This window comes from Triturus cristatus, chromosome 7 (assembly GCF_964204655.1).
Source record: "Triturus cristatus chromosome 7, aTriCri1.1, whole genome shotgun sequence".
NCBI classification, from domain to species: domain Eukaryota; kingdom Metazoa; phylum Chordata; class Amphibia; order Caudata; family Salamandridae; genus Triturus; species Triturus cristatus.
In genome coordinates, this window is record NC_140590.1 from 1,858,500,498 (window position 1) to 1,858,644,676 (window position 144,179).

Consider the following 144,179-nt stretch of genomic DNA (forward strand, 5'->3'; position numbering starts at 1 on the left):
TTTCATTAAAAGTGTAGTTTGTGAGGCCTGGGAATAGAATGTTAAGAGGTGTTTATGACAGGAAGGTCTTGGAGAGAAGGTTTTGAGAAGATGAGGCTAGCAGATATGTGAAAGAAAGTTGCAAGAAAGAGAAATATGAGAAGTTATTTAGATGATGGTCGAGAAGAGTAGTGTGTGAGGTGAGTTACAGGAAAGGGAGAGGGATGGAGAGTGGGCAGGGTGTCAGAATTAGAAAATGGGCTGTGCAATAGAAGAACATGAAAGGAGGATATGTGAAGGAAAGGGAAGATAATGAAAGAGAAAAGGAAAGGTGTGACAAGCATGCTTTTAAGGAGGGGAATAAGGGTAAGGGATTGAAAAGGCAAAAAGATATGAAGTTTGGGAGAGAGAATAGTGTGCAAGGAGGGTACAGGGGCATTTTGTTGGTGAGAAGACTACTAGCTGCATGCCTAGACTACCACCAGCAGGGTCTGGTATATAACGAGTACACATAGCAAATGTGGCATGTCTGCTAGAGGAAGCTGAACAAAAAGAAGTGTCTTTACCTGGGGGACAAATCCTCGCACTGGCCCTAGTGGGGGGGGGGGGGAGATAGTAAGTAGGAAATAAGGGAGGAGGACAGTGAGAGATGAAAAATGCGAGGAGCAAGACAAAGTATGTGTAAAACTAGGGGGTTAAAGAAGAAGGCAAGAGGATGGTCTGAATGAGGAGGGTGATAAGTGAGAGTAAGGGAAAAGGGTGGAAAGACAAAGGTGAAAATGATAAGAGATTGACATGTGAGTAATGAAAGATGAAGAAGTGAAGACAGAAGAGGAAGGAAGAGAATAGCTAGAGGTAAATAATGGATTATCTTATAGAGAGTGAATGTATAGACCAAAAGGTGCAATGGAGGTGAGGAGAACATAAGAGCAGCTTAGAGTACGTTTTTAAAAAAAAAAATCAACTTTTTATTGGGGTTTTCATATGCAAACAAAGACAGCATCACATGTACCGTGTAATACTCTGAAACAGTATATTATCGCAGTTCAAGCGCTTGCTAATCAGTAAAATACACGTCAGGCAGTACATTTGGGGGATACAGCCACTGATACATCTCTGTAAGAGGTGATAAGTATAGGAGCGCTCAGCAGCTATGTGCCAATGTGTCTACCTTGCTGACTGGGGCGGTACCCCTAAACTGTGGAAGGGAAGCGGCAGTTCAGACTCAGGGATAGTTGGGACCATACCTGTAGAGGATGCTGGTGTGAGACCAGAGCAAAGTTCCAACTGTGGTGTTGTTGACGTCGCGGGTTGGGTTGAAGGCTGGGCTAGCTTTCAGTGACTTAGGGCTGGAAGGCTGAGTGGCGATAAGTCAAGTGGAACTCTGAGACCTTAGAGCAGTATGTTGTTTGCTATGTTGTCTTTGGCGTGTCCAGCCTCTCGCTTTCACACCAAGAGTAGGGAATGTCTCTATGTAAATGTAGCAAGACCCCGGCCCGTGAAGTTTTTGACCAATGTACATGCGAATGGCAGCAGAACGATATACAGAAAGTGATAACAGCAAGACTGTGGTGTATGACAACCGAGGTTCAGAAGAGCAGGACTTTCAGGGCGGAACATCACTGACCACAGTGAGTGAAAGGGAAAGGTTTAAAAGAATGGGCATGAGCGTGTTGTTCAGTGTTATAACAAGTTTATTTACGCCCTAGTCTATCTAACAACAAATAAATACATATATAACACAATCTAAAATATATCTTATTAAATAGTCTCAAAAGAAAATAGAATCAAATCATTCAAACACACTCCTTCCTAAAAGTGATTAAAAAACTATGTATTCTTATGGCCACGTCCATATATGTCATATCCACCACCAACAATTTTTCTGATTCATGGGTCATTGTGCCATCTTTAATAAATTAAGATTTGTAAATATGACACTGAATTGATGAACATAACATGCAATCTATTAAAATATGCAAATGTGCATTGTACCTTAAAGGAACACAAACAAAATTATCTTATTTTAATTTAATTTACAGTCCATCAGCGAGATAAAGAATAGAGGACTTGCGTCTATTCTTAGTTTAAATCTTTCAGAATATATTTTCTGATTTGAAAGATGTGAAAGTCAAGGGAAGGTTGTATCAGCACCCAGGAGGGTAGAAATAGGGAAACTTTATCCTTTGTATCTCTACAGTTGGGAGTTTTGAAAATCAAGAATTTTCCTTTCTGATTTTGGTTTGCTTAGGCACTTGTAATCCCACCAAGCGGTCTTTAACCTTTTTTAATAAGAGGTATTTATGTTCAATGAATATCATCCCGAGCTGCTAATATTAGTGTTGCTATAGTGACCACATCATATAAGATTACGTTATTGGCCACTATTTGCACAATTACCAGCAGGGATCGCCTCAGTGCATCAGGCGGGGTCGCCAGCAGTAATATGAAAAAGACTTTGTCAGTGAGGAAAGCATCTTCAATTGATAATACATAACCATCATAACTGCAACGCCCCGGCACCAATTTAATAATATTAATAATAAGTTTCCCAGATCCTCGAAAGAATTATCACTGAAACTTCAGCTTTAAATATATTTGGGAAATGCAACCATTTTTCTCCCAACATCTTCTTAGGAGTTATGAAAACACACAGTTTAGTTTCAAATACACTCTTTAATTGTGGTAGAGATATATTAAGTCAACTATGCAAAAGCTTCTAATTAAGTGGGCTGGCTGCACACAGGCAAGCTACTTATACAGACACTCCAGTATGCTGCGATTGGCAAAACAATTGTGAAATTAAGACTTATGTAAAACTCTTGTGATTTTTACAAAAGCCATCACAAAATCATGAAAGAAAATACTTGGAAGCTCTTTTGACCCTTCATTTATTGACACTGTGCTGCTGAGCTGGATCAAAACAAAGGAGGATGGGCAAGAGAGGCGTTTTTTCAATCTCTCCCTGAGTTTCCTGCCTCAAAGAACCTCAAAAGTTATTAAGCCACACCCGAGTCTGTACTAAAAGGAGAAAACAAGACTGCTGGAGACCAGGTCACAACAGGTATGTGAGTGTCCTGGCTTCCTTCAGCAGTCTTTCTCCAGGTCCCCCCACTAGTCCTCCTTCCAGCCCACCGCCTGCTTCCCAGGCGTCTTCCTACCCTCCCCAGCCACCTGCCTCCAGCAGACCTCCTCCTTTCTGTTCGCCCCCACCCTTGTCACCTTTATTTCCCAGCCCCCCTCCACTGCCGTTTTACCGCCCCTCTGTCACTTTTCTACTCCTCCCCCACCCATCCCTACCCATTTCTAAACAGCCTTAAATAAATGCTGCTGCAGGGGGTTGTTACAGAAGCCCCCTCCACCCTCCTCCCACCTGGCATTAAGATGGAAGGAAGGTCTGGGGGAGGGGCACATTAACAGCTCCCTCCGGCAACATGTAAGAAGTGACACGCTCAGTGGTGTAACAAAACCTGAGGGGGTCCCCCCAGCAAAGTACATGGAGGGGTGCCCCCCACGCTCCTGCCCCAGTCAGGAGCTCTCTGGCCACTGACCCGCTGCCTGTGCCGGAGGGGGTCCCCTGAAGCATCCGCACCACGGCTGCGGGTGCCATTGTTATGCCACTAAACGCGCTTGGATGGTGCCAGGGAGAGAGCAGACTTGAAACTGTATTCTGCACTCTGTCTGGCCTCAGATACCTTGTTCGCCAGCTCATGCTTGCTGCATGGGCCACAGGATGTTTATGAAAGGCTCATTTTGTATGTGTCACAAAAATACCGCAAATGTTGCTATTTTTGGACGCAATTTTTTTGTTTTGTGGCTGCAAGATTTGGCAAATCAGGCCGAGTTGTCCAGGGGGCTCTGGTAATATGTAGCTGGAGGGCGACCACTAGCTCCCGAGTTACTTGCTGGGAAAGTCTGCAGTTTACAAAGTTCTCTCATTTTCTTTATCTGCGATAAAGTGCAAGTGGCCCAACTGCACTCGCTATGACTTAAGGCCTGATTTAGAGCTCGGCCGGTGGGTTACTCCGCCACAAATGTGATGCATATCCCATCCACCGAAAAACAAATCCCATAGGATACAACAGAATTTATATTTCGGCAGACGGGATATCTGTTACCGTTGTCACAAAGTAACCCGTCCGCCGAGATCTAAATCAAGCCCTAAGTTCCTTCTAGCATAAATACATGTATTTTGTGTTTATCGAACAGCGATAGGGCATGTTTGTGTCTGGTCTATATAGAACTGGGGAAGGAACTTTTCTTTTGAAAACTAAAATTAATGGCGTGAGCACTCAACCTTCAAAGCCTTGGTTGAGTGTCTGCAGACCTCCGATGGATCACTGCTGCTGCCTGCTCTGACATGTAGAAGGTCAAATGGAGATATTTGTAAGATTCACCCTCTTGTACTTTTTTTTTCGATAAACAAATGCATTGATTTTAGTGAAAAAGCGAGCACAAAGAAAAACAAAAACATAAACAGAAGACCAGCAGCAAGTAGAAGCATCAGTGCGCATCAGAGACATGATGACACTATGACAGCAAATACGTCCGGGATATTCATAAGCATAAAAGGGAAGAGGGTCACGCCCACCGTGGCCCAGACCGCCCCGGGAAATTTCAATCCTCTATCACCCCCACCCATTTGCACCACATTTTGCAGTATTTCTTTGGGCATCCCCTGGCTTCGTACGAGGGCTTTTCCTGAGCCGCACACCAGTCCACCCCCCTGCGCCATCGTGCCATGGTGGGCGCAGTCGGGTTCAGCCAGCTCGCCGCAATGTCCCACTTGGCCACCATCATGGCTGTGTTTAGAAAGAGTTTGTCACCCCGAGATCCATCCAGCCCCTCGGTGACCCCCAAGAGCACATTCAGTGGGTTAAGAGGAACTTCCCAGCCCAGGACCTCATGGACTTCTCCGACCACTGATTCCCAAAAGCGTGTGACCACTGAGCAACAGCCTCTTGAACTTTTGTCGCTCCCAAACACCAACAAAACATACTTCTTTTAATCCCAAAAACGAAAACTTTAGTTTTATCTAAATGTATTTAAAACATTTTTGGAACAATAGTTGTTTTAAAAAAATCAACATTTAGCACTCAAGGCCAATTAGTGTGCAGTCCAATATAAGAAAACATCAGATTTCAATAATCATTAGACATGCTCACAACGTACCTTAGATGAATAGGAACTTATTTGTGGGAAACCCCGTGGTAGGTAAGCCCGGTGGAGTGTGAGTAGTGATGGAGCTAAGACACGACCCAGCCTCAATCTGTTAGCTACTGGGATTCAATGGGTCAGACAGCCACTCCAATCATTTTCTACCTGTGCCAAGTTTGAAGTGTGCGGTGCTCTTGAAACTGAAAGAAGACCTCCTGAGATACTCATTTATGCCAAATACTGCCACGTGTCTCCCTTTCGACCAGGGCAAACACAGCTTGAAAGCTACAAAGTGGCCATACAGACCATCTACTTGTTCCAGGGTTTTAAGTACCATGATGAATAGGCAAAGGGCCTGTTTACAATCTAGGCGGATGGGATACTCCATGCTAAACGTAACGGATATCCCGTCCACCGTATTACAAGTTCCATAGGATATCATGAAATTTGGCGGGCGGGAGGGCTATCGGTCACGTTTGTGATGGAGTAACCCTGCGCGCCAAGATGGTAATCAGGCCCTAAGGCAACAATCTAATGTGGAGTGTCCTTGTCAAGAGTGCCCCTGTCCCAAGTGTGTGGACAGAGAAAGACACCCGAGAGAGTGGTGGCCCCACAGTGCCATGATGTACCTGTTCTGCCAGTCAGCAAAGGTTGCACTGCCACTGCCCCATTTGTACATGTCACGTGTCGCGGAAAAGCTTGCACAGCTGCTGTCCAAGCTACATCTATTCTGTAAGAAAGGGAAGCTTGCACTAGTGCTGCTCTGCTGTAGCTGTTTTTTGAAGAATGGACATTTCCACTTCTTTTCTCACATATGTACTTGTTCTGCAAGAGAGGGGTTTGCAATGTTGATGTTCCAGTTGTACATATTCTGTGAGGAGAAAGAGATGGTGCTGTTGCTCGCTGTGTTGTACAGGTTTTGTGTATGCGGTGCTCTTCCTGCTTTCTGGTTTTTATCTGTTATTTTTTTTAGGGAAGGATGCACATCTGATGCCTATATTGTACCTGTGTTGCATGCTAGTGAAGCTTGGCACACACCGTTCCATGAAACAAAAGCTAAAATGACTGGTATTGTCAAAGCTTGCTTTAATGCATAGTGTATGTTGTGAATGAGAGTCAACTCTTACACAATATGTGACCAGTGCTTGCTGTTGGCTTTGTATGCGAAACACCAAGTTCTTAAAGCAGCCTAGATTATGTTCCAACATTTTAAAACATACCTGCCCAGTGGCTCCATGTAATGTGCAACGCCGTCGGCGAGTCCTTTGTTTCCTTCGCCGACATCGCTTTGCATGGTGGAGTTGTGCAGTTGGCTACAATGTCAGGAATGGTCATCACATGGTAACGAGCCGTTTTGCAGCTTGTGAAAAGCAAAACATTTATTTTGTGATTTTCCCAAAATAACATTTATTTTGTGATTTTCCCAAAACAACATTTATTTTCTGACTTTCTATCTTTTTTTCTTGTAGGCAATTAAGGGTTAAACAGTCCAGTGGCAGAGAAGGGGCTGTGGCCGTCCGAGTGCAGATTCCATTGGTAATGGACACCCCTCTATAAATTAAAGAGTATGCTAAAATGACCGACTGCCCAGAACATTGGGATGGGTGTCTGGGCACTTACGCATAGCAGCAGCTTATGCTGCCCCCCCCCCCCCTCCTATGATTGAGCTGTGTAGCACAGCTTAATGTGTCAGAAGAGGCATGGCCTCCACCTGAAGCTTAGAGTGGGGGACATTTGTGGAGCACCCTGCCTTGGACAGGGGCAGCACGTGCTGCCCCTGGGGGCCGCCGATGGATAGAGGGTAACTGAAGGTGGGTCCTGCCATCATGATGCACGCGGAAGAATATAAGGCATCGCCGTCCCCTAACAATGTGGCATTATCAGGTAAGAAACATTTCGCTATGAACGTAGATGGAGGATGTCAGAAATTATGCCAACCCGGTGAGCTCATGCGCCTGGACCAGTGGTCTTCAAAGTTTTTAATGCCACACACCCGCTCCCAGTTAAAAAAAAAACATTGGGGGCCCCCGCAACATTTTTTACAATTATTATGTTAAACTGGCAATTTTAAATATGTCTAAACTTATTTAAAAAGTGCAGTTAAGGTCTGTTGCTTTTTAAAAATGCAATCAATTGCCACACATACTACTCTGATCAGGCAGGGCTCACTAACCTGCAAAGGTATCCACAGTGTGACCATTAGACATGAGGTTGGGGGCTTGAAGAATATTTGGAGCCCATTCCCTTTTGACACCTTCCCCCAGCCAGGATAGACTGACAAAAGATGCTAGTGATGCCCAGTACAGAGCGGCTCACTGGTGCTGCACTGTTATCAATATAATGCTTCTTTTGGCCATAGCCTGGCATCCCCGCCTCCCCTCTCACGTGAAGCCCCCCTAGTGGTGTCCGCCCACCAGTTTGAAGACCCCTGTCCCAACCTCCAACTCCCGTGTTATTTATGGTCTGTTGGTGACTCATCCTGTATTAGTTTTTGCCATTAGAGACTCAGGGCCCAATTCACAAACCTAAACTTAGACATTGACTCTGAACTTAGACTTCAGGTTTAAAATTAGACTTCAAGTCAAAACTTAGACTTCAGGCCTCAGTTTACCTTTGTGAGTCGGGCCCTCAGTGAGTATTTGTTTGTTTTTAACTTTTGGTGACTCTGCTTGCATTTGTATTCTCCATTTAGTTTCTCAGCCTGTTTATTTTCTTCTTTTGGTGACTTAGGGCCGACTACAAGTTTGGTGGAAAGGCACCGCTGTCACTTTTTCGGCAGTCTTCGTGCCAACTGCCCGATTACGATCCCGGTTGGTACTCGACTAAAAGACCACCGCTGAACTGCCGCCACCGCTGAGACTTCTGCTACCATGTTGACAGCTGGAAAGCCAGAAGTGGGACTTGAAAGAAGTCCTGCCAGTGTTCCCACCGTCCGGATTATGATCTGCCCTTTCTTCGAGCTTTTCCTGGCAGGGACACCACCATGCACAAGTCAGCGGAAAGGCACAAAAAGAGGTAAAAACTCACATTTATTCGGTGTCCCACTTCGGAATCTGTGTCAGATGCCATTGTCCAGGTCCTCTTTTTTTTTTTTTTTTGAAAAACGTTTTTATTGGCATTTATATGGAAAGACATACACAGGCACAGGTGGTAACGCCATCAGCACAGAGATTTACATAGCAAGCGCGCTCAGTCGTAGCCTTCTGGACCTCACAGTCTTGTGGGCACCCAGGCCACCCAGCCCTATCCTGAGTAGGGCCACCGGTGTGTGTTCCCGGGAGCAGCCATTGTGCGTGTCCTACCGGAGCGCGGCCTGATCTCTGCGCCGCAGGGGCGCCGCGCAGTGTGTTTGGACCCTTGTGCGTAGTGCCGCGAAGGCGAGAGAAATGCAGCCAGTGGATAACTATGAACGAACTGGGGGCAAGGAACCAGGGGGTTGGGAAGGGTGCACTATGTCGGCTATCAGGAATGCTTGTAACTATGCGCTCGAGAGCTGGACCAGCGTGAGAGAGCAAGGACAGAAAAAGGGGGGGGGGGGGAGCCAGGGGGGCGCGGACGCCGGGAGGGGGGAGCGCGCCGGGGGGGCCGGGGCACCAGCCGCAGCCTATGAGGGGTCCGGTGGCAGAGCATGCGGCACCTGCCACTGCGAGGCCCCGGGCGTTTGGACTGCCCGCGCCGCTCCCCGGAAGGGCTCTGCGGTCGCTGGCGCCCCCAGGGGATCTATCGGTTGAGTACTCGCTGCAGCCGCTGTTTCCTGCGTGAAGGAGTGCAATAACATGGCCCAGGGCATGGAGATCGGGTGTTTGCGCATCCCTCGGGCCTCCTCCGTTCTAAGTGCGGTTTCCTCCGCCTTACCCCATTTCTTGACCGCCCCCACCCATGCCGCCGCCGGGGGCCCCCCCGGCGACTTCCAGTGCATACCGATGCATCGCTTAGCAAGGAGCAACATTAAGAAAGCGAACCTCCGTTCCACTTTCTGCGACTTGTGACGGTCATGAATCCCCAGCGCACACGCCTCCCATGTGTCAAGGTCTCGGAACCCCGTGACCGCTTGTTGGGCAGTGTGAATTGTGTGCCAGTAACTGTGTAGTGTCGGACAGTCCCAGAACATGTGCGACCGCTGCCCCAAATAAGGGTCCCGAGCAGAGTATCCAGCTCCCGGAACAGGGATCGCGGAGGAACCACCGGAAGATTGGAGAAGAGGTACAGCAGGCGCGGGACCAGGATCATTTTTGCCACGGCTATCCTTCCCGGCACTGCCAGGTGGAGACCCTTCCAGAAATGGACCTGGGAGCGGATGGTGCCCATCAGCGCACGGTAATTCCCCTCATATATATCCTGCGGTGTGTGGTACAGCTTAACTCCGAGGTAGCGGACCGCCTGGGGACTCCACGAGACTTCAACGTCTCCCATTCGTATCGGTCCCTGGGGCACAGCCTGTGTCAAGGGGTAGACAGTGGACTTGGCCCAGTTCACCCTGAGGCCCGTCACCTCTGCAAAGTCATGCAGGATACGCGATATCGGGGTCAAATCAATCGTGATGTCCCGGACGTATATGAGTACGTCATCGGCGTACATCGATACTGCATGGGTAGAATTGCCGATCGGGATGCCCCATTCCCCGCTCTCCTCGCGCAGCATGATCGCCAGCGGCTCCATCGCCAAGGCGAAGAGGAGGGGAGAGAGGGGACACCCCTGTCTGGTCCCGCGCTGGATCGGGAAGGAGGCCGAAATGAGAGGGCCTATGCACGCTCTGGAGCTGGGCAAGGAGTAACTGAGCCGGGTGTAAGCTAACAGTTTGGGTCCAACGCCCATGCGCAGGAGGACCTGAAACAGGTAGGCCCAGGAAAGCGTGTCAAACGCTTTTTCAAGGTCAAGCACCAGACACGCCGCCCGGGGGAATCGCTCCCGCACCTGGTCCTGCACATGGAACAACCGCCGTATGTTAGAAGAGGTGTGTCTGCCGGGCACGAATCCACACTGATCCGGGTGTACCAGCCGTGGGAGGACCGTGGCGTACCTGTCAGCCAGGGCCTTCCCAAAGATTTTGTAATCCGCCGACAACAGAGTGATAGGTCGGTAGGAGCCGAGCTGGTGCGGGTCCCTATCTGGCTTAAGGAGGGACACTATGACGGACTCGCGCATGGAACGAGGCAGGGCTCCCGCGTCTACAGCCGCTCGGAGCTGCAACTCAAGTTGCGGGACCAACTGTGTCGCGAACGTCTGGTAAAAGTCTAGGGGGAAGCCATCGAGGCCGGGGGCCTTATGGGTGGCTAATGCCTTCATGGCGTGGCGAAGTTCGGCCGCCCTGATAGGGCGATCGAGGTCCTGGCGCGTATCGCGATCAATGCGGGGGAGCCGAATACGGTCCAGGAAGGCCGCCGGGGTCGCAGCCGACGCCACGAGACAGGGGCTTGTGTATAAGCGCATGTAGTGCTCTTGGAAGGCCTGAAGTATCTGCCCCTGCGAATGCACCAGGGTGCCCCGGACGTCATGGATGGCCGTGATGGTCGGGAGGCGCGCGTCCTGTCTTATGAGCCACGCCAGCAGGGCACCCGCCCTGTCGCCCTCTGTGTGGGCCCTAGCAGCGTAGGCCGCGAAATTAAACCGGCGCATGCTTGCCAACGCCTCGGCGTATGCAGTCTCGGCGCTAGCCTGCGCGGCCGGCGTGAACCTGGCCGGATCCGTCTCTTTAGTGAGTGCGGCCAGTGCCTCCTCTGTCCGCAGAATGTCGCCCTCGAGGACCCGCCGGACCCCCGTAATATGTCGGATGCAATTGCCACGCATCACAACCTTAAAGGCATCCCACTCCGACGCTCGGGTACTAGCTGTGCCGGCGTTCTCCCGGAAATAATGACCGATGTGGTCCGCCAAGGTCTGGCGGAAGACCGGGTCTTCAAGGCTGTCCCGAGGTAAGCGCCACGTGGGGACAGGGGGATGCGGCGGGCGCCACTGCAGCGTGATTGTGTGGGCGTCATGGTCCGATATAGTTCTACCCAGGTAGTCAGCGTCCAGAACGGTGGAAAGGACGGCGGGGGAACAGAGGAAACAGTCCAAGCGCACTCTGAGGTTGTGCGGACGGGAGTAAAAGGAGTATAGCTTAGTGGTGGGGTTCCGAGCCCGCCAAGCATCCGCCAAGGACCAATGGTGCAGCCAGGCCGTGAACCGTTTGGCTTGTGTGACGATGGGGGAAGCGGGGGGGGGCGGATGGGAGCGATCCAAGGTGGTGTCTTGCACGCAATTATAATCGCCCCCCAGGATCCACGGCACCTGCGCGTATGCGCTTAAGGGGGTGGATAGCGCGTCCCAAAATTTGGACTGGTCCACGTTCGGCCCATAAATGCTTCCCAGTAAGAGCGTCTGGCCGTCTAATCGACCAAGTAAGAGGACATAACGACCCTCCGGATCTATTACGTGCGATATCTCCTGAAAAGGAACCCCCGGTCGCACCCATATGAGGGCACCGCGGGCGAATGCAGAGTAAGTCGTAGCATACAAAGTCCCACGCCAACGCCTGCGCAGTTTCGCCACCTCCCCCGCCGCAAGGTGTGTCTCCTGCAGGAGCGCAATGTGTGCCTGGTGCCGCTTGATGTATGCGTATGCAGAGTATCGCTTGCGCGCCGTGTGCATGCCTCGCACGTTCAGTGTGAGGAGTGTGATTTTACCGGCTTGTGCCATCAGTGCATGTGGCTAACGCGCTTCGCAGGGCCGGTCAGTTGGGACCCCCAGAGGCCCCCCGGCGCCCATCCCCGCGCCCCCCCCCCGTGGGTCCCGCCCTGCATCGTGGGAGCGCAGCAGTGCATGGGAATGGACATAGTGCAAAAGGTGTACGTGAGGAGGGAGAGGTAAACTATGGTGAGGCGAACGGAACTTGCCCCAACTTGGAGGACCTATCGCCAAGCGCGGTACGTCCAAACTGACTCCCGGGTTGTATGGGAGCATGAACCTAGTAGGAAGGGGGGAGTTCGGCGGCGCCTGCAGCGGGCTCTACGGGTGGGCTGTGTACGATATCTAGGATGAGCCACTTGGGGAATATGGGCGCTGCTGAGGAGGGATAGTGCCCAGGGCGGCGGGGAGAGCGCTACTAGCGCCGGGCCAATAGTAACAGGAAGCAGGGGAAACGGTGGCCCAGGTTGCGAATGTGTGTCCCCTTGTCCATAGTCACTCATATCAGATCGTCGGCCGTTTGCGGGGTGACTGAAGGCAGGGCCCCCGAGTCAATCCCGGACTGTGTCGCCTCACTGTCCTCTTCCTCCTCTGATGTGAAGACATGGGGGGCCCGCTCCAGGTCCGTCGCCGGGGAGGCCGGACGTAGGCCCTCTACCGCTTTGATGGCCTGTCGCCTTTCCAGGACGATCTGCTCCAAGTCCGGTGACCCCAAGGTGCGCGACGGCCCCCCGGGGGTACCCTGGCGGCCCCGTCTACGCGAGCGCTGCCTCCTCCGGCCCCCCGCAGGCGCTCGCTGTTCATTAGGGCGCCCGTTCCTCCGGGCCCCCGTACAGTTCTGGTCCGCCCAGTCGTGTGCCTCCTCCGGCGTTGTGAAAAAGTGAGTGACCCCGCCATGGATGATCTTCAGCCGGGCTGGGAATAGGAGAGAGTACTGTATGTTTTCTGCTCTAAGGCGCCGTTTCACCTCCAGGAAGGACGCCCGCTGGCGCTGGACTGCCCGTGAGTAGTCGGGGAAGATCATAACCGTGTTGTTTTCAATGCGTAAGGGGCCCGCCTGTCGGGCTGCTCGCAGTACGGCATCCCGGTCCCTGAAGTGGAGGAATTTGGCCAGCAGCGGGCGAGGTGGGGCTCCCGGCTGCGGCCTGCGAGCTGGCACGCGGTGCGCCCGCTCGACAGAGAAGTAGGCCGTTCGGTCCTCGCCCGAGGTGAACGACTTAGTCCAAGCTTCCACGTACTCCACCGCATCTGCCCGTTCAATTCCCTCTGGCAGCCCAATGACGCGGATGTTGCAGCGTCGAGACCGCCCCTCCAGGTCGTCAACACGCTCCTCCATGGCGGACATGCGACTCAACAAGGTACGCATCGAGTCCTGGTGGGTGTCCACCATAGGCTGGAGGTCGGCGACCGCTTTGGCGTTGTCCGTGACTTTATCCGCCAGCTTACGGTGATCGTCGCGGAGAAGATTGACGTCCGTAGTGAGGGTGCCCAGCTGCTGCTCCAGCGAGAGTCGCGACTGTTCGATCGCCGCCAGGACCTGATCCAACTTGATCGACAAGGACGGGTCCGCGACCAATCCTGCGGCCGCCGGGGCCCCTCCCCGAGTACCGGACGGGCCCCCCGACGCCGCTCCGGATGCTGGCACCACCGCCCTGGACTTGCCCATGATGGCGACTGGCGAGGCTATCGTAGGCGCGGATCAGGCGCGAAATCCAGGCTAGTTGAGACCGGGGCCAGTCCCGGTGCTCCGTCGTCACCCCCCCGCCGGGCCTCTTCGCTGGCGGAGCAGGTGTCACCCCTGGCGCAGACTCCCGTCGTCCTGCCCCCGCGGCCCGCGCCTTCCACTGCGCGTCCTTCAGACCAGGCCCGGGGCCTCCTCCAGACCAGTAGTGCGCCGTCCAGGTGACCAGGCCACCGTCGGTGCCTCACAAGTCCCACGCCTGTTGCCCCGCACCTCAGGTCGATCCCAGGGGAGCGTCGCCGGTGGATCGAAGTCCGGGCAGCACCTCCGGGTCCCAGGGGGTCGACGCGCACCCCACAGTCGCTCCGCTTCGCCGCTCCACTCACTCCGCTGGGCCGCCACTCACCGCCATCTTGAAGTCAGGCAGACGCTCTCGTTGGTAATATCCGAGGCTCCTTTCCCGCAGAAGTCGTCCCCCTGGGGGGTCGCCGCCTCCAGCTCCGCACACCGCCGGCACCTTCGTCTTGGGGCCTGGTCCGCGGGGGCCGCCCACACCCGCGGTGGACCGTAATGGCGGCACTCCTCTCCAGCCGGTGTCAGCGGCCGTGCCGCTCCCCCGCCAAACTGCTCCTCCACACCGTGCCCAGCTCCGTCACTCCGGGCGAACCTCGCCTGAGGTAGCCAGCTGGTGTCCCCGTTCTGGGATCGCTGGCCGTCAGTAGCCGCGGCGGAGCCGGTTGGGCGCCATTTTGCGGTCGGCTCCTCCACGCTCGGGCAGCTCCCGCTGCGATCGCCGGCCCCCGGGAGCCGATCCGCTACCGGAACCTCAGCGCCGAACTCTCCACGCCGCCGGGCAACTACAGGAACACATGGGTCGCCCCCAGGCTCCACGGGAACAGGCGAGGTGAAAGCCCGATCCCGGAGCCTCAGCAAGACGCGTCCGTCTCGGTGGCCATCTTAGCCACGCCCCCTTGTCCAGGTGCTCTTGTGCTACTGCCACCAGATCATGAGGCTCTGCAACCCCGTTGTGGCCGGATGAAAAGGAAGGCTTCACTGTCACTTCTCCTATATAGTGTATTGCAACAGTTAACAAAACATACAGTACACATGACCTACATATACATTACGACACATACACAACATATATATGTGTTTCAAATATACACACGTTGTACTTACCTACCTCTCCAGCAGCAGAACACCTTCGGGACAGCGGCATCACGAGACTGCTGGCTTATCGGGAACATCGTAATACGGCGGGAGGGACACCACAGAGCCAGCGGTCTTCTTGTGGCAGCCACCGTGGTACGGCAGTGAGACAGCCAAACTCGTAATCAGGACCTTTGCCTCTATTTGTTTTTTCTTTTGGTGACTAAGCCTCTATCTGTTTTTTCCAGTGGAGACTCAGTGTGTATTTGTTTTTAACTCGTGGTGGCTCAGCTTGCATTTGTATTCTCCTTTTAGTTGCTCAGCCTGTATATATTTTTTTCTTTTGGTGTCTAAGCCTGTGTTTGTTTTTTCCTTTGGAGACCCGAGCCTGATTTAGATCTTGGCGGCTTTGGTCCCGCGGTCGATTTACCGTCGGATTCTCCATCCGCCAACTAGGTGGTCCGCCCGCTCTATTTAGATGCTGGCGGATTGGATAGGATATAAGGCAGAAACTTACCTTCTCTCTGTTTCACACTTCCTGTTCCATCATGGACCCGATCGTACAAGTCCTGCTGCGGATGCTTGACCATGACGCAAATCAACCCAGTCGTTGCCGGAATCGAAGGCAAGCTACCACTTTGAACTCGTTACCTTTTGACTTGTCTGTTTACATTTGCTCAGGATTCACGCATTTTTAAATTACACCTTCACGCAATAACATATCAATGTGTAATGCATGTGTGTGTAATGTTGATATTTAAGAAATTTAAGGAAACACACCTGTAAAATGTTAATGCATTATCACATTTGGTGCAAGCTGCCTTCATGAAAATGGACACTTGCACAAAAATGGACAACAATCAAAAAATCACAATTTAGCTGTGTTTAATTCATTTTCGTTAACTACGAAATAAAAAATGTATGCATTGCACATTATTAGGATAAGTGAAATGTAATAAAATGTAGAAATTGCACTAGATAAGGTGTAACATTTATTTCGAAATACGTGTAAAATCAATGTCAGTCCTAAACTTGAATCAGATAACATAATTATTAATGTAACGTGTCCTCTTGTCTAGTGCATTTCCTGTATTGTATTAAATTTGAATTCTGACATTTTTTAAGATGTAATGCATATGTGTTTATTATCGTCACTTATAAAGTTCAAATTAACACACCTGTATTAACACATAACATTTTGTTTTTAAACATCTACGTGTTGATGTAAGGGTCCATTTTAATGATGAATGCTTGCACCAACATTTAAATGTCCACCACATACTATTTAAACTAGTGTATGGACTTTACAAAGTAGACATTTTAACAAAATGTTGCATTTCCTGTCCTAATGGTAAGTAACAATATGTACTTCACATTTTAATCGGCAACGTTTCTAGTAATAAAAGAATTGCAAATGAAAAATAATGGACAAACTTGGTGAAATTAAAATAGTTGTTTTATCACAAAATGAGATACTTCTCCCATAAATTAAATGTATTAGCATAAAATAATAAATAGAACAACAAACAAATGGCCATAGCTGCACTGTTGTGCTGTTGCAGCAAATTGCCTCCTGTGAAACTGCCAAGGAGAACCACCTCAGAAAGAGACATCTAGTGGGCACAGAGCAGGAACTTCAATGATCTTGTTTGGGAGGGGTGGGTGTGGGAGTTGTGGGTTTGGAATGGGTCAAGGACAGGCCAGATAAAAAATCTGAACAAGAAGAAAGGGTAAGAGAGGTGGGAGAGGATTGGGCTTGGAAGGTAGAGAAAGCTGCAGTGAGTGATGTGCGTGTCTGTTGTTTTTGCAGTAGCATGTGGGTCTGGTGTATGTTGTGTACATTTGGGGTGTTTCTTTGCAGGTGTATGCTGTTTGCGTGTGTGTGCGTGTATGCATTTGTATTTGGTGGATGTTGTTGTGCATGTAGGTGTGCTTGTGTCTGAGGTTGTTGGTTTGGATGACTGTGCTGTTGAGGTGGTTGGTGTGGTATGGTGCATGTGGGTGTATGTTTTGCAGTTGCATGTGGGTCTGATGTATGTCTGGATCTGCGTGGATTTTCTGGTGTTTTGTAATCAGGTAAGTGTTTGAGTTTGGTTGGTGTTGTGCATGTAGGTGTGCATTTGAATGACTGTTCTGTTGGTCGGTGTTTTTGTGGTGCTTGTGAATGCAGTGCTGTGCAGTGTTTGTGGGTGTGGTGTAGTTGTGGAGCTTGTGGGTGTGCTGGAGGTTTTTGGTGTGGTGGTGGTTGTGGTGCTTGTAGGAGTGTGGATGATTGGGGGTATGGTGGTGGTTGTGGGCATGGTGCATGTGATGTGCTGCCTGTGGGTGTGGTGGTGGGTCTAACGCTTGTAGGTGTTCTGGTGGTGGTGGTGGTGGTTATGGTGGGTGTGGAGCTTGTAGGTGTGCTGGTAGTTGTGGTGCTTGCGGGTGTAGTGGAGGTTGTGGTGCTTGCGGGTGTAGTGGAGGTTGTGGTGCTTGTGGGTGCGGTGGGGGTTGTGGTGCTTGTGAGTGTGGTGGTGGTGGTTGTGGTGGGTGTGAGTGTAGTGTCAATAATATCTGTATGTTGGGGGGGAGGAGCCAAGATGGCGACCGGGAAGGCAGCGTAGACTCCCGGCTCCGTGAACCTCCGCATCCCGCACGGATATCCTGCACGAGATCCTCAACCTGTGCTACGTGGTCGTGTTTCTGAAGGAGAGTGGCACCCGACTGTGTGACTCCGAGGTTTCTGGCTGCGGTATCGCCGGAGAAACTTTCATTTGAACTTTGCGGCCTGTGCGGCCCTGGAGCCGGGACCTCGAGTGGACGCTGTGGCCGGGTGGCAGTTCAACAACAGCGGCCTGTTGTGACTGGGCGGAGGCGGTCCACCGGAGCGGTGCCAAACTCGGCCTACATTTCGTCGTGGTCGTTTCTACTGTCAAGTGTAGTGGACCGAGTGCATGCCCGTGGGTGCAATTCTCAGATCCTCCGGTGGCTGCCCCTGCCTTTGATGGTGAGCTGCCCGTCCTGCCCTGATTATTGCGGGCCGCCCCTGGATTTTTACGGGAGCGGGTCCGTAGTGGGGACGACTGTTGCCCGTGACCACGCAACGGGTACCTTTTCGCCTGCCCCCGGAACCCGGTCACCAGCGACGTGGCCATCGAGACGCTTGTCCCAGGGTCCCGGCCCCGGTGAGGGTCGGGCATACTTGGCGGCCATCTTGTTGCGATGAAGCCTACCATCCTGTCCGCTGGGTCGCAGCGGGCTAGTGAGAGTGCGACGTTTGGGAGTGTGGCGGCGCGATCGCAGAGAGCTGTGCCGGGGTACGGCGACCTCCTCGAGGCCCTTGGTGCTCTTCATTCCTCCTTGATTCATGGTGTCGGGGTCTTGGGGGGCAGGCTCGACGGTGTGGCGTCGGCGTTGGGGCAATGGCGGCCCGCCTGTCCGCACGTACACAGGGACTACCCACACTGCGCACAGGAGGACACTTTGGCGGCCACCCCTGAGGTTAGTGCACGACTGGACACTCAGGCCAGTATGCTACAATGTGTTCATCCAGCTGAGGGCCTGATCTGTCCTGGAGGCATTGGACCTGAGTGGGATGTGGTAGCCTCGTCCCGTACGTGCCCTCCTACGACCCAGAGACAACTCCAGCAACTATTGTCTGCTTTGGCTGCTTCTGCCTTCCTGGACCTTGAGTGCAGTGCATATCCTGGGGCAGCACTGGGAAGCCTGTTTCTCCACGCTGCGGACTGTGTTGATGCTCAGAGACTTCCACCCCACCTGTGTGCGTCGTTTCTCGGACGTTTTTGGACAATCCTCTACCTTGGAACGTCGGATATGGTGCTGGGTCGAGGGGTAGGCATGGGCAGAATTCCAAAGAGTGGTCAGGGATAAAGCTGATCCTTCAGGGGTGGTCATCTAGTGGACGGGCGGGCTCAGGGGTCGCGTGCTCTCCTGGCATAGCTAACAGCATAATAGGTGCATAATGCTCCCCATCTTTCTTTGAGAAGATCGCTTTTGTGCTGTTTATTGTTCACTTTGGGGGAAACTTACCGTGCGGGAAGGAGAAGCCGGGGGTATGTTTTGAAGGCCCTCCTCCAGTTTATTACTACTTTCTCTACCCCCCCGTCTGGTGGGGTTTTTTTCCTACTTCTTTTTCCCTATTCTCCTATATTTCGGGTCTGGTTCCAGGGCGACAGGCACACTGCTGGGGGGGGGGGGCCGTACTCATCTGCAGAGGTGCAGGGTGGGGGGTTGGGGGAGGGGATTCTTTCGTCTTTTATCTCTTTTTCTATGGCCTCCTTTTTCTTCTCTGATTCTTTTTGTTTTTCTTTTTCTGGGATCAGTGTGATACACCTCCTTTGCTATGACTCGTTGCCGCTCCATGTGTACCACAATTTCAGGGGTGCTCTCCGGGAGTTCTGGCGGGGGACTGCAGGCGCAACTGCTTATGATATTCTTCCTCATCCTGATGTTCTTGTGTTTGCGCCATTGACTTAATAGATTGCTGTAAATCGTTTACGTCTATTACTCTGCATACCTGTAATTGCTGTTTGAAAATTGTCTGGCACCTGATCCTTCTGCCTCGTTTCATTATAAAACGAAAACCTTTTTCTCCTGGTGCCCTACTTAAGCTGTTCACAGTATTAGCATCACGATTCTGCTCCCGATGTGCTGCCTGTGTTTACACTTGCCTGTTTTTGCTCTGATTACTTAGCGGCCGGCCCCGGGGGGTTGTAGGCCCATACTTGTTCTCAATTGAACTGTCAATAAAGGTTTTCAAAAAAAAAAAATAATAATAATATCTGTATGTTGTTTGTGTGTTTGCTTGTGTTTCTTTGCATGTTTGTGTGTGGTGTGCTGCTGAGTGTTGGGAGTGGGTGCTTGCAAGGAAGTGTGTGTGCATGGGATAGGAGTGGGACTTTGGAATCGGGGCGAAGAAGGGACCTGAGTTGGGGCACAATGTTGGGCTAGTTGGAAGGCTGCGGTCTGTGAGAAGGCTAGTCCTGTAAATGATCTCTGCAGGCGAGACATAGATCTATGAAGGCCTTCCAGCTATACTACTATTTGTTGCATTTAGCAACTAAGGCCCTGGATGGCATTCAGGAGTCCAGTCTGGCCTACAGAGATGCTGTGTGATAGGTCAATAGACTCCTTATTCAGCGCAGGCGGGGTGACAGGGGTTGAGGAGCCTGTGGCGAAGGAGACCTGAGCCCTTTTAGGGCAGCAGCTTTGGCCAACGGGGGAGCAAGAAGAAGGGTCTCTTGGTGGCATACAAGGATGCAGGTGGTACAGTTCCTGTAGGGTCTGCCACCACTAGTGACTGATCGTTTGTGGAGGCCTCCGATAATGTTGAGGAGCTGGTAGCCTCCGTTCCAGTCCCTTCACCCTCCGTTCCACTGTGTCGATTGGTGTATGTGGTCTCACCACCAGAACCACAGTGGCCAGTTACTTCCCCGCCTTCATGGCCAAAGTCGCCTAAAAAGATGCTGAAAAAAGGGAGGAGCCAAGATGGCGACCGGGACGGCAGCGTAGGCTCCCGGCTCCGTGAACCTCCGCACCCCGCACAGATATCCTGCACGAGATCCTTAGCCTGCGCCATCTACCCGTGTTGGTGAACGCGAGCGGCAACCGGCCGTGTGACCCCGAAGTTTCTGGCAGCGGTACCGCCGGAGAAATGTCCGTCTGAAGTTTGCGGCCTGTGCAGCCCCGGAGCCGGGACCTCGAGTGAACGCCGTGGCCGGGCGGCAGTGCAACAACAATGGCCTTTGGGGACTGGGTGTGGTCGGACTGCCGGAGTGGTGCGAATGTCGGACTGCGCTTCGCCGTGGTCGCTCCTACCACTAAGCGTAGCTGAACGAGTGCGTGCCCGTGGTGGCAACTCCAAGACTCTCCGGTGATTGCTTCAGCCTTCGCCGGTGAGCTGCCCGGACGCCGCCCGTAACTTGTCCCGATTCTTGTGGGCTGCTCCCGGATTTTCGCGGGCGCTGGTCCGTGGTGGGGACGACCGTGGCCCGTGACCACACACCGGACACATTGTTTGCCTGCCCTCGGAACCCAGTTACCAGTGCCATGGAACCCGAGGCGCTTGTGTCTGAGCCCCGGCCCCGATCTGGGATGGACCTACCCAGCGGCCATTTTGGTATGCCTGAGTCCACCATCCTGTACACCGGGTTGCAGCAGGATTGGGAGGGTGCGACTCTGAGGAGCGTAGCGGAGCGAGCGCCGGGAGCTGTACTGGGGTACGGTGACCTTCTCGAGGCTCTCGGTGCCCTTCACTCCACCCTGATTCACGGAGCCTGGGTGTTGGGGAGCAAGCTCGATGGAGTGACATCAGCGTCGGAACAGTTGCCGCCTGCCTATCCCCAGGTACACTGGGACTTCTCACGCCGCGCACGGGGGGACAGTGTCGTGGCCGCCCCTGTGAATAGTGCACGCCTGGACTCTCCGGACAGTATATTAACGTGCGATCAGCTGGCTGTGGATTTGGTCTGTACCGGAGGTTTCGGACCTGAGTGGGGGGTGGTGGCCTTGTCCCGTGCGCGGTCTCCGACGACCCAGGCAACGTCCAAGCAACGGTCGCCCGCCCTGGCTGATTCCGCCTTCCTGGGCCTGGTGTGCAGTGTAAATCCTGGCTCGGCATCGGGAAAGACGATCCTTCCTAGAGCTGACTGTGTCGATCTTCAGAGCCCTCTACCCTACCTGTGTGTGTCGCTTCCTGAGTTTTATTGGACACTTCTCTTCCTGGTAACATTGGACATGGCACTGGGACGAGGGGTATGCATGGGTGGGTTTGCAAAGAGTGGCCAAGGATGATGCTGACCCTTCCGAGGTGGTCACCTACTAGGCGGGCGGGCTCGGGAGTTGTGTGCTCTCACGGCATAACTGTTAGTGTACCAAGTGCGTTATGCTCCTTACTCTTTGACAGGGTCGATTTTGTGTTCTTTATTGTGTGCTTTATGGGAAACCGTGTGGTGCAGGAGGGAGAAGCCGGGGGTGTGTTTTGCAGGCCCTCCTCCAGTTTATTAATATTCTCTCTACCCCCCCGTCTGGTGGGGGCTCTTTTCCCACTTCTTTTCTCTGTTTCTTCTATATTTCGGGTCTGGTTCCGGGGCGACAGGCACACTGCTGGGGGGGGGGGCCGTACTCATCTGCAGAGGTGCAGGGTGGGGGGTTGGGGGGGGATCCTCTAGTCTTTCATCTCCTTTTTCTATGGCCTCCTTTTCTTCTCTTATTCTTCTTTGTCTTTTTCTGGGATCAGAATGGTAGTACTCCTTTGTTGTTAATCACTGCTGTTTCCGGAGTGCCATAATTTCCGTGGAGTTTCCTGGGTCTTGGGGCAGGGGGTTGCAGGCGCAAATGGCCGTGTCATTCCTCTACATCCTGAACTTCCTGTTTCAGCGCCATTGCTTAGATAGACTGCTGTGTATTGTTTACGTTCATCGTTCTGCCTGCCATTTTTCGCTGCTGGGAAACTGTTTGGCACCTGATCCTTCCATCCTTTTCTATTATAAAATGTAAACCTTTATTATCCTGGTCTCCTACTTGGGCTGTTGAGAGACTGAGAGAATGCTAGCGTCGAGATTCTGCTCCCCGAGGTACTGACTGTGATAGACCTGCTTTCTGTTATTCTGATTGTTTAGCGGCCGGCCCCGGGGGTTGTAGGCCCATATGTGTAATTGATTGAAATGTCAATAAAGGTTTTCAAAAAAAAAAAAAAAAAAAAAAAAATGCTGAAAAGATATATTAAATAGTTTTATTGTATCTGTGTAAATAGAACTGATCATTAACTTTTGTCTCAAAACATTTTCTGATTTTTCCGATTTCACCTGCTTCAACGCTTTCAAACTTTGATTCTTTTTTATCATTATCTCATGCATGTAGGGTACATCTTCAGAAACCATTTTGTCAAATGTTTGTAAATTCCAATTATTGCTTCTATATCATTTATGATCTTGTCTCCTAATCATTTAAATTCACTCCAGGAACTGGTTAACACCTCCGAGTGGTTCATATTTGTGTTTTTTAGAATAGTGAACTTTTGTCACCGAAAATGATATAATGAAAAATACCTTTGTACAGTGTGTATACAAGGCAACAAAAATCTGAAATACATGTGTTTTTAAATATTCAAATATCAATCAAGGTGTGTTAACAATTACTGCAATATTGTACCAATATTTGTAGAATCTGAAAGCCAGTTCCCTTTGTTTGGGCGTTTTTACAATGGTAACACTTACTTCGAGTAACTTAAGTATTTGTATTTTTCAAATGTTAAAAATATAAAATGGAATCAGTACTGTAGTTGCTTATTAATATATCACGCCCTATGTATTCACTTAAGCTATAGAAGAAATAAAGAAATATTTTTGGGGGGACGAGCGAATTACTTCTACAGCATAAGTAAATACATTGGTCTGGATTCATTGCTGAACCACTTCAATAATGAGCAAAATATATTTTTACATTTGACTCCAAAATATCTTAATTTATTTCCAGTTTGTTTTCCCATTGTGAAAGTATTTTTAAAACATGCTGGCTTTCACTTTAGGCAAAAATTGGTACACATCACAGTAAACGTTTCATATACTGATTCATATACAATTTTTGCTTCAAAAATTAAAACTGCAAACTCCAATATGCAACAGAACAAACCTTGTGGCACTTCTACAATTTCCTCATGAGCCCTATATTGAGTCTGATTTTGAGTTTTCTAAATGGGATACTCAAACATATATGTGACTGAACATTCCATCTGCAAAAATACCTTTAAGTATCCTATTTTTGATCTATCACTCGGACATAACAAAGGAAATATAAAAATACCTTGCTGGGTATGTGGTACTCTGTCACCAATGTGTACACATTCATGTCTCTTTTCCCAAAATGTATGCCTATCCATTTCTGTTTTAAAAAAAACACACTGGCTTATATGCACATTTGTGAAGGAGTAAGACACCATACAAATCAAAACTTATGTGTGATATGTTTTACATCAAACATGCAGCCATTTAAATGAAACTGCTTGGAAGGTGGTTCTATAGGGTATTGGTGCTCCTGGGCAATACACAGGTAAGTATACTCTAGAACTGAGTGAGGGTTGCAGTGCATAAGGGTTGGGAGAGCAACCCTCCTCCCCAACGTGTGGATAACTACTGGCAAAACAGAACAACAGTCCCCTGCACACGCTAACAGTATTTCAATTATATCAATAACAGTATAACAAAAGCTTGAGTCTATGCTGGGCTGCCAGTTATTTTCTTTAACACAACCTGCACCGAGTAGGTCCAACGCACCACTGACTTTATTTATTGATGCCTGAATAAACTTAAACTACTACTAAATCCTCATTTAAGGTACGTGGGACCGCATTACCATATTCTTAAAAGTATATGGAAAATGCCCCAGCCATTTTTCCCTTGGGTGTATTCTTATATGTAATTAGGTTGTTTTCCTTTAGTTACCCATCCTCAGGGACTCCTCATTGGGAAACACATCCAGGATACGTATACTGTGAATAGGAGGGATTATTTCTGGACACAAGATATGTGCAGTCTTAACTGTGTGTCTAACAATGGACCCTATTGAATCCCTGTCAGGATGGAAATACAACCGGATTTAAAGTTGGTTTCCTGGTCAGAATTGGTCCCTTTAGCACGATAAACTTGCTCTTACAGGGCTTGTATACTTAGCATTATTTTTCTTTCTTTTTGACCCATCTCTTTTCCCCTAGGATCTTCACGTATTGAGTATAGGTATTTTGTTTTTTATTACATACCATCGGGTACCAGGCAACATTAAGGGGGGGTTGTTTTGTTAAATTCAATTTAGCAAAGTCACTGTTGAATGTTTAGGTTCATATGTCACAACTAGACTCACAAGGAACAAGCATGCCTTCACTCTGGACCAGTTTATTTTATCTATTATAATTTTTCTTAAAATATACTAGTTTGTCACTAAACAACCGAGGCGACACATTTAAGACAGCATGGGTTTCCACAGGCTCGAGTATGCAACATGAGCTGATCCTTCAAAGTTAGTCCGTCACAATGGGAAGCTGACATTGGATGCTATTGCTGCATACCTTTCGTTCCCAATTCTGTACTATTGTTTGTTTCTTAGCCCTGGAGAAGCCGCTGCGCACAACCCAAAGCGCAACGAAACACGTGTTGGCTAAGGCTGTTGTGAATAAACTGAAGCGCATGTTCCAGCAAAGACTCAAGCTTTTAACTCACTGTCATTGATCTAATTGATTCACTGTTAGCGTGTGCAGGGGACTGTTGTTATGTAGCCATTTAATCTGATGTTTCTAGTCATTTTGGATCACATGCTCACTATTGTTTGTTTATAAAAACCAACTCACAAATGTGAGGTTTGGAACATTCACTGCATCATACGTGCACCTAAAGCTATGTCACCTGTAATGGGGCTAACATAACATTATAACAATAGTGAAGGTGCATGACACCGGACACAATTATAACCTGTGGGTGGTTTAAAACAACCGTCCCTTACATCCAACAAACTCATGTAAATTTTTTTCAAAAAAATGAGAAGGATATACAATTCAGCATACCGCCTACAACCAGCATCTGGCCGGCTTTGCTTCGCTCCGTAAATGCAAAGAAATGATCTATGCAGCAGGGGATAGGGGAGTACACAGTGAGCCACCTACAACCCTTCCGGGCCGGCCGCGTTGATGGAGGCTTCAAAGCAGCTATGCAATAATTTCCAAGCATGCATTTAAGAAGTGCATTAACAGGCAACAAAAACATAACCATTAACTGGTTCCATTAAGGCACTGTGCTCGAAGATAACATGGCGAAGGCGATGAGGCTAGTTAACCATTAATTGCAGACGTGTTACCTCGATCCGTTCCCAATCCCACTGTGCGCGGTGTGTGCATGATCAATTACTGCATTCTACGGCTAGGTTTTAGGCAATTCTCATGAGGGACCCGTGTCTGTATCAATGGGGTGTTCCAATAAGTAGGTTTGCAATGGGCCCATATATCGACTGGACGTGATGAAGGGAGTTGAAGATCTGCATACGTGTGAAGTTGCTCTTGACAATATATGAGATCCTGAATCCAATTTTTGAATTTTGGCGCTCTACCTCATCCCCATTTACAAGAGATTCTCCTTTTGGCGAGAAGCAGCGCAAGGGAGGCGTATTTACGTATTTTAGCAGCGAGAGGGGCAGTATAGCCCAGCAGGGCAGTCAAGGAATATGCAGTCCTGTCATGAGGTCTAATGCAGCAAGGACCTCTCCCCAGAAGTTCTGTATGGGCTGACAATCCCAAGCCAGATGCTTAAAGTCCGCCCCCTCTCGAACCACATCTAGCACAACAAGTGTTATCTCGGAGCTTCAGCCTGTATAATCGCGCTGGTGTGTAATATAGTCTGTGAATGTATTTGTAATGTATGATTCTGAACCTACTGCTGGCGGAGATCACCCCGGTCTGCTTACAACAAAAAGTCCATTGCTCCTCCGTGAGGGGGTGACCGAGTTCCTACCCCCACTTTATGCAGGCTAGCGGGGCCGCATAATCTCCATTAGTTTGTACAGTGCGATACAGAAGCGAGAGCACGTGAGCGGGGGTCTCCTGTTTCAGTAACACATGCAATGGGAGCATAATCGGAGGCTCAAGAGGGAACGTAGGTGTGGCAGATTTCACTGCCTGACAGAGTCTGATATAATAAAAGCGTTCCAGCGGGGTGGGAGTGATATCTTTAAAGAACTCTGCACTACTCTTAAACTTTCCCTTTATATAGAGATGTCCCTGTGACAGTGCGGGACATGAGGAGGACTATAACTATAAGGAGTGGTGGACTCCCAGACCGGTCTCACCTCCTCTTGTAACCCCACAGCAGGAGGACTGGTTCCCCTTCGTGGACCAACAGCAAGGGTCGAGACCAGAAGGAGCAGGTCCCTTTAAGTGGAGCGAAGGCTACGAGACGCTGTACCCGCCCTCCTATGACGTCACCGAGTGGGAGCAGCCAAAACAGGAAGAACCGCACAGAGAGTCGGACGGCGTTTCCCGGAGGAGTGTTGGAGCGGAGCGGAGTGAACAAGGACGAGGAGAGGAGCGGAGCGAACAAGGACGAGGAGAGGAGCGGAGCGGAGCGAAGAAGGAGGAAGCGAGACGGACTTCGGACGGCCAGGAGGCCCAGGACACCGCGCTTCGCCCAGCCACGTTCCCAGGGGAGGAGCGTGGCTCGGTCAGGTACGTGACCGAGTAGCGGGCTGGTTAGGTAAAGAAGGCAGACCGCCGGTGTAGGAGAGGTGTTTCCCGTGTTCCCTTCCCTAAGTCAGCACTTGAATAGGCACAGCGTGAGGGGAAAAGGGGTCAAAGCACTGGTGGTAGTCTTTCCTCACACCCGGTCCTGGAGTTAGAGAACGAACCTAGCAACACGGTCCCCTGACATAGCCTTTGTCTCTTTGTTTCCTTCCGGCTGGGAGACCGCCTTGCTCCAGGGAGAACCTGCCCCCGTACCGCCTGGAGTCTGGACGGAGTAGGAAAGAAGAGGAGAGAAGATAGTAACAACAACGAGAGCCTAAAGAACTGTAAAATCATCTTGAACACTGGCTGACCGTGTATCTAGAAAGCACTACTTGTCAATAAAACCCCGTTTAAAACAACGTTGCGTCCCGCCTGTCCCTGACACTCCGTCACAGTCCCCAAGTAGGAATAGAAAGTTTACAGAGGAGCCGGCGACATCCGCCCTCCTGTGTAACAGGGAGGTCTTGTCGTCCAGAGAGGGGCAAAAGCGGGGAGTACAGTGGGTTGCCTTTGCGAGGTCATGCCACACGCTAACCGTTGACTGAACGGTAGTATGCACCAGGTGTCGCAGGAGCTCAGGAACACTCAGGTAAGCAGTGCTTGGTATGGGGGTCATATACCCGTCCTCTATCGCCAAGTGGGGCATGAAAGGGGGGGTTCCAGCCAGTATGCAGCATAATGCGCCTGTGCGCAGCTGAAATATAATTCAACATCTGGGCTCGAGAACCCTCCCGCCTCAAAAGGACGCGTGAGGACATCCCATTTTAATCTAGCTTGCTTGCCTCCCCAAACAAGCCTCATCATCTGAGTTCTGATCTCCGAAAAGAAATGGCGGCTAGGGGCATACGGAATATTGATAAATAAATACAGAAGTTTGGGCAAGATAATCATTTTGATTAACGCTGCTCTGCTAGAAAGGCAATGCGAGCCAGCCAGTAACTTTGTCAGTAATAGAGACTAACGTCCGCCCATAGTTATCTCTCATGAGCTCTTCGCGGTTGCGAGAAAGTATGATCCCCAAATAGGTAAGAGAGGATTCACACCACTGGAGAGGAAAATCGGGTTGAAACTTGACAGTGGAGGCAGTTAGGGGGAAAATTTGGGACTTTCCCCAGTTAATGGTGACTCCAGAGAGCTCCCCAAATAGAATGAAGAGCCGTAGGATGGGATTTAAGCTGATTTGGGGCTGACGCAGGTATAACGTGATGTCATCCGCATATAGTGAAATAAGGATCTGCCGCTCTGGGTATATAATCACATATTCACGTTGGTGTTGATGTATCTTGGCGGCAAGGGGTTCAATGGCAATAGCGAATAAGAGAGGGTAAAGCGGGCATCCTTGCCTAGTACCCCTAGCCAGCAAAAAAGAAGAAGAACGCATTCCATTCACCATTACTGTGGCCCGGAGTCCCGTATACAGCAGATGAATCCAGGCAAGGAATGGGGGGGGGAAACCCATGCGCACCAGGATGAACGAGAAGTAGTCCCACTACAGGGAGTCAAATGCCTTAGTGGCATCAAGAAAAATGGCCGCCGCATCCGCTTCTGGATCTATGTCCTGGAGAAGAGCAAATAGGGTTCGCAAGTTGTAGGCAGTGCTCCTTGTGGGAACGAACCCGGATTGATCCGGAAGGACCAATACTGGCATAGGGGGGCTAATCCGATTAGCAATAAGTTTGGCGAGAAGTTTAGCGTCGACGTTAATGAGAGAGAGGGGTCTATACGAGTCCAGCTGTGCAGGCGATTTCCCCGGCTTAAGCAAGGATATTATAAGTGCCTCGCGCATCGATCGAGGCAGGATACCGGTTTCCCTGGCTTCTTCAAATACATGCCGTAAAATCGGGATAATGAGGTGACAATATAACTTATAAAACTCGGACGGTAGGCCGTCAGGGCCCGGGGCTTTACCAGATTGGAGCTGCATAATAGCGGAGGTTATCTCCTCGTCTTTATGATGGGCCAAGAGGAACTCTCTCTGGCCATCACCCAGCCAAGCTATAGCCGTATCCTCGAAAAATGCATCAAAGTCTACCGAAGCCCGCAGATGCGTGGAGTATAGTGTTTTATAAAACCGTTTGAACGCCTCCAGTATAGCTGTAGGACTCCTATGCGTCTGCCCGTCTTCATCAACAATTTCTGCTTCAGTATTGGCAAACCATGGAGGTTGGATAGAGGAGGCCAGAGCCCGTCCGGGTCGCTCACCCTCTCCGTAGCATCGAGCTGTATGATATTTACCCCTAAATTTGCACTCCCGCTCTGTGGTATCTTGGTATTCTGTGAGCAGTGTACGCAGATGTGCCCGCAAGGATGGCGAAGGTGTGGTTTGAATGGCTAACTCGGTGTTCTGTATTTCTGATTCTAGCCTATGAAGCGTATTCCGAATGTCTCGTAAAACTCCACCGCTTGTCGCTATGCAGATTCCACGGATGGTCACTTTAAACGCCTCCCAGAGGGTAGCATATTGGGGGACAGAGCCAGAGTTATGGACGAAAAATTCCGAGATCTCCTGCTCAAGTTCAGCCTTAAAAACAGGGTCCGGGAGCGACTGTGGATTAAAGCCCCAAGAAAGATATGGAGATTCCTCTCGCATTGGAGTAAGGGTAAGCAGTACAGGAGAGTGATCAGAGTATGTGCGGGGGAGATAAGAGATATGGGATACCCCGAGCGCCAGGCCCCAATCAACAAGCCAATAATCAATGCGCGACCAGGAAGCATGGGCCGAAGAGTAGCAGGATCCCTGCCGAGTCAGTGGGTAGTGTGCCCTCCAGGGATCCGTGAGGGCATGTTCCTCAACTATGTGTTTAAGTGCCGACTGCGCAGCGGTACAATGATGTGATTGTGGATGTGATCTGTCCAGATGGGGATTGATGGTTACATTAAAGTCCCCCCCCATATTAAATGCGACGTGCCTATATCCTGCACCTTCCCCCAAAATACCCGAAAAAACTCTGGTTCATCCGTATTGGGACCATAACAGGAAATCAGTGTAATCGTTTGTCCAGCCAATTGTCCCCATAGAATGGTGTATTGCCCTTGCTAGTCTACCTGGGACCCAATGGGAGTATACGGAAGCGTGTGTTTAACCAGAACGCAGGTGCCCCGGCCATAGGAGGAGTAGCACGAGAAACCTCTATGGGCCGCCCAGCACTTAGCAAAAGTGGGGAGTGAGTTGGGGAAGATGTGTTTCTTGCAACATAGCACACTGAACATGATGGCGATCAAGGTAGGCTAGAATATGACGCCATTTGCAGGGATTACTTAAGCCTCGCACGTTCCATGTTAAAAAGACATACTGAGGCGTCTCAGGGCGCGACTCCATTGCACATCAGTAGCATTAACAGCAAGTGAAGCAAAGAGTATAATTCCCCAGGAGACCTCTTTTTTTATATTGGCTGAGCACAGTGCCGAACCAGAAAGTAAACTGAACAACAAACCAAGGGCCTTCCCCCACCCACAACAGCATCCCCAACCTGCCGTGTCCAATACCTCCCCTTGCCCCCCCGCCCTCCCAAGTCCTAGTCCCAACGGGGGACTGGTAGAGTCTTTCCCAAACATTATGCTGAGAGTCTAATAGTAGGGTTCACGTGGTAGGTTGCAGCTAGAGGGCGACCAGGTGCTCCTCGCAAGAGCGAGGGTGTTCGGGTGCAAATGCAGTGCTCCATCGCAGCTGATCCGTGGGCATATCCCGCCAAGTTGGTCATAGCCAAGACTGGAAAGACAGTGCCTTGTGGGAAGCAGCGCAAATGTACGTACATGGTGCCAGCCTAGAAGGATTACAGTTTAGTACAGAGTGCATCTGCTTCTTGTATAACATATTGCGTCCGTAAGCAAGCGTGCACCCAAGCCACAGGCAGCAGGTAAGTTCAAACAATTTTGAAGTGTAACTCACCCGCACCTGTTCATCAGGACATTGCAGTATTCCCCAAGCTTATCCGGCCACACAGTGCGACTTATTCTCAGGCAATGGCGACACCACTGGTACAGTGCAGAGTCACGATGTTAACAATTCCAATCTGCTGGGGCCCAGTGGCTCCAACTGTCCGTTCAGCCCGGTAGATAAGCCGGATAGGGACATCGCCGACCACGTGAGATGACGTTATTCAATGTCTGATGCGCCTCTGTTTTCCTCCCTCCGCCGCTCCGGGGACAGACGGCTCCCGGCAGGACACGGCAGTGTCTTGATAAAATCCTGGGTGTGCTGCGGGTTGGTAAAGAAGTGGTGTCGGCCGTGGGAGGTGATTTTCAGGTGGGCTGGGAATAACATAGCATATGGTATATTAAGCTGCCGAAGCTTTTTTTTAACTGGAAGAAACTTACGTCGCTGCTCCTGCACAGCCATAGTGAAGTCTGGGTAGATAGAAATCTCCATCCCCTCATGCTGTAGATGGCCCTTCTCCCTGGATAATCGCAGCACAACATCCCTATCGCGGTAATTCAGCAATTTGGCAATGATAGGGCGCGGTGGAGCCCCAGGAGGAGGGCAGTTCGCTAGTGACCGGTGTGCGTGTTCCACTACGAAAATCGTGGAGAACTCTCCTCTGCCAAAGAGTGCAGTCAACAGCCGCTCAACATACTCCTCCATCTTCCCAGTGGCTGTCGTCCCTGGCACACCCAAGATTCGGAGGTTGTTCGTCCGCGACGGCGATTCCATCTCCTCATTTTTAGCGGCTATCCCTCTCAGCACTTTGTCCATCTCTGAGATGCGACTAGCGGCAGCAGTGCATCCGATATGCGTCTCTCTGCTTCAGTAAAGCGGTCGTCGTGCTTATCCGCTCTCTGTGTGAGGCCATCTAATCGAGCCGTCATGAAGTCCATTTTAGACTCTATGGATGTCAGACTTGACTGCATAACCAGCAGCAGATCTTTCAGGTCCGCCGTCGATGGCGCCGGGGTCAGAACCGCAGCAGGCTCTCCATCTGGGTCCGATGGCGTTCTAGTGTTTTTCCGGGTATCAAAGGTAAGTTTCGACTGCTTACCGTCGGATTTCCCCATTGCGGCCCTATGGTATGGTGTGCAGCTTCGCAGGGCAGCAGGGATGTGACGTGTCTCTTGAGGGACTGCAGGACTGAACTGCCAGCGAGACAGGGCTCCAAGCACCTCGCCAGCCCTCACTGGGCTAGATAGCTAGGTGACGCTATAGGCCCCTCTAGCGCTGAGCCCCACAGTCACCACAATTGTAGTAGCTTCAAAATCTCCCCAAGAGGCAACGATGCCTCCAAGGTGCCGCCTGGAATTATCACCAAACTACCCAGGCCAGGACAAGTATCCCTCACTTCCCAAAGCGTCGGAGGCAGCAGGGGCCCGAAGGGAGTGCAGATCTTCTCATCAGAGCCCTACCTCGTAGCAGGACTCCAGGCTCGGCCAGACATGCAGCAGCTACCTCTGCCCCAGCCCCAATCTGTCCTCAGCTCTGGCAGCAGCCACAGTCTCAGCCTCGCAAGGCCCAGGGGCGAGTCAGGCACCTTCTCCTCATTCACCGGCGGCTCAGCAGGGGGGCAGGGACAGTGACGACGCCCTCCCAACTATCCGGCAGCCCCCGCATCCCCCGCACAGCAAGGCCCCAGACAGCGTCGGTATGTGCTACTCAGTTAGGCCGCGCCGGCCTACCACATCAGGCCGCGTCATGGGGAAGCTCCGTGCAGCCCGAGCCGAGCGCTCCCCCAGCAGCGCCAGCGGGGAATCAACGCTCCGCAGAGCTGTAGGCTGCTACAAAAGGCAGTTCGGGCCGGCGTTCCAGGCTCCACCGCCGCCGAATGCCCTCAGTTCTGCCGCCAGGCCTGCGCACCTCCGGCTCTCCGCCCAGCCTCCCCTCCGTGATTCACAGCAGGCCGGGTCAGAGGCGGCAGTAGGTCAGATCATCAGCAGCCGCCGCAGCAAGGAGTCGCTTCGCTGGGCCCCCACACCACCGTCACCTCAGCAGCGGCAAGGCAGCAGGCTACAGGCGGCGAGCACAATTGAGAGTAGTGCGCGCCTTCAGGAAGCACCTGCCTCCACCATTTCGGGATCTGCGGCCCCACAGGGACAGCGAGCCAAGGTAAGCAGAATGGAGCATAAACGTCTTTTCTGTGGGGGGCGGTGTCATCGGAGGCTAATCTGCATGCGGGGATAGTTGTAGGCCAGGATGGCAAGTATAAACAGAGGATATTTCCCCAAACAGCAAGAGCCTCACCGAAAGCCGGCCATCTTGCTAGGCGCCCTCTAGCGGCCGCCAACTGGTGTACATTTGTTGTTTAGGCAGGCATGTGTCTGCTCAAAACAGTCTCCTTTACTAGCGGGTGGGATCTTTTTCCATACTTTAATATACAAAACGCATCATCATACACCTCGTGCAAAATTTCCAACTTCAGGAATTCTTCATATGCGTGTGACTCGTGTCAACATTAATGTTGATGCCATAATTCATTTCTGTATTAAAACATTTTTATTTAACATGTTAAACTCAAACAAGAATTTACCCCTTGATGCTGCTGTTGGGTCCTCAACTGCCCATCAAGCTCAAGATAGACTCCGCAAGAACGCGGGCCATGGGGGTGGGGGGGGGGGGGGGGGTTGCAGGCAACGGCACACGTGCTTCCGATGATGGGAGGACTGGCCGAGCTGGACTTCAGCGGACCTTTGGTCCAGCGTCGTAAGTCCTCTCATCTCTTTCTGCAGTGGATGCTGCGCCGCTTGTACCCCAAGGGTCCGCGCCTTCTTGGCGATAGCCTTCCATATGATCTTCTTTTCACGGGCGTGGACCTGTATGGATACAAAAAAAAAAATGAGAAAAAAATGTTGGTGACTATTTGTTTGTCTGTTCTGATGTAACCCAATTATAGAAATCAGTCACAAGCTTTTTTTTTTTTTAATTACACCATATTTTCAAAAAAAAAAAAAAATATATATATATATATATATATATTCTAGTACAGCTTTGAGTACCCTTCTCCCTTGTCATTTCCTAACTTTAATCATCCAGGCCAATGACATCACCTAGGTCAGGGGTCTCCAATGCTCTCTGTAGTGAGAGCTACTTCTGATCAGTGAAAACCCCTGTGAACTAATGAAGGCATAACCACTGCGCAGTGTTACCAGACACCCCCACGCCCAGCTCCTTTGACTTGAAGCCTAATGTCCATAGAGCCTGATTCTATGGTGTGAACAAAATATGATAACACTGGGATATACTATACTAGAATACCATAGCACTCTTGAAGGGCTGCCAGGCGTGTCGGTGAGAGGGCGGTCTTTGGGGATGTATTAACATGTGTGGCTATGATTGGGATAGATTCTGCCAGTGACCGTGAGCCTGTGTTGTATTTACTTACAGCACAGGACAATTGTTAAGAGCAGAGGCAAATAAACCAATAAAAACAATAATATCATAGTCCAGAAAAAATACAGGATAAGGCAGTATTAAAAAAAGGGAGGGTACGACTTAATGTGAGGCCAGATAAGTTGAAAACAATCAAGTTGCAGGCGAGCAGTCGTCTGGCCAAACTGGAAGGTCATAATCAGCCTTTTGCCCCCATAAACATGAAAATGTGTCAGGAGATTCTACTTTTTAGTTACCAAAGTTGTGTTAAGCCTTCAGAGATGAGCAACAATGTGAGAAGTGATGCATGCAAAGCAGCAGGAAACAGGCGGTCTGTCTGGCCAGTTTCCAGATAGTTTCTCTCTACCCATCCTTTTCCAAGGCTTCACCCTGACTCTTCCACCAAGAAAACAATACCTGTATTTTTCGCGACTACAATATTATTGTTTCTGTTGGTTTATTTGCATCTGCTCTCTGAATAATTGTAAAGCGTACCCTCCCTTTTCTGGGTATTGTAAAGCACTTTGATACCAGCAAGGATCATGTTCACGCTGTATAAAACTCTCAAATAATAATAACAATAATACCTTTTGCCATATGTAGCACCATTACATGATTTACACAAACATCCAAAATATTTTTGCATGGGAGAAAATTAAAGTGCAGAAACAAAATCTGCCAAAAAGATCATATAGATATTTAGGACACTGCCATGTTGGAAGCTCCATTAAAAACAATGGGGTGTCCTGGGCTTCTAATTGTTGGTAGAAGCCTGGAGCATCAACATTCCAATGTTTGTTCACAGCTGTTGCTGTGAACCAAGGCCTCTTGGATCCCTAGGGGATTTAAAACCCCTCGGGCTCTGAGAGGCTTTGTTTTTACTAATTAGAACATTCTGTCCTCTAGGGGTGGAATGTTTTAATAGCCTTAGAGTTGTCCGTAGTGGGATCTACTGGCCATTAAATGCCCGCTCTCTTGATAAACGCTGGAGCAGGCATTTAATGGCTAGTAGAGCCTGCTTATAATAGACCATTTATCTAAACTTTACATTTTATCTCATGTTAAAAAAAAGGCCTGTATATTTCCTTTATACTTATGGCACAGTGTCTACTGGCCACTGTGAGTTAGGGCCCTGCTGTTTGTAAACGCAATACTTTGAAATGGGAGGAATTAGAAATGAAGAGTTAACTTAATCGTTAAGGAAACTTTCCACTTTATTTTTCTTCCATTTAAAAGTATTCGGGTACATATTTTTGGTCACAGCTCCGATATTAAGCTGACCAAGACTTTTATTTAAGAGTTAAATACCTCAGTGCTTCAGTTCTTCATTTATGTGCCCCAGCCTGGGTCATAAATCTGCCTGAGCACGGCTGATTATCAGCCCTGCTCTGCAGCCTGATGAATGTAATGTAAAATGAACAAAGCCTTCACTTCAGTTTGAAAGCAAATTGTGACCTTGTGCTCATTGAAAAGAGAACTTAATGCTGCAAGCTACTCTGAAGGTGTCTGGGAGCTACTCATAGCTGGCAATCGACTGGCTGGGCACACCTGATCTAGGCTGAATGATTTGTGGAATACTACAAACAGCAAATATCATTTGGTATGTAATAAAAAGAATATATACATTAATTTGATTTTAAATATAATTTTTTCTAAATTAACAATGTTAATTTTGTCTAAATCTCATGAAATTATCAAATCTAAATATAGAGATGTATAGAAATACACATCAAATAAAATATTGGGCATCAAAAACACAACACATACTAATGTTGCGGTGTTGTCTGATTCGAATGTGTTTAAAAATACACACCAGCATTATTCTATTTAATAAAAATAAACTTAACCTTCACTTCAATCACTACACTTCACTCTAACACTAAAAGGATGTTCTAGCCTGTGCTTTTTAAACAAAAACAAGCTAGTCAGAATAACATCCTAATATTAAACATGTAGCTGTTCCTCTGGTGAGTCATACAGCTGGCTGTACAGGGGCAGAACATTCATAGCCAGCAACTCCAGCACATCTTGCAAGAAGGCTGGGGCCCTGTCACCTGCTTTTCCTGGCATCGTGGCTCCCAGAGTTTGGAAACAGCGCACACGGTGAGGAGATGTTGCTGGCTGCAATGATAGGAGGCCATTGAGCTTATTTTGCAATGCCACATGCATGTGCATGACGTACGCAATCGTCAACGGACACATCCATTGGTTGTCATACGTTACTTTCACACACGTTAGCCTAAGGCTGGGTTCAACATGGAGTTTCACACCCACTAGGCAGTGAAGTTCCACCGCAGACGTCTAATTCCAAATTTCCTGATGGTGAGGTCAGGCGCATGCCATTTTAGATGTACAGGTTGTGTGTTTCTCAATGTTTAATTCGTCACCACCACTCAAAATGGTGGCTAGGTGGTTTACTTATACAAAATGCTAATGTTGCCCATTTTTTTTAAAGAAAAGCTCTATAATGTAGTGCGTTACTGTGGTTAAATGCGATAGTTGCACGGTTTTGTTTATACTCCCGTTGACTGAAGTTTTGGTGGGAAAACAAATGTGTAAATAATACATTTAAAATGTATCATTTATGCATTACAAAAATTAATAACGCATGTAAAAAACATATTTTAAATAATTTTAAAAACAATTGATATTGTGTATAATTACATAATAATCTTTTTTATTCAACTAGATGAAACGTGCGTTTAAACTTAATAATATGTTTGCAAACATTTACAACATTTGATTTTATTTAAATGCAGACATATGAATCCAGGGAGAGTGAGAAGATGACAGCCTCAAGTGTTCAGAGCTTTTCCAGTCCTGGCCACTATGGAAGAACAGGATATTATAAAACAATTCTGATTGAAAAGGCAAACAATACTTGATTTATGTCATCAGCTGGAGACAGATCTTCTGTCTCACAATAGGAATCCCAGAGCAATACACCAATAGTGAAAATCATGACAGTACTACATGTTGTGGCCACAGCATCATTCCAATACACTCTGGCAGTACCTAGTGGAATGTCACAACCACTTTTCTGTGGCGTACTACAAGAAGTTATTTCTCCAATGATGAGCAACAGCAACATCCAGTTTCCACAACATGTGAATTTTGCAAATGTGAAGGGAGATTTTTATTGTTTGGGTCACCTATCACATGTGGTTGGAGCGATTGATTGAACACATATTGCCTTAGTGCCACCACACGCCAGAGAACAAGTGTACAGCAATTACAAAAACTTAAATTCTATCAATGTGCAAGTTGCCTGCTTACCAGATTTGTGCATCACAAGTGTCTGCACGTTTTCCAGGATCAACCCTTGATTCCTCTGTACTACAGAACAGCAGCATATCCTTGCAAATGTCACAACTCGGACCTGAAAGGGCTTGGCTTGTTGGTGAGTACAATTTGTCAATATATTGTTTGGTTAATCTCAAGTTGCCTGATCTAAAATACTGTTACATTTTTTGTTTTGGGCTAATTGTATTTTTTTCATATAGGAGTCTCAGTTTATCCTAACCGCACATGGTTGTTAGCGCTGCTTAGGATCAACACCAGGGGAAGCCCGCGTCAGTGAGGCCCATGGAAGAACATGGAGGACAGTGGAGCGGGCTTTTGGGCTTTAACAGGCCAGATTTCGATATCTGGATTAGACTGGTGGAGCCCAACTCTACTCACCCAATAAGTGACAGTATGGAGACCATGAAGAGCCACCAGGTCAGGATGTTGAAATGCCAAATGAAGATGATAGCGGTGAAGAGGAAGGAATCGATTTCCGTCAGGATGTTATTGACAACTTCTTCATGAGTGTGTGTATATATATTTACAGTTTATTGATATAAATGTTAAACCAATTTTTAATCTACAGAGAATGACAGTTTGATCTGAACATTTTTAGAAAGGACAAGTTCAGGAAAATCCAGGCCAAAGATGTTTGTTGATCTAAGTTTAGACACATCGACTACTGTGCTCATTTACATTGTTTATCTTTCATTGTTGTTAGATAATGTTTCCTCAAAATTATGCATTTGTTGTGGTTTAATTGAGTAATGTAATCAACTATTTTCTTTTGTTTTTAATCCGATTAACGTTCCTTCGCCATGGCACCTTCATTTGGAAATTTCAACGCTGTGACATTTGTAGTTCTATGCTGCCGTTGCAAAGTACAAAGCAAACATGGGTTGATCCTGTGAAAGACACACACAGACTTTGGGTGTACATATCTTGTACAAAGACAACTTGCACAGTGACTGAGCTGAAGTTTTCAAAATTGTTAGACTTGTTTACGGTGGAATGTTGGGACCAAGCCTACAGGTGCTGCTTAAATTGCTCTAACCACAGGTGGTAGTCGGCATAAAGCACACTAATCTCACTTCCCATTTGCAAACTCCTAATTTAGTGTTGATGTGTGTAATCACTGTAGAAGAAGCTTCTTGTAGCACAACACATACAGTTGTTTGTTACATAGCACCAGATACTGCACCCTGTATTGGAATTATCCTGTGGCCACTAAATGGAACGCTGCCATGATTCAGGCAATTGGGATTATTGATGTGGGATTCCTATTGTGGGCCAGGAAATCTGGCCCCCGCTGATGACAATCTGTCCCCCCCCCGCTGATGACATAAATCTATAATAGTTATCCTATAATAATAATCGGATGTATTTGTTTATATTCTGTGATTACATTGTGACAACAACTGGAAATGTAAGTGGGAAAAAGGCATTAAGTATTTGGGGTATGCACGGAGAGTAATCTTTTTGGAATAATGACAAAGATTTTGTTCTTCCCTTTTAATAAACTACTAGTCATTGAATTGAAATTTTTGTTATTTTGGCTGATAGCTTCAAAAAGTGGGACACATTACTTACATGGAATTTATTTGTGACTAAACATTAATTTAAATGTTTACATTTAAAAATTTTGATGTAGAGAACAAATTAACCAATTGAGAAATGACATACAAAAGCAGTCTTTGACTTTGTTGGTTTTGTTTTTTATCAACATGATCAGAAAAATATAATACACGATGAAATAAAAAAATTGCAAACAAAACAGTTACAAAATCAATCATGGTGAATGAAACTATTATTGTAGAGCCAAAATTGTTTGATGTCTAACTCCCAAAATAAGACTAGCATCAGTATGGAAAATGTGTCCACAGAGTGAATGGTGGCCACACACTGGAGGAAATTAGGTTATGCGTCTGTTGCTGGTGGAGCTCGTGCCATCCTTTACTGTTAGTTCACCTGAACACCCCCTCCACGGGGCGAGGGGGGATTCCCAGTTGCAGGGGCTGAGTTGGGTGCAGGTGTTTCCTCTTGTGGCAGGGCCTCCCTTTCTGGGGCTAAGGCAAATGTAGTTGGGGCAGATGTAGGAGGACCACAGAAAGGAGAAGATGTTGCTGGAAAAGCCCTGCACACATGGGTGAAACCTTCATGCAGCACCCCAGTCAGGGAGCCAACATTGGAGTTTAGATTCTCCACCTGTACATTGCTCCCTTCGCAAATGGTTCATTTCCCAATGCTTGTCAAGACCTGTCCTATCATGTCTTGGGACTGATGGAGGGATCCCAAGACTTGGTTGATGATGGCCTGGGTGTCAGTGAACCCTGTGGCCACACTTTGCTGGTCCTCAGATTCCCTCCAACGAACCCTACCCCCACTACCCTGTGCCCTTTACCCAGTGTGCCCCATCCACATACTCTGGCTGTTGGACCTATTGTGAATTAATGACAAATAAAATAAAATATTTTTATAGAATGGATTATACATCAAAATATTTTGAAGCTACAATATGAAGCCACATAAAAGTAAAAAGCAAAAGATTAGGATGATTGTACCTTTCAGTGGTATGATAATAGGTTAGACAAAAAGTTTAAATGACACATAAAAATACTCCAAAACAGCAGGTGAAAAGACGTGCTGAAATGCAAAATGATTTTTAGAAAGTATACATAAAATATACCAAACATTTCACACAACACAGTAGAGAGGCGAAATGTGAAATCAACCATTCCAAGGCTTAGCAGCAAATATTCTGACATTGACACAACTGAGAAGGATATATAGCATTAGTTATCCTGTGAACATTGCAGAGTACATTTTCAAAGAAATAACCACTTATATTCAGCGTGCAAAATTCCATACCTTAAACATTTTGATTTGTGAAACAAACAACCTCGATTAGATCAAATACCAGGGCTAGGACAATATACAAAATTCAACACAAAAACATTTCAAAACATAGCATGAAATGGAGATTGATAAATACCTGACCCTATGACATATGTGAAAATGTGTTAGGAAAGAGAGAATGAGGAAGATAACACTGCAATATTATTTTGACATAAAAAAACAAGGCATCTTATACGCTAGATGATCGTATGGAAGGTTGCATCCGTTTTCGAGTACAAGTCGAATTGGACACCATTCACTCACTACCATATATTCTTAATGGAACCTATTGACCTTACGCTTTCCTAAGGCTATGGTTATCAAGCCATTTTGCCCCTGGACATTTCTGTGCGAACGTAGATGAATATTGGACATCTGCATACTTGATTTCGTTTTGATTTGGATTATTTGACAATATTCTAAATAGTTGTGCCTATAGAAACTTCTTGGTAGTAACATGTCCAGCGCAAAAAATAGTTCCAGTTATAAATGGACAATATCAATTCTTGATTTATCTGTGGTGGGTCTGCCACTTTTTTGCTCTGAAGAAGTCCTAAGTCAACAGGACGAAACGCGTCGGCTGATGGAGAACAAAACTTTTTTGATTAAATAAAATAAAAAAGAAGAACGAAACGAGAAGAGATTGTCTTAGCAGTGATTTGCTTTAGCTGCTACTGTTACTAGTCTTGTACAATCACTGACTTTATTGTTGACGGATTGTGGTGCTGAACCATCCTTGTGGTTGTTTGTGTTGTATCCCCTCTAGTGGGGAGGTGCTCCTGGACAGGGGGCCCTTTTGGTTTGATAGCACGCATTCTTGTCCATTATTGATACTGTATGGGTGATTCACGGTACAGGTGCTGCATTTCGTGTATGGTCCACTGTCCATTGCTTTAGATTTGCATCTTATACGCTATCAAGATTTCAGTAATGCATCCAAGATTATGTAATGTAAATTGTCAATAATTTTTTTTTTTTTTTAAACAAGGCATCATGGTAGTTGTAGTCATTTCAATTTAACATTAACATCACTTGCAAATTTGTAAGTTAAGCATACGTAGTGAAATTATGCTGTAAAGAAGAACAGGCATTTACAATTATAAAAACAGATATGCAAGATGTTATTTTGTGCAAAAACATTTACAAGCAACATTACATCATGTGAAATGTTATGGAGATTAAAACCTGTAATCTTATTAACAACAAAATACTTTCAAACAAATAAACAATTGCATAAACAAGTGCACAAGAGAATTGATAAAAATACATATATGTTTATATGTTTCAAAAAGGTGCAAAACACATTAGCAACAGCTAAATGTAAATCAAAAACGACAATTAGGTTTAGTAACATTCAAAATTGTAATTTACCAGTCTTCAATCCACCAGGGATTCATGTCAAGCCTTCTGGATGTAGGATCTCCAAGACCTTCTCCTCCCAGGGAAAAAGTTGCAAGGGGGCGCTGGAAGAACCACCACCAGTCCTCTGGGCCTCCAGGTGAAGCTTATTGGCAGGCCGTTCCACCTCTTCCTAATTTCCTCCTGTGTGCGCAGGTTGTTTGCAACAGCATTCACTCTGTCAACTATTCTGGCCCACATTTGCCTTTTCTGAGATATAGTTGTATTTTATACTTGGGCTCCAAACAATTGTGGCTCTGCTCTTATAATTTCATCCACTATGACTGATAATTCTCCCCCTGTAAAACAGGGATTTCTCCTCCGTGCCATTATCATTAAACAAAAAGTAAATAAATGATATGACCCACAAAAAATGAATGAAAGAAGAAATAAGGGACAAGAAACAGAAAAGGCTGCAAAATAAACCTGACAATTGGCAAAAGTTCAGCTTGAAAATGTTGTGCTGCAGTAGAATGGCAAAGGATCATGTCTAAAACGGAGTGTGTCTTATAGTGTGTTATACAGGTGAAGACAATTAGTCAAAACACATCCGGTGTGTGATGCTAGCAGCCATTCAAAAGCCACAGGAACAGTCCAATGTTGAACACATCCAGCAACGGTATCACTTCATCGGCAATCCGCCGCTAGAACATTGCCAGCACAACTGTGAACTCTAAATAGGCTCAGCGCAATCCCGTCACCCTGACGGCGACGGAGTAATGTTATCCAGCAGAGAAGTCCGCCCCGTTGACAATGGTGAACTGTTTACGTGACAGATAACACTCCATAGCTGCGGACAGCAGTTCAGCAAGCACACATCTAAATACAGCGGGCGAGAGTCCGTCTGCTTGGTGGAGTACTTGTAAATCCTGCCGTGGAGGGACGACGGGAGTGCCGCCAAGATCTAAATCAGGCCCTCAGTGTGTATTTGTTTTTTACTTTTGGTTGCTCGGCTTTCATTTGTATTCTCCTGTTAGTTTCTTAGCCTCTATTTGTTTTTCTTTTGGGGACTAAGCCTCTATTTGTTTTTCCTTCTGGAGACGTATTCCCTCACTTACAGTTTGCCTGGGTAGGAACAGTGCCATGGGTTGCCAGTGTTCCTGCCCCTCCAAACTATCGGTTCCTCCTCCCCATTTAAAGATGGGGCACCATAGACGCTTCGCAGTGGATCCTCAGCTGGTTGCGCCGGTGGAAATCTTGGCCTGGTGGCTGTCTGCCCCCGGGCTGCTGGGTTACAGTGACAGCTCCCCAGCTCTATTAAGGGCAGGGCAGTCATCACCGGGCATCCCTGCTTGGGACTGCCATGTGTGGCAAGGTGGCACCATGCAGTAAAATCAGTGGTGCCTACGTGCATGGAAATAACCTCCTGTGCATTATGGGATGGCCATGTCAGAACCTTTGACTTTTGTTTTACTGAAATACACTCCAAGTTTGTTGAATCGGGCCAAAACAGCAGACACTGCAGACATCCAGATCCCCGCCAGATAACTCGGGCTCTTTGAACATGGCGGGCGGGTCCTCAGTATCTTTCTTTCTCGAGGCACCCATGCATTTTCAATGCCCCTTAAGTCTCTTTGGATTTTATGGTTTAACAGACATTGTCAGCTTTATATGGAAGACAAAGTATTTAAGATCTTGAATTAGGAAGCTGTTCCTTGTTTAAATGTTCCTTGGTAACATGGTTCTTTTCTTACTCTGTGTTGTGCAATATTATTAAATCTGCCTAATTGTTTTCAGTCCTGTATTTCTCAACAGAAGGGTTTGGGTTTCCCGGTTTCTGTTATAACAGGTTAAAAAGGTTTCATTCTGTGTCTGATATTTACCTGCATCATATCCGTTTCACTAACGGTGTTATGATGCTGGATCCTGAAAACGCCACAGTTCACTCTCAAGCTTTCTCACACGATTGCCTCCTTGCAAGAATTCACTAGTGTCAGGCAAGGCTGAAGGCAGGTAGGTCATGCCTGGCCTTTGGTGTCCTTGGTGGATGGATGTGACTTCCCTCAATAACATCGGGCTGCAGGGACTCTGGTGCTGCAGATGCACGAGAGCCACGAAAACCATGTGTGGCAGTATAAAGAAATCCACTTCCAGACATTCGGCTGCGGATGCCAATGAAATGGCTGGCACGCTGAAAGACATTTATAGTAGAGTTTGCCAAACTCTTTTTCCTGTTTTGCTTGCTACAAGGCAGCAGTGTGGCCACGGTGGACACGTCGCCTTCCAGTAACTAAAGACAGCTTGCTGATGAGGACACTAACTTCAGAACTACTCTTGGTTGATTCATTGCATTTAGATGTTGCCCCTGCTGCCTTCATTTCTGTCAGTCTTTCATTACCTTGACTACTCATCCTCTCCTTCCCAACCCTTCTTCTGTCTGCTCTGACCTAGAATCACCTTTCGATTGTTTTGATGTTCCCCACTGGATTTGTCATCAAACTTTGATTTTCCTGGGAGGCCACTGACAATTTGTACGTTGAATGGAGTTTCCAGGCACTTTAAATTGTTACTCCTCGCTTGTCTGGAGCAGTTCATTTGGCTTTCAGACTCTCTTGCTGGCTAGAGTCTTGTAGGCAAGATGGTCAGATATTGAGTTTTTTTACTCTTTCGGTTGTGCAGTACACACTGACTCCCTGTCTATTATCTTCTAGATCTGAATTTGCTTTGTTCATCCTAAATCCAACCCAGTCACTCATTCACACACTTTCAGGGGACCACCAATACTACCTGTACCAAACCAGATGGGCAGAATGGTACTTGCATTTATTATATCATTAATTTTAATAGTTGTTATAGTTTTGACCCAAGTCCAGGGAGAAGCAGCATCCTCTACAGAGAAAATGTTTATTGCACTAGAACCATCACAAAGACATGATGTAGAAAAAAAGAACGATTGTTTCAGATCCACCTGAGATGGGACTACACACAAATAGGATATCATGTAACACGTTAGAGTACAGAATTCATACATTAACAACACATTGTTTGTTAAATATTCGCATTAAACAAACACACACATTTCTACATGTATTACATATATTTACACATTAAACATATTTACAATTTGAGAAACAGAGAGATAAAGTGGTTTGCCCAGAATCGCACCATTATTAGGTGAAGTGCCAATGCCGGTGTTAGAACCAGGGTTCCCAAGTTCCAAAATCAGCAACACAACCAAAGCTGGTCTGAATTTCCTGCACTTAAAACCACAGCTGGTTAACCAGTAGTTGAGCTTTTGTATCAGGGAATTTGGGCTTTTATTCATGTACTCTAAATAGGATGTGCTTATCCATCTACAGCCTGCTGTGTTTATTCAGGCTTTCCTCATCTGCGTCTTACTGATACAATATTATTGTACTTTGTTAGTGGTCTTGTTCCCTCTGTTTATGCCGATTACCTCTTCAGGATGTAGGTGTTAAAGGCTTGTTAATCTACTCCTTATAGTTTTACTTCTTGTGGAGCGGATTTGCTACGCATCTGTTCTGTATTGGGGGGTCCTTTGTGTGACTGGTCTAAACCAAGCATTAATCCCATGGGTTCTGGGTCAGTGTATGAGGCGCTGTGGTCTGCTGATGTATCCTTGGTGCATTCTTTTCTGTCACATCACTCTCTTTTTTAGTTAAGTTTTTCCTCCAATCGCATTAATGCAGAACAGTGTGCTCAAGTCTTTCATTGCTGTTTAGTAATTCACAAGTACGATCATAAATGTTGCTGTTTGACAATGTTCTTTCTCAAGAATGCATCTCCCGTAGTGTGTTTTCTTTGATGCAGATTTAAACTTTCCTTCCAAGTAAAGCTTTTCCCACATTCAGTACATCTGTATGGTTTCTCTCCCGTGTGCATTCTCATATGCCTTTTTAGATTATCCTTCCGGCTGAAAGATTTATGACAAAAGGTACATGTACATGTCTTTTCGCCTGTATGTGTTCTGTAGTGCTTTATCAGATTTTCCTTGTATAAGAAGCTTTTCTCACAATCAGTACACGAGTATGGCCTCACTTCGGAATATTTCCCTTTTTGCTCTCCCGCGTGCTCTCCCTCGTGACTCACGTTTGTATCTAATGCAGCTGAAGAGTAGGATATTGAATTCTGCTGTAATTTTGCAAGGTCTTTCAGAAGCAAAGGGGGTTTCAGGTTATTCTCATGATCAGTGTATTTTTGCGATACTCCTTGGGGTCTGGCTTGGAATGGTCCATAATGCTCAGAACTACTAAAAACACTTTCCCATGCAACAGTGGCCTTGCCTCTCTCTCCCCAGCATCCTTTAGGGTGAAGCTGATTCCCTGAGTTAGTTCCCCTGGGAGACGTCTGTGGCGCATTCATGGTGGCTTTCCGCGGTGAAACTTTGTCTGCTGTTTTTTTTGTACAGCGTATAAACTCTGCAACATTTTGTTGTCTGCTTGTGCTTTGTTCACCTGCTGGATAGGAACAATAGTCAGGTATTAGCTTTAACATTTTAACAACATCCTCCCACAGACATTATCCCCACCCAGTTTCTATTGCTACCATTGTGTGAAAGAGCAATGCTATGTTCTAACTTAAAATATGACTAGAGGTGTTGTAAAAATAAACTCAAGTCCTTTATAAATATATTCACGTTTTATCAATATTATCAACACTGTCAGGTCTCACAATGAAACTGTAGGCAAAATGCTCCATTAGCATCAGCTGTTCAACTCTCATCAGGGCCACAGCAGAAATGAGAGAATCTAGGACGAGGCCATCATATTAAGGGGTTTATGCTTTCACACGAACTCCAAGGCTTGCTGTCTTGTCACTCACTATACAGCCTTGATGGAAAGGCTGAATGCCTAACTTGTATGCATAAATACTAGAAGTCCATAGGGGAACACTCATTTAGCTTTAAAATGAGTGACCGAAATCCACTGTTCAGGGCAGAGGACAGACCACTTCACTTCTTCGTTTCCTTGCCTCCTGGCATGGTGTGTATCTACCTCCTCACGTGGACAATCAAGTCAAGTTTCAAAAGCTTTATTCGACAGCATGTCATAAAAGCAAGTACATCCTAACAATTCCATAAATACTAAGCTAAAATGTAATAAAAATACATTAAATCATTATGCTGGCGAGTGACATCAGATAAAAACGACATCGATGGATAAAAAATCTTAAAAAGATCAAATGCTGGATAAAAAAGTTAAATTAGACATTTCTTGGTGACAAAACATTAATTGATCAGCTTCAAGGGATTTCAGGGCACGAAGACGTAATATCCATGCCCACCCCAGAAATTTAGCAACAGCAATAGCCAGACAGGGGGTGCAATCAGATTCTAGGATTCTTAGAGCTTCCTTATAGCTGCGTGTTCCCAAATTTAAACATACTGGCTTTATCCACCTTAGGCGGGGGGCAGTATATAGCGGACACACAAACAACAAGTGACCTACATCCTCAATCAAATCTAGACAACGATGACATTTATCATCCTGGGAGGGTGACCATTTATGGGTAAAAGCTTTTACAGGGAGAGAGCCAATTCTGAACTGGAAATACAATTTCCTGTCCATAGGCCTCTCTATGATGTCCCAGAATGCCTCACAAGATGGTAAAAATTTGATATCAAGGAAGCGGCCAGTCAAGTTAGAGTCTTGGCCAGCACGAGAGGCGGATGTCAGGGTCATATCCCAGTACAATTTCTTGAGGATTGTCTTTGATGGAATACTTGAACCGTTTAGATCATTCCATAAGTGCCCTAGCTCCAGTTTTATAAGCAAATTCTTAATTTCTTTGAGCCAAGAGATGGAATGAAAACAGTCAGCCCTAATAATGTCTTTCAGGGCAATAGCGTAGTGTGCAAGTTCTGGCGTTGTCATGATCCGCCGCCAATACAAAAGTGGACGTAATTGTGCCAGATCTTCAATTGTTTTCCTCCCTAGATCATATTTTAATGGGATCATTGGGGTGCTTTGGGGAACACCTGTTAGGCTACGTAGGAACTTATTTTCAGCCAGCCTTAAGCAATTTAGGTTGGCAAAGCCCCATAGTTCCGAGCCATACAGCGATGCACTAATTACTTTCATATTGTAAATTTCCAGGGCAGGCCTAATTGGCTTTGTCAATGAAGATTTGTGCTTAGAAATAATTGCACCTGCTAGCTGGTGGAACTTTAAGACAGTCATGTCAATGTGATTTGACCATTTCATATTGTTCTGGAGGGATATTCCTAAATATGTGAAAGCCTCAACCTGCTCCAGTGGAATACCATTAAATTTTATCACTCCTCTAAAATTTTGTCGCTGGTTTAAACACATAAATTTAGTTTTGGAGGTATTTATCTCGAGGCCCCGTTCTTGGCAGAAATCAGCAAATATGTTTAGCGCTTTCTGTAATCCGCTTGGAGTTCGCGAAACCAACAGCGTGTCGTCCGCGAACATGAGAACAGGCACTCTGGATCCTGCCAGTATAGGAGCATCCGTGGGGGAACAGCCAAGGTGGTCAACTATCCCATTAATGTACAAGGAAAACAACGTGGGCGCCAAGACGCATCCCTGTCGAACACCACGTTCGACAGGAAAAGGGTCAGTCACCTCCCCCTGGCTTCCCCATCTAATTTGTGCATAATTGTTCTGATGTAAGCGGACGAGTAAGGTTAGTAGTTCCGGGGCCATACCTGCTTGGGCGAGAACCCTCCAAAGTTTAGAGCGAGGCACCAGGTCGAAGGCTGATCTCAGGTCTATAAAGACCGCATAGAGGGTCCCTTTGGACAGCTTCACATTCCTCCAGTAAAGAGCTAGAAAGTAAAAAACTTGGTCAATAGAGCTGGTGCAAGGTCTAAACCCGGCTTGATATGGTGACAAAATATTATTGTCTTCAACCCAAGATTGTAACTTGTTTTGCACCAATCGACCTATTAGTTTTTGTGCTGAGTCTATGAGACTAATAGGTCTATAATTACTTGGGAGTGATTTGTCCCCTTTTTTAAAGACCGGGATTATTTCCGCCCCTTTCCATGAAGAAGGAATGGGTGCACCCATGGCCACCGAATTGGCTTGCCATTGAAAATATTGGCACCAAGATGATCTGTCTGTTAAAAACACATCCGCAGGTATCCCATCCATTCCCGGTGCATGGCCCACTGTTATACTATCCAAAGCTAGGTTGACTTCTTTGATTGAAAACTCCTGCGTTTGGAAATAGATGGTAGGGGGAAGTGGATGCTCTCCTACGGATGGGGCAGAAGCGTACTGTGGTTTAAAAAAGTCTACCCATTGGTTTTTTGCCACATTGTTTTGAGGGGAAGGTGCAGACCCACCTCTGTCCCACTTTACTGTAGCCCAGAATCGTTTTTGGTCTTTGGCCAAGCATGCATATTTCAAATCCTGCCACTGTTTCTCATCCCAGTCCTTCTTAGCTACTAGCTGGACTTGTCTATATAACTTCCTGGCTGACCTCGCATCTTCTGCAACTCTTGATCTCAGAGCAACACTCAAGTTCTTACGAGCTATTCTACAGGATTTGTTAAACCATCCCTCCTCTGGTGGGCATCCCTTGATAGATTTTCCACTACTGGGGGGCTTCATAAAGAACCCTTGGAGTTTAGTAAAAAAGATGTTATGGGCCTCGAGCATAGTTAGATGGAAATTGGAATTGGTTGATTTGGAACCTAAATTAGCCACCTCACAAATGGTCGCTTTCTTAAGGTCATCCAAGTTTTCCAACTTCTCTATAAATCTATCCCATTTAACATGTCGCATGTTGTTCGATACGACAATGTCCAGGGTTATTTCCCCCCCCCCCGGTTTTGGATTCTCTAGGGGTGATTGATAAATGTAATTCTAAACACAGGTGATTATGGTCACTTTCGTCCCGTGGGATTATGGACATGTCATTCAGACTGTTCCAAGCTCTGACATCCACCAGAAAATAATCAATCAGACTTGCAGATCTGCCGTTGTCAAATGTGCTTGCACCCTGACGATCTGATTTAGTGCGCCCATTAGCAGCTCTAAGCCCTCTTTCTAGACAAAGAGCTTTGAGTTGAATGGCTGCAGCGGACCATCTCTTGACTGGGGGGAGATCCAGCTGGGGAATACCCCACCTATTGTCCTCTTCCACAGCAAGAAATTGGTCCTCCGGGCCAAGAGGCTCAAAGGTTGTATTGAAGTCTCCTCCTACAATTTTTATCATTTCAGGGGGGAGCACTGCAAGCTGGTGGTCCAAAACATTTATCACATCAGACGAAACACCCCCAACCATCCCTCGAGCATAAGTGTTGAAAATAGCCATACTCTGATTGCTGGGCCAATTGAGGATTAAAGACAAAATATCTATGGATGGAAGATTGGGTTGGGTGATTTTACAACGTAGTGACTGACGTACCCATATTATTAAACCACCCAATGGTCGGCCTTTTACTTTTTTGGTAGCAGGTATGTAAAAATTGAGAAATCCAGGGCGAAAGACTGGGACCAGAGACCATGATTCTTGGAGTAAAATAATGTCAAATTGGTCAACAAAACTGCTCCATACGCCAGAATGTAGCTTATTATTTATACCTGCAAGATTCCAGGATAGGATAGTCAAACCTGAATCAGTTGCAGGAGGGTAAGAAAGGTGTTTAGTCAATAATCCTTGGGTCTCACCAGTTACCCTGCCCTGGCAGTCAATAGTAGTACTTAAAATACCTAGTGCGACATTTGCCAATGGATCAAGTGCTAAAGGGACAGGAACGTTGTTAGTCAATAAACCCTGCGTCTCACCAGTTGTCCTGCCCAGGCAATCAATAGTAGAACTTAAAATACCTGGTACAACATTTACCAATGGATCAAGTGCTAAGCTCACCCCTCCAAAATTATTAGGGAGTTTGGGCCCCAATGGTTCAATACCATCAACCTGGATTTCTTGATAATTCCCTATTGCCTCAGTATCTCTGGGGCTAACAAAAGTTGTAGGGATGGCCACAGTTTTGGGCAATGCTAAGTTCATATTCACCAGATTAGTTCCATCTTCAAGTCAATCGCATGCATTTAAGTCAGATAACACCTCAAACCTATTTTCTAGGCTAATGTTCCAATTGCTAGTGGAAGCACTCCTACCCCCTTTGCTTAGAGACGGTGTCCACCCTAGTCTCGATAATACTTTATGTGTATCTCGGTTTCTCTTATAATAAAAGTATTTGAGAGTTAGCGGGATGATAACACCTTGTCTTCACTGCGGGGGGTTTATATTAGCCAAAACATTTGGGAGGACTTCAGGATTAGAAAAATTTAGGACCACACAATCACCTTTGAATTTTTTTGGATGGTGCCCTAGCCATTGGACCCTTCTAGCCATAATAATTTCCTCGGCTAGTTTCTGCTCACCCCATGGAGACATCTTCATGTTATTCACCAACCAGTACAAAGATTTACTGATCAAAGAAGATGTAGTTTCTGTTTTATCAACTGTCAAAGCAGGGACATTGGCAAGAACCAATGTAAGGGGTTCAGCCTCGGAGATACATTGAAATTGGTCACTTGCCAGTGTTAGAGCTTTAGGGGTATCTATGCTTGCCTTCGGGAGATTTTTATTGATTCCAGGTTGCTGGATTGGGATGTTCACTTTCTCATTTGCTACGATTCTTTGTCCTCCATTTGGGGGCACCCCATTTATAATACGTACATTTGGGGATATTGGTATTATTCTAGTGACTTCATCCACAGGACTATTTATTATAGCGTTCAACCTAGCTACCTCTGCCATAAGATGATCAATTTTGGCTACCAATGGGGTTATGATACCTCCTATTTTAGTATCAATCAGGTCTATTATCTTCTCAGAGAGCTCAATCTCGGGATTTTTGTTAGAAACTGACCCTGATGCATCTTCTTTATTAGCGCTTTTGTTCACAATGGTAGCCCTTTTCCTCCCTAGACGAGTCCCATTATTTTTAAACTGGGATTTTCTACATGCTCTAACTAACCTGCTTCTCAAGGGAAGAGCGGGAGACTGCGGGTCAGCCCCTACATCAGCCTCATCTATGTCTAAGGCGGAATGTAATGGCGAGTTAGGAGCTAAAGGTGCGCAAGAATCAGGAATGTCACTATCCACAATCATTAGGTCAGAGGACATGCTACTTGTAGCCTGTAAAGGAGAATCCAACGGTAACCCAGACAAAGGAATCAACGGTGGAGAGTTAGGAGAACATGTTAACCCCAGTGATGACCTCCTGTCGTTGTTGATTTTACTAACAATCTGGACCAAGTAGTTGTCCATAGTATTTGTCATTGGAGGATTCCTTGTTTTAGACATTATATCCATGTGCTATAAAACTGGCTGCAGGTGGATCTGGTGATAGTAACCCTAAGCAACAAATGAGTTCAGCAGTAACAGTACCTGTGGTGTAGCAGTCCCAGGGGAGGTGGCTTATAGGCACAGACGACAATAATGTGGCCCGTCCCGACCTCGCTCGACCTCGGACGGCCTCAGACGGTCCCGCCCTTGTCCCGGGCTTCTCCCGGCGCCGACCCGTGCGCGATCCCGCGTCGCGGGGGCTCCCGGTTAATTTATGCGCCTGCGAGCGCGATGCGGATGACGTGGGCGGGTTTCCCCCGCAAGGGTTGATGGGAACTGTGGTCCACTGCACACTGCGGCCGCGAAGATTTGAACTGCGGCAGCGGCAGGGAAACACCGGAGCACGCTGGCGTGGGCGTCCTTGGATACTGCTGCAGGTTCAACCAGGGCACAGGTAGGATTAAATGTCCGCTACAGGCAAGAGCACGCCCGCTCTGCCGGGGCTCCCGGTTAATTTATGCGCCTGCGAGCGCGTTGCGGATGACGTAGGCGGGTTTCCCCCGCAAGGGTTGATGGGAACTGTGGTCCACTGCACACTGCGGCCGCGAAGATTTGAACTGCGGCAGCGGCAGGGAAACACCGGAGCACGCTGGCATGGGCGTCCTTGGATACTGCTGCAGGTTCAACCAGGGCACAGGTAGGATTAAATGTCCGCTACAGGCAAGAGCAATCATGTAGGTGGACACATCTTCAATGCAGCCAACTGCATGGCTGCTCCCATGGAAGTCACCTGGTGATGGGTGTAAACATGAGCCATACATCAAAGTTTCAGCCTAGAACCTCTTTAGCAAAATTAATGTATCAGTGGGGCAGCAATTACATCCTCTCTTACTAATGGACGGAGGTACCTCATTCCCCTTCACTCCCCGGCTGTCTTTGTTTTCCCTTTACATTTGTTTTCTTATTTTGTACTACAGAAAAGCTAATAAGCCAATATGTGTTAATACAAATTCTAAAAAATATTCCGAAGAATCTGCTCACCTACTTTCCCTGGATAAGTGAAAATAATGAAACCACAACAGGCATATGTGCTATCACTTTACCAACTGGTGCTAGGTGGTGAGGGACACAAGGCAACCTCACAACAAGAGATGTTGCACATCACAGAATGAGTGATACCAGCAGATGTACATACTGAGATGTCTTCCCCACCCAGATCTGAAAGACGAGGGATTTCATACATTACACACTATGCTTGATCCCAACACAGGATGACGTGCCATAACAAACAGACAATAAGCAATGAAACAAGAACGCAAGAGTTCACTGCTTCACAAACTGTGAAGATATGTCATTGCCTGTCCTCGAGTGAGAGGCCTAAATCTGATGACAGGAGACATCACTATGAGTTACTCTCGATCTATAATGATCTTAGTCACTGGAAAACCACCACACAGCTTTATGTTCTGGTACTATAGTGTTACTCCTCAGTTTAAATTTTTGTTGAACATTTTTTATAGAACAAGAGGATTCAAGTTCTGTAAAAATGGACTCAGTGAAAGCTCACAGTGACTGCACCAGTAAAACAGTTCATCAAATAGGATACATAGTACGATGAGAAAAAACATAATGCATGATTATCAGTATGAAATGTGTATAACTTATTCAAGACAATTTTACAAAGGAGATTGATAGGCTCAACTAAATGTATGGGTTCTTGCAAGCAAAAAAGCGACATCACTTCACTAACAAATAAAAACCTCATGACGAGGCAGAGATGCTAACGACAGACAAGGACTCTAAATAACCCAGCCAATACCTTTCATATTGAAGGATGTCTGCACCACATTGTGGACGGAAATTATACACCATGGAGGCAGTTGGTGACCTGTTACAGCAACAACAGAATACCCACAGACATATATCACCCGAGTCCTCAGTTGTACCATTAGCACGTGCTTTCCTAATGAGCCTTTGTATATGGGCTTTCACTAGATGAGACACTCAAGATGTCTGCAGAAGCGACCGACCCCTCTCAAGCCTCGGAGGATGGGAGCCAAAGACAAGAATCCCTGTGTGAGACCAATAAACATTTACTCTGTCGGTCTGCGTAGTGTTGCTCCTGTTACAAAACGAAATAACGGTGCATTTTCTAATCAGGGAACTGAGTAAATTCTCCTGTGAAAAAACATGCTTAACAAAAACCCTATGCACTATGAAGCAAAGTGTACTTGGCTAATGAACAGACAGAAAACAAGTGTAAAGCTATAGTCTCTGATTCCCAGATCTGCAGCACAAGTCACTCACCTCTTGGGCTTTCCATTCTACCACCGTCCTGATGGTCAATGCTGTAGGGCTCGTCTTCTTCTTTTATGCAGATGGAAATAATCGCCTGCTCGGCTGTATGGATAAAAGCCTGTCAGTATAACATGTAAACACACGCAAACGAGAAGTGATCAAGACGGAGTTGTCTCTGTAGCTGGAATCAGAGTGTGGGTGGAGAAAGAGGCACCATTTACAGTGCTATCAGAGTATTTTATAAGGGACTACAGCGAGGTAGGTCATTTGAACAAGAAAAATAGTACAATAATGAGTCCTCATGGACCGTCACAACAGATCACCCTCTAAATATTTACTGGCTTAATTTGAAACACAGGTAGTCACAGAGTCCTGCAGTTTGTAACCTTTGGGCTGAGTGTGGTCACACCTTGCACAAACCCAAGAAATGGAATTACTGTAGGGCCTGTCTAACCTGCGGACAACTGAACCCTATCTAACCACAATCAACAATGTGAAACTTCACATTCATGTACAACTTTCTGACACAGTATTTTTCTCCCTCCTGTCTCAACACTGAAGCTGTGCTGCTTTCATTAGGCCCACCTGCAGCCACAGCACACAGCAGCATCCCCAGCAGGCCCTCAATGCCAGGGCTCCCACACTCCCAGGCACTGGACACAGGGCTAGCTGCGGCCTCATGGCTCTGTACCCCGCACTGTAGCACAGGGAAAGCGGACAGTGGGAGTCCCACTACCAGGAGAAATGAAGAGGGGGGCCCAAGTTGACAGCACCAGCTTTCAAGGGCAAGTGTTATCAAGTGCCTGGCTGCCACCACAAGTGGAGGATGTTGTTTTGGCTGTCCCTGCCCTGCCCCGGAGAAGGACTCTGGTGTCTGCAGCACCACTTGGGGAGAGCCGTAGGCACCGATAACACCGCGGGGGCCTTCTGATCCCACAATCCCCCTCGTGCTGAGCAGCTGGGACCAATTTTGCTGGTGCTTCAAATAACGCGCTGCAGTCACGCTGTCAGGCAATCCTGGGCCAACCAGCGCAACCTAGTGTAAGTGGGAAGGGACGGTTTTCAGGGGACCTCTTAATCTGGATTCGTATCTCATTAAACATGAAAATTAGTCTAGTGGATTTTGACTCAGAAGATATTCTGGGAATTGAACTTGTAGAGGCTGATTCATTGCCGTATTTAATTTATAATATATACAACCAAGACCATCAAACTGCTCACTCACCATAGGAACACATTCTTAACCCAGGGTAGGCTTATTATTGCAGGGGGTCTTAATGCAACCTACAAGCCCCTGGATGGTGGATGTGCTATGGCTTTTGAAGAGGAGGACGAGCTATGGGGGATACCTTCATTAGAGGTGGCCCCGTGAGGAGAGGGACCAACTTGGATCACAAACTATTGGCGTTTACCGCTATGTTTGGGGTTCAAGAGCCTGAAATGGCCGCGCCTTATCCAACCGGAAAGCAGCCCATACATTTAATAGACCTGGGGCAACGAGCAGAATAGATTATAAAACAGTAGCGTTATCCATCTTGTCTGATCTTAAGGACAGGAAAGTCCTTCATCGGCCAGACAGCGATCACAATGCCTTATTTGTTCTCTAAATATTTCCCTGGTGAGCCCAAAAAGCACTCCTACCTCCCGAACATTAGAGCTGGTGTACTCTAATGACGGGAAGATAATCAAATGGCCTGAAGTAGCACTACATTAGGGAAAAAGGGACTTTATGAAGAAGGAGCGGATGAAAGCTATCCATGATCTCGAGAACTTGACCCCTAGAGATAGTACATTACGGGTTACATCTGAGATACAACCCTAAGTTGTTTAGAGAAAACATAAATTGAGCGTGTTTTACGGTTAGATTTAACCCAAGAGCTACGGCCCCCAAACCGTCCCGTACATGGTTCAACAAAGTGTGTAGCAGGGGAATACTAGAGCTACAAAAGGCTATTATGAAAGGAGATATACCTACTATTAGAGTTTGTAAGGCTAAATTATAAACTCACACTGCTTAAAGCCAAGATGGAATGGGAATGCAGGTTTTGAAAGGATCTATATTTGGTCTTGGAAAAAAAGGACGCCAAGAGATTTTAGCAGTTGATATCCAACAAACGGCAGACGTCCAGTATTCGTCTTAGCGATTGCATAAAATCAGTAACATGGCATTCTCACTTCGCAGATGTGTACGGCCCCTCTACCGCTGTGAGTGGTCTAGAGAGGAATCCACAGCATATTATGGAAAAGTCCCAGAGTTCACCATCCCCGATATCCCATGTAGGGCAAATCTATTGCTTCTGGGAAGGCTGCAGGCCTGGACGGGGTCCCAGGCGATCTGTTCCTTTCCGACATGGAGTCCTGGGCTAAATATATAAACATTCTAACCAATGCACTTATAGCTAGAATGGACATACCGCGTAGTTGGAAGGGAGCAGAAATCACCCCAGTATATAAGAAGGGCCACAGGGATTCCCCGTCAAACTACAGACCCATTAGCCTAATAGATGTTCTGCAAAAAGTTTTCAGTAGACAGATCCTCTATAAAGGGGATAGAGGAAAATCTGAGTTGTCCCATCTACAGGCAGGGTTGAGAAGACAAACAAGTACCATAGACCAGTTATTTAGGTTTGTAGTGAAATACTGGAAAACTGTTATACCGGAAAATGCGCATTTATACCTGGTATTTATTGATCTGAAAACTGTGCTTGAAATGTGGGAGGTGCCGAGTGATATGGGGATTCCCCTTGACTTGTTAGAAGTCATCAGGCGCCTTCACCAAGAAACCTATACACAGGTTCGATGGGGACCCAAGGGTGAACTCACACACAAAATAGTATTCCATAAGGGTGTCCGGCAAGGGTGCGTGTTAGCACCTACCCTGTTCACTTTGTACTTAAACAGGGTGGTGGCACACTTTGAAGACTGTATAAATGATGCACCCAGGTTGGAGGGAAGGACTATTCCCCTTGTCCTGTTTTCTAACGATACTCTCTTAATCTCAGAGACCCCTCGAGGGTTACAGACGCCGGAAGACAGATTTGGGGATTTCTGAAAATAAAGAGCTTTGGCAATAAACTTCGATAAAACAAAGTTTATGACCATAAACCCACATAGATCATTCCCTGGTTCTATCCTCTTAGAAGTTGCACCCTTGGAAAGAGTATCCGAGTTTAATTATCTGGACATCACACTTACAAAAAAAAATTCTTGGGTACAACAGATGAGGAAAAGTGCGATGAGCCTGACCCACCATGCAGCAGCCATCCTCAAACCTTTTAGATACGCAAAAGCCAAATGGAGCTGACCTTTTTTTTTTAAAGTATATAGGGCTAAGGCGGAGGCCAGCGCATTGTATGGGGCGGAGATCTGGGGTTGCTCCAGTGTAACTGTTCTTAGTAGAGCAGAAAATCAATTTCTGCGTACATTAGTAAATCTACCAAAAAACACTCCCCTTGTCCCTTTATCCCACGACTTAGGGATGCAGCCGGTGGCAAAAAAGGCAAAAGTATGGCTCCTTATACTTTGGTGGAGACTCAAACATACACTTGCCCTTCTCGAGTACTATCCGGCACTTGGAGAAATAGCTGTCCTGGACAACTCATGTGCTATCAAATGGGTGAGTTCTGTCAAGGACACGCTGACGGAACTTGGCCTGGGGGGTACATTGGGCTGACTATTCATCACCACTGCCTGTAGAGATGCTTAAAGATCCATATTGGAAATGGGCCCCTGAGACGGAACTTTGAAGGCATTATTGTGGCTCTTTGACAGACGCTTTTTGCTCATCAAGCTGCACTGTGCTTTCGAGCCCTTCCTTGACTTTCTGTCGACCCCAGGGGACAGGTCTTTTTTTCTTAAATTACAATACGGCATATTGCCCATTATGTATTTCACTGTAAAGTGGCACCCCAATCAGGTGATATGGTTTCTTGCCAGTTTGCTGCAGCGCTGAGGAGTATCTAGCCCACTTTTTCTTTTTTTGTCGAGGTTATATCCGGCCATGGATAAAATGGATCCTGCCTACATGTAGGCTGACGGGATGCAGGCAGTACCATACCTCACTCAGGCTACCGTGAGCTGAAACCAGAGAAGCCGCAGCACCTGCAGTGGCCAAACCCTGAAATGGTGCTGGGCTATTCGGGCTAGAGCCCTGGGAACATGAGGGCTGCAAATTGGTAGCGATAACAGTCGATTAATACGGGGAAACTAGTATAATGACTTCAAATACCAACGCGAATAGCTACTAACTGTGGAGAATTGAACAACCCTGCACTGCTGGAGATGGCAATTTTTTTCTCTTTTAGGAAATATATTTTAAAATGTTGCTTTTGGATTGCACTTTGCACTTTATTCATGGTTCTGTATTTTACATTTCTACATATTTTATATAATCCTGACTAACTATGTATTGTCAATTTTACAGTTTTAACGATGTTTTACACAATCCAACAACTCCATGTATACTGATTTAACTGAACCAAACAAAGTAAACTGATAATAATTAGTCCTAGTTAAAAGTGACTGCTCGCGAATAAACATCTGGATTAAAAATAAAAACAGAGTAGAACAAATGAAACAAATATTATGCATGTCAGATGGTTTTATCCTTTCAAAAATACATTTGTAAACCAATTATATTATTTTCAAGAATTGGAGCAGGTATTCAACCATTGACGCCACTGTGCGTCAGACTCAATATGTGTACACGAGTTACAGACGGATGCTCTCCTTCTTGCAGTTTGAAATCTTCCACTGCATCTGTCAGAGTAAATCTACACACCTGGCTTGCTACAAAAATCAGACCATATCACTCCAGACCTTAAGCAACCACACTGGCTGCGTTTTGAAATCTTCATCCACTTCAAAACCGCCTGCAATACAGACTCGGCCGTCCACACTGTTCTTCCATCTTACCACAAAAGAAAAACTCCAAACAACAGGCACCGAAAGATCTACAAGAGGAAAATCTAACCTCTTTCTTAAAATCCCTGACACAAGAAAAAGAAACAATGCCAGCCCAGCCTTCTCCTGCCTGGCTCCTAGACTTTGGAACTTCATCCTGATGCCACAGGAAGAAACAGAACCTTCCAGCGTTCAATAAAGACTTGAAGACTCATCTCCAAAAAACACAGCGTCTGGTCTAACTATCTGTTTCTGGATCAACTGCCTCCTCACCTGTCTTCTGTTTTAACTCTAGGCTCCCCTCCCCTCCCCAAATCCCTTGTTAACTATTACTTGTTATCTGAGGCTCAGTCCTCTTCTGTGTGAAGTGCTCCAGTGCCCTTGAGGCTAGATGCAGGCTATGAAACACCTAACGTAAATAATAAAAGAAATCTGTGCTCAAAGGACTTGTAATAATCAACAAATCCACTTAAGAAAAGATATGTTTAACACATACAAGGTAACAGAGCTACTACCTGCCTTTAGACACCAGCGCACAGCGCAGCGCTATTTCGAATTTTAAGATTTTCCCGTTTGAATATTTGTTTTCTTTCTAATTTCTTACCCCTGTTTTTACGTGGGCCGTGGTCCTCTTACCTGCATCGTAAATTGTTTGTGCACCGCTGTTTGGCGGGTCCTGTCCTCGGGGGGGGAAGCATGGGGGATTGTTGGACGCCATCTTGGCTTGGGGTAGTGTGGGCCATTGTTGGGCGCCATATTGGGGGGAGTAGGCGTGCAGCTTACGCGAGGACGGTGCATTTAAGCCAGCCACTTGAACGCGCAGCGGTGACGCGCAGTGGTGGGCGCCCTCGCTGCGCCGGAGTCGCGCCAGAGTCCTGCCCGTCTGCGCTCGTCCGCGACTCGGAGGCGCTCGGAGCGCAGGAAACGGTAGCTGTATTCCTCTCAATATAACTTATTGCTTTTGGTATAATGCTATGCTACACGGCGCTTGCACTACGCTCTTTACAGAGGGTGTCTTGCACCTGTCGCAAGGTATTTCCTGGGAGGTTTAAGGGGAAGAAACGATGCCCTGGTTGCGGGTGGCTCCCGAATACGGTCCTGCCCCACATATCTAACGAGGAAGTGGGCTGTGCAAGGCATTTGTTCACTCTCCTTAACACTAGATCCGTGCGCAGACATGCGCAGGATATTTACGATCTTTTAGCCACCGAAAAGCCGCTTTGTTTAATGCTGACTGAGACCTGGTTGGGGGAGTCCTCCAACCCTGATATAGCGGTAGCAATTCCTCCAGATTACAATATCTTTCGTCATGATAGATCGGGCGGGAGGGGCGGGGGGGTGGCTTTGGTAGTGAGCAATTAGGTTGCATGTTCCATCATCCCTACAGATGCCATCACAGGATCTGAATGCCTTGCTTTTTCTTTAGCATTGGCGCCCCATCATTCCTTGAAAGGGCTGTTAGTTTATAGACCTCCTGGTCCGGTTGGTTCTTTCTTTGATGAGCTCCAGTCGATAATTGCCGTGCTTGCTCTGAGAGCTCAGCACTGTGTTCTGGCTGGGGATTTTAATTTTCATATGGAAGACAGATCGGACTCGGATACGATGAAGCTCCTTAACGTTACGGTTCCCCTTGGTCTTGTTCCTTATCTCACAGGACCTACACATGATAAAGGCCATACTTTGGACCAGGTCTTTTCAACGTCCCCTATAAAAGTACTTGCACTTCTACCGGTGCTTTGGTCTGACCACAGGCTGGCCAAATTCTATGTATTAGGCATGAAGAAATCTTACAGTACCGTGCCTAGGCACCAGGGTCGTTCATCTAGGGCATATCATCGGGTGACTCCTGAAATGCTGATTCAGGCATCTCGTGATTATCCCCGCTCCTTTACGGGAGATCTGGAGAGCGACCTAGAATCCTTGCAGGTCTGGCTAACAGAGAGACTGAACGATCTGGTTCCTGAGAGGGCCCCCCGGTTATTATCTAAACGGGTTTCGGCCCTTTGGTTCACTGCTGCACTGTCGGCGTCCCGCCGGCAGTGCAAGGTGGCAGAAAGGGCCTGGCGGTCGCAGTATGACCCGGAGGCCAGGCTGACGTATAGGATGGCGGTTAAAGCATACCATCGTGCTATCCTCTTGGAAAAAAGAGATTACCTGGCTAAGAGGATTGAGACTGCCTCTAACTCCTGTAAGGAGATATTCACGATTGTCAGGGAATTCACGTCTCCACGACAAAATGTGACTGTGGCTGCTCCCTCTGAGTTGTGGGCCTCGGCCCTTGCTGATTTCTTTGTCACTAAGATCAAACTGATCCAGGATACTCTTCCCTCGAGTATCGCCAAGGTACGTCCCAGTTCTGAGGATGGCCTAGATTCGGGGATTCCTACGGGCCCCGTTTTGGCAGCTTTCCCGCCTATTTCATTTGCATCATCTTTGGCACTTATAGCCAATCTTAAATCTGGGTCGCCCCTGGACCCGTGCCCAGCCAAGTTCTTGGCGAAGGTTGCGGAAGCTGTCAATCCATTGGCAAATCCTCTTCTAAATCTCTCCCTCAGTCGGGGGTTGGTCCCACGGGCCTGGAAGCAGGCGTCGGTTATCCCTCTTCTCAAAAAGCCTGGTCTGGATTCAAAGGTCTTGGCCAACTATAGACCTATTTATCTCCTTCCGGCTCTGGCCAAGATTTTGGAGAAACATGTGCATTTCGTGCTCTCCAATTTTCTGGAGGCCCATAGCCTGTTGCATCCATCTCAATCAGGTTTTCGCCCCAATTTATGTACTGAGACGGCGCTTCTGGAGGTGTCTGAGGCTGTTAAAGAGGTGCTGGATGCAGGGGGCAAAGCTATGCTTGTTATGTTAGACTTGTCGGCAGCCTTTGACACCGTCCCCCATGAGGGTCTCCTCGCCAGACTTTATGACATCGGTCTGAGGGGGACGGTGCTCAGGTGGTTTAGATCTTTCCTGGAAGGCCGGCAGCAAACGGTCTGGGTCCCGCCTAGCTCTGCCGAGATGCCGCCTTTGGGAGTAGGAGTTCCGCAGGGTTCTGTGTTGAGCCCCACTCTTTTTAATATCTTTATGACCCCTCTGGCGGCATTGGCGGAGTCTCGGGGGGCTCAGATCGTCTCCTATGCCGACGATACTCAGCTCCTCTTTACGTGTAGGAAGGGCGAAGATTTTGACGGGGAGAGTATCCGGGAGTGCCTTGGGGCTGTTTTTAAATGGTTTCAGGGTAACAGTCTCAAGTGCAACTCAGATAAATCAGAGGTACTCTTCTTTGGTTGTTCGTCTGATCCTCATTGGCAGGAATGGTGGCCTGTTAACATGTTTCCTCCAGCGAGCTCTTCTCAGCTAGCAAAGAATCTGGGGATCAAGATGGATAATGGGTTGTCGTTAAGATCCCAGATTCTTGGTCTCACTGGAGCATGTTTCGGCCTCCTGAGAATGCTACGTAAGTTTCTTCCTCTGCTCTCAGAAGAGCAAGGGAAGACGACGGTGCAGGCCTTGATTGGCTCAAGACTGGATTACTCTAACATCCTATATCTTGGCCTACCGAATTATCTTCTGCAACGGTTGCAGGTAGTCCAGAATTCGGCCGCGCGAGCCATCTTTGGCCTGCACAGGCGAGCCAGTGCCTCTAGCCTTCTACAGTCACTTCACTGGCTTCCGATTCGGAAACGGATTGTTTTTAAGGCCTTGACTTTAACGCACAAGGCTCTTCATGCTTCAGGTGCTAAATACCTTCAAAGGAGACTTGTCTTCTATCATCCGGTCTGAGCTTTGAGGTCTGAGTCTCTGTTCCTGGCCGTAGTTCCCCGTGTTAAGAAAGCTCGCATTGGAGGGCGTTCTTTCAAGTTTTTGGCACCGCAACGCTGGAATGCTTTGCCCTTGGCACTGCGCAGTACTTCTAACCTGTTGACCTTCCGGAGGGGCCTTAAAACTTGGCTTTTTGCTCTCTAGTCTGGCTGCACTTCTCCTGCTATGCTCTCCGTTTTTCTGTTTGTTGTGCTGTGTTCTTTGTTTCAGGTAGTTACTAATAAAAGCGCCGGGACACTCTTTTAGAGTAGCCGTGCGCTATATAAGACCAATGTTAACATAACATAACATAACATAAGACATACAGAACTGGTTGCAGGCACATCACAACAATGCAAGATAGGTATTCCTGCACCTCAATTTTCAGGTTCATTGCAGTGAATTATTTCCAGACACAGAAAAGATCTTTGTGGTCTCTAGAAGGGCCCACAAAATCAATATGTTGGCATTCCTATCTAGTCAATTCACTCTCTTTTCTTCATTTAGTTGGCTACTTTGCTCTCACTCTATATTACCCATCCCTTGCCCTTGCCTACCAAGCATGCCGGAGCAGCTGTTTTTCAACTTCAGGGTTTCAATGAGGGTATTACAAATGGTCTATAAACTATAAACACATATATATGTAAAATGAGACATGTTCGCTTATTAAAGCAGCAGCTGGTCGGTGAAAGGTCACGTCTTTGTCCTCTACGACACCATAGAGGAGACGTGTTTCTGAGTGTCAACATTTGTTTATTTTATATGGGAAAGGTGTTCAGATGCAAGACTCTCTACTGCATCTATGTGGGTGCCAAGGCTGAAGATTCTACAGGCAACCTTTAGAAATACTTACATATATAATTATAGTCCACAACTGTAATGACACATTTAATTCTGAAATTCTGACATTTGTGTACTTTTGATTTTGTCAGAACTGTACGCTATTACCTATAAGCAGTTATTAAAGCAAGACATCACATCCATTACTCTTCACCTGGTTGGAGGTGATCAATTGTTTCTCTTCCTTCCACGTTCTGAAGATTGTCCAGGTGCAGGTTCTCCTCTCTTCTAATGTTGAATAACTCGTCAGGATTATTAAATGAGTCATCTGTTTAATAAAGGCAACAATATTTGATTTTCGCTCACTTCTAACGATTTCTCCTAAGCATTGAGGCAAGCATCTTTCTAGTTCTGACATTCTTCTTATTGAGTTACTTGTCCTGCGTTATGCTTCAGTTTCTTCAAAATCCCTTGTATTGAGAGAACACAAAGGCCTTTCATGAAAAGGGTAAATCTATTGCCCCGTATATTTGAGGAGGGGTAGGTGTTCCAGGAGCGGCTAGTCCTTGAGCAATGGGTATATTCAAAAGCGTTCAGATGTCTTTTAGAAATAGGAAACCCCTAACCCATTAAAATGTGATTCAGAAAACGGGACAAGGTCAGAGGTGAGTTGATATATATTGATTGTATTCTAATTGATTAAAGGAATCTGTAGTCCTGAATTGGTGCCTCAGGTTTCTTTATTTTGCTTGTTGTCTTCAGTATTTTTGAGACTCTTGTAGTGAGGATTGCAAGATCTGACAGAACAATCAACACATGTTTCACCCTCTTGTTGGTATGCAGGCCTGGGGCTTTCTGAAGGTGGTAAGTATAGAAACAGGGTCGTCTCTACCAATTAATATATGGCGTGAGAAATACTGTGCTTGACAGGACGATCACATATCTATCAGAAGCCGTGTTGGGTGCCGTGAGCACAACAGAGCTAAAAGTCTCTTGTAGTCATAAGAAAAGTCCGACTCTGTCCGTGGAGCAGCCAGAAAGCATTCCCACACAAACATGTTTCCTTCATTACTGCCTTGAGAAAGCCCAAGGCCTGCACGCTAACAAGGGGGTGAAACACATGTTGGCTGTTCTGTCGGATCTCGCAATCCTCACTATGAGAGTCTCAAAAATAATGAAGACAACAAACAAAATAAAGAAACGTGAGGCACCAATTCAAGACTACAGATTCCTTTAATCAATTAGAATACAATCAATATATCATATAACGACTCAGCTCTGTCCTTGCCCCCTTTTGTAAACCTATTGCCTCACCTGATCATGCTCAGTAAGGAAACCTCCATTCACACTATTTTTATGGGTTCCAGTGGGTGGGCCAAATAATTCAGAGGATTTTTAAACATGAACGTATATTTTCAGATCTTCATGACCTGCCTGATGGGTAACGGACGCCACCTTACCAAGTGGCTTTACAAAGGCATTACCACCCACACTAGAGTCCCACTAACGGACCTACGCAATAAATGGTCCGCAGATCTGGGGACAGACCTGACAGACAGGGACTGGGACAGAGCTCTGGCATATCCTAGGAGAATCCCACGGAACGCCAAATTCAAATTCATCCAATATATGGTTTTACACAGAGCGTATCTTACCCCACACTGATTGCAATGTATCTTTCCGGCCACACAACACTGTTGTCCTAGATGCAAATTAGAGGAGGCTGACTTGTTACATATGCTATGGCGTTGCCCAGTGATTACCCCTTATTGGTCAGAGGTATTATCCCTGCTAACGGCTGCGGTTGGGATCCCTGTCCCGGACATGCCTGCAGTGTGTCTTCTGGGCCTGATACGACGCCCCAAGTAGCAGAAAGTGCAACTTCGCTTCGTAGATTTGTCTTTGCTCCTGGCTAAGTGTTCCGTTACAATGCGGTGGAAAACGGCCACAGCACTGCAGCTTCACGGCTGAAATGGGGAAGTAGTGAGATGGGGTGGAGTGGAGAGTGCTGCCATCCGCTGGGAGGAAGCCCAGGGTTTACGCAAAAGAGTCATCTGCGCTATGAATGGTTGGTGCCAGACGAAGTTGGGGGTGGGAGGGAGGGATGGGATAGTTGTATTTATATGTCATACACGTACTGTACATGATAATGCCCATATACTGTGCGATGATTGCAATGTACTAAGATATAGTGTATCTGCAACATGCCGTAATTGATGGGTTGCAAATTGAAAATTTAATAAAATATGTTTTAAAAAAAACACATATATTTTCAATATCAACATAGACCACATCACATGTGTACCCTCGGATTTAGAACTATGTGGAATTCCCAAAGATTCTAGATAAAACACTTCAGGGACAGACACTACCCCCCATCCCCCCCACCCACTCTGATTTTTATTTCAGTTCTTGAGGAGGATGAAAGGTACTAACCCCCTTTGCAACAAGCAAAATGATACAGTTCAATCCATTTGTAGGATGCAGGACAATATATAAACATTAATGGAAACGATCGGATGGAAAACAAGGCATGTACAATGGCTGCTAAACGAAGCTGGTAAGCCTGGAGATACCCGGAGAGAAATTTTACTAGTCAGTGCGCTCCAGTTATATTTACTCAAATGTGAGTTTCCAAAGGCTTTCTTTTCTCTTACTTTCCTAATAGTAGATAGAAGCGGATTCTTCTTCATAGTTTATAAAGAATGAAATTCCTTTTGAACAGACATCTCTTTCCTCTATTACAGTTGAGCTTGGAAGGCCTATCTTATGATCTACAGACCAAACCACAAATTGATCCCTCGATAGCCCAAATCTCCCTATGATTTCGCCGACGATTTGCAGGCTACTTTATAGGATTTTGGCACAACCTACTTCTGAGTTAAATGTGCATTACTCACCCGTAGGAATACTGAAGCCTTCTGTTCTTTTGTTGCCCATATTGCCACGACTATAGGACTCCAGTTCGTCTTTAACGCAGAAGGAAACCAGTGACTGCTCTGTTGTATAAATGAAAAAAAGAAGACATTATAAAATACAGGCACGAGGGGCAATCTCAGAGTGAAATATGAATAAAGTGTCCGGATGACAATCACTCAATACAGTCATATCAGGGCATCTTCAAAGAAGCCATGGTGAGATCTGGTCACTCACACAAGCCTATCAGATAGTGAGAGATCTGATCACCATGCACACGTCTGTCAAAGGATTTCATGCTGGAAGCTGCTCTTGCAATAACCTGCAATAGTGCATTAATCAAACCTTTCTGGAGCTGGTGACGATGGAAACAATACCTCACCAGTGGTAAACAGAGTATCAATTGATCTTATCAGGAGCTTGTTAAATTGCTTCTCTTTACTAGGAAACACATTAAACTGTCAAGTGAGGCAAGCAAGAGCGTGCTGTATGCACCTGGGTATGGCAAAGTAAACAGGCCGATGATCATCAAAGTACAGCAGTGAAACAACCTCAGAAAAGGTCATTTATTGCAGCACTGAAGACAACAATCAATTCACTGCACAACCCAAAGGAAACGACGAGCCCAGGAACCTTTGCAATAACCCAAAGGAAACGACGAGCCCAGGAACCTTTGCAATAACCCAAAGGAAACGACGAGCCCAGGAACCTTTGCAATAACCCAAAGGAAACGACGAGCCCAGGAACCTTTGCAATAACCCAAAGGAAACGACGAGCCCAGGAACCTTTGCAATAACCCAAAGGAAACGACGAGCCCAGGAACCTTTGCAATAACCCAAAGGAAACGACGAGCCCAGGAACCTTTGCAATAACCCAAAGGAAACGACGAGCCCAGGAACCTTTGCAATAACCCAAAGGAAACGACGAGCCCAGGAACCTTTGCAATAACCCAAAGGAAACGACGAGCCCAGGAACCTTTGCAATAACCCAAAGGAAATGACGAGCCCAGGAACCTTTGGAATAACCCAAAGGAAACGACGAGCCCAGGAACCTTTGCAATAACCCAAAGGAAACGACGAGCCCAGGAACCTTTGCAATAACCCAAAGGAAACGACGAGCCCAGGAACCTTTGCAATAACCCAAAGGAAACGACGAGCCCAGGAACCTTTGCAATAACCGAAAGGAAACGACGAGCCCAGGAACCTTTGCAATAACCCAAAGGAAACGAGGAGCCCAGGAACCTTTGCAATAACCCAAAGGAAACGACGAGCCCAGGAACCTTTGCAATAACCGAAAGGAAACGACGAGCTTAGGAACCTTTGCAATAACCCAAAGGAAACGAGGAGCCCAGGAACCTTTGCAACAGGCTGAAAAGAGATCAGAAACCAACCCGGGTCATCAAGCTGTCAATGTACGAACGGATGTAACTCACCTGACTTCGGGTCGGCGCGGCTTGCCCGGACGTCTGCTTCAAGATTTGAAATGGAAGCCAACACTGGCTCTTCTTCTTTCCTCAAGCAACAGCAATATTGACAAAAGAAAATAATTTACAACAACTTAGCAACTGTTAGTTTGATATTGGGTAGACATTATCCAAAATAAACAATTATAGCAGCTCTTTCCACATGCTGTGGCACCACATTCGTTGACAAACTACTTGGTTGTCAACTGCTGTGACTTTTCGAGGACCAAAAGTGCTCTCCACCACCTACCTAGAGTCTCCGTAACCACAGTAAAGCGGCTTTTGTTGCTGCCTAGGCCTTGCCTACCTTCCTCTTCATCACTGGACATGCTTACTGGAAGTAGGCACTAGAGTTGGATGCTGAAACACCATCTTCACACTCTTACCCAGGTCTGCAAAGGCCAAAGGGACCCAGAGGAGAGTCACCCACCGCAGAGCTGCTTTACAGTGTCTTCTGCGCAGACCTGAGGGAGTGAGAGGAGAGGCAGCTGCTGGCACACTACCTGCCATCATCCTTCTATGCCTGCTTGTATCTCACAGCCCCTAGAGTGTAAGGACTGGCTTTGACTTTGTGTATTATGCTCTGGGTGCAGGCATTATTCTCATAGCCAACCAGAAGTGCACAGCCATCGAATGAGCAAAGCTTACTGTGGGTACAGGACCTGGCTGTTGGCCAGGTCCTGCCTCCCTTCACCCAGAGCCAATGAGCTCAATCTTTGGATACTCCCAGCATACTCTAACACAAAGGCTGGACTTCAGCCGGACCATTCGTGGGGTTTCAATAACAGTACTTTGAAAATGCACATATGAAGGTCTGCTGTCCTTTGCAGACCTCCATCTCTGCATTTATAGCCATTCACAAAGGGACTCCTCCTTCACAAATATTACTGAGGTAGGATGTCTGTGAAGCTTAGAGAATGGCCTCTTAGTACATTCAGAGAGGGGGTGGGAGACTCTTTAGGTCACAGTGCAGAAGTTGTCCAAAGAAAGATAATCTTGTGTCGCGAGATGGCCAACCATACACAGAACAGTATATATGATTTTACAAAAAGTAAAGATTTAGGTATATCTTTTCTTCTCTTTACAGACCTGTTTATTCTGTTGTTTATAGGATCAACATAAAATTAAAATAAAGTTTCAATTTTACTGCAATCATTGGTATTTGAGGCAATAATGCAGACGTGGTCAGATACAGATAAACAATCTTTTCAATCTCTAAACAGAGCCACATGTGGTCACCAACAGTGATGTAAAACACATTTCTGAGTCTGAATCAAGTCATATCAGCGCCAGAGCCAACCCTTGAACTGGGGCATATGGATTGAACCTTCTTGAAATAAGGCTTCTACAGTAGAACTGTTTCATAGCAAATTAATGACCAATGATTTCCATAGGGATGTTTGAGGTTTGTGCTAGTTAAACAGTATTGTCAATGTGCACAACTCCTCTGACCATATTGTAGTTTCAGGGATTGACAGAGAGGGGGATTTGTAATGTATTTTGGATCAGGAGGGAAAGGGCATACGTTAAGCATCACCTGCACTGGGGCAGTCACTCTGTGGCCATCTGTCCGTGTCCCGAGGATTCTTTCGATGTCGATTTAGATCTCTTTTTATGTGAAATACGTCATCAGGACTAGTGATCTCATTACCTGTTGGATAAAGACAAAAGCCCATCATTTCACTCACTAAAGAGGGTTCTCCTCAGTGTTTGTACCCACATACCCTATGGGTGCTGAGTTTCTATTCGTTATGAATTACTCCTCCCCGGTTTAGTATAAATATACTCAAGTGATTTGATGTTGTGGAAAAGAATCGGTTACCTCTCTGCAGTCAAACAAGAGCATAAGACACTGATTAAATGCAGAATGTTTCTTCTACCCCAGTACCTCACTCTCCTAACAGTGATGGTGTGGTGTTCCAACCAGTGGACTAGAACCAAAACAGAATCATGGTTTAAACTGTTGCCAAAACAGTGGGAAAACAATGTAAAATAACAAAGAAATGGAACAAAGCAAATCAGAGTAAACACAAACATTGTTACCAGCAAGAGAGTTAGTCTCTCCGTGCCTACAAAATAATTAATATAGAAAGGCACAAGAAAAAACGCATCTAAAGATATTTACTCTACTTGTTCAAATGCTCTGGATCTTGAGAATACATGCCTCTATTTTCTGCAGGCCCAACACAAAGTATAAACAATTCTAGCAGTTTAGTGCAGGGGTATAGTTTGGCCTTCACACTTCTGAAGAGCTAGATATTACATCGTAGCTAGACTCTGCCCCTTAAATTGGGCAATGCTCAATTTTGTATTTTATGTTTTATTTCATTGTTTTACGTAGCATGTATTGTCTGTGGGTGTGAGTTAGTTGAATAGACCAAATGTTATAGGACTAAAACACAAAATTCCTTCTTTCTTCAGACTGATGATAATGATAAGACCTTCCCTAGCTCTATGCACCAATCACTTGATGATCTAATCCTCACCGTGTTGCTAAATTGTTGACACTTGTTGCTGTATCACGCACAGGTGGATTTTAGATTGTTTAAATTAAATTATGGCTTGATTCTCAAATTTCGGAATGTAATTGTTACTTGCTGTTGCCATATGTTCAAATGACATTTTTTATTCTTGTGTGTTTTTTTTAAACCAAATAAAGATTTATGATTGATTGGCTAATGCTATAATTGGCATCTAATGTAAAGCAGATGATACCATTCTATACCTGTATATCTCTACTAGGCCTTCGAGGGCCCTTTCTTTATAGTGATTGATAATTCGATTGTAAGAAACACTCAATATTTCTCCCTTATTGACACCTTGATCAAGATCATTAGAGTCAGTGATAATTAATAGGATGAAACAGTGAGCTCAGGTCCATTATATACTTCACCCCGGCTAGTACAGGTTCAGGGAACAGCTAGGCGCGGTGGAGCAGTGCCTGAACCTGTACCTCGTCATGGGGAAATACACTATTGCCAGGCACTCGTTCTTGCCTGTGTGAACCAGGGAAAGTTGTGGAAGTTGTTGCTTGATCTGGTCGAGGAAAATCGGCTATGTAGGCATCTTTTGCATTTACCGCCTACCAGTTTGCCCTTTATTTCCCACAGTGAGCTGGGTTTGGCATAAATGGGAGACGCCATGAAGTTGCCTCCCATTCTATTATGGTTTATGGTTTGGTCCAACCCGGAGGCAATCCTAAATAGGGTCATTTTTAAGGATTGCCTATTGCAAGAAAAGGGAACAGATATTCCGTGAATCGCCTATGTCGATTCATCCCTAAAAGATCTTGGTCGCCCACACCTATTCCACTCACCATCTCTCATTCAGAAAGGGGATAAAAAAAATAGTTAAATCTCTTTTTATGAAGAAAAGACGAGTTTTAAGAGAGCACATTGAACTTTGTAAAATTAGAGTGTGGTATTATTCTACTTTGAAAGATACGGAAGGCATGGAGCCTTATATATGCTGGGCAATGGGAAGGCGGGAAAGGTCATTACTATTTTGTTTTAGAGCAGGAACGGTTCATCACGTGCTCAGTTTTCCCCTGGGTTTTAGCCATGAATCCACCCTGGGTGTTTGTCCATGCAATGGCTCTTCTGAGCAAACCCTGTTCCATTTTTTCCTTCCTGAAATCTGCTGTGTTTTCGAAGAAAAGTATGCTCTATTGAGCTCTTTTGGATGTCTGTACTTTTGTCTTGTTTTTAATATACCTTGTGTTTGTTTGATATACTTTTATGTATTATACTTGATGATTTGTACTTGATGTATTTGTCGACTTGTTATGTATTTTTTAACACTTCTATACGTACTTTGGTATGCGAATAAAATACTTTTTGATTTATTGATACCCAATGATTCAAATCTAGATAGAAGATGGGAGGAAATGTAAAATTCGGATAGATTTTGCTTGGCCCTGTTCCAGGCAGGTCGCTCCCCACGCCGCAACAGCACCACCCGTTGAACCCCTGCTCCAGCTCGCTGCTGCTGCCACTACCGCAAGTTCGAGGTCCTCCTCCACCCGCAGGCTGTCACCTGCGCCTCATCCCTGGTGGCCAGTGGTAAGCCGTAGGTCTGTTTTTGTATCTGCATTGCTCTGCTTAATCGTTTTGACTGTTTTGTTTCATGCCTCCTTTTCCCTTGTATTCTGTGCCCTGGTCTCTGCCTTCTGTTCCTGACCCCGTTTCCCCGTCGCTGCATCCCCTGCGGCCCCGCCCCCCCGCTCGTCCATTCGTAGGTTTGTTTTGTACTGGTATTGCTGCTGCTTAATTGTTAACTGTCCTGTTCATTCCTTCTTCCCCTATTGTATTTCTGTGCCCTGTGCCCTTTCTCTGTTCCTTTGCCGTTCCTGACCCCGTTTTTTCTGCCGCTACGTCCCCTGCGGCCCCGCCCCCCCGGCTCGCCCATTCATCCACTCCCTCCTCCCAGCTGCTCCTCCCTCCCACCCCCCCTTCTTATGGCGACTGCTGCGCGGTGAGGAGAGCAACCCTTGACCCTGTTCCAAGCAGGTCGCTCCCCATGCCGCAACAACACCACCTGTTGTGCCCCTGCTCCAGCTCGCTACTGCTGCCACTACCGCGAGTTCAACGCCCTCCTCCACCCGCAGGCAATCACCTGTGCCTCATCCCTGGTGGCCAGTGGTAGGCCGCAAGACTGTTATTGTATGTGAATTGCTCTGCTTAATCGTTTTTACTGTTTTGTTTCATTCCTCCTTTCCCCTTGTATTCTGTGCCCTGTGCCCTTGTCTCTGCCTTCTGTTCCTGACCCCGTTTCCCCGACGCTGCATCCTCTGCGGCCCCGCCCCCCCTCGTCCATTCGTCGGTTTGTTTTGTACTGGTATTGCTGCTGCTTAATTGTTAACTGTTCTGTTCATTCCTCCTTTCCCCTATTGTATTTCTGTGCCCTTTTCTCTGTTCCTTCGCCGTTCCGGACTTCGTTTTTGCTCAAGCTGCGTCCCCGCCCCCCCGTTCGCCCATTCGTCCACTCCCTCCTTCCAGCTACTCCTCCCTCCCTCCCATCCCCCCCTTCTTATGGCTGCCGCTGCGCAGCTTCGCAGCAGATGCGCCCAGCGGGCGCGCCGCTGGCGTGTCTATGGTGCACCTAAGGCAAGCCCGCCTGCGCCCGTCCGCGCCTGCACTGTGCCCAGCGCCAGAACCCTTGGCCCCCTTTAACGCCACGACACCCGACACCGCTACGATGCCAGCACCCTCCACGCACTCAAAACCAGACGATCACACACCTGCTTCCTGGCCGTCCCGAAGAGCACCCAAGGACCCTTCTCCTGCCGTAACTGCAGCTTCACCAGCATCTGACCCGCAAAGCCACCCACCGTAAAAGAACGCAACGACCTCAGAAGCATACTACTGAACACCCGCTCCGCACGCAAACACGCCGTCGAACTCTGGGACCTGCTCGACACATCCTCCCCGGACGTAGCCTTCCTGACAGAGACCTGGTTGAACGACTCCTCGGCACCTGACATCGCCATAGCCATAGACGGCTACAAGATCACCCGCAGAGACCGCACCAACGGAGTAGGAGGTGGACTCGCCATCATCCACAAGACCACCCTCATGGTCTCGACCAACTCCGACGACACTCTCAGCACCGCCGAACACCTGTACTTCCAGATCCACACTGATCCCAACACCACCCTCAGAGGAACTCTGATCTACAGACCCCCAGGACCCCGGCCTCAGTTCAGCGACTCCATCGCCGACTTCGTCAGCACGCACGCCCTCGCCTCCACGGACTACATCCTACCTCAGAGACATGAACTTCCACCTCGAGAACAACAACAACACTAACTTCACCACCCTGACCGACAACCTCACCAACCTCAGACTAAGACAGCTCTTCACTGCGCCCACCCAGTCCGCCGGACACACGCTTGACACCATCTTCTCCGCAAGCCCCCACATCTCCTTTAGCCACACCATCGAACTCCACTGGACCGACCATCGCTGCATCCACTTCACCTTCCAGAAACCCACCACGCACCACCGCACCCAACAGGCCCCCCGCCGCAGCTGGAGCAAAATCACCGAAGACCAGCTAAACACTGCCCTCGCCCGCCGCCCACCCGCCGACCCCACCGGCACTGCCGCCAGCAACCTCAGGCGTTGGGTCGACGACTGCGCCAACACTCTCGCTCTGCTCAAGAAACCATCCAACAGACACACCACCAAGAATGCCAGCTGGTTCTCCGCAGAACGCCAGGCCTCCAAACATACCTCCCGGAAACTAGAGAAGAAATGGCACCGCGAACAGACACCGGAGAACCACGCAGCCCACAAGACCGCCATGCACCAACACCATCACCTCATCGGAATCGCCAAAAGGAGCGCCTCGACAACAACGCACACAACAGCAAAGAGCTCTTCAACATTGTGAAGAAACTCTCCAACCCCAGCTCCAACACAAATGACATCCCACCATCGCAAGACCTGTGCAACTCCCTTGCCACCTTCTTCCACCGAAAGATCGCCGACATCCACGACAGCTTCTACAACCTGACCACCCCAACAACCAACGACACCTCAGACCCCACGGCCATCACCCCCTGCTCACCTGGACCCACATCAACGACGACTACACCATCAAGATCATGAACTCCATACACTCCGGCTCCCCGTCAGACCTGTGCCAATACCACATCTTCAACAAAGCCAGCGCCACCATTGCACCCCATCTCCGCATGGCCATCAACATCTTGTGGAGACCGCGATCTTCCCGGAGAGCTGGAAGCACGCCGAGATCAGCGCCCTGCTCAAGAAACCCAAGGCAGACCCGAAAGACCTCAAGAACTTCCCGCCTATTTCTCTGCTCTCTTTCCTGGCAAAGGTCATTGAGAAAGCAGTCAACAAACAGCTGACCCGCTACCTCGAGCAGAACAACATCCTAGACCCGTCCCAGTCTGGTTTCCGCAGCAACCACAGCACCGAAACCACCCTCATCGCCACCACCGACGACATCAGGGCCCTGCTGAACAAAGGCGAAACCGCGGCCCTCATCCTCCTGGACCTATCAGCTGCCTTCGACACTGTCTGCCACCGCACCCTACGCAAACGCCTTCACAACGCAGGGATCCGAGACAAGGCTCTGGAATGGACCACCTCCTTCCTCTCCGGTAGAACCCAGAGCATCCGCCTCACCCCTTTCCGGTCCGAGGCCTCCAAGATCATCTGCGGCGTACCCCAAGGATCATCCCTCAGCCCGACATTGTTCAACATCTACATGGCCCCGCTCGCCCACGTCGCCAGACTGCATGACCTCAACATCGTCTCCTATGCTGATGACACACAGCTGATCCTCTACCTCACCAAGGACCCCCTCACCACCAAAACCAACCTCCACGAAGGAATGAAAGCTGTCGCCGAATGGATAAAGAACAGCCGTCTGAAGCTGAACTCGGACAAGACGGAGGTTCTCATCCTCTGCCCCAACCCTCAGCATAGGACGACTCCTGGTGGCCGACCGCCCTGGGAGCAGCACCAACACCCACCGATCACGCACGCAACCTGGGGTTCATCCTCGTCTCAACGCTCTCCATGACCAAGCAAGTCAACGCCGTCTCATCCTCCTGCTTCAAAACCCTCCGCATGCTCCGGAAGATCTACAGGTGGATCCCAACCGACACAAGAAGAACGGTCACCCAGGCCCTCGTCAGCAGCAGGCTGGACTACGGAAATGCCCTCTATGCGGGAGCCCCGGCCAAATTGCTGAAACGACTGCAACGCCTCTGCCCGTCTGATCCTCGACATTCTTCAACACAGCCACATCACACCCCACCTGAGAGACCTGCACTGGCTGCCCGTCAACAAGAGGATCACCTTCAAACTCCTCACCCACGCACACAAGGCACTCCACGACACCGGACCAGCATACCTCAACAGACGACTCACCTTCTACACCCCGAACTGCCAGCTCCGCTCCGCCGACCGCGCACTCGCTATCGTCCCCCGCATCCGACGAGCGACCACTGGTGGCAGATCATTCTCCTACCTCCCCACCAAGACCTGGAACACCCTCCCCATCCTCCTATGGCAGACCCAAGACCTACTTACCTTCAGGAGACTACTCAAGACCTGGCTCTTCGGGCAGTAGCAGCACCCCCCTCCCTAGCACCTTGAGACCCTCACGGGTAAGTAGTGTGCTTTACAAATTTCATGATTGATTGATTGATTGATTCGCCCTGTTTAACTTTTGGTGAGTGTTGATGAAAGCGGATGAGCAAGAGTCAGGAGGACCAGGCCAGCTCTGCTAACTGTTTTTGTGAAAAGTTTGACATTTGCTCATTGGACACTGATCTATGGTGCAGTAAGTCTAGGGTTTTGTGACCAAATACATTTTAAAAGAAGTTCTATTGTGGAAGGGCTTCTTGGACCTGTTCATTTATGGATTACTGATGCAAAGCAATATTTTGTGCATTATGAAAAGGACACTACATTCTTAGCTTAAGACGCCTGGCAGCAGCTCACCCTCTGCTAAGAAGGAAGCTGACTAGAATAGTACGGACAAAGGTGAGGCATGGTCTTCAAAGAGGCTTATACTCATAGGCACTGGATGTGTAAAGTACAGTTCTGTTGCAAAGTACTCACAGGAGCTTCCCTCAAGCGTGGGGTTCATTGAGGGGGGCCTAGTACCACGTTATAACTGACCCGCTGATCTAGCATGAGCCTTACAATGTGACGAGCACACCAAGCGCTTCTGCAGAGTTGACGGAGGACTATTGTCTCTATCCTGGGTGTATTATATAAGGCAGTGGTGGGAAGGGCCATGTCTCGTGAATTATATCTATGACCAGACCCTTTTAAATGTGCCAGTTGAATATGAATTATGTGCACCCTAAATCCCTGTGCTTGTACAATGAATCTGTGATAAATTCATGGCAGTAGGACTGAGTGTATGAGTCAGAATAATGAAGCCTGTGGGATCCATTTTGGATGTCCCTGTTTTAGCATGGCATGAGAAGGAGAATAAGGACAGCTTCCCCAGTCAGTGGCAGTGTGTTGGCTGCATTCCTAAGGATGCAATGTAGACAGCCAGTCACAGAAGGGAGGATAACGGAGACAGGGCTACTCTTAAAACCTGTAAAAAATCCAAGAAGACTTTGTTAGCAAGGGGCAGCTGATTAGTTCTGCCTGAGCAGTGCCATTTTGTTGATGGTAGGGGTGAAGGGTGGGCCTGCAGTTCCTGTTGTTGAGAGTGGAAAGTTTCTAGGTCAGCCTGCGCTTTTCCTGATCATTGTTTTGGAAAGGTTGGTGACAGCCAGGGACAGAGACCTCACACTCCATTGTGTCCATGTTGTGGGTGCTCCTGCCTGGAGACAGCCCCAGTGCTACCTGCTGTGAGAAGCATCACTCTACACAACGTATGCGCCTCGAGAGCAGCCTGAGAAGGATACTTGAATATAGAATGTATCCAACAAACAGGTTCTGAATGTTAAGACCGTAGACCCACATCCCCCGTCTGGAAAGCATGCATACAAGTGGAATGCAAACCATCCCGCTTCCTTCCCCTTCAAAGGAATAGAGCGCTCCAAACAGGACCCAGCTACCAGCTGTGTAACCAGAGCTGGTCTCTGCCTGACAGTCTCACAGAGGCACGGGGACCTCGCCTGAAATGTGCACCTTTGCTGGAGGAGCTTAGGATCTGCCTGGTGCCTAGAAGGTGCTCTGCTTTTTGACAGAAGGCTGGGGTGTGTCTGCCCTGGCAGGAGGAGAGATTGTCAAGGAGAAGCCCAGTGGGTTCACAAAGTACCTAGAGAAAGCAGAGGCTGCCATGGAGTGAAGGCAGAAGCATGAAGGAGCACCCAGTCTATATGTGCAGATTCTAATGAGGAACTACCCCAAAGACTGTACCCAGCCCAGCGTGACTATCAGCTTTACACTGAGGCCATGAGATTGTGTGGCTGCGATGCTGTTAGTCATCATGACCTGGTCACAACTGCCCCTCGACGCCATGACCAGATTGGCCCAGGATGCGGTATCTGTGTCGATGCCAACAGCCTGCCCAATGTCTGGAGCCATGCCACCTCTGTCTAGCATATCTAGCCCAGAAAGTGGCTACCACAAGCACAGAGTGCACTTGGCCTGCCACCCGACCTGTGGGAGCTTGCATGCAGACATCATGCGAGTTCCTCTATGATCAGAAAATACAACCTGAGGTGCACTCATGCACAACGAGAACGACTACTAGAGTTTTGCTGCCCAAAGTAGACCATTGGTAGGATTAAGTGACTGTTTTGAGCTATGCACCCCTGGGAAAGTGACAGTGATAACCTGCACCTGTGCTTAATTCATGCTTTTCCACTAATTACTTGAGTCTACAGCACCTAGATTCGCCCAGGTGAGCAACGCACAGGAGAGAGGGAGGGTTTTGGCTATCCGCAGGGCATACACTGGGATTCAACTCTCTATTCATGATTGGATTTTTTAGTATTTATTTTTCATTGTCACTAAAGTACTTAGTTTTACACAAACACAGACAGGTTGAATTGGATATTAAAATTATTGTGCCAGTAGGTTGACTGTTAATTTCTGAGCTCATGCCCCCTCCAAACTACCTCCCTGAGAAGACTTGGGCTGCTTGCCTTTGCCAGCCTGAGAATCAAGTGCGGAAAGGGTTGTACGTGACCTAGTTTTCAGAGCATTCGTAGGACAGTTACCATGACACCAGTGGCAAACGACCTCAACCACCACAATGCAGGTTCAGTAGATCCTGTCTGTCCTAGAACCCTTAATTTCGGGTCTGACAAATATGAATGTTAAAAGGTGACATGCCTAAACAATTTAAAACACCAGTCACAAATCTGGCTTGAAACCGGTCTAATGATGCTTGTTTCCAGTCCAGGGAAGACCTAGCTTGGCAGTTCGGTCTGGCCCGTTCGCATGAGGCACAGGGTCAAGACTGATTTGCATATGGCTGGGTCTGAACTGGGGTGGCAAAGTAAGCTAAGGAATGATGATGGAGTCAACCCAGATCTGTGACTTGGGGTGAGTGTCTGAAAAGTTTCAGCGCTCTGTCCATCATCTCCGTGTGTTTGCTTTGTTCGCCCTAAGTTGGCAGGGTATGCCCAGACGTGGGTCCCTTGCTCACTTTCCCAGATGTGTTTGTTGGGCCTTGTCAAGTCGTTACAACGGCTCAGTGGCCATACTCTCAGCGAAAAGAAGGGTGGCTATACACTAGGGCAAGAGGGGGGCCTCCAAAATTAAACAATGGATCAGTTTTATGGCATACTGAAGAGACTAAAACAAAGCAAACTGTGAGTCTAAAATAGTCTAGTGACCTTGAAATTGCTACACCACAAGTCATACATCAAGTCCAATTATTAACACAAAGAAAACATATCACACTGGATATGTGTATACATAGAGGATATGTGTATGCATAGAAGATTCCCATCACCCACTAGAAGTGGCTCGCTTCATCATTTGGGAACCCAGGGACTTCACAGAGAACCATCCACTACCAGATGAACGTAGATACAGGTTCAAAGTGTGTCCCGGATGCATCTATCAGTATGTTGCTTGAGTAGAAGGAACCAAACTTAAAGATGGTGCGGGGTGATGTATGCAGTGCAAGTGATGAAAAAATGTGTGATAATTAAAATTGGTTAACAAGGCACCATTTTTTTTTTATTTATTTGGGTGCTACCTTGATACCAAATTAAAACAGTGCTATAACAGTTTAAACAAATAACTGTGTTGAAAAACTGGTCTACATGTTTCAGCTTATGGATAAATTATATCCCAGCTTTCGTCAGGACCATGAAAAGCTACTGCAATATTATAAGTGAATAACAGGTAAATCATACAACCTGAACCTGTGATAGGTATAGGAGAAATTACCTGTAAAGGTTGAAACAAAAAAGAATGTGAAAAGTAAACTACAAGAGTGCAGCGACACAGTTAGGTCACAAAACGCATAAGAATCAAGTCTTCCAATTATGCAAAATACTTATTAGTATACTCAAACAACTGTACAACCATCACATCAAATGATTGAAATACTAGTTATTGTCACTTACCCGAAAAACTCTGGGTATGCGCCTCGCCTCACCTGGCAACTGCTCAGGCTAAGGAGGCACCGCTCTAGGAGATAGATGAAAGGTGTTGTATAATCTGAACACTAATGCTATGAGTATAACAATACTTAGTACATGAAAACACATTTCTTTAAAACCAAAGCGGGGGAAACCCACGGGAGTCTGACTACCGAGAAGACTATGCCTCTATGTAATCGTATAATGATCTTGTTCTATGCAGAACCTACGTCCCAAAGATGGCTATTTAAGGACATGGGCATAAAATACTATCTGACTATACTCTAAAAGTATGTGTGATTGTAAAGGCTTATCGCATTGTATCGTAATGGCTCGTGTGAACAGTGCCATCTATCGTTCTCGCGATGCCGAGAAAACCACCACATTGTGCTAGCTGTTGTTCCGTGCTAGAGTCCATACGTGGTGACTGCTATAATGAACAAAAATATGCCATAAAGGTATGCTAATGACAATAAAATAGACTGCCTTTTCTCAAGAAACTTATTTCGACATAATGATTAGGTGCACGATTCTATCTGCTCTCGATCGAGATAAAGTAGCAGATAGCAGAACCCGCTAACGGAGCCAAAACGCGCCTCATTTGAGACAGATGTCCGTTGTTTACGAGGTCGAAACATTATTGGGCACAAAAGATCTTACCTATCCGTCGGTACCTCGTACGGCTGCTGAGCCAGAAGGGGAGGTACTCGACTGTGGTGGTGTTCGCCATTTATAAAACGGGAACCCGTGGTATTAGGTGCGTGGTCGACGTAGGAGGAAAGCGCATGGTGATGACATAAAAACGTTGTTACGTGCAGCCTGAGTTCACATGTGAAATGTAGTCTTTTCATGCAAAAGGTACAGGTAACCAATTGGATTATCAGACACCATACGAAACATCGAGGATTGGCCAAGTGGTCCATGGCATAGTTACAGTAAAGGACATGTACTCATTCAATTTGGATCCCTAAATCAATTAGCGACCAATAGAAGAATATTTTGAATACATGAGCTTTACTCATGGTATCAAAACCATTATGATTGCGTATGATGGAATATGAGGGTTGCAATTAAAGAGCAAATGAAAATGGTATTAGGAACTAGTATGTCATTCTGTATACAGAAAAAGTGTAGTACAAACTGTGACTTGCCATCCGCTCATAGATGTTATGCAACCTCCTAACAGCTTATCACAGCGATGTCCATGGTATCTGATCATTTAGTCCCTGGACATCGCTCTTAAGTTTGAAAACCCATTTCTGTTCTCTGAGGAAGAGAATTTTTTTTATGTCAGTAATGTGCGATGGAATGAATGGTTGTTCCAGGATGAGCCATCTCAGTTCCTCAGGTTTGAGGTTCAGAGCAAGAAAATGACTAGTTAGTCTGGTGGCTTGTTTGTTACGCCTTATAGTACTCTTGTGTTCACCGATACGGATTTTGATCTTGCGTGTTGTCATCCCTACGTATCGAAGTGAACAAAGGCATGTTATTTGGTAAATCACTTTCTCTGAGTTGCAGTTCGTGTGTTTTCGTAAAATCCATGGTTTGTCTAACCCCAAATCAACCGATTTGGTTTGCTGAGTCTGTGGGCATGCCGAACAAGAGCCACACGGATAGTGGCCCTGTATGGGTGGTAAATCCCATAGTGTTAATGCTTTCATGCCCTGTTTGACTTTAGGTCTTGTATGGATGAGGTTGTCACGCAAACTGGTTCCTCGCTTGAAGGAAAACAAGGGAAGTGGAATTTTGTCATTTCCAACATTGAGAATGTGCCAATGTTTGCGTACTGACTTCTGTACACTATTGGATAGTGTACTGAAGGTAGTGACTAAGGTCATTCTTGTCAGTGGTACCTTCGGAACCGGAGGTTCGAGAAGGGCGTCTCTGTTATTGTTGGTCGCCCGTTTGTAAGCTTGTTTGACCAAATGAGTCGGGTATTGTCTGGCTTTCAATTGTTTGGAAAGTGCATCAGCGTGAGATAGGAAGCTGTCTTTAGTAGAGCAGTTCCTGCGAATACGCAGGAACTGTCCCACAGGCAGATTTTGTCGGAGAGATTTGGGGTGATGACTGTGAAAGCTCAGAAGAGAATTCTTAGTCTGAGGTTTTTTGTACAATTCACTGCCCAAAGTACCTGATGTAGGGTAAATCATGAAATCTAGGAATGGGAGTCTAGCCTTATCATGCGCGACGGTAAATTTCAAAAAGTTGTTTTGAGAATTTAACCAAGAGTGAAACTCCAGGAGCGTGGCCACAGTGCCATGCCAGACCACCAAGATATCGTCTATGTATCTCTTCCAGCAGGCAATCTGCCCTCGAAAAGGATTCTGGTCAGTGAGCACAATGTCCTGTTCAAAACAGTGAACATAGAGATTGGCCAGACTGGGAGCAAAAATGCTGCCCATTGATGTACCGGAGACCTGGAGAAAGATGGTTTCTTCAAATTTGAAGAAATTCTCCGTCATCGCCAGTCTGGCACATTCCATGATAAAGTGTGTCGGTATTATGGTGTCACGGTCTCTATTATCCAGAAGACCCCTGATGGCTTCCAAAGTCTCTTCTTGAGGAATACACATGTACAGCGATTCAACATCGAAACTGACCAAAAGGTTGGTCTCAATGTTGAAAGCAATCTCTGGTAATAGTCGTAAGACATCTTTGGTGTCTTGAAGGAAGGTGGGCATTTCTTTAACCATGGGTCTTAAAAAGAAATCAACAAAGGTGGATAAGGGTTCCAGAAGTGAACCAATGCCTGATATGATAGGACGACCGGGTGGTGGTCTAGTTATTTTATGTATTGTTGGCAGTATGTAAAAATACGGCATAATCGGAAATTTGGTAATGAGAAACTCAGATTCTTGCGAGGTGATCCAGCCTGACTCTCTAGCTTCATTAACAAGATCGTGGATTTCAATAGACAATCTTGTTGTAGGATCCTCTACAACAGGGGTCTCCAACCTTTTCTGAAGTGAGAGCTACTTCTGCTCAAGGAAAGTCTTCATGAGCTACTAGCAAATTTTATACCTGTAAAATAGTAACTACACAATGACCACCCAAAGCAAGATTTTCACTACTTACCACCCAAGTATACCAAGTGTGGTTACCAGCAGAAATGCTGGGGAAAAGTTCATAAATATTAAATGCCCCCCTTGACTTATGAAGTAACATTCAAATCTTGACATGCCCTGTGGCATGAAGGACATAAGTACAGCAGTACTTCTCCCCAGCTCAGTTTAAATTATCATTCATCGGTTTCTGAAAATCCTAATCTTTCTATCTTTTTTTTTTTTTTTTTGACTGTAAACAAGGCATAATCACATACAGAGCGTTGCGCCTGCTACCCAGGGGCCGGCTACCATGTCGCAATTGTCATTCCAACAGCCTCGGCTATCCCACATCCCGGAGGCCGGGCATCGCTGTGCATCACTGACTCAGGTCCCACAGAAGTACAATTGCCCCTTTCTCATGAGCCTTGTCTTTGGGGCGTCCCCCTGTCCGTAGTAAGGTCCTAGCTTGGTCCACCCGCACTATGTTGTTCACAGTCTTGTTTTGTGGCTATAAACTCTAAACCCCCTCATCCCTAATCTTTCTATCTAATACCACTTTTCACTGTGGACAAACAAACTCAATTTTCCAGAAGGAAACCCATTTTTGAATACTGAAACTGCCTTTAAAGCATCCGTTTTCAGTTTTTAGGAAATGTAGTCCCAAAACATCAGCTTGTCATTTTCATCCTGTACAAATGCCTCGTATGGATAGACTACTTGTAATTCCCAGGTATTACAGTCATATGCCATGGATGCTCACCATAGCACCACGGATGCCTGTTTTATGCCAGTAATGCCCGCCATTATACTAGGGCCATAGTTCTTCCAAGGCTGGAAACCATAAGGATGAGGGATGAGACCATATATCAGTCATGCTCCTGGCCATTAATATGCCAGGAATAGGTACATATAGGACAGTCATTCTCTTAGTATGTCAATGAAGGCTGCCAGTATACCACAACTGTTCCGCAAATAGTTAAGGATTACCATTATTATGCCACTGGCCCTATTATGCCATGAATGGATACAATTATGCCAGAGATGACACTCTCATGAAGGGGGCTAGCATATACATTTGGCGGTTTTGGCACCAGACATAGTTTCAGGAAGTGATAGTGTTTATTATGGACACACACATAAATGTTGATGAATCTCTTATTTTCTGTGGTCTGGATCAGACCCTGTTCTCCTCGGGTCTGGGGCTGATCAGGTATCCAACTGACACGATTTCACTCGGACACCTGCAGTCCCACACTGTGATGGTTCAGCACTGACTACTGCTCTGGCTACTGCTGCCATATTTCTTTGATGGTGCACTGTTCACACACATGTTGTGATTGATAAAGGAGGGACTACAACATGGCCAATCTCCTTGTGGCTTAATTATATTGAGATTGGATACAGACTGTCATGTTGCAGCCTTAAGTTTGGCTGGCCGTCACTCTAAGGGTCTTTAGATTAGCACTGCTGCCTTCTTTAATAGACACCTACTCTCTGAATTTAATACTGGGCTTGACTTCAGCTCAGAGAGCTACTTTGAAGGTACTGGCGAGCTACCAGTAGCTCCCGAGCTACTCGTTGGAGATCCCTGCTCTACAAGAACCCAATATGATTTAGTGTCATTTAGTTGTCTTAGGCACTCATCTCGATAGGTGGCAGTGTCCATGATGACAATAGCACCGCCTTTGTCGGCGGGCTTGATGGTGATACTATCGTCATTCTGGAGTGTTTTCAAAGCCTGTTTCTCAATGTTAGATAAGTTCTGGTACACTCGATCACTCTTGGAATTGAGTAGAGTGATGTCATGTACTACCGCTTGTTCAAAGACTTTCACCTGGTCATGTGTAAGATGAGCAGGTGGATTGAAATTAGAAGGTGGTCTTAAACCAGTGTTAGAAAAATACATGGGGTCAGATGGATCTGTAACCATTGGGTCTTTATTTTTAAAGAAAAAATGTAGACGTATTTTTCAGAAATTTTTTTCAATTTCTTGTCTCAACTGGTAAGGATCACCTACATTGGTTGGTACAAATCCTAAACCCTTATTCAGGACATTGAGTTCTACTGTGGTGAGTGTCCTCTGACTTAGATTCACAACTAAGTCGTCGTATCTGTGCTCTGTCCTGCTGGTGGTACACCCTTCCTGTTGCGGATGTTCTGTGGAGGTTGGTCTGGTTGCCAGTGTACATGTGGTTGTGCCTCTCCTCTTCTTCTGCCTCTGTTGCGTCCTCGGCCCTGTCCTAAAAAAGGTTGCTGGCCGAAGAATGGTGGTTGACACGGGAAGGGGGGCATAGATTTTGCAAAGGGCAATGACTGATAGCCCCATGGAGAAGGGGGCCACCAAGAATTCTGTTGTTCATATTGGTTCTGTATGCCTCGCCTACGGTTGGAGCGGGAGCGTGGAATGTAAGTCCTATTGGAAGGCGCTGATGTACTTGACCCATCTGAATCTGTCGAATGAGTGTCTGACCCTGACGAAGAATAATTGGACCCGTACCTTTTCCCTTTCTTATTAAACTCTGGAGGGGTGTAATTCTCACTCGTGTAAGGATAGACTTTCTCAAAGGAGAAACGAGCTAAGTCTTTTTTGAATTTATCGATTTTGGTCAAGAGGATGGTATCTTTATGTTCTTTATTGGATTTGTTGGTTTCTTCCAAGTTCCTTTTATATAAGGCACTCGTAATTGATGCCTTAATCTGGCCCTCTAGTGTCTGTATCTCCAAGAGTATAACATCCGCTGCTTTTTTAGCAGTGCTGATGATTAAAATTAACCAAATCTGCCTGTGGGACAGTTCCTGCGTATTCGCAGGAACTGCTCTACTAAAGACAGCTTCCTATCTCACGCTGATGCACTTTCCAAACAATTGAAAGCCAGACAATACCCAACTCATTTGGTCAAACAAGCTTACAAACGGGCAACCAACAATAACAGAGACGCCCTTCTCGAACCTCCGGTTCCGAAGGTACCACTGACAAGAATGACCTTAGTCACTACGTTCAGTACACTATCCAATAGTGTACAGAAGTCAGTACGCAAACATTGGCACATTCTCAATGTTGGAAATGACAAAATTCCACTTCCCTTGTTTTCCTTCAAGCGAGGAACCAGTTTGCGTGACAACCTCATCCATACAAGACCTAAAGTCAAACAGGGCATGAAAGCATTAACACTATGGAATTTACCACCCATACAGGGCCACTATCCGTGTGGCTCTTGTTCGGCATGCCCACAGACTCAGCAAACCAAATCGGTTGATTTGGGGTTAGACAAACCATGGATTTTTTCGAAAACACACGAACTGCAACTCAGAGAAAGTGATTTACCAAATAACATGCCTTTGTTCACTTCGATACGTAGGGATGACAACACGCAAGATCAAAATCCGTATCGGTGAACACAAGAGTACTATAAGGCGTAACAAACAAGCCACCAGACTAACTAGTCATTTTCTTGCTCTGAACCTCAAACCTGAGGAACTGAGATGGCTCATCCTGGAACAACCATTCATTCCATCGCACATTACTGACTGTTAGACCTGTCAGCCCTTTGGGTTGTCCCTCCTCATCAATATTTATTTTGTCCCACTTTTGCCTCAAACCCTGTTAGTATTTTTCCTTTTTGGGAACCACCAGACTTTTTCGTATTGATGCAGATTCAGGGAGCCATTTTACCTACCCCTGGAACTTCTGTCTGAGGGCCTGGAGCACAAAATGGTGGCCACCTGTGACATCATCAGAACCCACTGGAACCTACCAGCACCTTCCAGAACATTCCAGAACCCTGTGACAGTTGGAGGCGGTTTGGAATGTTGAGAAGCTAAAGCCAGAGTTGACAGTTGGAGCTGGCAGTTGGCACCTGACTGGTGAAGGGAGAGCAGCAGAAACCTGAAGGAGGAAGGAGTGAGGCAGCAGGGGTGGAAACTTGTGCCTGGAGTGGGGTCCATAAACCCACCCTTGATACTAGTCCCTACTGACTGAGCCCAGCCTGGAGCCCTGTGTGGGAAAAAGCAAGAAAAACCATCTTAAGGACCTGGACAGCAGGAACAGGCCTTAGAAGGAAAGAGAAGCAAGAATCTGACCTGTTTATTGGTTTCCCTGGAGTCCGACGTCGAGAAGCCTGAGACCTGGAGCCCGAGGTGGAGAAGCGGCGCTGACTGGAAAGCAGACGTCGTACCCGGAGCCGCCAGAGGTCGAGAGAGGGCGCCGACGGAGGTCGTGAGGAGTACCAGAGGTCGAGGAGGAAATCACCCGAGGTCGAGTGAGCGGCGTCGACGGGGGAGTGAAGTCCGCCCTCCGGAGTCGCCGGAGACCGAGGTGAAGCGTGCCGGAGGTCGGGAGTGGAGATCGCACTCCGGAGTCGCCGGAACCTGAAGAGAATCGTGCCGGAGGTCGGGAGTGGAGGTCGCACTCCGGAGTCGCCGGAACCTGAAGAGAATCGTGCCGGAGGTCGGGAGTGGAGGTCGCACTCCGGAGCCGGCGGAAGTCGACATCGAGCCAAGACAGCCCGACGTCATTGAACCGGAGGTCGACATCGAGCCGAGGCCGCCGACATCGAACCGGAACCGCCTACCGGCGTCGTCAAGAACTGACATTGTGCCGAGGCCGCCGACATAGAACCGGAACCGCCTCACAGCGTCGACACGACTCCAGCGGCGTCGGAGCTTCATAAAAAGGGCAGTAAGTGGAATAGAGGGCGCCTAAGGCCCTGTGGAGCTCTAAGAGACCATCCTAAGGGATAAAGAGGTGTTAGAACCAGCCTGGAAGTGCCAGGGGTGGACTGAGACTGATTCAGTGACCTGTGTGAGGGGTGGTGTAGTTTGGGAGAGCCAGATTCCTAGATTACCCTTGATCTACCTCAGTTTTAGCCTCAGCCTTACCCAAGCTAGGTGAGACACCCTCAGGCCATCCACCTAACCACAAGCTGTGACTGGGCCAAATCAGCCCATAGTATTTAAAATGTGATCTGATTTTACAAATGTCATTGTTGGTTGATATTATTTATTGAGGGTGCTGTATTTATTGTATTTATCTAAATTATTCCTGTAATGTATTTATTGTCCTGAGCTAACTTATTTCTGTACAGTATTTATTCCCTCACAGTATTTATTTGACCTGAACCTATTTATTGCACCTGTAAAGTATTACTATTTATTTGACCTGCACTTTTTAAGGAGAAGCTTGTGTACTGTGATTGTATTATTATTTATTTAATCAGCAACTAAGAGAAAAGAAGATAAACACAGAGATATTTTCATAATTTTTAAGGTGTAGTGTCGTTTTTGGAACGGATGCACGCATGGTTATTGTATGGGTATTGCGTATGCTTAACACGGTGCCTGACCCCTGACCACTCGAGCCAAGCTACCACTGTGTATGTCTGGAGAGACCCCGTTACCACCACCCTTTCCGGTGTGGGAGTGGGGTTTTTCTAACATAATTGGTGTTCAGCGGCGGGATTGAGCTGTGCCTACGCATACTCAACAATAACTGTGGGTAGTCCATAGGCCTACACCTGGAGTTTTCTCAAAGCGGCCTTCCTAATTGTGAGTTTTTGTTTTTTCCAAATTTACTCTGGTGGTGGGAGGAGGTATTATATAAGGTACCCCCCTGCATTGCTTCTGTAAAAACCTGTCTTCTGTTCTGAGTGGGCAAAATGGAGTTTGTACTGGAGAATTTAGAAACGTACACTGTGGCCCAACTCAGGGAGTTTTGCCAGCGGGAGGGGGTGTATTGTCCCCCAGGAGCAAAGAAGGGTGCACTCCAAACCAGCTTAAGGGCTTGGGGGGAGGCACGACGAGAAAGCAAGGCTGAGGAGGAAGACAGGGATGGAGAGCCTGACAGCGAGGGGGCGGGGTTGTACCAACCTGAGGTGGGGAACCTAGTAGCGGGGCCCAGAACCATTTCCAGGAAGGGCAGCACTGTCTCTAGCGGTGGCTTATCTGAAGTGGAGTTAACAGACCGGAGGGAGAAAAGACAGCTCACATGGGACTTAGCAAGGCTGGAGAAAGAGAAGGAGGAACAGAGGATGGCTCACGAGTTAAGGCTGAAAGAGATAGATCTTCAGATCCTAAGAGCTAGGGCACACCCTGTTCCTAATGGTGGCAGCAAAGACCAAGAAATCACCAGGGAACCCAAACCCTACCTGCCAAAGGACATAGTAGCTAGCTATGGGGCGGGTGACGATATCGCCAAGTGGCTAGCGGCCTATGAGGTCTCGTTAAGGGCCCATGGGGTTCCAGAGAAGTACTGGGGAGCGGGATTGTACAAGTACATGCCTCCAGCTGGTAGGGATGCATTATTGGCCCTCGAGGAGGATGAGCAGACCCACTACCCCACCATGAAGGTGGCGCTCATAAGAAAGTTTGGACTAACACCCGAAAAGTACAGACAGAAGTTCCGGGGTAGTCACAAACTGGGCACACAGAATTGGGTGGACTTCCTGGACTATGCAAAGAAGGCACTAGAGGGTTGGATTCAGGGCAGTGAAGTGAGGAACTACGAGGGGTTGTTTGACTTAGTACTGAAGGAACACCTGCTCGAAAAATGTTTCCCTGAACTGCGTCAACACCTGGTGGATAGCAAGCTGACCAATCCCCGGAAGCTTGCTGAGGAGGCGGACCTTTGGGCTAGTACCCGGGTGTCCACCAGGGGGACTGGAGGGGATACTCAAAAGGCCGGACAGGGCACCCCCCAGAAGAAAGAGGGAGGGGAAAAGAAAAAGGAGTTTTCCAAAGGCCCCCAAAATAACTTCCAAGGTAAGGGAGCAGGATTCACCCCTAGGGCTAACCCACCCAGAAACCCTAATCCTGGCCAGAGTCAGCAGCCAAGGGTTGTCCATTGCTACGAGTGCGGTGGCGTTGGACACTACAAGGGAGACGCGAAGTGCCCGAAACGACCACCCCCTCCCATTGGAGGAAAGACCCCCGGAGTAGCTAGTGTAGTGCTCGGGGAGGAGATGCCTTTAATTAAGGGAAGGGAGTGGGCGGGTGTCACTTTAGTGTCCCTGGGAGAACGGGAGATGGTTCCTAAGATCCAGGTGCCCGCGAATACCGTAAAGTATGGGCAGTGGGTCACCATCAACGGCCAAAGAGGGGAGGCTCTGAGAGACACAGGAGCCAGTATGACTATGGTGCGTAGCCAACTGGTGTCTCCAGAGCAGGTAATTCCCGATGTACTCCACCCAGCCGCGATGGCTGACGGCAGAACAGGCCACTATCCGGTGGCCGAGGTTCCCTTTGAATGGGGGGGGTTGCAGGTTCACTTCGAGTTGCCGTAAGCCCTGCCGTGCCAGTCGATTGTCTGCTAGGGAATGACATGGAGCACAATGCTTGGAAGGAGGTGGAATACCGGACTCATACTGAGATGCTGGGTACACCTGACTGGGCCTGTGTGAGCACAAGGTCCGCGACTACCCGGAGAGGGAGTTCGTTTCGGCTGGAGCCTGGAACAAAGGCCCAGCCAGCTGCCAGTCAAGGGAAGAACCGAGGACAGGAGGAGCCTGCCTCGGCGTCCACACCCCGTAGGACGGATAGGCCACCGGAGGTGGTGGACCAGGAGTCTGCGGTGGGGGATGTCACCGAACTGGAGGACCTACCCATCCCGGCCGAGTGGCACGTGGAGGGAGGCCCGTCCAGGGAGGAATTCTGCCAGGGCCAGAGGGAGTGCCCTACCCTTGAGGGGCTGAGGCGACAGGCCCAAGCCCAGGCAGCAGGAAACGTTGAAGGGAACTACAGTGTTTACTGGGAGGATGGCCTCCTCTACAGTGAACCCAAGGCACCCCTACATGGATCGTCACGAGCCTTGGTAGTCCCTCAACGTTACCGAGCCTTCCTTCTGGAGTTGGCTCACGAGATCCCATTGGCAGGACACCTGGGGCAAGACAAGACCTTCGCCCGTCTTGTCCCACACTTTTATTGGCCTCAAATGAAAGTGTCGTCCGATACCTACTGCCGGACATGTGTGTCTTGCCAAGCCAGTGGGAAAACAGGGGTGAAGCTAAAAGCTCCCCTGGAACCACTTCCTGTCGTTAGCACCCCCTTTGAAAGGGTGGGCATCGACATTGTGGGTCCGTTAGATCCACCTACTACAGCTGGTCACAGGTTTATCCTGGTTTTGGTGGATCATGCCACACGGTACCCAGAGGCAATACCTCTGAGGACCATAACAGCACCTGTTGTGGCGAGGGCCCTGATGGGAATCTTTACCCGAGTGGGTTTTCCCAAGGAAGTTGTGTCCGACAGGGGGACCAACTTCATGTCAGCGTACATGCGGGCGATGTGGAAGGAGTGTGGAGTGACCTACCGGTTCACAACTCTTTACCACCCCCAGACCAATGGTCTGGTGGAGAGGTTTAACAAAACCTTGAAGGGCATGATCAGAAGTCTGCCTGAAAGCCTGCGGAGGAAATGCGACGTCCTCCTACCCTGTTTACTCTTTTCCTACAGGGAAGTGCCACAGAAGGGAGTGGGCTTCAGCCCCTTCGAGCTTCTGTATGGGCACCCTGTACGTGGACCTCTCAACCTGGTGAGAGACGGATGGGAAAGAACTCCCAGAAAGCTTCCCCAGGATGTGGTGAGTTACATGCTGGCCTTCCGGAGCCAAATGGCTAAGTTGTGGAAGCAAGCTTCTGACAACTTGGAAGCCAGCCAAGCAGTAATGAAGGCGTGGTATGACCACAACGCTCACCCGGTGGAGTTGGAGCCTGGCCAGAAGGTGTGGGTGATCGAACCAGGAGAGCTTAGCGCCCTCCAGGATCGCTGGTCAGGACCCTTTGAGGTGTTGGAGAAGAAGGGTAAGGCTACCTACTTGGTGAATCTTAAGACCCCTCGTCAGCCCCTACGGGTGCTGCACGCCAACCGCCTCAAACCCCACCACGAGAGGCCCGAAGTCATCTTGATGATGGTGACTGACGGAGCAGAGGACGCGGAAAGCGAGCCTCTCCCCGATTTGTTTGCGTCTCAAGAAAAGGATGGGTCGGTGGAGGGAGTGATTCTCTCCCCATCTCTAACTCCTGAACAGCAGGAGGACTGCCGCCAGGTCCTGGGGCAGTACTCTTCGTTGTTCTCCCTTGTCCCGGGTAGGACTCACCTGTGCGTCCATGACGTGGACACAGGAGACAGCCCACCTGTGAAGTCCAAGATCTACCGGATGTCAGACAAGGTGAAGGCCAGCATTAACAGTGAAGTCACTAAGATGCTGGAGCTAGGAGTGATCGAACCTTCTAGCAGCCCCAGGTCCAGTCCGGTGGTGTTAGTACCAAAAGCCGCACCACCGGGTGGCCAACCGGAACTGAGGTTCTGTGTGGACTACCGGGGACTGAATTCAGTAACCAAAACTGATGCTCATCCGATCCCTAGGGCAGATGAATTGATTGACCGGCTGGGAGCTGCCCAATATCTAAGTACCTTTGACCTTACTTCAGGTACTGGCAGATCTCTTTGACTGATGGAGCAAGGGAAAGGTCAGCCTTCTCCACGCCCAATGGCCACTACCAGTTCTGTGTGATGCCCTTTGGGCTCAAGAACGCACCTGCCACGTTTCAGCGCCTGGTAAACCAGATCCTCACCGGAATGGAGAGTTTCTCTGCTGCTTATCTGAATGACATAGCCGTCTTCAGTAACAGCTGGGAGGATCACTTGCGTAACCTGCAAGCTGTTCTCCAGGCCCTGAGACAAGCTGGATTGACGATCAAGGCCAGCAAGTGCCAGATCGGGCAGGGGTCGGTAGTGTACCTTGGACACTTGGTGGGTAGGGGAGCGGTGCAACCCCTCCAGGCGAAGATCAAGGCCATCATGGCCTGGGAACCCCCCAAGAGACAGACTGAGGTCCGAGCTTTTCTGGGCCTCACGGGATACTACCGCCGCTTCGTGAAGGGGTACGGTACCATCGTAGCCCCCCTCACGGAGCTCACGTCCAAGAAACAACCTCGACGGGTAGTCTGGACGGAGGCTTGTCAGCAGGCCTTTGTGAAGCTGAAGCAAGCCATGTGCGAGGCCCCGGTCTTAAGGGCCCCAGACTTTTCCAAGGAGTTCATTGTCCAGACAGATGCATCAGAACAAGGCATTGGGGCAGTGTTATCGCAACTCAATGAAGAGGGTCTGGATCAACCCGTGGTCTTCCTATCCCGGAGACTACTTCCCAGGGAACAGAAGTGGAGTGCAATAGAGCGTGAAGCCTTTGCAGTGGTATGGGCTCTGAAGAAGTTGCGGCCATACTTGTTTGGCTCGCACTTCCTGGTTCAGACCGACCACAGACCCCTTCGTTGGCTGATGCAGATGAAGGGGGAGAATCCCAAGTTGTTGAGGTGGTCTATTTCTCTACAGGGAATGGACTTTCAGGTGGAACATCGGCCTGGAGTGGACCACGCCAATGCAGACGGTCTCTCAAGGTATTTCCGCCTTAGTGATGAGAACTCCCAAGGGGTTGGGTAGCTCTCCCCACTTTCAGCTGGGGGGGACGTGTGTTAGACCTGTCAGCCCTTTGGGTGGTCCCTCCTCATCATTATTTATTTTGTCCCACTTTTGCCTCAAACCCTGTTAGTATTTTTCCTTTTTGGGAACCACCAGACTTTTTCGTATTGATGCAGATTCAGGGAGCCATTTTACCTACCCCTGGAACTTCTGTCTGAGGGCCTGGAGCACAAAATGGTGGCCACCTGTGACATCATCAGAACCCACTGGAACCTACCAGCACCTTCCAGAACATTCCAGAACCCTGTGACAGTTGGAGGCGGTTTGGAATGTTGAGAAGCTAAAGCCAGAGTTGACAGTTGGAGCTGGCAGTTGGCACCTGACTGGTGAAGGGAGAGCAGCAGAAACCTGAAGGAGGAAGGAGTGAGGCAGCAGGGGTGGAAACTTGTGCCTGGAGTGGGGTCCATAAACCCACCCTTGATACTAGTCCCTACTGACTGAGCCCAGCCTGGAGCCCTGTGTGGGAAAAAGCAAGAAAAACCATCTTAAGGACCTGGACAGCAGGAACAGGCCTTAGAAGGAAAGAGAAGCAAGAATCTGACCTGTTTATTGGTTTCCCTGGAGTCCGACGTCGAGAAGCCTGAGACCTGGAGACCGAGGTGGAGAAGTGGCACTGACTGGAAAGCAGACGTCATACCCGGAGCCGCCAGAGGTCGAGAGAGGGCGCCGACGGAGGTCGTGAGGAGTACCAGAGGTCGAGGAGGAAATCACCCGAGGTCGAGGGAGCGGCGTCGACGGGGGAGTGAAGTCCGCCCTCCGGAGTCGCCGGAGACCGAGGTGAAGCGTGCCGGAGGTCGGGAGTGGAGATCGCACTCCGGAGTCGCCGGAACCTGAAGAGAATCGTGCCGGAGGTCGGGAGTGGAGGTCGCACTCCGGAGTCGCCGGAACCTGAAGAGAATCGTGCCGGAGGTCGGGAGTGGAGGTCGCACTCCGGAGCCGGCGGAAGTCGACATCGAGCCAAGACAGCCCGACGTCATCGAATCGGAGGTCGACATCGAGCCGAGGCCGCCGACATCGAACCGGAGCTGCCCGAAGTCGACATCGAGCCAAGACAGCCCGACGTCATTAAACCGGAGGTCGACATCGAGCCGAGGCCGCCGACATCGAACCGGAACCGCCTACCGGCGTCGTCAAGAACTGACATTGTCCCGAGGCCGCCGACATCGAACCGGAACCGCCTCACGGCGTCGACACGACTCCAGCGGCGTCGGAGCTTCATAAAAAGGGCAGTAAGTGGAATAGAGGGCGCCTAAGGCCCTGTGGAGCTCTAAGAGACCATCCTAAGGGATAAAGAGGTGTTAGAACCAGCCTGGAAGTGCCAGGGGTGGACTGAGACTGATTCAGTGACCTGTGTGAGGGGTGGTGTAGTTTGGGAGAGCCAGATTCCTAGATTACCCTTGATCTACCTCAGTTTTAGCCTCAGCCTTACCCAAGCTAGGTGAGACACCCTCAGGCCATCCACCTAACCACAAGCTGTGACTGGGCCAAATCAGCCCATAGTATTTAAAATGTGATCTGATTTTACAAATGTCATTGTTGGTTGATATTATTTATTGAGGGTGCTGTATTTATTGTATTTATCTAAATTATTCCTGTGATGTATTTATTGTCCTGAGCTAACTTATTTCTGTACAGTATTTATTTGACCTGAACCTATTTATTGCACCTGTAAAGTATTACTATTTATTTGACCTGCACTTTTTAAGGAGAAGCTTGTGTACTGTGATTGTATTATTATTTATTTAATCAGCAACTAAGAGAAAAGAAGATAAACACAGATATTTTCATAATTTTTAAGGTGTAGTGTCGTTTTTGGAACGGATGCACGCATGGTTATTGTATGGGTATTGCGTATGCTTAACACGGTGCCTGACCCCTGACCACTCGAGCCAAGCTACCACTGTGTATGTCTGGAGAGACCCCGTTACCACCACCCTTTCCGGTGTGGGAGTGGGGTTTTTCTAACACTGACATAAAAAAAATTCTCTTCCTCAGAGAACAGAAATGGGTTTTCAAACTTAAGAGCGATGTCCAGGGACTAAATGATCAGATACCATGGACATCGCTGTGATAAGCTGTTAGGAGGTTGCATAACATCTATGAGCGGATGGCAAGTCACAGTTTGTACTACACTTTTTCTGTATGCAGAATGACATACTAGTTCCTAATACCATTTTCATTTGCTCTTTAATTGCAACCCTCATATTCCATCATACGCAATCATAATGGTTTTGATACCATGAGTAAAGCTCATGTATTCAAAATATTCTTCTATTGGTCGCTAATTGATTTAGGGATCCAAATTGAATGAGTACATGTCCTTTACTGTAACTATGCCATGGACCACTTGGCCAATCCTCGATGTTTCGTATGGTGTCTGATAATCCAATTGGTTACCTGTACCTTTTGCATGAAAAGACTACATTTCACATGTGAACTCAGGCTGCACGTAACAACGTTTTTATGTCATCACCATGCGCTTTCCTCCTACGTCGACCATGCACCTAATACCACGGGTTCCCATTTTATAAATGGCGAACACCACCACAGTCGAGTACCTCCCCTTCTGGCTCAGCAGCCGTACGAGGTACCGACGGATAGGTAAGATCTTTTGTGCCCAATAATGTTTCGACCTCGTAAACAACGGACCTCTGTCTCAAATGAGGCGCGTTTTGGCTCCGTTAGCGGGTTCTGCTATCTGCTACTTTATCTCGATCGAGAGCAGATAGAATCGTGCACCTAACCATCATGTCGAAATAAGTTTCTTGAGAAAAGGCAGTCTATTTTATTGTCATTAGCATACCTTTATGGCATATTTTTGTTGATTATAGCAGTCACCACGTATGGACTCTAGCACGGAACAACAGCTAGCACAATGTGGTGGTTTTCTCGGCATCGCGAGAACGATAGATGGCACTGTTCACACGAGCCATTACGATACAATGCGATAAGCCTTTACAATCACACATACTTTTAGAGTATAGTCAGATAGTATTTTATGCCCATGTCCTTAAATAGCCATCTTTGGGACGTAGGTTCTGCATAGAACAAGATCATTATACAATTACATAGAGGCATAGTCTTCTCGGTAGTCAGACTCCCGTGGGTTTCCCCCGCTTTGGTTTTAAAGAAATGTGTTTTCATGTACTAAGTATTGTTATACTCATAGCATTAGTGTTCAGATTATACAATACCTTTCATCTATCTCCTAGAGCGGTGCCTCCTTAGCCTGAGCAGTTGCCAGGTGAGGCGAGGCGCATACCCAGAGTTTTTCGGGTAAGTGACAATAACTAGTATTTCAATCATGTGAGGTGATGGTTGTACAGTTGTTTGATTATACTAATAAGTATTTTGCATAATTGGAAGACTTGATTCTTATGCGTTTTGTGACCTAACTGTGTCGCTGCACTCTTGTAGTTTACTTTTCACATTCTTTTTTGTTTCAACCTTTACAGGTAATTTCTCCTATACCTATCACAGGTTCAGGTTGTATGATTTACCTGTTATTCACTTATAATATTGCAGTAGCTTTTCATGGTCCTGACGAAAGCTGGGATATAATTTATCCATAAGCTGAAACATGTAGACCAGTTTTACAACACAGTTATTTGTTTAAACTGTTATAGCACTGTTTTAATTTGGTATCAAGGTAGCACCCAAATAAATAAATAAAAATTGTGCCTTGTTAACCAATTTTAATTATCACACATTTTTTCATCACTTGCACTGCATACATCACCCCGCACCATCTTTAAGTTTGGTTCCTTCTACTCAAGCAACATACTGATAGATGCATCCGGGACACACTTTGAACCTGTATCTACGTTCATCTGGTAGTGGATGGTTCTCTGGGAAGTCCCTGGGTTCCCAAATGATGAAGCGAGCCACTTCTAGTGGGTGATGGGAATCTTCTATGCATACACATATCCTCTATGCATACACATATCCAGTGTGATCTGTTTTCTTTGTGTTAACAATTGGACTTGATGTATGACTTGTGGTGTAGCAATTTCAAGGTCACTAGACTATTTTAGACTCACAGTTTGCTTTGTTTTGGTATGTTGATTTGGGGATTATATACTGTTTGAGTCTCTAAACCTTATCCCTCAGACCCCCACTCTATCTTGAGATATCTTATCAATACTGAAGAGACTATCAGGAATGTTATGCAGAGGAGTTTCCAAAACCATTGAGACCGAAGGATATCTGGAATCCGTTTACTGCATATCTTATATTACTCCCAGAAGAAGCCAAATGAACTTTATCGGCACCTGCTTAGGGACAGGGGACATGAATGCACTCTATCAGATCCATTATATGTGACCGTGTATGGCAACGGTTATATGCAACATTGTATTCGACATCAGATGGCACTGTATGTTCACATGGGTAAGACTGAAAATGTTACAACAACAAAAAGTTAGGTTTCTTTTTGCTGTGGCTGTCTTTCTCATCCATTCGCTCTCCTGGCCTTTCCCTCCTCTTAGCACAGCTCGTGCTTTCTTATAAATCAACCTCTGGATTCCAGTTTCATGGATGTTCTTGTCTCTCGGAGACTTCTCCTGGGTATATGTGTTTACTCTTCCTTCCTTAAACAGCCTCGCTTGTCCCCCATATGTACTTCTCATTTTTTCCTCTCCAGGTTACTCCGCGTTCACTTTTTTTCCGGGTCTCAGTGTCCCATTTGGATGACTTGATCTTTTTATGACTTTGTTCTCCTTATTCCTCCCATAAACGTATCTTGTCTCCTCCCCCACACTATCAATATTTCCTTCTCTCTCTTTCGTCCAACAGGTCTCTGCCTTACTCTTTCACTTTCTCTCCCTCTTTATCTCTCTCACTGTCACTCTCCCTTCTCTCTTACGTACCTACCAAGTCTCACTATCTATCTTTCTCATGCCCACGTTTTCTGTCTCTCACACACCTGTCCTTGTCTCTCTGTATCCCTTTTTTTTCTTCTTGACATTGAGCCCATCAGGCAATTTTCTGATGTGTTTTGGTCTTTCTCAGTCATTTCATCAGTTCTATGAGAATGTTTTGAAGACTAAATTCTCTTTCAGAAGGGTATCTTTATTGAACAGTTTCTATTTCTATTTCTCATCCTTTTCACTTTTTATATATAAGTTTTTTGCTGCCTTGACACTTTCTCCAGTTCCTGTCAGGTCCTCTTCATCACTCACACTCGTAAGGGTGTCTTCTTTCCTTTTATTTTGCCCATAGTTTCACTATCATCCTTATTTCACTGTGTCTCTCTGTAGAGCTTTCTTGTTGTTGTGTACCTTTCAAACGTTACTTATCCATTACTCATTTTAAACACAATTATGCCGTTTAAAACACGTGTTTCAAGGCACATATCAACCTCCACACTCAGCAACCCCTCTCCAAACTTGAGCTCATGTTTTAATGCACTGCCAGGGGCCAGCAGTCTGAGGCCTGAAGGATCAGTAGATGGGTTTTGAGAATAATGTAGGTTGCTCTGGTGACTGACCATAGGCCCTACCCTGCAGAAACACAATGCTCATTCTCCTGCCCCTCCTCCTTGTTCATCAGTTGTGGAGAAAAGAGATAGAGGGAGGGGAGAGGGAGCGGGGAAGAGGGGAGAGGGAGAGAGAAGATAGGGTGAGGGGGAGAGAGTGAGAGGCAGAGGGAGAGAGAGAGGGGGAGGGGGAGAGGGGGACAAAGAGGAGGAGAGGGAGAGGGAGAGAGGGGAGAGGAAGAGAGGAAGAGTGGAGGAGAAGAGAGAAAAGAGGGAGGAGAGGAAGATGAGGGAGAGAGTGAGAGGAGAGGCAGAGGGAGGAGAGGGAGTGGAGGGTGAGAGGGAGAGAGAGTGAGAAGGAGAGGGGAAGAGGGGGAGAGGGGGAGAGGAGGAGAGGGGAGAGTGAGAGGGGGGAGAGGAGGAGAGGGGGAGAGGAGGAGAGGGAGAGGAGGGAAAGAGTGAGTGAGAGGAGAGGAGGAGCGGGAGAGAGAGGGAGAGGAGAGAGAGGGAGAGGTGAAGAGGGGGACAGGGAGAGGAGAGGAGGAGAGGAGGAGAGGGGGAGAGAGGGAGAGGGAGGAGAGGGGGCGACAGGGAGAGAGAGGGAGGAGAGGGAGCGGGGAAGAGGGGGACGGGGAGAGGGAAAGGAGGAGAGGGGAGGGGGCAGGAGATGAGGGGGAGATGAGGGGGAGAGAAGGGGGAGAGGAGGAGAGGGGAGAGAGAGAGAGAGAGATAGAGAGGGAGGGAGAGGGAGGGAGAGGGAGGGAGGGAGGGAGGGAGAGAGGAGAGGGAGGGAGAGAGTGGGAGGGAGAGAGGAGTGGGAGAAAGGGGAGAGGGACAGGAAAAGAGGGGGGCAGGAAGAGGAGGAGAGGGGGAGAGGGAGTTTGAGATGGAGAGGGAAGTGGAGAGGCATAGGACAAGAGAGAGTGTGTTTGTGTGTGTGTGTGTGTGGTTGTGTGTGTGGTTGTGTGTGTGTGTGTGTGTGTGTGCGTGCGTGTGCGTGCGTGTGTGTGGTGGGAGTGTGCACACGTGTGTATGTGTGTGAAATAAGTAATAACTGTCCAAGGGCAAAGAACGCACATTTACCCTTATTTTGTTTTAATTTCTCTGGTACAATTTTCTGATCTGTGATGAGAACAGAGACACCGGAGCACTGTACAGAACAGACAATAAAATAAGAAAGCTGAAACCTACCTGAAGAACTTTGAATGCCATGTATTCTCTCCGACTCTTGGGAAGCTGCAGGACACAGGTTTGTCTTTTCTTTAGCTCTTAATGTAATGACAGTGGTGGTAATAAGTGGACCTGTAAAGAAAAGAAAACATAAATTAATAATTTTTTTACAGATCCTTATGCAATGATCGAAGAGTGTTGTACCCTTTTACAATGTGCCACATGTTGAATGACAAACTTTCATTTTACCAGAAAATATTTAATAGTAGAGACAACAGGTGGGAGTGAGGCATTGTGCTAACAGTAGATTCTTTTTCGCCCTGACCCCAAATCCACGTCTGAGTCGAATAACAAACCAGCAGCTTCACAGATGTCACCAAGCTGCTGAGCTGGTCGTGGCAAAACCAAGCTCATGGCTTCTGTGTAGGCATGTGGAGAATCTGAGATGAAACCACACGTTTTAATATATCAAGAAAAGAAAATGACAAATGCACACCAAATATTATGATGGCTTACAAACTGTAGTTGTAAGAGTTAAAAGGGCAACAAGCTTCGCTTGAGACAAGTGATGAATTTTGAAATGTAGCTGGGAAGGAGGCAGAGAAGCTCAAAACACAGTCTAGGGGTCTGGGTACAACTTTAAGTCCTTAAGAGTATACAGGTTGTAAAACCTCAAGCATGTGCCCAGAAGCCAGCAAGGATGGCTGTCTGCCTCCCCTGTGCCCTCTTGTGATATGGCCTGGGTGCACAGTATGTTTAGGAGGCCCCTTCCCTGAGCAGAATCGGTCGATCCCGGCCGTGCCTTGAATGGCTTGCTGTGCCTTGCGTTGCCATGGCAGACCATACGGGCAGGTGAACGCTCGGAGATAAAGGGGTGAGGGGCCCCAGGGATGGGCGTCAGGGGAGAGATCCTGCAGTGGGGGGGGTCAAAATGATGGACAGAATGAAGAACAATGTCATACATACCTTGTGCACATGGTGGCCACGGAGTATGAACACAACATAGCCGCATTCAGCATCTCCGACCTAAAGAGTCGAGTCCACAACAATGTGCCTGGGATCCAGGAGACCCTCTCAGTCATGGTTTGCCTTCCTGCCCCCACCCTAGTAATCCTATTGAGTGGATAAGCAGCTTGGTGCCACATGCAGACTGGAGCTGACACAAACTGTCTCTACACCTCAACAGCCTTTGAATTATGAGACACACTTCACTTGTATGCTACTCCCAGCTTTTCCTTTCAAGAGGCCCACATGCTTCCAAGATGCTGATTGTGAGGTGATTTGCCTCGCCAGACATCTTCACAGGGCACTCCAGCTTCTAAAGTCTGGGTCTCCCCTTTGCACAATTGCAAGTTCTCTAAATGTTCACCATGGAAAAGTCAGCCGTCAAGCTAAGTAAACCAATGGTCGAACAGAGGAGAAAAAGCCCCAGGCTAAGGGGCAACTAGATCGAATCACTGGCGTCGTATTCTCCTCCATTGGACTCAATCTCTGTAGACATCGGTGTTTAAACACTGCTGCTAGAAATAAAACTCCTGCGATCCACTGACAACAAGATTGACTCCCATCTAGAAAAAGCATAGCACGCATCTCAGATGTTGACGACAATGCTGTGACATCTACTGAAACCATGTCATGCAAGGAGAAAGTCCTAGTAGGAGTAAAGACCAAAAACTAAGACCATTAAGAGCACTCACACCGCAGTAACAAGAGAATTAGAAAACAATTCTATATTCAATTAATATGGAGAAACCAGAGACCATCATCAAAAGCGTCCTGGTTGGCGTGCTTGGCTATATACAGTTCTCAGACGTTCTGGATATAGTGCAGGTGCACAGGGCTCAAGCATGGAAACTGGCCCTGCTGCTGCTCCTTGTCCCATGATTGCCACGTTCCTTAAGTTCCAACACCCAGAGTGCTTACACTCGCAGGCTTACTTTAGCCGTCTAGCCTAGAACTGCCCAAGTATTGGAGCCTTCTGGGAAGTCAAAACAATTCAATAAGATTACCTGAACAGATATTGTGCCCAACCCACTCTCAGCTTTGGTGGGTGATCTTACAGATCTCCCAAAACTAAACAGACAATTAATACTCCGGTTTCTACTATTGAATAAACGCAGGTTGGCAATGGTCTGGTTTAAAGGCCCAGCACATAAATCCAAAGACTGGGTACGAAATGCAGCATTTCGTAACCACACTCTAGAAGTATACTCATCCCTTCAACACCCTTCCCCCCCAACCTGTGAGATATAGGGTCCACTATATGTAACTGTCCCTTTCATGGGCATAACAGACAGACACATGACGCCACAGAACTGATATGTTCATATAAGTACCCCAAAATAGGCTCAGGTTGTCACCTAACTTTTCACCTATATTCTCCCCTACCATTACGCGACATAACAGTTCTTCGAACTGACCTTTTACCTTGTTACGGTACTGCTTACAGGATGTGTGGCTTTCCCTGCCAACTACCCTCATCCATTATGCAAGAGGATTCTTGAAAACTCAGCAGGACTACCATCTCCTGCATAATAAGGAGATGGCAGAACACCTGAGGGCAACACTTTGGGTATATAAACACTATCTTGCTAGGAGAGGCAGTCGAGAAAAGGACTTCCATGATGACACACTGACGCGAGACGCTGAGGCTCCTGCACGCAGACACTTCAGATCGCAGTGATCTGACATCCCTTGCAGGGTGTCCATCTCGAGACCAAGACGGGGTCCCACAGTCTCTCACTTCAGGTAATGGGGTTGACTTTATCCTAGAGGGATTCTTGGCTTTACACCTACATACATGCTAGGTACACTTAGGTACATCTAGTTTAGGTCCCATCATAGGAGTACGCATATTTACTGTCATGTATTTTATACTTGCCTCTATTCATTGTTGTAGCACTATGGTAAAAATCTACCATCCTTTTACTCTGTTGGTGCTTATAATCATTTATATCTGTTTCTATCTTATGATTGTTTCAGCACACCAATTTTAAAACAGAATGACGCTGGTTCAATCAATGCTTATTAAATAACGGCCCCATCATTTATTCTGTGTATCTCTCTGAGACAAAGTGAGCACGAGTGACTGAGCAAAAAGTATCACACTGTTTCCACGATCCCTGATGGGGCAGAGTTGTCAGGTTCGATAGTTGCCAAGAACTATTCTCTCCTTGGTAAGAGGGGTTTCTAGTGGCACTGTGAGCTAGCTAGGTATACAGGCAAACATAATCGGTGGGGGTGTCTCGAATCAGTCTGAACACCAAACCCACAGTCTACGTTGTCTAAACGCGCAGATCCTGTATAGGGTGATAAGAACTACATGACAGAGCCTAATGGACCCACCCAGCTGTTAATTGCATACTAATGCCTTTACATGATATCTTGTACTGGGTTAGCCAGGCCGGATACTGTAAACCCTGACGGTGTGATTTTCATGTCTGATTCTTCTACATGCCATTGATTGAGCTTATGAAATAGACCCTACTCCTGCTGGCAATCTTGTAGACTTTTTGTACTTTAACTTTGAAACCAATAAATTGCATTAAAAACAGTGTTGTAAAACCAGTTTTGCACCAGAATGCATTAACATTCACCACCTGGAAGTCCTGCATCACGTTTCCCACTACTACTAGTTTTCAAAAACAAATGTGGTAAGACCTTTCCTACGATACCTGCGCATACAAATAGTAGAGTGCGTTGAGTTTGCAGAACAGGTACATTACAGTACATGTCAAGAGGACACAAGAGTGACAATCAGGCTATGTGATGGCGAACCAAGGCAGGGAAGGGCCAACTGTTAATGTATCTCATAGACTTGTTGTTGTCCTGAATCAGATGGATGTGAAGAGCTGCTGAAATACCTGGTTAGAGACAGAGGTGGGTAACCAATGAGAGGCGTGGTGGAAACGGGCTTCTACCAGCCACCCAGCTTTCTGTGCTCCTTCTTATAATCTCTCAGGAGGAGGGGAGCTATTGTGTTCTGGGCTCTTAGCTTCCATTCACCATGAGAAGCAGAGCTGTCGTGTTCTGGGCTGCATCTCGTAGTCCCCGGTGAAGAGGGAGCTGTCATGTACTGAGCTCCCTCCATCTTGCAGTCCCAAGTTTAAAGGGAGCTGTCATGTACTGAGCTCTCTCCATCTTGCAGTCCCCAGTGGAGAGGGAGCTTTCATGTACCAGGCTCCCTCCATCTTGCAGTCCCAGTGGAGAGGGAGCTTTCATGTACCAGGCTCCCTCCATCTTGCAGTCCCAGGGAAGAGGGAGCTTTTATGTTCTGGGCTCCCTCCATCTTGTAGTCCCCATTGGAGGGGGAGCTGTCATGTATTGAGCTCCCTCCATCTTGCAGTCCCCAGTGGAGAGGGAGCCGTCATGTATTGAACTCCCTCCATCTTGCAGTCCTCAGAGGAGAGGGAGCTTTAATTTACTGGACTCCCCCATCTTGCCGAGAGACGGAGAAGCTGCGATGCGATGTCCTTCGTCGTCATGGATAATCCCGTTAATAGGGGCTTAATAGTGGCTTGTGATGCAAAGTCTGGTGTCGAGGAAGAGTTGCACAGTTTGGGCGATGCGTTCGTTCCAAGGAACTGTGAGGCTGCGATGTGGAGTCTGGTGTTGTCGTCGAGGCTGCTGTTGACGAGGGTTGCCAAAGCCTGTGCCACAGATACGTTGCGCAATAGCAGTCCTGAAGAGGTCACGGGCTGCTTAGGAACTGTAGGTCTTTGCCACGGGTCCGATCCAAGCAGCGGTGATGCGTCAGTTCTGCTCAGGGTTGCGTCTCGCAACAATCAATCAATCACGTGTTTGTTAACGCGTAGGGGTCTCAAGGCGCTGTGGGGGAGGGGGGCAGGTTCCAGTCCATCAAGGAGCCGGTCTGTCGAAGAGCCAAGTTTTTAGGTTTCTTGTGAAGATGGGGAGTGATGATGTCTGTCTGAGGTGGAGCGGTAGGGCGTTCCAGGCTCTGGCCGCAAGGAAGGAGAAGGAGCGGCCTCTCGATCTGGTCTTTCTGGTGCGGGAGGCCACAGTGTAGGAGAGCTGTGCTGATCGTAGGGTCCTTTGGGGTGCATGAAATTTGAGTCGGCTGTTCTGGTATGCTGGTTCGGTGTTGTGGAGGGCTTTGTGTGCGTGGGTGAGGATCTTGAAGGTGATTCTAGCCTCGATGGGGAGCCAGTGGAGTGTGTTGGGAGATATGGCAGTGTCTTGGCAGGTTGAGGACCAGTCTTGCGGCGGCGTTCTGAATGTTTTGTAGCTTGCGGGTGAGATGTTTGTTTATTCTGGCGTAGAGTGCATTGCCTTAGTCGAGTCTGCTGGTGACGAGGGCATGAGTGACGGTCTTTCTGTGCTCAAGGGGGATGGGCTTCCAAGGGTGGGGGGGCCACCAGGTGTCATTCCAGGGGTCGGGGTTTGGGCCCACGATTAGTACTTCTGTTTTCTCGGTGTTGAGTTGTAAGCAGCTGCTTTTCATCCATTTGGCGACAGCTTCCATGCCTTCTTGAAAGTTGTGTTTGGCTGCGTTGGGTTAGTTGAATAGGGAGAGGAATGAGTTGGGTGTCGTCTGTATATGACACAATGTTGAGTCATACGTCGGTTCTGCTGGATCCTCAGAGGCTGGCAAAGCACCTTAGGCTTACTTCCAAGGGTCCAGGATGGTGTTGCACCACTTGGCAGGATAGACTCACAGATGGCAGTGTCCATGTGCTGGGGTCGAAGTTGCTGGAGCTTTCTGTCTCTGAGTCTCAAGTCAAGAGGCCAGCCAACTAGCCCTTGGAGCCACTTTCGGGTCTTGGGTTCAACAAATGCAGGTCAAGTCCTTCTGACTCAAGCAGGAGGGCAGCAGAGCAGGGCTGCAGTCCTTCAGAGCAGCAGTCCAGCAGTGTGGCAGTCCTTTCAGTAGCCAAACACAAAAGAAGTATGATAGGGTCTAAGGGAGCGTTTAATGACCTGCCTCACTTCTAATCCCCTAATCCTATAATTGCAAAACAAATGAAAGGAACTGGGGGTCTAACAAAATCCTGCAGAGTGAGCAGAAGTGTAGATAGAGGGCTAATTAGTCCCACATGGCAGAGGAGGGAGTAAGAGAAGAAGAAAGAGACATCCAAATGCAATCTATGAGGACCTCAGAGCGAAGTTTGGATACCCATCAATTGTCTGAGTGATCAATCTTATCATCTGGTCATCCAATCCAGGATAAGATGCTTCTCTTGATCATAGAGAGCATCTAATTTGGAGTGATTTCACTCAAGGGTGGCCCAAGATTGTCAAAGGATTGGAGCGAGGAGACCAACAGTTGTAAGATGATAGAACAATTGAAAGGAATGCAGTGCTAGCAAAAGAAAACTAAAGTGGTGTGTTGAAATAGAATTGTGAGAAAACTACTGATTTAATATGTGTCTCACACTCTAAATAAAACAACAGTGCAAAAAGCAGTATTAAACAAATAACTGCTATTGTGAGACACATATTAAATCAGTAGTTTTCTCACAATTCTATTTTAACACACCACTTTAGTTTTCTTTTGCTAGCACTGCATTCCTTTCAATTGTTCTATCATCTTACAACTGTTGGTCTCCTCGCTCCAATCCTTTGACGATCTTGGGCCACTCTTGAGTGAAATCACTCCAAATTAGATGCTCTCTATGATCAAGAGAAGCATTTTATCCTGGATTGGATGACCAGATGATAAGATTGATCACTCAGACAATTGATGGGTATCCAAACTTCGCTCTGAGGTCCTCATAGATTGCATTTGGATGTCTCTTTCTTCTTCTCTTACTCCCTCCTCTGCCATGTGGGACTAATTAGCCCTCTATCTACACTTCTGCTCACTCTGCAGGATTTTGTTAGACCCCCAGTTCCTTTCATTTGTTTTGCAGTCCTTTCAGTAGCACAGGAGTCCTTCTTGACAGAGTATCCACTAGTCCAGTAGTGTACTGAAGAGTTTGTGCTTGAGGTCCGACATTTATACCCACTTGTGCCTTTGAAGTGGAGAAAAGTTGCTAGAGGCATCCCTTTGAAGTCCAAAGGTGCCCTGTCTTCCTTGCTTGCCCTGGCTTCAGACTATCTACAGGCAGTATGCAGCCCTTTGTGTGGAGGCAGGACACAGCCTATTCAAGATTAAATGGGGTTGTGCCCAGCTCCTCCCTCCCATCCTGCCAGTGATGGCCCATCCAGGCACATCCAAGCTCCCTATTGTGTGTAGCTGTCTAGGAGGAATACACAAAGTCCAACTGTCAACTATACCCAGGCATGTGACCAAGAGACAGGCTGCAGGCACTAAATGGCTGAGGCAGGAAAAACCCAAATTTCTAAAAGTGACATTTTCTAAATTGTAATTTAAAATCTAACTTTACCATAAATTAGGATTTTTCATTACAATTCCAAAGACACCAAACGTTGCACTGGTTACCGGTTCTCCTTTGGAAATTACAGCTTATGAAAATGTATTCGGGTAACTCCAATGTTATTCTACGGGAAAGGTAGGCCTGCAGTAGTGAAAAACTAATTTAAGAGGTTTTTACTACCAAGACATTTAAAACTTAAAAGTACATTGCCTACTTTTTAAATACGTTGAACCCTGCCCTCTGGTATGTCTAGGGCCTACCCTAGAGGTGACTTATATGTATTAAGAAGGAAGCTTTGGACCTGGCAAGAGGTTTATTTTGCCAGGTCGAAATGACAGTTTAAAACTGCAGGCTCAGCATGCAATGTTGGGGCTGAGACATGTTTAAAGGGCTACTTGAGTGGGTGGCACAATAAGTGCTGCAGGCCGACTAGTAGCATTTCATTTATATGCCATGGGCACAGGTAGTGCCACGTTACTAGGGACTTACAAGTAACAAAAAGTTAAACTTTGTTTTATTGAGTTTCTCATAAAACATAACAGAAAAAAGAAACAAGCAGTGCAAACATACAGAGTATGGTCCAACAAGAACATTGCTCTCTTGCATTCAGCCCACGCCATAATCAACAGAACAGTACAATTACATGAGGTCTTAGCAGGCCTAAAAACATACCTTTAAACTAATAGAATGATGAGCTTAAGACATCACCCAATTTCTAAGTGAAAACAGAAGGGTGTAAATGATCACACTTGGCTGTCATGGTCTGTACATGGCATGAAAAATTGAATGAGAAATTTGACTCCTCGGTGCCAGAGGCCCTCCCTTGAGCCAATGTCACCATCCTCATCGAAGTTATTCAGAACCAACCCCAAGGTTATGATTTCATCTTCGGCCTTCTCATCAGTATGAGTGAAGTGAATACGGGCTTCCTACGCTGCACCCCATTCACAGAGATCCCTAAGCTATGAAGTCAACTGCGGCAACCTGTCTCCAATCCACCTAATGTCTATTCTGCATTTCATAAGAGCAAAACAAGCTAGGCCAACCTGTAAGGGCTTTTGGGGCCTTTGGGTTTTGCCACAACTCCCAAAAGGCACCGAGCTGGGTGAGGAGGACATCCAAGCTAGTCGCTCTCACTATGGCTGGCACCACCGTCCTCAAAAAATTCTGAATCCCAGAGCAGTTCCAAGACAAATGCAGAAAAGAGGCTCACAGCTCTCCACATTGCATGCAGCTAGCTCCTCTAAGGGGGTCTATTCTGTTCAACTGCTGTGGGGTCACACAAGTGCTGTGCAGGGAATTAAAATGCAGTAATTTGAACCTGTGATTACAAGATTCCCGCCTCACCTGCTCACACGCACCAGACCCGTCTGCATCTGGGATGGGCTCCCTCAATTCCCCAGCCCAAGCCCTTCAACGCTGTACACTCCATACTGTCCACGTCCGCCCGTACCGTGCCATAAAACAGGGTAATGAGATGCCACCCGTCCCCCCACCGGAGCAACCCGCACAGCACCTGGGAGTGTTTTGGCGCCGCCGGGAACCCAGCCCACAACCCACTCGCTCTATTCTTCAATCTGGCATAGTAAAGGAAGGGACCCGGGCCACCTCAAATGCCTCCTGTGCCTCCTGAAAGGTTAGAAAAGCCTCCCCCGGGTTTAGGTCACCGACCACCTTGCATCCCCCTAACCTCCATTGTGCCATGGACATATTCCTGTTGATGGCACAAAACAGGCCCGGTCCCACAGTTTGAGCTATTGGTCAAAGGGGACCCTGCGTAACACCTTTGTGAACCTACAAGTAAATTAAATATGCCATGGGTATAAGCCAATTCTACATTGTTAAAAGAGAGAGCACCTGTACTTTAGCACTGGTTAGCATAAACAAAGTCAGCAAACAGGAGGGTTGAAGGCAAAACGTTAGGGGGGAAACCAAGCCAAGGATGCCAGGTCATGCACCCCCAAAGCCAGCTATGTAGCACCTGCAGTGGTCAGGTACTGCCTCTTAGCAAGTCTGAAGATAGGGGACCTCTCTAGTGCAAGACAAAGTTTAAACTTGGCAGCCACTCCTAACCAACATTCCTGATTCGGCCTGGCTCTGCACTGAAAATGCCTTCCCTCCTCCCAGTGAGTTGTATGAGAATGTGGGCACCGAGCACTTGCCTTTGCCTTAGGAATACAGATATCCAGAGAGAGTTGGTAGAGTGGAAGTTGCTTTCGACCCTCCATCTTATTCCATGAACCATAGGGAACGGTTACTAATAAGCGCTCCGTTCACCAGACGCGATTGCTTTCTACTTTCCAGTAGAGTAACTATGTCTAAACCTACGTCTAAATCAGTAGCTTTATTTAGTCAGTGGCTGGCTTTCCCTTTCTTGTAGCTCCCACTTTTTTGTATTCCCCAAATCACTATTGCTGATTGCTCTGTTGGACTTCCTCCTCCACCTGAAAATTAATTACCATATCAATATTACTGTGAGTATCAATGAGATAAGATCTTACTGTTCTTGAAGATTACACAAAGACAGAAAAACAAAGCAAAAACCTCACTAAAAATCCTGCAACACTTATTCAGGCATTTATTAGACTGTAAAATCTCTTGGCAATCAACAACAGTGCAACGTTACCCAGCGAGATCAGGGCTTGGTGAATTTGCTGCATCACATTCCCATAAAGTTCCTTCTGCCATTCCTGTAAAAGCTTCCACTCCTTTTCGGAGAAATAGGCAGAGGCGTCTTGGATGGTAACCTGTGCAAAGAAAAGATCACATGGCTTACTTGGCAACCACATGTACTTGGAGGATGCATTTGAAACAGACTCCCGCTTCCTTATTTTTGCCCACCCCATGTTGCCTGTTTCCCGCTTCCTTATTTTTGCCCACCCCATGTTGCCTGTTTCCCGCTTCCTTATTTTTGCCCACCCCATGTGTGCCTGTTTTCCTTTACTTGAGGTTAGGTCAGCGAGCAGAGCATAGTCCTAGTCAAGGTGACGAGCCGTGGGGGTTCAATGATAGTGTAACTGCTTCATAACAGAAGCAGACATTAGATGCAATAAAACAGAAGGAATTTCTCAGTCCAATTATATAAAATAGCAGACCCTTTGAGAAAATTTGGTACCTTTCTTTTTTTGCAAATTTTAAACAGTACAGTCACAAAAGGCTAAAGCAACCGAATATAACATTACCCTAAAATATCACACTCATGTATGTATATGCAATATATTGAGAAAATTTACAACATAGCATGTTTATAAGGAGAAAATGTTGGAGGATCCTACTCCTCCAGCAAATGGCTTTGAACCAAAGGATCATCTCAGCCTTGCCTGTGTGGACACAGCAGCAGTGGCTTCCGCGTGCATCAGCATTTATGCCTTAAGAGGGATCCAAATGTTTTGGGTCTGGATGTCAGGGCAGGAGGTCAGCGTGCAATTATAACTGTTCATTGCAGTAAATTAGATCAGATAGCCACTGTTTGCATTTGGGAGCCCAGCCTCTTCCCCAATGGCATGCCACCTGACTCTTGCTCACCAGGAGGGCAAATGTGAGCAATTTCCTATGTGGAGTATCAATGGTCTTTATCCACCTTTGAACATCAATGACTACATCCACCTGTATCTCGCACTCTGCCATTGCAGACAAAGCCGAAAGGACCTTTGTCAATACCGCTGAACCCTTTGGCACTGCCAAGCCAAATGCAGAAACCCAGCCTCCGGTGCACCACACCTGGCACAGTTTGAGTCTTACAATCTAACAACAAGGACCTGCTCTAATGCTGGACCAATATTTTCAAAAACCCAAAGGTTAAGTGCTTAACTGTTGTACTAATGAAATAGCTTCAGAAATGCTACTCAAAAACGGGTTTTGCTGTCCAATTTATAAAAAAGTTTGTCTAACAACCCCACTTACAGCTCCATATGCAAGTGCCCATTGGAAAAAAATGTGTGACGGTCACGGAGTTTGAATCAGATGCAAGAGGCGTACTGGTTGACAAGCAGCAACTGTGGATGTACGCAAGGGTGGTGTGATATATTTGTTGCAGAAAACACACACATCCCCACGGGGTGGGTTGCCGGTAGGATTGAGGGCAACCACCTGGCTCAGAATGGAACACTAGTGTGGTGAAGTCTGACCCCCGAGCCCTGACGAAATTGCCGCAAGGTACTTTGGCAATAAAACATGTTGGCCTTCTCTAACTGAAGTGGTTTGCAACATTGCACGTTATTTTTAATCTGAGTAGGCCCACAGCATTGATTAAAGTTGGCAGTGGGTCCTATCTAATTTTTAGCCTGAAAAATCCTTTTTCTTTTCACCATGGGGTCACAGTGGGATAGCACATGACTAACGTGTGCGGTTCGTCCCTCTACACATCATTAGGTTTTCCTTGTTTCACATTTTCCACACATTTCATTTTGGTGTTGAAAGTTACCGATGATGAGAAAGACGTGAGCATACTGGTGAGTACCTACCAGCAGCTCCTTTGGCGGTACTTACGTGAGGTACTTTCAGACCTTCACACATTTTTTTCCAATGGGCACTTGCATATGGCACTGTAAATGGGGTTAGACAAACCTTTTTTTAAATTGGACAGCAAAACCCGTTTTTGAGTAGCATTTCCGAAGCTATTTCATTAATACAACAGTTGAGCACTTCGCCTGTGGGCTTTTGAAAATATTGGTCCAGCATTAGAGCAGATCTTTGTTGTTAGATTGTTGTTTTGAGTGGAGGGCGACCTGCTTTGTAATTCCCTCTATTGCTCCTTATAGTACATGACAGTTTGAGTCTTCCCTTAGGCCAAGTTTATACAATGCGACAGAGGTGTAATAGGCCAACCTTTTAGCTACACAGTACCTCTTTGAAGTCACTGATCAGATAATACTGAGTTATATGTTTTTAAAGATGATTATGGATGACATTGCTTTATTTGTTGTCATGAGGAAATACTTATTATTTAAATTTTTGTTTTACTTTATTACTAATTTTGTGTTAGGTTACAATAGTGCACTTTGGGGCCGTTTATTTTCGGGTGGGCAGTCACAACGTAATGGGCGGAGAGCGATGTTACGTAGCATTAATGAATCTCAGGTGCGTAAAGTTAAAGCGGCGAACGGTGAGAAGAATGATACGGCCACAGGAAGGTGGAGTGCTTTGAGAAGCATGGCTGTAGACTGTGCTAATGAGGAAAGCGTATTCCCCTTTGATGTGGAATGGACATATCAATCGTTTTTTAAAGGAGCAGTTGTTTGTCTGCAAGAACTGTGAAAGTTTTGTGCCTGCTTGATCAATGTTTATACTGCACAGTTCAGTTTGTGTTGTAGAGATGTGTTTTTTAAACACAGTGTAATAGGGAACAGTTCAGGGTTTCAATTTGAATTTTTTCTTTGGGTAACAGCAGTGGGTGTTTATTGAATTTGTGTGCCATATTGAAATGATTATTTTTTTTGCTCATTTTGGGGGGGTTGGGTGAGGTCATATTTGTTGCACTGAATTGCGCTAGAGGGCTGGTATTTAGAGGGGAGAAATGTTGTTTTAGAGTGACTACTATAATGGTATTTTTAAACTTTCATGTTACAGTGACGCCTGAAGAAGAGAGTAATTCTCGAAATGCATTGAGTCTAATATAAATAAAGATATAAAGATGCATTGTGTCACCAAAATGCAACACCAAGGAATTATTTGTTATGGACCACCATGGTTGGAAACAGCATATTGCCAATAAGATCTTTGAAACGTGAATGGCAGCAAACTCAGCTTATGTGAACCAGAAAAAAGGATCAAGATTGTTGAATGAACTGTAAAAAGAATTATTTAAAAGAAATAATGACGTGGCTCGAACTCTGGATTATAGGGGTCAGTGGGCCTTCTTTCACAGGCTGTGCGCCTCAGACTCTGGAACCAAGTGGATCACAATTGTGTTAGAATGACTCTCATGTGCACGGGCAGAGCATGTACCGATGTTTGCACGCCAGAGCATTTAGCCCTTGAGCAATTGTTTAAAGTATGATTAAAATGCGTAAAACACAGGTGTGCATTCTCCCCCTTGAATGTGAATATATCTTTCCTAACATATGGCATTACCCTCTCTTGTCAAGATTTCTATGACATACTCCAGTCCTCTAAATTAATGCAATATACTTGGTATATTGGGCCTGATGTACAAAGCATTTTTGAGGTTGCAAATGGCCCAATTCATAGAATTAAATTGCTGACCCAGCCCTCACCCAGGTTTAAAAAGTTAGCATCTTCACCTCAGCAGCAGGAAGCCTGTGGGTGCCAGTGCGCTTTATAAATGTATTGGAACATAACACATCATAGCTGCCAGGTTTTCAGATGTCGTATGTGTGACATTTCTATTGTTTCTGTTGACCTATGAGTGACATTCTGCTGTCAAATGAGTGACACTTTGAGTGATATTTTCTCGCAAGTAATCTAATGACTTACCAATTTCTGAGTGCCTCTCTGTGAGTTTTCTAATACTGCATCCGGACGTATCACACCACAATGAACATACACGTATAGTAAGCCAGGCCTCACCACTGCAGGATCTGTGGGTGTCGGTGCACTTTACAAATGCATTGTAACATAGCACAACACAAAATATATAATGCCTTCAAGAATGTACCCTCTCACAACCAAGCTCAGCTCTGCAGGGTCCGCGGCTGGCAGTGCACTTTGTAAATGTATCGTAGCATAACACAACATATATAATGCCTTCGAGAATGTACCCTCTCACAACCAAGCTCAGCTCTGCAGGGTCCGCGGCTGGCAGTGCACTTTGTAAATGTATCGTAGCATAACACAACATATATAATGCCTTCGAGAATGTAGCCTCTCACAACCAAGCTCAGCTCTGCAGGATCCGTGGCTGTCAGTGCACTTTGTAAATGTATTGTAGCATAACACAACATATATAATGCCTTCGAGAATGTACCCTCTCACAACCAAGCTCAGCTCTGCAGGATCTGTGGTTGTCAGTGCACTTTGTAAATGTATTGTAGCATAACACAACATATATAATGCCTTCGAGAATGCACCCTCTCACAGCCAAGCTCAGCTCTGCAGGATCCGCGGCTGGCAGTGCACTTTGTAAATGTATTGTAGCATAACACAACATATATAATGCCTTCGAGAATGCACCCTCTCACAGCCAAGCTCAGCTCTGCAGGATCCGTGGCTGGCAGTGCACTTTGTAAATGTATTGTAGCATAACACAACATATATAATGCATTCGAGAATGCACCCTCTCACAGCCAAGCTCAGCTCTGCAGGATCCGTGGCTGGCAGTGCACTTTATTCACGCACTGTAACACAACACAACATTACACATAATGTCCTCAAGAATACCCCCTCAAGCAACCAGGCCTCACCTCCGCAGGATCCTGCCAAGACATCTCTCTTTGGTGATTCTTCAGGGCAGCCTTCCAGTGGGATCAGAGCTGGACGCCTGGTAGAGGACTCCAGTGACAACAAACCCTTCTTCCGGGTGTAGCCTGGGCGCATGCGTATGTCAGGCTACGCAAAGGTACTGCGCATGTTCAGAGCATGGACACCTCACGAGGAGCGTTTTCAAGGCCACGCCCACACGTAGATCGCCGTTGCCTGTAGGTGCCTAAAACGGGTGAAATGAAGGGAGCTGCGGGAAAGGAAGACGCCAGATGTGCAGCAGTCGTGTAGAGTGAGATCTCCTCGCCGTACGGCTTGCACAGCGCTACGGTAAGGTGCAAACACAGTTCTAGACCAGCAAAGACTTGACGTGAGCACTGTAGTGTCTTTACATTAGGCATGCGCACTAGGCCTTGTACTCTCTTTGAGCATGCGCAGTAGGTCGTGCTTGATGTGAGCATGCGTATTAGTATGCATATCATGTTTTGGCCAGTTCGCACTATATGACAATCATTGAAAATGCAATCGGTCTCGCCTTTAATTAAGTTAAAGCCATTTGCTTTGCTATATGTAATGTTGCCCCTTTCCTTACTAGTGGTGCCCCCCACAGATGACACTAGGCGTTGTAGTAAGGTGGAAGGGGTTTATTCCTTAAATTACATTCACTGCAGGAGCGCCGGCACGGAGCTCCGATCTCAGTTCGAATCGGCGCGCTAGTGCCGAATCCAAGATGGCCGCCGCCGGAAGTCCGGTGACGGCGCACGTAGTGCGCGCTGCGGACTAGACCGCAACACCACATCTCCCTCCTTTATAAACACAACAATCACAGTCCCTCCTTCACACTTGAACAGTCTTACTTGTGGTCTAGGCTGAACTCCTCGAATCTTCGTGGCAGCATTATTCTCCTCCCGCAGCGTGTCCTCCTGCTTCCTGCGCCTGCGGTAGGGGTGGTGCCCCCCCCACTCGGGAACGCCGCTCCACTCGCTTCTCGAGGTTCAGGACCGCCCAACTCTGTCTCTCGGTCACTTAGTCCCGGAGTCTCGACTCCCCCTCCTCTTGGACTCCAGGTCCCTTGGGGAACACTTCCTGCTTCTCCATCTGGTCTCCTACTTTCGCTTTTTCCCGCCGGTGTGCACCCGGCTCCTTCCCTGCTGTCCAGTTCCATTCTCTGCTCAGTCTCGTCGGCCCTGGTACATCTTGCCATACGATCTTGGGCCCATATCTTCCCGTCGCTCAGTAAGGCTGATGTGGAATAGGGTTCCACCACTTGGAATGGGGGCGTGAACTTGCTGTCCCCTTTCCTCCCCGGTGTTGGTAGTTTCACCCTCACCCACTCTCCTCTCTCCAATGCGACTTCCTTGGTGTTATGCCTTGAGTCGTAGTAGTTTGTGTACACAGCTTGCGCCTTCTCCAAGTTCTTGCGCACCACTGCCGGCGACCAATGACTCTGCACGGTGAGCTTCTTCCAGGCCACGTTGTCTCTGGTGAACGGTTCTCTTCCTCTCAGTATGCGGAACGGGCTGTAGCCTGTGGAAGAGGGAGTTATCCGGTAAGCCCATAGCAGGCGCTTGAGTTCCTTCTCCCAGCTTGCCCCCTGACCGATGGCCGCTTGCACTGACCCCATTATTACTCTGTTGAATCTCTCTACTGCTCCGTCCCCCGCGGGGTGGTAGACCGGTGTGCGTCTGACGGTTATCCCGTTTCTGTCCATGAAGGCCTCCCATTTGGTCGACGTGAACTGTGGGCCGTTGTCACTGAGGATGCCTTTGGGGATCCCTTCTCTGATGAACACATCCGTGAGGAACCCCAAGATGGTATCTGTCTCCGCGTTTTCATCCACATGGACTTCTGGCCACTTCGAGTACCTGTCCACGACCACGGTGAGGTACTTCGGGTTACCACTGGCGTCTTGTATGGGGCCTAGGACGTCTATTGAGATTTCTTCCCACGGATTTTCCGGACAGTCGAAGCGTCCCAGCGGTGGTCGTAGTACTCTTTGCGTCTTGTCTGCATTGCTGCACTGCTCACACGTTCTGACATGTCTTTCCACAGCGAGGTCCAACCCTGGCCACCAATAGTCCTCTTTTACTCTTCCCTTCGTTTTCACGATTCCCAAATGCCCTTCGTGGGCAATGGCCACTACTCTAGGTCTCAGCGCCATCGGGGGTACTACCTTGTTGCCCCGGAACAGGAACCATGGGTCGTCCCCCAGCGACAGTTCTTCCCTGACCTCCCAGTACTGTTTGAGTTCTTCTCCGAGTAACCTCTTCTCCGGCCACCCCTGCGTCACATATGTTTTGACTGCCTTCACCTTCTCGTCTGACCCGTACTCTTCTTCCCATTCCTGCTTGCTGATGGCTTTTTCGTGATCGCCCATGAATGCCACTGCGTACTCTGCCCAATTTTCTGCGTCTTGCGCCTCCGCCGATTCCTTTGCAGCTGCCCTGCTCAGGTAGTCCGCCACGCGGTTCCTGGTGCCTGGGATGTACTCCACGTCGTACACGTAGTCGAGGAGTCGCAGCGTCATCTTGGCGATTCTTGGTGTTGCGTGCTCATGGCCGTTGGACGTGAGAACTTTTACCAGGGGCTTGTGGTCTGTTCGTAAGAGGAACCTTCCTCCCCACAGGAACTGACGGAACCTCTCCACCGCCCACACGACGGCCAGCATTTCTTTTTCAATCACGCTGAATTTGCGTTCATTGTCAGCCAACGTGCGGGACGCGAAGCTGATTGTGGCTGTCATTCCTCGTGCAGATCTTTGAGTTAGCACCGCCCCTAGGCCTCGGTCGCTCGCGTCTGTGGTCAGGGTCGTGGGAGCTGCTGGGTCGAACCCTTGAATGGGTACAGCTTCGCATATTTCTCTTTTCATCCCCTCGAACTCCAGCTGTTGTTCCTCCTTCCATGCAAACGCCGTTTTGTCCTTCAGGATCGACCTCAGGTGGTATGTCTTTGACGCAAAGTGGGATACGAACTTGCTGTAGAATTCAGCCATCCCTAAGAATGTCCGTACCTCCTCCTTGCTTGCGGGCGTGGGTGCATCCCTGATGGCTGCCACGTTGGATGCCTTGGGTTTTATGCCTTCCTGGCTGATTTCATGTCCCAGGTACGTGACGTTTTCCAGTCCAAACTTGCACTTGTCCCACTGGGCTGTAAGCCCATTCTGCTCAAGTACTGCCAGGACGTCTGCTAGCCTCCGGTCGTGCTCTTCCTTGGAGGCGCCCATCACCAAGATGTCGTCCTGGAAGAACTGGATTCCCTCCATCTTGTTGAACAGGCGGTACATCAATTTTTGGAAGACTGCCGCTGCCGAGGCAAGCCCGAACGGCATCCGTAAGAATTTGTAGCACCCGAACGGTGTTATGAATGATGTGAGATGGTTGCACGATTTGTGGAGTGCGATCTGGTGATACGCAGATGTCAAGTCTACAGTGGAGAACCACCTGGCGCCCTTGGTCTTGGCTAGCATCTCATTGATGCGGGGAAGGGGGAACTTGTCCACCACAATGTTCTTATTGAGTTCCCTGAGGTCCACACACAATCTCACCTTCCCGTTCGGCTTCTACGCCACGACTAAGGGGGCCAACCATTCCGCATTGTCGATGGCTTCGATGATCCCATTGTCCTCTAACCTCTGCAGTTCCTCTTGTACTGCCTCCCTGGTGCGGAACGGGATGTTTCGCATTTTGTGGGACACTGGTCGGGCTCCTTCTTTCAGGTTTATTTTGTGCGTGAATTTGGTTAACTTCCCTATGTCGTCTCTGAAGACTTCGGGGAACTCCTCCTTCCACTGCCTTGCTCCCACTCCGGGGTCCTCTTCCATCATGAGCACTTGTACGCGTCCTCCCGGGTTCAACTTTATTCCCAGCTTTCCTTGGTCCTTCCATCCTAACACTGATGGCCCCTTTTCTGCCACATACAATTTCCCATCGCACGTTCTGCCCTTGAACTCGAATGTTAAGGGGCAATACCCTACCATGGGTATGGGTTCCCCAGTGAATGTCACCGGATGGATGTCCGTGGGACGCAGTTGGTGTGTAGTAACCGGTGCGAAGTCCTCCTCCCATATCTTCTTCCTTATGATCGTGTAGGGGGAACCCGAGTCTGCGACCATTGTGACTCCTACTCCCCCGATGGTCATGTCGCACCTAGGTTTCTTGTCGACCGCACCGTCGATCCCCAAAATCTGGTCCTCTATCATCAGGATCTCTTCGTCGTCCTCCTGGCTTTCTTGCTCTTCCTCCTTGCTCGTCTCCTGTGCCACGTACTTTACTTGCTGCCTTGGCGTTTTCCTTCGGCATACTCTTTCATAATGGCCCATCAGACCACAGTACGTACACTTAGCTCGGAACGCTGGGCACACTTTGTCGTTGGCGGCATGTCTATCGCTACCGCATCTGTAGCACGTGTTGGTGCTCCCTTGTCCCTGTGCCTGCTGTTTCGCGCCCCGGGTCATGGGCTTCCTGTGCGGCCGCGTGTTGTGCTGTTCTGCCGCCGTCTGTCTCTCGCGGCTCTTCCGATCTTCTATCCTGCACACTGCTTGTTCTGGGAGCCGGTCTTTCTTAGCCGTCTCCGCACATCTCTTGGACATTTCTGCTTTCTTCACCATGGCTACCACTGTCTTAAGGGGTTCGTCTCCGTTAGCCCACAGCTTATCCTGGATGGATGCGTTCGCTGCGTGCATTACTATTTGGTCCCTGATCAATTCTTCCTGGAAGGCTCCGAATTTGCACGTTAGGGCCAGCTTCTGTAACGCCGCCACATACTGGTCGATCGTTTCCCCTTTCTGTTGCGCTCTGTGGTAGAAGTTGTACCTGTCGACAGCTACACATACGGCCGGGCGGTAGTGGGCATCCATATCATCGATCGCGTGCTGAAACACATCATCGTCTGCTGCGGGCCGCACTACCTTCACCAGATCGTCGTATACTCTCTGACCTGCAGGGCCCAAATGGTGTAAGAGTATCCTCTTCCTGCGCGTGCTCGAGAACTCTGCGCCGCCTTCCTCCTCTAAAGCGAACAAGTAGTTCAAGAAATACGGCTTCCAGTCCTCCCACTGCATCTCCGGAATCCCTGCCTTCGTGAGGAAGGGTACTAGGTTCGGCAATCCGGTCGATGTGGCACTCATCTTGCTCCCTACCTCCGTTCGCCGCGGTCTTGGGCTCGGACTTCTTGACCCCCGGGTGCTGTCGAGGCTCCCGTCGCCTGGGTCGTCGTCTCGGTCTGATTTGCCGCTTCTCGCGTGTCTTCCTGTGACCCCCGCCACGGTGCGTGGAGGTGCCTAGCCACGTGGACTCTCCCTGGCGCCGTTCCTCGTCGCCGGGCTGCTGCCGTCCTGAACCGGGCTCGGTTGGGACCCGTCTGACCTGATGCGCGCTCTCCGCCGCTCTCCATGACACTGCCGCGCCCCTGCTGGTTCCGGGTGGTGACCGTGGGTGTGGACAGCGTGCTCGCCACGAGGCACTCACCCTGGAGGCAGCGCTGGGCCGTTTCACCTCCTCGTCGCCATTGTAATGTTGCCCCTTTCCTTACTAGTGGTGCCCCCCACAGATGACACTAGGCGTTGTAGTAAGGTGGAAGGGGTTTATTCCTTAAATTACATTCACTGCAGGAGCGCCCGCACGGAGCTCCGATCTCAGTTCGAATCGGCGCGCTAGTGCCGAATCCAAGATGGCCGCCGCCGGAAGTCCGGTGACGGCGCACGTAGTGCGCGCTGCGGACTAGACCGCAACACCACACTATACAATACCATTAGCAAAACAAATGGCTTTAACTTAATCAAAGGCGGCATTTTCAGTGCTTGTGGGGAGCTGAATATTGCTCGATCAGAAGGTGCCCGTTGGTAAGTAGGGGAGGCAGCAACGCCGCTGCTACGGTTCTTTTTTCCAGAAGGTGTGCATTTACTGGGGCACGAAGCATCAGACCTCACAGTTTGGCGTTATGGATAGTGTACTTTATTTCCATTCAACAATTATTATTGCAGGGAGAGCGCCGGCGAACGTCTGACTCGTTCGCGGGCTCGGCGCTTACTGTCGCTTACAAAATGGCCGCCGCGCGTCTACGTCATCACGCAAGTGAAGACTAGAGCGCAACTCTACATATCTCCAGATAACACAATCAACAAGAATACTTTTACTTGCGTGCATAGTCCCTTCCGTCTCCCATCTCAAAGTCTCTAAACCATGAAGGTCTCACCACCGCCCTTCCGGTCCGAGTGCATCTCACAGGGGTGCAAGTGGCGTGATCGGTATCCTCTTGGGAGGTTCTCGCATCTCCCCCTTCGGTACTTGGGGGAACTCCTTTGTCGGGAGATCCACAGTAGTTTTCCAAGAGTTCTGAGGTACCCCCATTCACTACCATCATGTGCTTCTGCATCTCCTCCCCTTTCTCTTGGGCTGCCTGTGTTAGCGTCCACCAGTATGGTTTCAGTCCCTTGTGTCCGGGTCGGTATCACCTGTCCTCTTTCCCTTCCGTTCCATTGCACGATCTTGTTGCACTTGGACATTCGGTCCTGTGACCACACCTTCCCGTCACTAAGTAGGGCTGACCGGTTATAAACTTCTTCCACCTGCATCGGTGCACTGAATTTGCTGTCCCCTTTTTTCCGTAACTGGGCCAGTTTGACTCGAACCCACTCTCCTCGCTCTAGCTCCGTCTCTTTGACATTTTTCCTTTTGTTATGTTATGTTATGTTATGTTATTTTTTTGTTAAAGCGCAAACAGCTGCCCCAGCAACGGAGCGTCCCGGCGCTGACCTAACCAGTACCTGAGGGGAGGGGGGACCAACAGAGGAATTAGATGACAGAGAAGAGATGGGTTTTGAGTTCCTTTCGGAAAGCGATCAGATTGGTTTGGGTACGGTTGTGCAGAGGTAGGGAGTTCCATAGCTTAGCCCCTAAGACTTTGAAGGAACGTCCACCCTGTCTGCAGAGCTTAGTTCGGGGGACCATCACGAGGTGTTGTCCCAGTGAGCGCAAGTTGCGCTGGGGCGTGTATGGTACCAGAAGCGGGCGCAGGAGTTCAGGACAATCAGAGTTGAGAATTTTAAATGCCATGGTCAGGGTTTTAAAGTGGATCCGAGATTCAATTGGCAGCCAGTGCAAATTACGGATGGTGGCTCTGGCAGAGCACCTACGTGGGAGACCAACCACTGCTCTGGCGGCCGAGTTCTGGATACGTTGCAGTCTTGCTAGTTCAGCTTTGTTTGCCCCCAAGAGTAAGACATTGGCATAATCCAGCCGGGCAAGAATCATAGATTGTATAATGAGTTGGCGGGTTTTGGAGTCAAAGAATCCAAGTATGGGGTTGAGGCTCCTCATGAGACCCACACACGTAGCTGCCACTTTCTTCGTGTGGGACTGAAAGCTAAGTGAGGGGTCGAGCCAGACACCTAGGTTTTTGACGACATCTTTTGGCACGGGGGTGGGGCCAAGCACAGAGGGCCACCAATGATGGTTCCAAAGGGTGGGGTTTTTTCCCAGAAGGAGGACCTCCGTTTTCCCGGCATTTAGCTGCAAGCAGTTGAGTGTCATCCACCTAGCAACTGCTGCGAGGCCATCTCTGAATTTGGTTGCCGAAGGTGATGGACCTTCTGAGAGTGTGATGACCAGCTGTGTGTCGTCAGCGTACGACACCAGCGTAAGGTCCCACTCTTTTGCCACCACTGCGAGAGGCTGAACGTATAGGTTAACGTATAGGTTGTTGTAGTGTTCCGCATATATCCTCTGTGCTTTCTCTAGATTGTGGCGTACTACGGCGGGGGACCACTTGCTCATGATGGTGCGCTCCTTCCAGGCTACATTATCTTTCGTGAAGGGGTCTCTACCCCTTAGGATCTGGAAGGGGCTGTACCCCGTGCTGGTAGGTGTGATCCTATACGCCCATAACATGCTCTTCAGTTCCTTTTCCCAGTCTTTTCCACTCGCTATCGCCGCCTGTACAGACCCCATAATGACTCGGTTAAATCTTTCGGCCAGACCATTCCCAGCAGGGTGGTATATAGACGTGTGTTTAATCCTAATGCCATTCCTTATCATGTAGGTGTTCCATTTTTCTGATACAAATTGGGGCCCATTGTCACTTAGGAGGGAGCGTGGAATACCTTCTCTAAGGAAGACAGCCGTTAGGAACTTTAATATTTTGTCCGTATCCATGTCTTCTTGTACATCCACCTCCGGCCACTTGGAGTACCCATCAACAAGTACCAACACATATTTTTGGATGCCCTGATTCTCCAATATCGGGCCTAGGATGTCTATGGCTAGGTCCTCCCAGGGGTTCTCTGGGTTGTCAAATTTCCCTAGGGGTGGTCGCATCAGGCTCAGAGACTTGTCCGCTTTTTGGCATTGGCTACACTCCCGCACATGCCTTTCTATCTGGTTGTCCATCGCCGGCCACCAGTACATCTGCTTTGCTCTCATTTTAGTCTTTACGATGCCCAGGTGGCCTTCGTGGATGAGAGTTAGAAGGTGAGGGATCAACTTGTTAGGGGGAACTACTTTCTCTCCTCTCCTCAGCAAAATCCCTTGGTCGCAAACAGACAACTCTTCTCTTACTTCGAAGAATTTCCGGAGCGTTGCCTCCATGTGCCTCTTTTCCGGCCATCCTCTAATGATGAATTGCTTGACTGCTTCTATGTCTGTGTCTGTCTCGTACGCTTCCCTCCACTCTTGCTCGCTTATCACTTGTTCGTGGTCTTCCATGAACGCTACCTTACTGTCCTCGTCTTCCGACGTCTTTGGTGCTTCCTCCATGGCTGACCCTCGGCTAAGGTAGTTGGCTACTTTGTTCCTTTGTCCTGGAATGTGTTCCACATCATATCTCTAGTCTAACAATTTCAACATCATCTTCGCAATGCGGGGCGTCGCTGTGGCATGCCCTGACGATGTGAGGACTTTGATCAGGGGCTTGTGGTCCGTCCTCAGCTTGAATCTCGTGCCCCATAGGAACTGACGGAACTTGTCCATGGCCCAGACTACTGCCGACATTTCTTTTTCTATGACGCTGTACTTTTGCTCCGTGGGAGACAGCGATCTGGAAGCGAAGCTGAGGGAAGACAGTTCACCACCTTCCGATTCCTGCATAAGGACTGCTCCCAGGCCCCGCTCACTGGCGTCTGTCGTCAGTACCGATCCGGCTCGTGGATCGTATCCACTCAGCGGGACGGCTGTGCTGATGTCCGTTTTTATCCTCTGGAACTCCTCTTGCGTTTCCTTGGTCCACTCGAATTTGGTCTTGTCCCGTATAAGTTGTCGCAAGTGGTGTGTTTTCGTAGCGAAGTGTTGTACGAACTTGCTATAAAACTCGGCCATGCCTAGGAACGACCTTACTTCCTCTTTGGACTTGGGCGGTGGAGCATCGCATATCGCCTTGATGTTGGACTGTTTGGGGGTGATGCCTTGGTCACTGATCACATGCCCCAAGTACGTGACTGACGTCATCCCAAACCGGCACTTCTCCAATTCTGCCGTGAGTCCGTTGCGTTCCAGCACCTGTAGAACTCTGGACAACTTGGCGTCATGGTCTGCTTTGTCCATGCCCATTATCAGGATGTCATCTTGAAAATATTGCACTCCTTCTACCTTGCGAAATAGTCTGTGCATTAACTGCCGGAATACGGCTGCCGCCGAGGCTAGTCCGAATGGAATCCTGCGGAACTGGTAGCAACCAGAGGGATTTATGAAGGATGTTAGCTTCCTGCAGGTACGGTGTAGTGCAATCTGATGGTAGGCGGACGTGAGATCAATTGTTGAGAACCCCTTCACTCCTTTGGTTTTTGCTAACATCTCATCTATCCTTGGCAAGGGAAACCGTTCTACGATGATATTTTTGTTCAGCTCCCTCAGGTCCACACATAGACGTATTTTTCCATTTGGTTTCATAGCGACCACCAATGGAGCCAACCACTCCGCACTCGTTATCGGTTCTATGATGCCGTTTTCTTCCAGCCTATGAAGTTCTTGTTGCACCTGTTCTCTGATAGCCAGCGGGACGTTCCTCACCTTGTGACACACAGGTTTGGCATCCATTTTGAGATCGATCCTGTGCGTGAATTTTGTTAGTTTTCCCACTTTGCCCCCGAACACGTTGGGAAACTCTGTCTTCAGCATTCCTGCCTCTGGTCGTTGTTCGTCGCTGGTCATTAAGACTTGTGTGATACCACTCGGATTCAACTGTATGCCTAAAACACCTTGGTCTACCCATCCTAGGACCGATGGACCTTTTTCTGCCACATATAATTTGCAACTGGCGTGTCGTTCCTTGAATTCAAACTTCAGGCGGCGGTATCCTACCATCAGGATGGGGTCTCCTGTAAAGGTGACCGGGAAGATGTCTGGAGGCTCCAGGTGGTCACCAATGTGGTTCATGAACTGTTCCTCCCACACGTTGCGTTGTATTATGGTATAGGGGGATCCAGAATCAGCTACCATCTGTATTGGTACTCATCCAATCACCAGGTCACATTGTGGTTTCTTTGATCGGTTGCAATTTATTCCCAGTACGTGTTCGTCTATGCATAGCACGCTGTCGTCATCATCCTCATTTTCCATTTCTTCCTCCTCCTCTTGTGCGATATATTTGATGGCTATTTTCTTCTGCTTGCGGCGACATCATTTCTCATAATGCCCTATTATTCCACAAAACATGCATTTGGCTTTGAAGACCGGGCATCGCTTGTCGTACGCTGGGTGTGACAGACTGCCGTACCTGTAGCACATGTTCTTGCCCTCGATGCCTGGTTTCCTCGCCGGAGACGGCCTGGGCGTCCACTTGGTCTGTGTCCTTGTGTCTCCCGCTGCTCCTTTGCCTCTCTCCGGTGGTTCTGCTTCCGTGACTTTGTTCACCATGGGCCTCGGGATAGCCTCCTTTTTCGCTGCTTCTGCGCATCTCTTCGATAACGCCGCCTTTTTCACCATGGCTATCACCTCCTTTAATGTCGCATCGCCGTTGACCCACAACTTGTCCTGTATCGTCGAGTTGGCTGTGTGCATGACTATTTGGTCTTTGATGATCTCCTCATGCAACGTGCCAAATTTACATGTGATGGCTAATTTCCTCAATGCCGCTACGTATTCGTCTATGGACTCTCCTTCTGCCTGCTTTCTTTGTTGGAAGTTATATCTATCAATGGACGTGCAAACTGCTGGTCTGTAGTGCTTGTTTAAGTTGTCTATCGCATGCTGGAACACGTCGTCATCTGCTGCCTGCCTCGACGTGGGGACTATATTCTGAAATATTCTGATTCCTTCCGGTCCCAGATTGTGCAGCAAAATCCTTTTCTTCCTTATGCTGGGGAATGCCTCTCCTGCCTCGTTTTCCAGGGCTTCTACATAATTCATGAATTATTCTCTCCAGTCCTCCCATTTCATTGACGGTTCCCCCGGTTTGGGTAGGAAGGGGATTGGTGTCGTGAGTGAGGATGGTTGGGCGCACATTTCCGCTCTTCCTCTCAGTGACCCGTCTTCTCCCCTCGGACTGGCTTGCGCACTTTGTTTCTGCCGGCGTGGGGGGCTCCGGTGTGCCACCGCTCTGCGCCACTGCTTTGCTCAGCCTGCTCTGCCAGGGTTTCCCTCTTCCTTTTTCCGGCAGGTGCCTAGAGGATCGCTATTAATTGTGCGCCCCCCGTGCCCATGTCCTGAATAGCCTGTCGCTCCTCGCTTCAGTGGCCTGAGAGGATCACAGCCCACCCCCGCACTGCCTGCTACATGGTGTGCTGCCTTGGTAGGTTCTGGCTGATGTGTCGCTCTCCCCCTTTATGCCACGTGGGTTGGGCTCTTGCTGGTGGCTCTGGGTTCGCCCTGTGCGATCACGACGTGTCAGCACTCATTAAGTGGTGCTCGAGGCCCAGACATCCCCTCTGCCGCGCTCTCCCTCCTGAGTACCTGTATGGGTCTATTGTGCTGCTTCCCTGGTTCCTGGCCACGTGTTCTCAGTGTTCAGGCTCTCTTCGGTCCTCCCCGTTTTATTTATTCGATCCCAGTCCTCGTCGCCATTTGTAGTGGTGCATTTACTGGGGCAAGAAGCATCAGACCTCACAGTTTGGCGTTATGGATAGTGTGCTTTATTTCCATTCAACAATTATTATTGCAGGGAGAGCGCCGGAGAACGTCTGACTCGTTCGCGGGCTCGGCGCTTACTGTCCGCTTACAAAATGGCCGCCGCGCGTCTATGTCATCACGCAAGTGAAGACTAGAGCACAACACTACAGAAGGTTTTTTGAATTGCAATAACGTTTTTTTAAATTAATCCTGTCGCGCACAGTGGAGTGCTTTCACTGCCGATCGTGTGGCCTTGTGTTTTCGTCTTCAGAGCTTGCCTGTGTACTTGTTGAAACAGTTTAAGTGGCTTTAACCATTTGGTTAGCTCTTCTTGGTGACTGATTTACTTACAGGAGATGCATCCCCCTCCAATATTGAATGGTTCAGCGTACAACATTATGATTTGTTGCCTTTGGTCTTTTTTTTTTTTTTTTTTTTGGTGTAAGAATTTTATTGCACTTTTTAACACATATACAACATGTCGAGAATCACTTATATTGCACTCGCCTACATCCGCCGTGGGCCGGCTACATGCAATCACAGTTCTCTGCTACAATGCTAGTTGTACACAGCCCATCAGCCGACATCCAGCGGACCGGCGGCGTGTTATCAGACAGTATGCAGTTGTGTGTCAGTGCTATGCTCGCTGCCTGGTACATCGGTAGTCTTACATTTTTACAGTTTTTGTTTAGTTTATGCGCATTTTTGTGTTTTAAACTGAAACTTATCTTAACATTGCATTCCCCAACTTGTAGGTCTCCCCCTGCATCCTTCCCTCTGCGTCACGGCATTCTCCCTCCCAAGTGTCAGTACTGCACAACTGATCGCCCTGTGTTATCATTTGCAGTCTTTCAGTTTACGCAATTTCCGTTTCTGTGTCTGACGTGCCATGTTCAAGCAAATAGGCTCGTAAGTACCCCCAATAGTCTTTGGGCCTAGAGCCAACCGGCAATTCCTCTTCGTATGTGACGAGCGTATCTCGACAATACACCATGTCTTCAAGCCAGCGTTTAACCTCTGGTGCTCTTTTACTATGCCAGTGAAGCGACACCCTTCTTTTAGCCAGCAGTAGCGCCACAGCACAGAATCTACGCCTCAAAGCTCTCAGATGTGGAGTAATACCCAGCAGACAGACCTTCGCCTCGCACTGCACGCCAACCCCCAGCATTTCGCTCAAAACCTGTATGACCTGTTCCCAATATCCCGCCACTTTACGACAGTGCCATGCTAGATGCATGAAATCCGCGTCCTCCTGACCACACCTGCAACATTTTGAATCGTCCCGTAAGCCATGTTTGTAAAGCCTCTGAGGTGTGTGGTACACCTGATGCAAATACTTGTAATGTATAATTTTCAAATTCCCGTTGGGTGTCAGCATACCCGTGAGCATGCAAGCAGAATCCCACTCTACATCCGTCGGGGGTTCTGCTAGTCCAGCGCTCCATCTGTCCTTGGCCTTGTGTGTGTTGTTCCCTACCGCCCCTTGTATACTCGCATACAGTTTGGAGACCAGGTGGGATGCTTTGGGTGTAGTCAGGAGTAGTTGTAGAGGTTCAAGGGTAGGTGGTTCTTCCGGATGTGTCGGGTAGTGTTCCCGTAGTGCTCTCTGCAGCCTATAGAAGTTAAAACTGAACAGCGGAGTTGGATTGCTGATGTATTGTAGCTTATCAAGTGTCTGGAATTCGCCATTTGTGTACAGGTCCCCCAATGTGTCTATTCCGGCCAGGCCGGAACAGATCCATGCCAACCCTCTCTTGTGTTACCGAGAGGGCTGGGTGATGCGCTAGCGGGAGTGTGGGTGCATATAGCGGCAGGCAGCCTGCTTCCCTGCCCAGTAGTCTCCATGCCTCTGCGGTCGTGTTAACTGTGTTAATATCACGGTCGTGTAGCCTGGTGCGCTTATGCGTGAGCATACTGGCTAAAGGGACCGGGTCGGCGTCACCTGCCTCCACCGCCACGTGTGTCAGGAAGGGCACTTCGTGGTACCAGAAGTGCGCGTACTGCGCCTGAGCGCATAGGTAATATAAGTAGAAGTCTGGAACTTTGAACCCCCCCCTCGCGTATGGCAGTGTCATTGTGCGTAATTCCATCCTCGCCTGTTTGCCTGCCCATAGCAAACTAAGGACTAGCGTCTTGATATTGCGGAAGACGGCAGCGGGAGGTTTTATTGGGATATTGTTAAACAAATATAGGAATTTCGGTAGAAGTACCATTTTTACAATCGCTGCCCTGTCCGCCAAAGAAAGCGGAAGTCTGTTCCATTTTTTAATTTTGTCTTCCAGGGCTGCTATCGCCCGCCCGTAGTTCGTCCTGATTACCAATTCAGGGTCTCTGTGGAACCATATGCCCAGATATTTGGTGGGTTCCTCTTGCCACTCTAATGGATAGTCTAATGTGGTCGGTCGTGTGCTGTCTGTTAGCGCCAATACAAGGGATTTATCCCAGTTTATCTGTAAACCTGCCTGGCGACCGAACTTTATATACTCTCTCAGAAGCGGATTCAGGTGCTGTTCAGGGTGTTTAACATATAACACCATGTCATCCGCGTATAGTGAGATATGTATGGGTCGGGAGGGCATTTGAATCGCAGAGTGATGGTAATGTTGCCGGATTTTGCAGGCTAGTGGCTCCAGCACTAAAGCGAAAAGCATCGGCAAGAGTGGGCACCCTTGCCGAGTGCCTCTGCAGATTTGTATGGGGTCTGAGATGTATCTGTTTACTCTGATGCGTGCTGTCAAGTTTGTGTATAGCATAGCTATCCATCTCTGAAATATCCACGGGAATCCCATGCGGACCAGCACTGCGTGGATAAAGGGCCAGCCAATAGTGTCGAACGCTTTAGCAGCGTCTAGTAGCACTGCCACAGCTTTCGTTTCCGGATCCAAATAGTGTGCTAATGCGAACAGTGTGCGAGTGTTGTGTGTAGTGGCCCTGTCCGGAATAAATCCCGACTGATCAGGCCTGATCAACAGCGGCATAAGTGGTTTAAGTCTGTCTGCCAGCAGACTAGCTATAATTTTGGTGTCTACATTTAACAATGATAGGGGACGGTACGAGTCACATTTGTCTACTTCTTTGCCCGGTTTCAGCAAAGCAATGAGCAAGGCTTCCCTCATTGACGCCGGCAGTGTCTGGGCCTCATGTGCCGCCCCGTACAAGTTCACTAAGTGCGGGGCGAGTAAGTCAGCGTACGCCTTATAGAATTCCGCTACAAAGCCATCCGGCCCTGGCGCTTTGTTGTTAGGTAAGCGCCTAATGGTGTCTATGACTTCTTCTACAGTTACTGGGCGTTCTAAGTATTTTCTATGTCCATCAGCCAGCCACGCCATCTCTATGTCCTCCATGTATTTCAATAATTCAGCCTGTGACGGTGAGGGGTGTGCCTTGTATAGTGCGCCATATGTGTTCATGAATTCCTGCAGTATACCCTTGGTGTCTGAGATCACCTCCCCGGTGCCAGTAGTTATGGACGTGATATTTTGTGGTGATTTGCCTGCGCATATCTTTGAGGCCAGTTCCCTGCCGGGCCTACCTCCTTCCCCATATCTTCTCGCAGTAGTTCGTTTAGACACATATTGCAGCTCTTCAGTTGCAAGTTTAGCATGCTCCGTCAGTAGTACCTGGATATCCCCCAAGATTTTGGTGTCTCCCGTCTGGGTGTAGGACTGTTCCAGTTTTTGAATGGCCTGTTCGCGCGTATGCAGTTGCCGTCTGAGAACTCTGAGGATGCCTGAGGTTGTACTGAGGCAGACTCCCCTGATTGTAGCCTTAAAGGCCTCCCATAACAAACCCGGGTCTTCCGTTGTTGGGCCGTTAAGGTCAAAGTAGTCTCCTATTGCCTCCTGTATTGTAGTAACGTATACAGGGTCTCTCAGTGCCGCTGCGTTAAAACGCCAGGTGAAAGGCGGTGGGTCGTAGTATGGGACCTCCACATCCAAAAGCACCGGACTGTGGTCCGATAGTGTTCGGGGTAAGTGAACAACATCTAATACCCATGAGAGTACGTCTTGTGTGCCCAGCCAGTAATCTATCCTGGACCAACTGTTATTCGCCGCGTTTATGTGTGTCGCTGTCGTTACCCCCGAGTTACGCGCCCTCCACAGATCTACCATGCGTAGGTCTTCCATTGCGTCCCGCAACATTGTCCTGGCGTTCCCATGATGTTCCGCAGTGTGTGCTGCTCTATCTAGTGCGTCTTGCAACGTGACATTGAAATCCCCTCCCCATATTACGTGAGGCGCCTGCATGTCCGTGATGGTGTCCCATACCTTTCTAAAAAACCCCGGATCATCCACATTAGGGCCATATGTGTTTACTAATAGGATCTGTTGCCTTCGAATCCTGCCAGCTATTGCCACGCTCCGCCCAGCCGTGTCTCTGTGAACGTCGGTAATGTCAAAGCCCGTACCCTTCCTAATCAATATGCTCACTCCCCTGGAGTAAGATGAGTAGTTAGAGTGAGTGACCGATTCAGCCCATTTAGCCCCCAGTGTGGAAGTGCCGTCTCGACCCAAATGTGTTTCCTGCAAGAAAACAATGTTGATTCGCAGCCTATCAAAGTAAGCAAACAGTCGCCTAATTTTCTTAGGGTTGCCCAGCCCTCTCACATTCCAAGTGAGTAATTTCAGCGAGTCCCTACGTGACATGCGTGTGTATAGGGTGATGGATTATCCCCGTCAGATGTTCAGTCAGGGTTCCATATCGCGTGTGCACTGTTTTATACCCTACGGTAGGTGAACGTGACAGCGGCATGCGTTGAGTGCAAACATTATATATGTGATAGTACCTTACCAAGGAGTTCGCCATGCTTCTCAGACACAGAGGTTGCAGTCGGTTAGAGTCCAATTCCCCCACCCTCCCCCCACCCACTTTAGCACCCGAACTTTGCCAAAGCCATCCCAGAAGTAACTGTAACTTCAACTGTAGTATAATTAGATTCAAAGTGGGGCGCACCCTCCTGGGGGTGTCGCCAGGTTCACACATCTCCATCCACATAGTGGATGTGGGCAGAAGTTTGAAGCATTAATATTGATTAACTTGCATGTTACCTTCCGTCCCCTCCCCCACCCCATACAAGTTTGCAATCACAACCGCCGGCCCGGCCGCCGATGCATAAGTGCGCCATGTCCCAAGTGTCCAGCATCCCGCTGTACACCTGCAAGGTTCCTTTACTGCTGTCTCTCCCAGCCGGATTGCATCTCCCTCTATCGGTGGACCGCCACCTCCCAAGAGGCTAGTGTCACCCAGTGTCTCGCGCCGTTGCGCCAGCCCTCCGCGTGTTGCATGTGCAATGTGTTCCCCATCTTAGACGTAAGTCTATGGCCACCAATCTCCTCATTCCCAATGCGTTCACTGTACTCACTGCGATAGGGGACACCTCCGGTGCAACCGATCAACTGTTCCAGGCAGGGAGTGTGTCATCAGTTCTTACTCCCGCACTCAGTGGGAGAGCAGGGTCGCCCGTCATCTCACTGGGCGCCTACTGCCACATTGATCGCAGTCCGCCCTGTGGCACTCGACGGCCTGTATATATCCACAACTGGGTGTAGAGTAGGTCTTACTTTTGTCGTCGCGCGTGGTCCAGTGTGTCCAGGAGTCATTCAACGTCGCTGGTTCGATCGGTCCTTTCCTGCGATTCCCTTCGCTTTCCCAGCTTCTTGACGTATTCCTGCGCCGCCTGCACTGTTGGGAGTATTACCGGCTTACCCGCTGACATGATCTTTAGTTTTGCTGGGTAGAGCATTGCATACCCTAGCCCCATGTCTCGTAATTTTTTCTTCACCGGGGCAAATTCCTTGCGGGCCAAATGTACCGCCATAGTGTGGTCTGGGTAAAATTCCAGGTTATTTCCTTGATGTGTGATTTTGCCCATTTCCCTGGCCATCCTGAGTGCTGTGTCCCTGTCTCTGTAATTCAACATCCTCGCTATTATCATGCGTGGGGCTGCTCCCGGTTTAGGTGTTGGTGCCAGTGACCTATGGGCCCGCTCAACAAGGAAGACAGGTGAGAATTTATCGGCCCGAAGATTTCTTTTAGTAGTGTCTCCACATAGGTCTCCATCTTCCCAGTGTTTGTGGACTCCGGAAGGCCAGAAATGCGTATGTTGTTCCTCCTGGATCTAGCTTCCTGGTCCTCCACCTTCGCTCGCAGGGTCTCAAGCGCTTTATCGTGACCACTGCACGTTTTCAACGCAGCCCTGGAGTCGTCTTCCGCTTTTGAGATCCTGTGCTCCGCTTCCGTCAGCCGTCCATCATGTTTCTCAAGCTTTGCCGCCATGGTATCGACCCTCAGCATCACGTTATCCAGTTTGTTGTTCATTTCTTGTAGGCTCTGCTGGATCGCCTTCAGGACAGCCTCCATTCCCGAGCCTTCAGACGCCTCCCGATCCCCCTCAGCGTCTGGGGTGGCCGCGCTATTTTTGCCTTGTTTGCGGGCCTCGAACTGTAGCTTGGACTGTTGTTTGTCCGTTTTACCCATGTCAGCCGCCTGTGTCCTGGAGCTGTGGGCATGTGGGTCAGCGTGGTACCTGGCTATCTTCACGGCTGCGGCGCGGCGGGCAGGTGTACGGGGTTACAGCCAGGCAGCGAGTCTACACATCAGCCATCCATCGGCTGTTGGCAGGTGTATCACCACCCCCAGCCTCGCCAACACTGGCCTCAGCAGCCGACCCAGGCTCCATGCGCCACCACACCCCCACACCCGCCGATGCGAGTATGAAGGCCCCTAGGTCCGCCGCCCCGTCCCGTCTCCTGCGACGTAAGGAGGTGCTTCGTCCAGTGCCGTGAGGTGGTGTATTGCTCCAGTCCGAGGCCGTTGCGTCAGTGTCTAGCTATGTGGCGCTATGGGGTACCGCTTCAGTAGGGACAGGCCACACATCCCTCACCAGCCAAGATCGCCCTTCCAGCAACGTTGTTTTCGCGCCTGTTTTCTCCCTCGCTGTTGACACCGCCATACAGCCGCGTTGGTATGTGTACTCCCGGGTACTGCCCACGTCATACCCCGCCACCGGCCGTCCGTCGTGTGTCTTCCGAGTCCGATATAGCGGTGGTCATCTGGCTACATTCGCTCGTGCCTCCCTTCCTCACAGCATCTCGGGTCTGCAAGCCAGCCCCTCCGCCATTTTGTGGTCGCCGGAACGCACGCTATTTGCCAGTGCTTTTCTCGCGCCCCAGGGCTCACCTCCAGATTGCACCAGCGCCCCGTTGGTGGCGCTCCGCTTCTTACACCACGGCAGGTCCGGGCAGCCGCGGGCCGGTTGTTGGACGTTCAGAGGCGGCGGCAGTCCCGAGCAGTGGGCACGGCCATCTTGTGTCGGCTCTCCGGTCCCCGTCCACTTTTAGCCGAAAATGTCCTGCCACGCCGCCGTTTCAGCCCCGCAACTGCATTTCCTTAGGCACCGAGGCGTCCGACTGCCATATTCGCCGTTTCCGCCGCTGTTGGGGTGGTTTAAGGGGGCGAAAGTCCGCTAATTTTCTTCCGCCCGGCGGAGCTGCCTTTCTCAGGCAGCCATTCCGCAGTGCGCCCTCTAGCGCCCCCCCGCCTTTGGTCTTTGAGGAATGATTTGATATCTTCAGGGACACTGGCTTGGTTTCCATATTTTCAGTCGCACGTTTGATGTGCGTGGTATGAATTAAAGTGTTGGAAAGTGCAGTGAAGTCAGCGAACAGCACTCAGGCATGCTTACCTTCAGGTAGGGACATGGTGCAATTATCTCTGTAGTTATCTAGTGCTATTTCTATACCCACTGCAAGTCTGGACTCTGTCTTAGGAAGCCTCCTCACAGGGAATCTTGCTGTGAATTTTAGGAAATCCCTGAAAAGACAGCTGCTTCGATTGGTCCTTTGGCTTCACCACAACTTCCCCATACTCTGTGGAGACGGTGTCTACTGAAAATCTCACCCTGCCTACTGTGGAATGTAGGAAGAGCGGTATTTGTGCTATACTATGAAAACAAGAAGATTGCAGTCTCAACTACCCTGCCGTTTCTTCCCTTCCAAGGTACAGGTGGTATGGGCTGACAATGAAAGACCTTGTGGAAGGATGAATGCTTCTTCAGGGGGCGTGGAGTAAATTCTCGAAAGCAGACGCGTTGTGGAGTCCTGGAAGTGGTGAGCAAGTGCGGGGAATACTCCTTATATTGGTTTTTGGAACTCTTGTTGCTGGTGGTGACTTACAGGCCTCATGGGACCACAGGAAAAGTAGATGCATGGATACTGTCTGCTAGACTAAGCACCTGCCTACTCAGGGTAGCTGGAAGGCGCCTCATGAATATTGTAGCTGCATGGGTGTGCTGGTAAATGGTATCCTAATGGTTGTATTACGCCACTACCAAGAGGTGCCTGAGTGCTATACAAGACCTTTTAACAAAACGGTACGTGCGTAGGTTTGATGGTTGTCCAGTGCACCTCCTCGGTTTTTACTATATTGTGAGTACGTGATAGGACCTCAAAGAGTGGTTAGATTGAAGAGGTGTTGTAAAACCCATTCGATTGTCCCAGAGTACATTTCCTTTCCAAAAAAAAAGCAAATCCCAAGCCTCTCCAGCATTGTTGTTTTTTTAAAAAAAATGATTTGGCATGTGCTCTGTCTGGCCCGCAGCAGCACTGAGCCCCATTGACATGCCTTCATACAGCACATGAATTACTTCTAATGGCTGTAATTATCTTTGGCCATAACTGCGGATTCCTGGCTTAATAACTTTTCCACATGCTAAGAAGGGAGCTTTGAAACGCTCACAACACAGTGCAGATGATGGAGGCAACGATGAGAGTGCAGAGAAAAGCAGGCAAACCAAAATATACAGCCGTGAGACGAGCGGCCTGATGCAATCGCTGGGGCTCTTGTCTGCCTCTTTAAAAAAAAGTCTACAATTGCCGAAGGAAGTGGCTGTAATATGAACACGGCCAGGGCTGGAAATTCAGACTAAAGAGCCAAGTTTATGGAAACAGACCCATGGCTGTGAATGTCAAGAAAAGTTCAGGTGACCCCGTTTTCTGATCTGCGTTAATATAATTAAAGTACTTTTTGTGGCATTAATAAAGACTTATTTATATAACATTTCCACTGCGCTGCACAAAGGCCACCTTTATGCGGTGTGAGGGTTTTTTTTCGAAATGGAGTCCAATTTAGACGCGTTTTGTATTTTTAGCTCTGGTCTGCGTGTGGATGGATGGAGTCTCTGGAAAAAGGAGTACCCTTTGAGCCCCCCTGTAAAAAAAAATAATCTGATACATTTCTTTTCAAAATAAAGAACTATTGAGGCCTCTGTGCGTGCGGTTAACCTGTTCGGTTCCAATTCAGTCAGGAAGGCATAAGCAGGGGAAAGTCTAGTTTCATCGTGCACAAGTTTTAAAAGAGTTAGTCGTGGGTATCGAGCTGTCTTCAGTGTGTACACCTAAATCAGATGGATTAAGCTGTATTTCTTTTTGTGAACTTAGCAATACTGATTAAAATTGTGCCTACGATTGTACACTGAGTAGTGGGAGGTAACCTATCCCTCACAGTAGTTGTTGGGTGGCGTCTTGGTCAGTAAAGCCGTTTTGGAGAATGGTTTTCGGGGGCGGGGGTGATGGGGTTTTCAAATTAGTGTGGAAACTTCAACTTGAATGTGGACACTGGCGAGAGTCTGCTGTGTGCAGATTATGTTAGAGAATGAAAGCATGTTCCAAATAGGGGGCACTAGTAACTGATTTATTGACTGGGCGCGAGAGACCTGAGTTACCAGGTTACCATTTCTGTTTCACCACATTGTGTGATCCTCGGCAAAACAGTTCGACTACTAAAGCTTCATTGATACCTTAAAACGAATAAACTGCAGGTAAGATACCTGCATGTTTCACTTTCACGTCACAGCCTCCCCCGTGCCAACTTTGGTTGGTCCTGCTGTACCGGTGCCCCGCTAGCCGTCACTGACGCGGTGAGTGCTCGTCTGCTCTCTGCTGCCCCCCTCTGGCCGCGTGACGACACCGCACCCGCTATGGCCTTCTCCCAGCGTAACCTGTAGGTGACCCTGCCTGGAAGTCGCGCGCTGCATGCGCCTCTGGAGAGCTTTATTCCCTGCATCTCTGGCCACCAACCACCACCAATCGTCCACAGGAGTGGCTGCCACACACTTCAAGGGAGCCCACCCCTCAAGAGTGCAACTGCCCAACTGGGCCACACGGTACCACGCTGCCTCACCTCTTGGTCCCATCCCCTCTCTGGCACAGGAACTGCTGCACGTCTCAAGCACACGTCCACCAGCTGGGAGGCGGTCCCAGCCACCTGTAGTGCGCACGCCCATCACGGCCCCGGCCGGTCAGCCACCAGTGGAGACGCCGCCGCCGGGCATCTCCATAGCTTTCTCTCCTGCTGTCGACGCTCCGGTGCCCCACGGATGCCGCTGTATAGCCCTCCTGCACACTAGGAGTCGTCTACGGCGGTGCCACCATGACCACCGTCTCGCCACTGGAGCCCTTCGCCGTAACAGGTCTGCAGCCTTCCCAAGCGGCATGATGGAAGGAGTGGGTAGAACGGCTGGAGACATTTTTTGAAGCTGCGGAGATTAAAGAGCGAAGACAGCGGTCCATGCTCCTTCACCTGGGCGGCGCGGACATTCACAAAATCGCTAAGACCGTCCATGAAGCCGGACCCCCGAAGACCTAAGCCACGTTACGGGATGCCATTGCTGTGCACTTCGAGCCGTATGCCAACCCAGACTACGAACGGTTCCTTCTCCGCCAAGCGAAACAGCTCCCAGAAGAATCCGTCGACGTATTCTACGCTCGACTCAAGGAGTTAGCAAGCATGTGCACCCTGCCTGACGAGGACGATGAGGTGCGGGCACAATTCATCCAAGGGTGTGCTTCCTCTAAACTGCGCGAACGCGTCCTTGAAGAGCACAACATGGCAATGAAGGACATACTGACCCTAGGATGCTCCAAAGAGCTGTCCAAGGCCTGGGCGGCCCACATGGAACTAAAAACTCCGGCGGCTATCAAAGAGGAACCAGTCTGTGCCATTCAGCCCAATCCACGAGGCCCACGGCAGAGACCCAGAAAGCCCTCAGCCCAAGGACCCGGACAGAATCCTAGAGTCCGCCTCTGCGGATGGTGCGGAGGACCGCTCCCACACGACGGCGCGTGCCCAGCTCAGGGGAAAACATGCAGTGCATGTGGAAAAGTCAATCACTTCTCCAAGGTCTGTCGCTGAAGGCCCTCAAGGCGGTCGCAAGGCCCAACTCGTCCGGTGCGCGCGCTGGAGCCTGTCCCTGGTGATTCCTCGAGCGGAGGCATGGGATGATGATGAAGCTGCCACTGTGCATGTGGTGCACATGCTATATGCCCTCTCGGCGTCACCGCAACCTGCACCCAGGTGCACTGTTAACGTGCAGAGGCATCCGGTAACAACACTCATCGACACCGGCGCCACAATCAACCTCATGGCCGTCTGTGCTTACAGGCTGCTGCCCAACCCGCCTGCGTTCCGCAACACCAACGTCCAGGTGTACGCTTTTGGAACCCACACACCACTCCGAATGTGCGGAGTGTTCCAAGCAGAGATTTCGCACAACGACATCCGTCAGTCGGCCAAGGTCTACGTTTCCAGGGAAGGGTCAGGCTTTCTACTCGGCTGTCGCACAGCCCAAGAACTGCGCCTTATCCACTTTGCTTTTGCGGTACAAGCACACGATCTGGACAGGTTGATATCAGAGTTCGCACCCCTCTTCGACGGGATCGGGTGCCTCAAGGGCCCAGCAGTCCGTCTACACATCGACAAGTCGGTAGCCCGGTGGCTCTCAGACACAGGAGGATTGCCTTCCACCTCCGACCGAAAGTGGAATCGGAACTCCGCATGCTGGAAGCGGCCGGAATCATTGAACGGGTGAGAGGTCCCACCCCATGGGTGTCCCCCAACGTGGTCGCGAAGAAACCGAAGCAGCCGGACGCTGTCCGCATATGCATTGACATGCGCATCCCGAATCGCGCCATCAAACGGGAACGCCACCTAACGCCCACGGTTGATGACATCATAGGCGAGCTTGCAGGGTCAAAGTGGTTCTCGAAGATGGACCTCCGGTCGGGGTATCATCAGGTCCCGCTCCACCCAGACTCGCGTCCAATCACGACCTTCTCCACCCACGCCGGTTTGTGGCGCTACAAACGCCTTAACTTCGGGATCTCCAGCGCAGCCGAAGTGTTCCAAAATATCATCAAAACTGTCCTGCAGGGGCTGGAAGGGGTGCTCAATGTGAGCGATGACATCCTGGTCCACGCCCCTTCTCTAGAGGAACACATCATCCGCCTCAACGCAGTGTTCACACGCCTGAGAGACTGCGGCCTAACACTCCACAGGGAGAAATGCGAGTCCCTACGCCGAGGCATAAGCTTTTTAGGATATCGGTTCTCAGCCAGAGGCATTGGGCCTGATCCCGCCAAAGTAAAAGACGTCCAAGAAGTGCCAGCCCCCACATCAGTGACCGGCGTCCGCAGCTTTCTGGGTATGGTCACGTACTGTGGCCGGTTCATCAAGAATCTGTCGGATCTGACAAGGCCCCCTGCGAGAGCTCACAAAGACCATCGCCCACTGGACCTGAGGCCCAGCACAGAAGCAAGCGTTCCAGCAGACCAAGGCCGCGCTGTCCGCTGAGACAACCCTCGTATACTTTGATCCGCACCATGACTCCCAACTGGTCGTAGACGCCAGCCCCACCGGTCTGGGTGCCGTCCTAGCGCAACGCCAGAGTTGCGGTGACTGGATGCCAGTGGCCTATGCAAGCAGAACTCTAACGCCTACTGAACAGCACTACTCATAAATTGAAAGAGAGGCCATAGCCATTCTATGGGGATGCTGCGATTTCCACATCTATCTGTACGGCCACCCGTTCACGGTCATTACTGACCACAAGCCACTAATTCCGCTATTCCAGGGCTCGTCATCCCGGCTCCCTCCACGATTGAGACGTGGATACTGCAACTACAGGAGTTCCAGCTGAAGGTAGAATACCGACCCGGCACACGGAACCCTGCCGATTTCCTATCGCGGCATGCCCGGCAAGTCACCCCTCCCGAAGCCGAAGAAGCAGCTGCCACAGAAGACTATGTACGGATGGTTGTTGAGAGATCCCGACCCCTCCCGATATCACTGCAAGAAGTCATAACCGCCACCCAGGATGATGACTGCCTCCAAATGGCGATACAAGCGGTCAGCTCCGGAGACTGGCAACCTCTCCAAAACCCGTCGCCCATGCGTACAGCAACAGCTCAAGCCACGCTGAGGTCGCTAAACCAAGTCCATCACGAGTTGTCAGTGTCGGCGGAAGAATGTCTCCTGCGGGGCCCCCGCCTAGTCCTACCCGCGAGCCTCACCAGACAAGCGGCACTCCTTGCCCATGGGGCGCATCAAGGGATCATCAAGTCCAAGAACCGGCTTCGGAGCAAAGTGTGGTTTCCCGGCCTAGACCACCAAATTGAGTCACTCATACAGCACTGTCCCGCATGCCTCGCCACGAGCCTCCCAAGCAGACCCGCACCGGTAGTCACCGAAGCGAGCCCCAGCGGCCCATGGGACAGAGTCAGTGCGGATTTCGGCAGTCTTCCAGGAGGGCGACACATGCTGGTAGTTGTTGACGACTTCTCTAGATACCCAGAGGTAGAGTTCGTTTCCTCCACGGCCGCAGCAGAAGTCATCCCAAAACTCGAAAAGATGATAGCCACTCACGGACTGTTTGGAGAACTCCGGACTGACAACGGGCCATGGAGAACTCCGGACTGACAACGGGCCACCATTCACCAGCATGGAAATCACTGAGTACCTGGCATCCCATCGGATAAAGCACCGGAAAATCACGCCTAGGTGGCCCCAGGCCAATGGGGAAGTAGAGCGCCTGATGCGAACTTTGAACAAAACCATACAGATCGCATTGTCAGAGGGACTTAACCTAGAGCGAGCTGTGTATCAGTTTCTCTGGGAATACCGGCTCACTCCCCACTGTACCACAGGTATATCCCCGAGCCGCCTGTGCTTTGGCCGGACAGTCACGGACACAATTCCCCATCACTCTACATGGGAAAGAGCCGCGAATCCTCTAAACCTATCAGACCTCAGGCGAACAAAAACCAACGAAGCGGCATCTCAGAGGAGACGCGCCATAGAGAACCCCATCGCCATAGGCGACCAGGTACTTGTACAAGATCGACATCCCGGAGGAAAGTTCCGGACACCGTTCGAACGACATCCATGGACTATCATTGCCATCAAAGGTACCATGTTGACCGCTCTTAGGGGTTCCGAGACAGTTACCCGCAATGTGTCATTCTTTAAAAAGGTCCCTCCCGCAGAGGAATGCGACCCAGCGGAAACCCCCGATCAGGGCAAGGCGCCCCAACGTGGACCGGCAAGCCCGGCTTACAGAAGGACTGAATAGGGACAGCCAAGCCCCACAGATTGTTTCACCAACCTGCCGTCGTCACTGCTATCGGCACGGAGAGCAGAGGGAGAGCAGAGTGGGACTTCCGTCCACGATCCAGCGTCCCAGCCTCCAGATTCGCAGCTGCGGGGCAGCCAAAGCCGGTATCACCTCCGCCCCTGCCCCAAGCTCTCCCAGAAGTATAAAGACTACGTAACCGGTGGCTAGTCGGCAATCGGATGTCGGGTCGCAGCCAGGGTGAGCAGTTAACGCCAACTCCCAAGTAAGACTGTTTCATTTTGTTATAAATCGACCGGCAGTCAACGGTCAGGACTGGAAGTGCATGGTTATGATGTTTATGGTTATTTCATTTGTTTCCTGGTTGGGGAGGAATGTAGTATCGCGAGAGATGGTGGGGCAGCCCACGCCTCTCACTACAATAGGGGAATTGTTGCCAGCAAGCACCCGCCGAGAATAAGACTTTGTAGGTGGGCTCGAGACCACGTGAGCATGACAATAAAAAGCCCAGGGCTCTGGGCGTGGTTAAGTTAGTGGCTAACCATCAACGCCACACCTGTGTGCCTGCGTGGTCTTTTCATACTGTGGGCCTAGTCACCCACGACTTTACACTGAGCATCCACTACTCTGGGTGCTATCTACGCTTCGGGTACTGCCTCCTCGGATGCTAGGGTAGCATTCCTGGCCCCTCGCTCTACTGGAGAGTACTCACCCACCCTACCCTACCCTGCCTCAGCCTCACATCGCCTGCTCTCTGATTCGGTGAGCACCGCATTGAGCGCTATTCCTATTATATGCGCTGTATCCGCGGGAGACATCCAGAGTCACTGTTTGCCCGAGAGTGACCACACACCGGCTGTGATCTCTGCTGGGTGCTCTGGAGTGGGTACTGGTTCACTTCCCCTAACCCCTGATATCCCTGCACACAAATTGCTCGTGCCACCCTCCCCCACAACTTCTCTCGGCTCTGGTAGAGCGCAGCCCTCTAGGCGCTATTCCTAGACAGCGGAGACGCCGAGGATCTCTCCACTAACCATGCCATGCCCCCACCGGCTCCCACTCTGCTCGGGGCTGTTGGTGAGCGTGGCTCGCTCTGTGACCCTAGATAGGGCACGAATTGGGCACACGTGCCATGGACAGGCTGCTGTATCAGTAGAGCACCTCTAGAGTCGCCCATGCCAGGTGTGTGCTGTGGGTGAGAATGGCACGCACTGTGTTCCTGGATAGGGCACGGACTCTGGGCACACGTGCCATGCGTGGATAGGCTGCTATCTCAGTAGGGTACCTTTAGAGTCGCGGACTCTGGGCACACGTGCCGTGCGTGGATAGGCTGCTATCTCAGTAGGGTACCTTTAGAGTCGCCCACGCCAGGTGTGTGCTGTGGGTGAGCATTGAATGCTGCGTGTCCCTGGATAGGGCACGGACTGTGGGCACACGTGCCGTGCGTGGATAGGCTGCTATCTCAGTAGGGTACCTTTAGAGTCGCCCACACCAGGTGTGTGCTGTGGGTGAGCATGGAACGCTGCGTGTCCCTGGATAGTTCACAGACTCTGGGCACACATGTCGTGGACAGGCTGTTGTCTCAGTAAGGCACCACCAGAGTCACCACACGCCCGGTGTGTGCTGTGGGTGAACGTGGCACACGCTCTGTCCCTGGATAGAGCACTGACCTTGCTGGGCACACGTGCCGTGGACAGGCTGCTGTCTCAGTAGTCGCCCCACGCCCACTCCTGCTCGGTGAGATCGGATGGCAGAGGCCCATGTTCGCCACTTAGAAGGTTAATCTCGGGTTAATCCCGGAGCACTCAGCTCGCCATCACTTGTACACAGGGGAGCAAGGTCTGCTGCCGGCTGCTGCACCAGGAGACCCGTCTGTTCTAGGAGGGCACCGGCAGATGTGTCGGTCTTCACCACAATGGCACCAGCCAATGTGTGCGTGCCCCGTATCCACTACAAGTGCTGTGTCGTGTGCCCCGTACTGACAGATGCGTGCGTGCCCCCGTGTGCACCAGTAGACCTTTCCAGCATCTCGGTGTACCACTGTCAGATCTCTGCACCGGCCCTGTGTGCCACCGGCAGATCGCTGCACCCGCTCTGTATGCCATCGTTAGATCTCCGCACCAGGTGTGTGCTGCTGTCAAATAGCTGCACCAACTCTGTACGCCACCGTCTGCTCCAGGAGGGAATTGGCAGGTGCACATGTGTCCCGAACCATCAAGCATATGTTGCAAATAGTGAAGCCGTGCCCCCGGGATCCACCGTGTCTGCATTCTTCCTGGCATCACTGGCCCGAGCGGTGAAGCAGCAGCGCTTTCTTTGGGCCAGACTCAAAAATGTCGATACGAGGCGCGGGCGCTATTCCTGTGCACTTTTGTGCTGCGCAGTCTAGAATAGGTGAACAGAATAGTGATGCGATCAATTACTTGTTGGAGGCTGGGTGGAAAACTGACGAGTTGTGTGCACGTTAACAACAAGCGCTTGCATGGCTTGTTTGCATAACACGCCTCCTTGCAATAAGAAACTGCTTCACGACAGCCGTGAAGCAGGCGATCCAGTCCGGATGGGCCGGACAAAAAAGCGAAAAGGAGGCACCCCAGAAAGCTTATTTCCAATGGCAGGCCACAGTTTACCATAAACGTGATGCAAGCCAATGGAAATAAGGGGCGGGGCTTCA

At 48.4% G+C, this 144,179-nt stretch overlaps 1 protein-coding gene across 8 annotated transcripts; it reads right to left on the bottom strand.

The window, feature by feature from the left end:
- Positions 1 to 44,594: 44,594 nt before the first annotated feature.
- Positions 44,595 to 115,186, bottom strand: LOC146813484 (uncharacterized). Of its 8 annotated transcripts, none has more exons than XM_085620264.1 (9): positions 115,051 to 115,186; positions 110,316 to 110,436; positions 100,374 to 100,484; positions 69,684 to 69,797; positions 68,117 to 68,188; positions 66,669 to 66,767; positions 63,983 to 64,096; positions 54,307 to 54,399; positions 44,595 to 46,181 (listed from the first exon to the last, which is right to left on the bottom strand). In XM_085620264.1, exons 1-9 carry the CDS (start codon positions 115,072 to 115,074, stop codon positions 45,466 to 45,468), a joined length of 1,464 nt encoding a protein of 487 aa, XP_085476390.1. In that variant the 5' UTR covers positions 115,075 to 115,186; the 3' UTR covers positions 44,595 to 45,465. The 8 variants fall into 8 exon arrangements, with proteins under 8 accessions (XP_085476390.1, XP_085476388.1, XP_085476389.1 ...); XM_085620262.1 differs by having other exon boundaries at positions 44,595 to 46,184; XM_085620263.1 differs by having other exon boundaries at positions 68,117 to 68,191.
- Positions 115,187 to 144,179: the final 28,993 nt, after the last annotated feature.

What these genes read in the sequence shown, in the direction of transcription:
- LOC146813484 (XM_085620261.1), bottom strand. Translation starts at nt 115,074, where the DNA reads ATGTCTTGGCAGGATCCTGCGGAG. An exon ending in CCAAGCCCTGATCTCGCTGG is followed by an intron (nt 100,485 to 110,315) that starts GTAACGTTGCAC and finishes TTTTCTTTACAG; the next exon opens with GTCCACTTATTACCACCACT. An exon ending in TGGCATTCAAAGTTCTTCAG is followed by an intron (nt 69,798 to 100,373) that starts GTAGGTTTCAGC and finishes TTTATCCAACAG; the next exon opens with GTAATGAGATCACTAGTCCT.